Source organism: Mustela nivalis, assembly GCF_964662115.1.
Source record: "Mustela nivalis genome assembly, chromosome: 2".
Classification (NCBI taxonomy): Eukaryota; Metazoa; Chordata; class Mammalia; order Carnivora; family Mustelidae; genus Mustela; species Mustela nivalis.
In genome coordinates this window covers 44,967,328-45,111,506 of record NC_139021.1, presented here as the reverse complement: position 1 = coordinate 45,111,506, position 144,179 = coordinate 44,967,328, and the positions used below count along the sequence as shown (strand labels likewise).

General features: G+C 36.4%; 1 long non-coding RNA gene and 1 pseudogene across 2 annotated transcripts; both read right to left on the bottom strand.

Annotated features, from left to right (window-relative positions):
• Nucleotides 1-11,623: 11,623 nt before the first annotated feature.
• On the bottom strand, nucleotides 11,624-13,740 carry LOC309859107 (heat shock cognate 71 kDa protein pseudogene; annotated as a pseudogene). The gene has a single exon. The product of its transcript is annotated as a heat shock cognate 71 kDa protein pseudogene (transcript).
• Nucleotides 13,741-61,417: 47,677 nt separating this feature from the next.
• LOC309859019 lies at nucleotides 61,418-127,432 on the bottom strand. The gene is made up of 3 exons (XR_014308492.1): nucleotides 127,360-127,432; nucleotides 62,676-62,746; nucleotides 61,418-61,458 (listed from the first exon to the last, which is right to left on the bottom strand). It is a non-coding gene; the product is annotated as an uncharacterized lncRNA (long non-coding RNA).
• Between the last annotated feature and the right edge of the window lie 16,747 nt (nucleotides 127,433-144,179).

Genomic DNA, 144,179 nt, shown 5'->3' with positions numbered 1-144,179 from the left:
CATTATTGTTCACTAATTTTGGGCATTGATAAACTTAAATGCCCTATATGTGGCAGTGATGAAGTATCTGTTTTATATTAAGAACATAATAACCACATTTCTGTGATTAATGATCACTATTAATTAACACCTATTATTTGCTGAACACTTAGCATGACTTATGACACCAACTACCTACAGTTAGGCCCAACTTTATAGGTTGAGGGGACAGTTTTACATAACACCATCTCTGCTTCAGACATCAGCACAAGTTCAGAGATCCCCAGATTGCTACAGGAGTCCTCAGATGTCTGACCAGATGCCTACAGATTCAGATGTTTCTACTATCCCCACAAGTTCAATAATCTGCTAGAACAACTCACAGAACGATGGAAGGCACTCTGATTACAACTACAGTTCTATTGTAGTGAAAGGATAAAAGGTAAATCAAAAGGAGCCAAAGGGAGAGACACATAGGGAGAAGTCAGGAAAAGTCCTAAATGCAAAGACAAAAATTCCAGTCTTCTCTCTTTTGAGTCAGGACACATCACCCTCCAGGCACAGCACTGTATGATAATACACCAAAAGCAATATACAGTGCAATAGAAAGCACAGAAAAGCTCCCCTAAGTCCAGAATCCAGAGTCTTCATTGGAGTTTCATTATGTTAGCATGACTGGTTAAAACATTGGCCATGAGGTTGAATTCAATCTTCAGCCTCTCTGGCCTCCTTGGGGGTCAGGCTAACATATGGCTCAAAGCATCAACCATTTAACCCCAGGGTTAGTCTATCTGGTATGACCAGCCCTCCTCCTGAATAATTTCATTGGGTTAAAATATCTAGAAGTGTACCATTTTGTTAGTATAAAATACTGTAATCTTACAATAAAGTAAGCTAGGGAAAAGAAAACGTTATTAAGAAAATCACAAGGAAGAGAATATACACTTATACTACTGTAGTATATTTATTTTAAAAATCCATGTATAGGGGTGCCTGGGTGGCTCAGTAGGTTAAAGCCTCTGCCTTCGGCTCAGGTCATGATCCCGGTGTCTTGGGATCGAGCCCCGCATCGGGCTCTCTACTTGCCAGGGAGCCTGCTTCCTCCTCTCTCTCTCTCTGCCTGCCTCCCTGCTTACTTCTGATCTCTGTCTGCCAAATAAATAAATAAAATATTTTTTAAAAAATCCATGTATAAGTGGACTCATGGATTTCAAACCTGTGCTGTTCAAGAGTCAACATCTATTTATCTATCTATTCATCCATCCCTTCATCCATCCATCCATCCATCCATCCATCCACATACACAAACATATACGCATAATTGAGGAAAAAAAAATGAATTTGGGAAAATGGGAAATTTCTCAGGATAAATAAAATTTACCACATAATTCATGCTGCAAACCATTGCTATTTTATATTAACTACAAGTTAAAATTATTATCATCCGCATTTCAGATAAGGTTTAAGAGAAACTTTTAAATGTTTTTTGGACTCAGAAAAGAAGCAGTTAAAAATAGTGCCATTTGTTATCTAGCTAACATAGTCCTTGTACTCAACAAGGTAATACGATCTATTAAAACCAGACTACAAAATATTACTGAGGAAAACAGAACTTTAAATTGTCAAAGAAAGAAAACACATTTCCTATTGGAGTATAGGACTTATGTCATACACAAAAATAGCTGAATCATTAATATTTGTGGAGATTTTGATAGAAAAAAATCTATTTTAGAAAACATCCAAACAAGATTAACCACGTAGCAAAATTATTTTCTAATAATTATAAAGTCTGAAGTCTAAAAGTGTAGGATGTAGAATAATTCAATAAATCTGATTTTAATTTATTAGAATATTATAGGAAAATTACCTCCATGATGAAGACTTCATTGATAAGAATCAGAAAATTTCTATAAAGGGAATACCATTTTACATCTGAATTATTATAAAGACTAAATCTTATTCTTACAATGACACAGAAAATTACTGTTTTAAAATAAGGGAGCTACTGAGGCCACTACAGCATTTAATTGAAGCAATAATAGTGATAAAATTTTTTAATTAATTGTAGGTTGATGGGCTAAGTTAAATTCAAAATACCAACCAGCAATTAACAGGAAATATTTGTCTCTCTCTTAAATCACATAATAACTTTAAAATACAATGAAGAAATCACTAAATGAAATCACTAATTTTATAATTTATAAAATTATAAATATAAAATTCATGTATAAAAATATAAAAATGCTATGACAAGTATGGATAATATCTTAGCATGGTGCCATAAAATTTTTAAAAAGATGTTTAAAGGGAGGGAAAAAAAGAACATTACAAGAAAGATCTTAACTGAGATAGTAAACCGCAAGCATATCTTGAAAAAAATGAATATTTTATAAAATGAATCTCATGAATAATTGTCTTTTTACAGTTTTGTTGATGGCCATTTGTAAAGAATCCCTTTCTAGAGGTAGATGCATGATTTCCTTTTTTGTTTTTTTCTATTCTTCATTTTAACTCTTGTTTGTTTTTCCTTATTTTTCTCCTCCCAACCTATGGTTCCTACTGTCAGGTTGTTGTCCGGTTTTGTTTTGTTTTGTTTAAGTTACTTCTTTTCACTGCTACTCTCTAATAAGGTCCTTTTGTATTTGGAGGAAACTAGTGCCTTACAAAAAGGATGATTCATTTTATTTTTTTTAAAGACTTATTTATTTATTTGAGAGAGCATGCGCACACACATGTGAGCAGGGTGAGAGGCAGAGGGAGAGAGAGAGAACTTCAAGCACACTCCCTACTGAGTGCAGAGCCTGATGTGGCTCAGTCTCCGGTCCTGGGATCATGACTGCAGTTGAAATCAAGAGTCAGAGGCTGAGCCAACTGAGTCACCCACGTGCCCCAAAAAGCATGTTTTATTTTAAACTAACAACTGTGACATCAGTTAATTTATGTGATAATAACCAATGTGCCCCACTTATTTTCATTCAAATTAGAAGCTTGTTGCAAAGGTGATTAGCTGACTGGATTTCGTTAGGCGTCAAGCCTCATTTTATTCATCATATTTATTGACTGCTTATAGTGGGCCCAGTTAGGTGCTAAGTGATAAGAATAGCAAAAAAAAAAAAAAAAAAAAAAAAAAAAATTAAGAATAATTAAATAAGACATGGGCCTTTCTTTCAAGGGAACCAAAATCTACTGGCAGAGTTTCACTTGTGAGTAGATAATTATCATACAATGCAGAAAGATGAGAACTAGTAGAAACATCTTCAAAACAAAAAAATTAAAAAGTTCTTTTAATTCCACATAACTTTCCAACTACTGTCATGTATATTTGAGCTCTTTGTTATCCAAACATCTCCTAAATGATGTCTAAACTTGCTGCCCCCATTTCCTCACCTCCCACTTGGTCTGAACTCAAAAATTGCAGCTACCCCACTGCACCCTTGTTATTCACATGTCTCCAATCCAATGGGATTGGTTTCAGTTCTCATCCTACCCACCTTCAGCAGTATTTGATTCCCAGACTTACTCATATATATGAAGCAGTGTTTCCCCAGGTTTTTCTGGCTTCGCCCTGTAGAACATTTCCTCTAGCTACTCTGTCTTCTCATTCTTCATGCTTTCTGTAAACACCTTCTCCTCTACCAATCATTAAATATGGGTGTTCCTCAGGACTCGACTCTAGCCTGGCTTCCTTTAACTCCACTCTCTTGCTGAGTGGTCTCATCCATCTACCATGGTGACAAAAGCATAATATTCTAACCATTTTCAAATTTGTGTCAAAAGCCCAGACCTCAGTTTTGAGAATTAGATCATTTTTGCAACTTATTTCTAAATGCTTCTAGGTTTCTTCAATGAGATATCCATAATGCAATCATAATCTTTCCCCCAGAAAATCATTTCTCCTTCCCTAGTCTCTCCTCAGAAAAATTGCACAACATCCATCTAGTTGTTGATGAAAGAAACCTGACAGCCACGCTCCATGGCTCTCCCTACCCTCCTAGTGATTCACATTAAGTCCATCATTAAGTTCTGTCTGTTCCAGAATCAAAATATCTATGAAAGTAATTTATTTCCCTGTGTCTCCACTGCCACCACCTTAGTTCAAGCATCCATTATCTCTTTCTTGGACTTCATCAATAACTTTAAACTTGTCTCCATAGCTCCAACTCTTCAGTAAATTCCTCTCACTGCATTTAGAGTAATCATTCTTAAAACAGTTCTACCTATATTATTTTGGTGCTTAAACCCCTTCAGTGTCTTTCTGTTGCTGCGGAGATATGAACGGAACTGGATTTAGAGATACTTCTGAAGTACAATAAATAGTATTTGATATATGGAATGAGATAGACAGAGGGGTCTATGATGTGTCCCAAATTAGCTTGAGATATGGGGGAATAATATCATTTTAAAAGATCAAACTTATAGGGCAAAGAAGAGGAGAATATGGATTTAATATCAGAACTATTGAGCTTACAATCTATAGGAAATTCTGGTTGGGATCAATAGTTGTGGGAAAGGTGGGAAGTAGAGAGAGACTCTTAATCTCAGGAAACAAACTGAGGGTTGCTGTAGGGTGGCAGGGGAAGGATAAGGTGGCTGGGTTATGGACATTGGGGAGGGTATGTGCTGTGAATTGTGTAAGACTGATGATTCACAAACCTGTACTCCTGAAGCAAGTAAAACATTATATGTTAATAAAATTTACATATAATGTAATTATATGTTTAAAAAATTTTTTTTAAAATAGCTAAGAACAAAAACCTGAGGAATACGTTTAAGGGGAAATGGTGTCAGATGAAAAGTAAATTAAGGAGACAGAAAATAAGGAGGGGTGGAGAGAAACAGTAAAGTTATTTGAACATTGGAGTAAGGAAATAATGTATGTTGCATTTTAGTATACATAAGCTCAGTTCTAAACTATGTCTTTTGAAAAAATAAAACATTGTAGGAAAATGCCTAGTAATTAGGTGTGACTGTATCTTTACTGACTGAAGTTAGTGTGAACCTCAAGTGAATAGGACTGAGATTATATTGCTTCTTATTTTATTATACTCTGTCATTGATCCATGTAAGACCCTGTCTTACTGATAGATTTTATTACCTTTTAGCCTCCATACCCACCATTCTGGTACATAAACTTTCTATTATGTCTAAAGTATATCCTTCTTTTGTTTGTGTTCTTATAAAATGTGTTCTGATTAATGAGGAAATAAACAATAAAATAAGTGACATTGCATGATATATCTGGTTCTGATCCTTCCTTTTCACAAGGATAGATTTATATCCATTTATTGCTATGTGTACTTCTAATTCAGTACTCCTAATTGCTGCATGATATTCCATAATATACAACCACCACATTTTATCTATATTCTCTATGATAGATACACCCAGGTTGCTTCCAATTATAAACAATTGCAATGTTGAAATAACATTTTCATTTATATACATCTCCTTATGGACTTATGAAATGATTTTTCTGGATAATATATCCATGAGCAGAGCTGATAGGTCAAAATGCATGCATATACTTAATTTTGGTTACTATTTCCATCTTGTTCTCTGAATGGCTGCCCCAGTTCATGGTCCCTCCAATAGGACATAAGGATTCTTATATTTTCACATCTTGATCAAGAGTTGGCACATCTATTTTTGCTAATTATTGGCAGGCTAATATGTGAAAAGAGATATCTTATTTCAATTTGTATTTCTGACCATTAATGATTTGGGACATCTCTTCAGGTATTAATTTTTTTTACTTTCCTTTTCTATAAATTGCCTGTTCATATCTTGTATCCATCTTCTTTTCTATTGTTTTGTTTTTCTTCTTGATTTGAGGGCCTTGGATATTCTGGATATTAGTGCCTTGTCAGTTTTAGACTGTGCATATATAGTCTTCCATTATGTCATCCATCTGATATATCTGTCCATTATTCTGTATTAGTTTCCTAGAATTGTTATAGCAAAGCACCACAAACTCGATGGCTTAAGACAAAAGAAATTTATTCCCTCACAGTTTTCAAGGTTAGAAGGCTGAAATCAAGGTGTTGGCTCCCTCTGAAGGCTCTAAGGGAATATTCTTCTTTGCCTCTTCCAGCTTCTGATGGCACCTGATGTTCCTTGAATTGTGGCAGGATACCTCCAACCTCTGCTTTATTTTCATATGGCATTTTCCCCTCTGTGTGTCTCTGTGCATCTGTGTGTTCACTGGTGTCTTAATCTGTTCAGACTGTAATATACAGTAAACCATTATTTCTCATAGTTGTGGAAGCTGGAAGTCCAAGATCAGCGTGCTAACATGGTCAGGTGAGTGTTCCTTCCAGATATCAAACTTCTCATTGTATCCTCACATGGTAGAAATGGTCAACTAGCTTTCTAGAGCTTCTTTTACAAGAGCATTAATGCCATTTATGAGGGTTCTCTCATGACCTGAGCACCTCCCAAACCCTACCTCCTAATTCCATCACACTGGGCTTTAGTATTTTAACATATCAATTTTAGAGGGGCAAAACATTTGGATTATAGCACATTCAGACATAGCACAGGAATACAAATATTTGGACCATAAAACATGGCACCAGTTATTGGATTCAGGGCCCATGATATTCCAGTATGACCTCCTCTTAACTTAACAAATTATATCTTCCAGGACTATACTTCCAAATAAAGTCACATTCTATGGTCCTGGGTGGACATGAATTTTGGAGAGACACTCTTCAACAATATCCTTCTTTAAATAAATTTTAAAATTTTAAGATTTTATTTTTAAGTAATCTGTATACCCAATATGGGGTTTAAACTTACAACCCCAAGATCAAGAGTTGCATGCTCTACCAGTTGAGCCAGTCAGACAACCCAAAAAAATGAAATTTTTACCTAATGTTCTGTATAGTGATTATAGTTACTAATATTGCATTATGTACTTGAAAGTTGCTAAGAGAGTCATAGATCTTAAATGTTCTCACCACAAAAAAGAATTGGTGATTATGTAAGAGGATGCTACTGTGGTAATCATTTCATGGTATATAAGTATATCAAATCAACCAGGCTATAAATCTTATACTTAAACAATGTTTTGTGTTCATTTTTCTAAGTAAATCTGGGGGGAAATAAAATATATTGGTGTTGAAAGATAAGCAGATAAGTAGATAGATAAAATTTTTGATAAAATTACATTGTTCTACTGATGGGAGGCCTTCTGTCAAAATATTCATTAGATAAGACTGTTAAAGCAAGATTTTATATATGTGTATGGGAGATACATTAACTATTGATCGACTTCCCAGCATTCAGGTAGGATGTGTATAGCTCAAGAGAAGCTAACTGTACCTCAAGCATGACTTTGATTAAGTTTATTCCCATGGTCATAGTAATTGATTTAGGCCTGGACACATGACTCAACTGGGCACAGAGAGAGATTTCCCGAGGATTTCTAGGATAAAAATTTCTTTATTATTCTAAAAGAACTCCTGGAAGAGATTCTCTCTTCTTGTTCGAAGTGACCAAGGGAAACTTGAAGTCCATGAACCTGCTTCCTACCATGAGATGGTAACTAGCCTGAGGACAAAACTAATCACAAAGTTGAGGAAATCCTGAGAAACTGCGGATAAATTGAAATTGAGTCCTAAGCTTTTGGCTTTCAGTTAAGTGATATAATTTTCTCTAGGTGGGCTAAGAGTTCCACTACTCTTCAGCTATATGGCTTTAGGCAAGTTCCTTAATTTTGTCAAGCTTCCCCTTCCTCAACCATAAAATGGAATATCCTTAGTATCAAACTCCTAGAGTTTTGTGAGAATTAGACAATTGGTGCAAGGCACTTAGTCTAGAATTAATCATTTATAAGTGTGAAGTAATTATGAAATACTATATTATTATCATCCTGATTTTGATTTGTATCACTGACATTATTACTATCAGATTAAATAGCAAACCTAGGGAAAACTCTCAAATATCCTATCTTTTGGTTTATGCTTCTTTTTAAACCAAGTAAGGCCAAATTATCTGTTGGTCCTATTGCCACTGCATTAACATCTCTAGTACACTTGTTAACATCACAAGTATTTATTTATTTTGCAGGGAATCCTCCAGTATTCAGTGCATTAAGCTAAGCACCATAGACAGAACTATGAACACAGCAAGGATGATTCCTAATTGTCCAAGAAGGTTATTGGAGTAAGACACTATCCACTGTTGATAAGTCAGCTATCCAGGAACAAGGCATTTTTGACTAGATAATCAAGTGAACCAGGATTTCCCCATATTCAGAAACCACTGTAAAAAGCAATCAGTTTGGGGGTGCCTGGGTGGCTCAGTCAGTTAAGCATTTGCCTTTGGCTCAGGTCATGATCTCTGGGCCCAAGGATTAAGCCCCACTTAGGGCTCTGTACTCAGTGGGGAGTCTGCTTCTCCCTCTCCATCTTCCCTTCCCCCACTCATTCTCTCTCTTTCAAATAAATAAGATCTTTTTAGAAAAGCAATTAGTTTGGAAACTAAAGAACAAGAACAGAAACAAAGCAGAGAAGAGCAGTCATAGAAATTCTAGCCACCCAAAGCTATTGTGCCCTGAGACGGTAATAAAAGATACCTAGTGGACAAGGGAAGTATGGGGCAGGTTTAAAAAAGAAAAATATATCCTTTCCATCTGAATTCATTTCAATTCTCTTTAAATAATAGGTCTCTTTATGACTGTTATTAAGCCATTTTTGCAGCAAACCTTCATAACCTTATTAATATTGTTCAACATAAAACAAAGCATTATACCTAAAAATGGAAATTCAAAAAATATAACCACAACTTTGTCTTACCAACCTTGATAAATAAGGTATATTCTAGCAGAATGCTAAAATAGGTTGATTATCTTCATGACGTAAAAGTAAAAGTCATTGTTTACTCCACATGTATGTATTTTCTCATGCAAGTAGTGGAAGTACTTTATCACAGGGAATAAACATATCAGAGTTATAATGCTGGGGGGAAACTCCTCAAAAAACACTTAGGGGGGAAAGTAAACTGAAATAATTTTTTTTTCTTTATGAGAGAATAGCAAGGAATAAAATGAGCAAGCAAACGAAGGAAGAAACAGGGAAAAATAAAACACAACTGCACACCCTGAGGAGCAAGGGACAGAAAATCTATATAGCCAATAAATAACCCCATAGTCAGAGAATCTATACACCATCCAAAGCGGACAACTTGGGAAGTGCCAGCAAAGATAGAGAAGGCTCAATCACAGCAGTTATTGAAAAGAAAAAGGCAAAAAAGAAAACAATAGAAAAGAGAGGAAGCATGCACCTGACTCTTCTGAGAAAATTATTACAAATTGAATCTACTGGTTTCCATGGGAGGGAGGTTGTTTTGTTTTGTTTTGTTTTGTTTTCTGTGCTTGAGATGAGGTGAAAGAAGGAAGGGCATTTCCCTTTCCTCCTAGGATTCTAATTCCCTTTCTGTGTGAACAGAAATTACACCAAAACAGCTCTCAGATCCACCATTCAAACACCTGCATTTTCTGTCCAATCTTGTACTTTTCCTTTCCTGGTCTATTTCCCCCTGCCCTACCCTGCTGAGACCTGTACTGTTCAGATCAGAAAGAAAAGATAGAAAGGAAGAAGTACTGGATAGGAAACAGAGAGGACTGTGTCAGAAGGGAGAGGTGGGGAGGCAAGACCTTTGTGTATGTCTTCCACACCATGCCCCACCAAGCCTCTATCTCCCTATCACAGAAGTTGCCACATTTGGTTCACTTAACCATATTTTTTCTAAAGGCAAAGATCATTCTATGTAGTTGTCTGCTTTCTACTAAGTCTTGAGTAGGGGAATATCCAATATTTCATGATGGGAATTTTTTTTAATGTACTTTTAAATCCTACTTAAGAGCTTACCATTACCAAAGGGTCTTTGCTAATTGACTTTGTGGCAGAGCTGAGACCCAGTGGAAAGAGGATCAAGTCAAGGAAAATCTTTTCCTCTCATCTGACTATTCAGTGCTTCAGAGTCAGAGTGCCAAATACTCACTACATCAAGTACTTGTCCAGGGCCTACTGAGTTATTAAAATCGTGGTTGGTGTAAAATAATATCATATAGGTCGCAGGCCCAGAAAACTTAACGCCAAAGTAGAATGAACTAGGCAGTACTGTATATTCAAATTATCTAATGGTTCAATTTAAGGGTTAAATTATACAAAACAAATAACTGATGGATATTAATGCATATGGTATATTAAGTGCATTGTACATAGAAATAAGTGAATCCTAAGAGGGGAAGGCAGAAGTTATTGGATATGATTTGTATTCAAAAGATAATTATAGGGCGCCTGGGTGGCTCAGTGGGTTAAAGCCTCTGCCTTTGGCTCAGGTCATGATCCCAGGGTTCTGGGATCGAGCCCCATGTCGGGCTCTCTGCTCCGTGGGGAGCCTGCTTCCTCCTCTCTCTCTCTCTATGCCTGCCTCTCTGCCTACTTATGATTTCTCTCTCTCTGTCAAATAGATAAAATCCATAAAAATATATATATTTTAAAATAAAAGATAATTACACTGTAAGGAGATGTTTAAGATAAAGCTCCTGGATTTTTTTTTAATACTAGAAGATTAAATAAGGAGCCAAGAAAGTTTTAATTAAGTAAATTCCATTCATATTTGTTATAGAATATTAACCTTCCTAAGATATTTTTAGAAATTATGATCTAAATATATGTAAATGCTTTAAACTAGTAGGACAGTAGGAGATAAGGTATTATTCATAACTATTTAATCATCTTTTTAAAGTCTACCCTCTATAAAAATAAAAATCTTGAATTCAATCTCCTTAAAATTTCCCCTATTCTTAAAATATTATAATTTGTTTTTAAAACTTTAATTATTAAAGTATAATATTTATTCAATCCTGGATAATGGAATTTATATTAAAATATTTTTTTATTATACCAGAAACTCATATTCATAAGAGAACTTGAAGAGAAGGCAGATAATGAAAAGAAATTTTAATCACCCATAATCCTATCATGGAGACATAGACATTATTAATACTTTGAAATATATATTCTAGTCTATGTCTTATATAATACATATCTTACTAAAAATGAATCTTATCATATATCTGCCTTTTGCCTGTTTTCTTTAACAGTTTGTCATGAGTATCAGTAGAAATACATTTAAGACCAGGAAATGTTTAGATGTTTATCTTAGAATGTATGTATATAAAGTTTACTTTCAGATTTAATGTATTACTTATTGTATTTTTTTTGTGGTGCCAATTTTAAATACAGTTTTATTTAAGACATTGCATTTTCCACTTAACAATATAGTGCTTATAAAGTTCAATGTTTATTTACTTTCCCTGTGCACATATTCCATATTCAAGTATCAAGAATGCCCAGTTCTGGGGGTAGGAGAAGAATAAATGAAACAAGATGGGATTGGGAGGGAGACAAACCATAAGTGACTCTTAATCTCACAAAACAAACTGAGGGTTGCTGGGGGGAGGGGGGTTGGGAGAAGGGGGGTGGGGTTATGGACATTGGGGAGTGCTGTGCTTTGGTGAGTGCTGTGAAGTGTGTAAACCGGGCAATTCACAGACCTGTACCTCTGGGGATAAAAATATATTATATGTTTATAAAAAAAAATAAATAAATTTTTTAAAAAAGAAAAAAAGAATGCCCAGTTCTTTTGCTATAGCAGCTCAACATTACAACTGCCATGGAATTTGCTACAAATTTGGGTCCTTTGAATATTGTGTGTGGAACAATGCCCAACCTATTTATTCTCAGATTGGTTTAGTCAACCTCTTCAATGATGGGCCCAGAGGAGGCACCACCAGAGGGAGGAGCTCCACCACCAGGGAAGCCTCCAGGCATTCCTCCTGGCATGCCCCCTGCACTCTGGTACAGCTTGGTGATGATGGGATTGCAGACTTTCTCCAACTCTTTCTGATGGTGTTCAAATTCTTCCTTCTCTGCAGTCTGGTTCTTATCAAGCCAGTTGATGATTTCATTGCACTTGTCAAGAATCTTCTGTTTGTTTTCATCATTTATCTTGCCCTGAAGTTTTTCGTCTTCAACAGTTGCTTTCATGTTGAATGCATAAGACTCAAGTGAATTCTTGGAAGACACCTTGTCCCGCTGTTTCTCATCTTCAGCTTTGTACTTCTCAGCTTCCTGGACCTTGCGCTCAATATCTTCCTTGCTCAAGCGGCCCTTGTCATTAGTGATGGTAATCTTGTTCTCTTTTCTGTGCTCTTATCCACGGCAGAGACATTGAGGATAACATTAGCATCAATATCGAAAGTGACCTCAATCTGAGGGACACCACGAGGAGCAGGAGGTATGCCTGTGAGTTCAAACTTTCCAAGTAGATTGTTTTCCTTGGTCATGGCACGCTCACCTTCATACACCTGAATAAGCACACCAGGCTGGTTGTCAGAGTAGGTAGTGAAGGTCTGTGTCTGTTTGGTAGGAATGATAGTATTACGCTTGATGAGAACAGTCATGATTCCTCCAGCAGTTTCAATGCCAAGAGAAAGTGGAGTGACATCCAACAGTAGCAAATCTTGAACATTTTCAGATTTGTCTCCAGAAAGGATGGCTGCCTGGACAGCTGCAACATAAGCAACAGCCTCATCAGGGTTGATGCTCTTATTCAGTTCTTTTCCATTGAAGAAATCTTGAAGAAGTTTCTGAATCTTGGCCATATGGGTAGAACCACCCACCAGGACAATATCATGGATCTGAGACTTGTCTAACTTGGCATCCGAAAGGGCTTTCTCTACAGGGTCCAGGGTGCCACGGAACAGGTCAGCATTTAATTCTTCAAACCGGGCATGAGTGATAGAGGTATAGAAGTCAATTCCTTCATACAGAGAATCAATCTCAATACTGGCCTGGGTGCTGGAAGAAAGTGTACACTTAGCACATTCACAAGCAGTACGGAGGCGATGAACTGCCCTCTTGTTTTCACTGATATCTTTCTTATGCTTGCACTTGAACTCTGCAATAAAATGGTTGACCATTCGGTTGTTAAAGTCTTCTCCACCTAAGTGGGTGTTTCCAGCTGTGGACTTAACCTCAAAGATCCCATCTTCAATAGAAAGGATTGACACATCAAAAGTGCCACCTCTTAAGTCAAAGATCAGCACATTCCTTTCAGCTCCAACATTTTTGTCTAAGCCATAAGCAATAGCAGCAGCAGTTGGCTCATTGATGATTCGAAGTACATTGAGACCAGCAATAGTTCCAGCATCTTTGGCAGCCTGATGCTGAGAATCATTGAAGTATGCAAGTACTGTGACAACTGCATTGGTAACGGTCTTCCCAAGATAAGCCTCTGCGATTTCCTTCATTTTCGTTACAACCATAGAAGACACCTCCTCTGGATCAAAGCTTTTTGTCTCTGCCTTGTATTCTACTTGGACCTTGGGCCTTCCAGCATCATTCACCACCATGAAAGGCCAAAGCTTCATATCAGACTGGACAACAGCATCATCAAATCTCCGTCCAATTAGGCCTTTGGCATAAAAAAAACTGTGTTGGTGGGGTTCATCACAACTTGGTTCTTTGCAGCATCACTGATCAATTGTTCGGTGTCTGTGAAGGAGACATAACTTGGGGTGGTCTGGTTTCCCTGATCATTAGCAATTATTTCCACTTTCCCGTGCTGGAAGACACCCACGCAGGAGTAGGTGGTGCCAAGATCAATGCCAACTGCAGGTCCCTTAGACATGGTTGCTTGTGTGTGGGCCTGGCTCGGGTTGAGAAGAAGACAGCAATCCAAATATCTAGCCCCATGGTCAATCACTTATTGGATTTTTTAAGTGGTTCTGTTTTTCTCCTCTTCACTTTACTCAAAAGTACATGAATATGAGGAGCCAAATAATTTTTAACTGTTGTGATATCAAAAGCAGTCCAAGAATACTCTTACCATGGAACCAGGTGTGGTACAGAGTCTGTACCAAGCATGAGTACCAAATCAGAGGAAAGCCCCAGGTGACAAGTCTCTATATGTGAGTTCATGTTCTGGCTCTGATCCTGAGCATCTATGCCTCTTGGGCAAGTCACTCAGCACTTCAAGTTGTACATATGAAACATTTAATACTAAATGACCTCTGAAACTCCCATGAGTCTACTCTGAATGCAGGTATGGGATATCCCAGAAATGGGAAAACTAATATTTAAATATACAGAGGTGGTGCTGGCAGCCTCAAATTTCACTGGCCTTGGTTTGAAGACTGCTTCTATGCTACAGGTTTCTGAAATCTGTGCACAAAATGACAACAAAATTTTGGTCAGTGTCCTAAAACCTATTCTTTCAGTTAAAATGAAAGGAAACAAAACAAATTTAAAAACTCCTTTGGAGAATCCATTTTGGCCATTGAAATAAAACCAATCAAAAGTTGACTACATCTATCCTACTTCTACCTACATCTACCCTATTTCCATATAAATGACTTTTCCTTCCTAATATATCTGTGACATTATAAATAGTCATTTTATAAATATAAGCAAGCACCAGTGATATCTACCCATACTTTTAGCTTTTAATGGAATTTATAAATACAAATTATTCAGAAATGACACAAAAATGATATCAAAAAGTGAACACAAAGAAATTATAAAGATTAACTCCACTGCCTGGAATCTGATAAACAGGTTTTTGCTACTTATAAAACATGGTATTGTGTATTAGTAGATGCCCAAAAAAAGGAAAAAATTTTAAATGCATCAGTTGTAAATTGATGATCTCAGATAACTGATCATCAGCAGTATTCAATAAAACATTCTGTAATGATGGAAATGTTCAATACACATGGTGTCCAATATGGTGGCCCCTATTGAAATGCAACTAGTGCAAATGAGGAACTGATTTTTTTTTCAATTTTACTGAATCTTAATTTAAATTTAAATAGCCATGTGTGGCTAATGGCTACCATATTGGACAGCAAGACATAGACCATATTTGGGACAGAAAGTATAATGGCCTAACCCATCTATCCATGTTATTCAAAATAAAACACGATAGAATACAAACTTTACAGGTCTACCAAGATTACATTTCCTAATTGCAAAATCCAAAGTAAGTTCACCAAGGTTACACTTCTGTTCATATTTTTATACTCCTGTTTTCCCAGATCCCTCAAGTAAAGACCCTGATACCTTATACCTGATGACTTACTTAGACCTAGGTATACATACAAAGACCAGCTCCAAGACAAGGGTCCTCAAAATGCAACTGCACCTCCGATGAAATAATCTATGGAAGCCTGGTACCAATCACAAAACAACACGGTGGGAAGATTTTTTAAAGATCCTAGAGCCCAAACGTGGCACAGAATGCTAACCATTTTCAAGATTTCAAGAAGGCTTGGACAGAAACCCATCAGAAGTAAACTAGACACCAGCTCCCAACCCCAGTTATTTCTATCTACCTAAGACCCAGGAATTCTTTCTTTCTTTCTTTCTATCTTTTCAGCATAACAGTATTCATTGTTTTTGTACCACACCCAGTGCTCCATGCAATCCGTGCCCTCTATAATACCCACCACATGGTACCCTGACCTCCCACCCCCCTCCCTTTCAAAACCCTCAGATTGTTTTTCAGAGTCCATAGTCTCTCATGATTCACCTCCCCTTCCAATTTCTCCCAACTTCCTTCTCCTCTCTATCTCCCCATGTCCTCCATGCTATTTGTTATGCTCCACAAATAAGTGAAACCATATGATAATTGACTCTCTCCGCTTGACTTATTTCACTCAGCATAATCTCTTCCAGTCTCGTCCATGTTGCTACAAAAGTTGGGTATTCATTCTTTCTGATGGAGGCATAATATTCCATAGTGTATATGGACCACATCTTCCTTATCCATTCATCCGTTGAAGGGCATCTTGGTTCTTTCCACAGTTTGGTGACCGTGGCCATTGCTGCTATAAACATTGGGGTACAGATGGCCCTTCTTTTCACTACCATCTGTATCTTTGGGGTAAATACCCAGGAGTGCAATGGAAGGGTCATAGGGAAGTTCTATTTTTAATTACTTGAGGAACCTCCACACTGTTCTCCAAAGAGGCTGCACCAACTTGCATTCCCACCAACAGTGGAATAGGGCTCCCCTTTCTCCACATCCCCACCAACACACGTTGTTTCCTGTCTTGCTAATTTTGGCCATTCTAACTGGTGTAAGGTGATATCTCAATGTGGTTTTAATTTGAATCTCCCTGATGGCTAGTGATGATGAACATTTTTTCATGTGTCTGATAGCCATTTGTATGTCTTCATTGGAGAAGTGTCTGTCCATATCTTCTGCCCATTTTTTGATATGATTGTCTGTTTTGTGTGTGTTGAATTTGAGAAGTTCTCAATAGATCCTGGATATCAACCTTTTGTCTGTACTGTCATTTGCAAATGTGTTCTCCCATTCCGTGGGTTGCCTCTTTGTTTTCTTGATTGTTTCCTTTGCTGTGCAGAAGGTTTTGATTTTGATGAAGCTCCAACAGTTCATTTTCGCTTTTGTTTCCTTTGCTTTTGGAGACATATCTTGAAAGGAGTTGCTGTGGCTGATATCGAAGAGATTACTGCCTATGTTCTCCTCTAGGATTCTGATGGATTCCTGTCTCACATTGAGGTCTTTTATCCATTTTGAGTTTATCTTTGTGTACGGTGTAAGAGAATGGTCGAGTTTCATTCTTCTACATAAAGCTGCCCAGTTTTCCCAGCACCATTTATTGAAGAGACTGTCTTTTTTCCACTGTATATTTTTTCCTGTTTTGTCGTAGATTATTTGACCATAGAGTTGAGGGTCCATATCTGGGCTCTCTACTCTGTTCCACTGGTCTATGTGTCTGTTTTTATGCCAGTACCATGCTGTCTTGGTGATCACAGCTTTGTAGTAAAGTTTGAAATCAGGTAACGTGATGTCCCCCGTTTTATTTTTGTTTTCAACATTTCCTTAGCGATTCAGGGTCTCTTCTGATTCCATACAAATTTTTGGATTATTTACTCCAGCTCTTTGAAGAATACCGGTGGAATTTTGATCGGAATGGCATTAAAAGTATAGATTGCTCTAGGCAGTATAGACATTTTAACAATGTTTATTCTTCCGATCCAAGAGCATGGAATGGTCTTCCATCTTTTTGTGTCTTCTTCAATTTCTTTCATGAGTGTTCTGTAGTTCCTCAAGTACAGATCCTTTACCTCTTTGGTTAGGTTTATTCCCAGGCATCTTATGGTTCTTGGTGCTATAGTAAATGGAATCGATTCTCTGATTTCCCTTTCTGTATTTTCATTATTAGTGTATAAGAAAGCCACTGATTTCTGTACATTGACTTTGTATCCTGCCACATTGCTGAATTGTTGTATGAGTTCTAATAGTTTGGGGGTGGAGTCTTTTGGGTTTTCCGTATAAAGAATCATGTCATCTGCGAAGAGAGAGAGTTTGACTTCTTCATTACCAATTTGGATACCTTTTATTTCTCTTTGTTGTCTGATTGCTGTTGCTAGGACTTCTAATACTATGTTGAACAAGAGTGGTGAGAGTGGGCATCCTTGTGGTGTTCCTGATCTCAACAGGAAGGCTGCAAGTTTTTTCCCATTGAGGATGATATTTGCTGTGGGTCTTTCATAGATAGATTTGATCAAGTTCAGGAATGTTCCCTCTATCCCTATACTTTGAAGCGTTTTAATCAGGAACAGATGCTGGATTTTGTCAAATGCTTTTTCTGCATTAATTGAGAAGACCATGTGGTTCTCTCTTCTCTTATTAATTTGTTCTATCACATTGATTGATTTGCGTATGTTGAACCATCCTTGTAGCCCAGGGATGAATCCCACCTGGTCATGGTGGAAAATCTTTTTAATGTGCTGTTGGATCCTGTTTGCTAGGATCTTGTTGAGAATCTTAGCATCCATATTCATCAGTGATATTGGTCTGAAATTCTCCTTTTTGGTAGGGTCTTTGCCTGGTTTGGGGATCAGGGTAATACTGGCTTCATAGAAAGAATCTGGAAGTTTTCCTTCTGCTTCAAATTTTTGAAACAGTTTTAGGAGAATAGGTGTTATTTCTTCTTTGAAAGTTTGGTAGAATTCTCCAGGGAATCCATCAGGTCCTGAGCTCTTGTTTTTTGGGAGGTTTTTGATCACTGCTTCAATCTCGTTACGAGATATCAGTCTATTCAGGTTGTCAATTTCTTCCTCGTTCAATTTTGGGAGTTTATAGTTTTCCAGGAATGCATCCATTTCATTGAGGTTGCTTAGCTTATTGGCATATAACTGTTGATAATAACTTCTGATGGTTGTTTCTACTTCCTTGGTGTTCATTGTGATCTCTCCCTTTTAATTCATAATTTTTTGAATTTGAGCTTTCTCTCTTTTCTTTTGGATTAGTGTGGCCAATGGTTTATCGATCTTACTGATTCTTTCAAAAAACCAGCTTCTAGTTTCATTGATATGTTCTACTCCATCTCTGGTTTCTACCTCATTGATCTCAACTCTAATCTTGATTATTTCCCTTCTGATGTGTGGAGTTGGTTTGATTTGTTGTTGATTCTCCAATTCTTTAAGGTGTAGAGACAGCTGGTGTGCTCTGGATTTTTCAATTTTTTTGAGGGATGCTTGGATGGCTATGTATTTCCCCCTTAGGACCACCTTTTCTGTATCCCATAGGTTTGGGCCGAAGTGTCTTCATTCTCATTTGTTTCCATGAATTGTTTCAGTTCTTCTTTGATCTCCTGGTTGATCCAAGCATTCTTAAGCAAGGTGGTCTTTAGCTTCCTGGTGTTCGAGTTCCTTCTGAACTTCTTGTGATTGAGCTCCAGTTTCAAAGCATTGTGATCTGAGAATGTGCAAGGAATACTCTCAGTATTTTGGTATCGGTTGAGTCCTGATTTGTGACCCAGTATGCGGTCTATTCTGGAGAAGGTTCCAAGTGCACTTGAGAAGAATGAGTATTCTGTTGTTTTAGAGTGGAATGTTCTGTATATATCTATGAGGTCCATCAGGTCAATGTGTCATTCAATGCTCTTGTTTCTTTATTGATTTTCTGCTTCGATTATCTGTCTATTTCTGAGAGAAGCATGTTAAGATCTCCAACAATTAGTGTATTCATATCAATATGACTCTTTATCTTGATTAACAGTTTTCTTATGTAAATTGGCTGCTCCCATATTGGAGGCATAGATATTTACAATTCTTAGATCATCTTGGTAGATAGTCCCTTTAAGAATGCTGTAGTGTCCTTCTGTATCTCTGACTACAGTCTTTAGTTTAAAATCTAATTTGTCTGATATGAGAATCACTACCCCGGCCTTCTTTTGAGGCCCATTGGCATGAAAGATGCTTCTCCATCCCTTCACTTTCAGTTTGGATGTAGCTTTAGGTTCAAAATGGGTCTCTTGTAGACAACATATGGATGAGTCCTGTCATTTTATCCAGTCTGCAACCCTGTGCCGTTTTATGGGCACATTTAGGCCATTCACATTGAGGGTGATTATTGATAGATACGTTTTTATTGACATCGTGTTACCTTTGAAGACTTTCTTTCTGTAGATTGTCCCTATATTTCTGTTCAATGCTATTCTTGGGCCTTTTCCTCTTTTATAGAACCCCCCTTAATATTTCTTGCAGTATCGGCTTGGTGGTTGCATAGTCTTTTAAGCCTTGCCTGTCTTGGAAACTCTTTATCTCTCCATCCATTTTGAATGTCAGTCTTGCTGGATAAAGTATTCTTCGCTGCATGTTCTTCTCATTCAGTGCCCTAAATATATCTTGCCAGCCTTTTCTGGCTAGGTCTCTGTGGACAGGTCTGATGTTATTCTGATGGGCTTTCCTCTGTACGTAAGGATCTTCTTTGTCCTAGCTGCTTTCAAGAGGTTCTGCCTACAATTATAATTCTTCATTCTTACTATTAGGTGTCTCAAGGACTTTCGAGAATCTGTAATCTTGGGGGGAAACCTTTCAGCCTCTAGTACATGAACGCTGGTTCCATTCATGAGATTCGGAAAATTTTCATGAAGAACTTGTTCCACTATATCTTCTAGACTTCTTTCTTTCTCCTCCCCTTCAGGGATTCCAATAATTCTGACGTTGGAATGTTTCATGGCATCATTTATTTCCCTGATTCTGTTTTCGTGACTTCTAAGCTGTTTGTTCCAGGCTTCCTCCTGATCCTTTCTCTCTGTTTGTCCTCCAGATCACTAAATCTATCTTCTGTCTCAGTTACTCTAGCATTGAGAGAATTTAGATTAGATTGGAACTCATTGAGAGCATTGTGAAGCTCATCCCTGGTAGCTTTCCGCTCTTCCCTAATATTGAAAACATGATCTCTGGTCGTTTTCAGCTGGGCCCTAATCAATTCCATTTGGTCACCCATGGCTTTCTCCAACCTAGCTATTGCTTGGATAATTGTTAGTCTGAATTCTCTTTCTGACATATTGTCTATGTTGATAGCCTTTAGCTCTGTTGCAGAAGGTCCATCCTCTGTATTTTTCTTCTATTGGGCATTCCTCCTACTAGTCATTTTGGTGAGAGATGGCTGAACAGGTGCAGCTGGATGTATCATCTGTGGTGCTGTCAAGGTGCACCCTGGAATGCTTCTGAGCAATCAGGGTTCCCCACCCAAATGAGAGTAAAAAGAAAAGGAAAAGAAAACAAGAGAGAGGGAGAGAGACAGGAACGAAAGGTGAGATAAAAGAGAAGGTTCAGCCCAAAGGCCCCAGGAATTCTTAATTTGAGCTAGGGACAGTGAAGGGAGTCCCAACAATGATTATGATTTAATCTTCTGCTAAAACAAGGAATGGGAGAGAAGCTTAAAAGAAAAATACACTTGATTTAGGAAAGTAAAGGAATATAGTTCTTTAATCCAGAAGTTAGAAGATCCTACTTCTTTATCTGACATTGAGACTTGCTCTATCTCCTATAAGAATGTCATCACATTAGTTTCAGAGAAAGTCCTTTAAGGAACATATTGATAAGTTCATTGGGGATAGAACTCAAGCAAGTAGTTTAGTTCTTATGCCTGTTTGGCAAGAAACGTCTATATGTGTAACAAAAGTTGGTCTGAGATTACTTTCACTCTGATGATCCGAAATTGTGAAATTTTAGGGTAGAAATGCATATCCTACTATGATGTATAAACACTAGATACTAGGAGAGTCACCAAAATGAGCCTGATATTGAAGAAATTGGCTTTGGTGGCTAGCAATATAATTATTTTACATATGATTTTAGTTTTTGTTAGTATATTGCACTTATTTTTATTTTAAACAGAATCAGTATGACCATTTTTTGTATAAGAAAATGCATAGAAGCCAGTAAAATGTAGACACTTTCCATCCCATCTTTCTAAATGTTTATTTTGTGAGAGCAAAAGAAAACCCTATTTAAACACACATCAATGGCTAATTTTAAGAAAATATAAGAAAGTGGAGAAATCAAAGCCCACTGTAGTAAAGGAGAGACTGAGGTATTATTGGCTAGTCTTAAATATTTTAAGAAAAAGGATAGAAAGAGTATGCTTTCATGTTTAATGTCTAAACGCTTGTCAGATAAAGTAAGAGAGAACAAGAAGAAGGGAAGATAATCATGCTAAAAATTTCAAAGATAAGTATTTGGGGAAATGATAACTCTTCTTTTTGATCCCCCATCAACTGACTCATTGCCTAGGAGGTTTTCGTAATGTTGATCTCCTGAGAGACAGCCACCCACTGAGAATATATAAATTAGTAATGAGCAAAAAGTCAGCAGATGGAAAGAAATCACAGAGAAGGAAGTAAGGATTTTCACTTTGCACAAATTACAAAACATAAGGGAAGATAGTTTCCCAAGAGAAAGCAAAAATTGTATTGGGTTGGTTAATTAGAATTTACTCTACAGGAGTGAACATTGTTGTTCTAACAAAAAATGAAACTGGAAAACTGAATGTCATTCCTCATGATAGAAGTATTGGGTCACACTTATGGCATCCTGGAGGTCTAGTTAAATGAGGGAAATCCTCATGGCTTTACTGTATTTGCAGCTTGGTAATAGTCTCTCTATAATCAAAACAGCCACTTTAATGGCAAAGAAATAAAAGCCATTCTGGAAGCAGAAGACGTATTTAAGTGGTTGGCCATGATTGAATAAGTTTATCAAGAAATTAAAAAAAAAAACAAAACTCCAACAGAACTACTTAAAGCACTAAAAGGAACTGGTTAATTAACACATTAGGGAATTCAAAATACTATCACAATCACTGAACAACCTACAACTGGTAGAAGCATATTCATTGGTAACTAGTTTCACTGAGGCATTCACCAACTAGGGTAGACTGTAGCCTTTAGCAATCAACTAACTAAAGGAGAATTGTGGAGAATTATAAGAGAATGAAAGGTCCCAAAGGATAAATTTGGTGGGCAGGAAAATGAAGCATTTTTAGGATATAATCAACAAACCAACTCTAAACTCCAAAATTAACCCACAAGGGGATAACAAGTGGGAAGAAAGTTTTCAAAATATAGTTTCCCAAAGCAAAATAAATAAAAATGAAGATTGCTTGAAATCCCCCTACTTGAGAATGCCATGGCCTTCTCAACACTAGCAGATAAAATCTCTTAAGACACACACATGCAGGAACTTGAGTAATTATGATATCAAATAAAATTAATATTAAAGCATGTTTGTATCAAATAGATGACTTAAAAAATTTTTTACACTACTAATTCTAGTTCCAACCATGACAGAACAAATGTCATTGGGCTTACTATTCTACCTTAAACAATTATAAATACATGAATCAAGCATTTAAAATAATCAAGCAACAGCCATCCATGATCCTTGGGAGAAAGGGCATACATGAGTTGAGTTCCAAACTGCAGCATAGAAAAGTAGCCTGAACAAAAACTGTGTTCTCATGGGGTAGGAGAAATAGAGACCAGAATTAAGGGCTGCTGAGGCAACAGAAACTTTCAGGAAAAGATAACTGGAGAACAGTATACTACACAGAGAAGTATCTCCAGATATCTGCAGATATATCCATTTGAGTCTTTGGACCAATACTAACATACACACATTCAGGGCAAGACTATATGAGGCATGGTGTAAAATGGCTAGTAGGGACTGTGAAGTGAATGAAGGGCTCCACAATCACGTAATGTCCAGAGACACTGAAATTCTAATTCTCTAGAATAAGTGGCTTCACTGAACTCCACATACATTTAGTTGAGACCTCAAAAAGAGTATAAATTAAAAGTAGTATTATTTTGGTTCTAGATTAAGGACTACTCTAGACCTACTCAAATAGCCTCAACATGATAAAATTTATCAGATATATCAGACAAGAAATTGCTGCCAGAAAAAACTCAAGACTTTCATAAAGATAAAAAAAAACAAGTAGGCTCTCAACAATGGAGCATTCACAATGTCCACAACAAAACCAAAATTACTAGGGGCGCCTGGGTGGCTCAGTGGGTTAAAGCCTCTGCCTTCAGCTCAGGTCATGATCCCAGGGTCCTGGGATCGAGCCCCGCATCGGGCTCTCTGCTCCACAGAGAGCCTGCTTCCTCCCCTCTCTTTCTGTCTGCCTCTCTGCCTGCTTGTGATCTCTGTCTGTCAAATAAATAAATAAAATCTTAAAAAAAAAAAACACCAAAATTACTAGGTATTCAAAGAAACAGGGAATGTGACACACAACCAAAAGAAAATGTATATAGAAAAATAACTAAATACGATGTAAATACTGAAATTAACAAATACTATGGCATTAGAAATGTATGAAGGATTTAAAGGAAAATACAGAGGTAATAAATAAATGCACAGAAAATAAGAATTTATGAAAAACCAAATGACAATTCTATATTTGAAAAGTCCATTATCTTAAATGAAAAACAAATATGACTCAATCTACCTAATAGTAGATTGGACACTATAGAAGAAGAGAGAGAGTACCAGAATACCAGAATCTATCCATACAGAAATACACACATACACACAGAGGGAGAGAAAGAAGACTGGAAAGTTAAATAAAGGCTCACTAAAAAAATAAGTAAAATAAAGTTTACTGACATGTGGGACAATAACAAGGAGCCTAGCATACATATATATAATTGTAGTCCCAGAAACAGATGTGAGAAAATGGCAAAAATATATTTGAAGAATTAATCTTTGAAACATTTCCAAATTTAATGAAAACAATAAAGGCACAAACAAAGAAGTGCAATAAAACATATAAGCAAATAAGAAAAAAAAACACAAGTAGAACACTAAGGTCATCATAATAACATTGCTAAAAACCAGTGATGAGGAAAGAAGCTTAAGAATTGCCAAAGGGAGGAAAAATTACAAGACATAGGAAAAATGTTGAGTTACCTTTTACTTATTATCTGAAACAGTACACAAAAAAGTCAAGGAAATGACAAATTTTAAGTGCTAAAAAGAAAATAGATGTCTATATTCAGCAAAAAACATTTTTCAAAAAATTAAGGTAAAATACAGACTTCTTCAGACAAACAAAACTAGAGTGAATATCTTCCCAGCAGACCTGTACATCAAGAAATGTAAAGGGAAATTCCTTAGGTAGAAGAAAAATAACACCAGATGAAAATCATATCTAGACAAAAATAAGTAAATAAATAAATAGTACTAGAAAGTCTAAGTATATACATAAATACAAGAAACTTTTTTATTTATAAGTGTTCTTAATAATCCATTGTTTAGATCAAAGCTAATAATACATTTGGGAAGTTATGTCATTGTAGAGGTAAAATATATGGCAGCAATAGCACAGTAAATAGCTTTAAAAAATGGAAATTGTGGGAAGCATAATTATAAAAATGTAGTGTTCATTCTCTGATCTCCAGGATAGGATTGTGAAAATGATGGGCTTTCACAGCCATGATTAATTTATGTTACATGGCTAATGGTATTTTTAGATATAATTAAGTTTATTAATCCATTCACCTTAAATAAAGAAACTATCTGTGTGAGCCAAAACTAATCACTTTAAAGTAGAATTTTCTCAGATTTCCTTGAAAAAGGAAGTCAAAGACATGTGAATATGGGACATATTAGGTATACCATTGCTGGTATAGAATGGAGGCAGTCATATGAGAAGGAACGTGGAAAGTCTTGGAAAATGAGAGTGACCCTTAGCTAATAGCAAGTAATGAAACAGGGACTTGATGCTACAGTAGCACAGGACTGATTTTTGCCAGCAATTTAAACAAGATTGACAGCCATTCTTTCCCAGAATTTCCAGATAAAAGCTCACCCAGGCCAACATCTTGATTTCGGTTCTGTGATAACTAACCAGTCAAACTCCATTGGACTCTCTGATCTACAGAACTGTGTGCTAATTAATTGGTGTTGTTTTAAGCTACTAAGTCCATGATAACTTGTTAAGCAATTGAAAATGAATAGAGTATGCTTTGTAGAGTTCTTTCACCATATATAAAATGTATTGAAAGGTGACTTAAGTCATACAATTGTGAGAAGTTAAATGTGCACCTTTAAAGCCCTGCAACAATTACACATACAAAAAGATAAACTTAGCAATCTAATAGTTGGGTACAATGAAATACTAACTATCTTCATTGAATTCCAAAGAATAATACTTTGAGCATTCTCAGATTGAGCAGGTACTTTGTATCATTTGTTTTAGGACAAAGAATAATGTCTGGCATACAGTAGGCAGTCTTTAAACATCTATGGAATGAGTGAATAATTGAATGCATAAATGGGTAGTCAAGTCTATGAGCTAAGTAATAAAAATTCATCAGTGGTTGTAGACCCAACAACACCTGAATGAAGACATGTTTTAGGCAATAAGCAAAATAAAGAATAACTGAATGGAAAATCACCACTTAAACAGAGAAATCAGCAAAGACTTGAACTTTGATTATTTATACCCAACCTGGTTCTAAAATGGATTTAAATTACTTGACAACAGTTAAAAGATTGAACCAATAACAAAGATAGAAAATCAAGTTTATTATATGTAAATGTAATGTAAATAATCCATTATAAATAAACAGAAAACACATACAAACACTCCCTGCTTTTAGAGACAGGAAATATGCACTCTGGGCTTAACACTGTTCACACTGTTTTTTTGTTTTGTTTCGTTTTGTTTTGTTTTGTTTTGTTTGTCATCATGCTACACACAGTGGGAAGAATGTCTGTATCCTTGCAAAAGTTGCAAATCTAATTATAATGTGCAAGGTCAAATAGCAGTCCAGAAATAGAAACTGAGATTTGAAGAAAGTGCTTATATTTCCAGATAGTGCATAGCCCATGAGTTGAAGCAGCTTTTTAGCAGAATCAGCTAGAGTTTTATAAACTCCACGTTGCTCATATCCAATCATATGTACACAAACGTTCCACATATCATAATCTCTAATACATGGCAGGGTGAAGGGTGAGGGCAGAGGAACAAATATATCTTAAGTGCCTATTTTGGGTAGGAGAGGACCTCTCTAAAGACCTTATTGAAGGGTTGCATATATATTCTGTTTCTTTTGGGAGAATTCCTGGCACAGGGATATAGTTTGCAAAAATGTAGACTAATGTACTTGGGTTCTTGGCAGTGCTCTGGTTTATTCTGGATGCTACTGCCTGAGATGTTTCAATTACTCTGTAATCCAAAACCTAGACCTGCACTTTCACATAATTGTGAAAACTGTTGTGGCTGTTCATATGTCCACATATTTCAGATAAGAATCTAAACTGTCTTAAATTAACATTATTAAAACACGAGTCGTTCCCTTCCACCACTTTACATAACTGTACATAGCCCTATTGGAAAATACAAGATATGTGTGGCTCTCTGGGTTTATGTGAGGTTGGTCTCCCTCTGAACCAATGAATCTAGATCACTAATTAACAACCAGGTACAAGGTTTTTACTAAAAACTGAAGTGACTTGATTAAACTCAAGCTTTTGAACCAAACACAATAGAAATGCATCTTCTTTAAATTAGTCTAAAGCACGTTTTTCTCTGAGGATATGCTATTGGGAAAATGAGCACGATCTTTAACCAGACCCTACATAATTCACACTAATTAAACGAGTAGTTTATAGGTTTGAACCCATGATATCGAGTTATAAATTATGTAATTTAAAAGCTGCATTCACTTTTTCTAGTAACTAGAAACCAAGAAGAGGCTACTTAGCAGTAGCTTAATCCAATAGACACAAACTGAAATTTGTGGTCACTTTAATATTTAGCTAGTAGCTTCACTTTTTAAGAGGCTATTTACCAAACATGAAAAAGGGAAATTAAAGACAGCACCAAGCCTCATTTGGCTTGAAATACAAGAATCCCATAGTACGGCCTAAAACAAATATAACACTATATTTACTAACAGAAATTAAAATAAAAACTTTTAAAAAAGAGTCATATATCAACTAATACATACAGTAATTTACTCCTCAACTATGTGCCAAGTATTGTGTAATATGTCAAGGTTACAAAGATGAAAAAGATGTGATTCCTTCTCCCCAAGTTACCTCCAGTCTAAAGCAAGAGAACAATGAACATCAGTAAGTTCAGAAAGTATGCTAGGTGCTCTGAGAGATACCAGTGACCAATGATTTCATAAAGTTTAAAATGCATGAGCTGGAGGCCTGAAATATAATTTAAATTATCTATTTTACAGGCAAAGGAAACTCAATGAGCAAAGGCAGACTGCTATGAAAGTGAGGCCCATCTGGAAGAGCACAGAGGGTAAGTATGATGTGAAAGACAGAGAAACTGCCCTTTGAGGAGGTAGAGGCCTAAAATAAATGTATAGCTGTGAGGATAAAGGGGGAAAATTTTTAATTATGTTCCATAAATAACATTTCTAAGAGGTTTTTATTAACTGTGGTTAAATTCTCATAAACTCCTAAATTCATAGTTTCTATTGCATAGTCATTAAAAAGAGACTATTAACACAAATGGGCTTCATATTAAATAATAATTATATTTATGTAGAATGTGTTGGGATAAAATTATTAAATATTTAAGAGTATTAAATTTGATAACTTTCTCACAAACAATTATTTTTCCCTTATTAGATAATTCCAACTCCAATTTTATATACAAACCTTAGTAACATTCAAACTCACACTACTCATCTTTGAATCACTTAACTGATAGACATTTGCAACCACTAGAGAGCAAAGAAAATAGTAAAAGTAAAAATAAAATAAGAATAAAAATAGTAAAGTAGGATCTACACAGCAGTAGATAGTAAGAGGCTATTTACCTCTTCAGCAGTTATGCTGGTGGCTCGCTTTGATGTGTTTTACACTTACCAAGGTACTTCCCATATATCAATTAATTTAATCATCCTAACAACTCTCAGAAGCAGACAGTATTTTCTCCGAAGCAGACAACAGATTTTCTTTTTATATGGACACTCAGAAGTTATGTAATTTCAACAAAGTCACACAACTAATAAATACAAGTCAGTCCTGGGACTCAAACCCAAGCCACCTTTTTGCAATAAAGACAGCCAACATTCACTGTGTTCTCGCTAAGTGTTAAACATTATATTAAGTGATTTAGTAATATTATTTTAATCCTCACAAAACCCCTCTGGGGTATACACTAGTATGCTTATCCCCACTTTACTAAGGAAGGAAAAGAGAAACAAGGAATTTGTATAAATTGTCTCGGGTCACCCAACCAGTAATTAGCAACACCAGGTTTCAGACCCGAGCTCTTAAACTACAGGGTCACACTGTCTACAACTAAGCCAGCCCAACCACAACCACCTGCATTTGCTCTATCTGTATCTAAAGAAAACTGACTACTAGGTAAGCCAAATCCAGATATAATGTTGAATTATCCTCCGAGACCTTTAGCTAAACTGTAAGTTCTTATGTTCCTTTCTGAATACCTATAAACTAACACACTCTAAGCATTATCTGTACATTTTCTGGCATGCTACCATATATTGACTTTTTTCCAGAAAAGAAAATTTCTTTTGTAAATTTTGGAATTTTGGAAATCTGGAGTAGAAAAACTACTCCAGGTTTCTTTTGCTCCTAACTAGTTAATAAAAAAAATAACTTGTGCTCTATATCCAGTAGTTTCCACAACCATCATTTTACACATATCAGGTAATTGTGATCTCAGAAAGAAAACCTCTTTCTGCAAAGAGGTTGAAACTAAAAAATAAATGCTAATCAGAACCAAACACTTAAAAACATATTTAAGTAGAATATGACCAGATTTAAAACACATATAGTTTTAAAGTAATTTTCAAATTAGCTGGGCATCAAAACTTATAAAAAGTACTACCTTCAGTAATGCCTAAAGGTTTAGCAACTTCTCTCTCTGTCAAGATGCAGAAGGACCACAGACCATCTCCTATTTCTCTGCATTCCTTCATCCTTCTTTTCCTATGGCTAGCAGTGATAAGTTCCTTCTCATTTCATGTATCTCTATTTAGACATTTATTTAAAGACAGTTCCACAAATTGTAGAAATGTCACAGATAGATCTAGGGGCTGAACATGGACCATGTAAATGCCAGACAATTATAAGTAACTCTGTCTGCTTATATCTTATGGCAGAATGGAAGATAGTTCTCCAGAAGGAGCCCGTCTCAGGTGAGTCCTAACTTGGGCTGATACTTCTGCTTTTCTACATCCTCTGCAAATATTTAATCTTTTGCCAACAGTTCTGTGGACAGAGGGAGCCATGGTCATAGCATCTTTAAAAAATGAGCAATCTAGAGAAAGTGAAGAGTACTGAAGAAAGTGGGACCTATTGAGAGTCAAAATGATTCCTTGGTGAGTGTGCAACGACCATGTTCTAAGGCCAACTCCAACTCTTTCCAGTTTGTTGTCTGTGACATTTAGGTATCTCGTGGTATCTTGCAACATGGCAAAAACAGTAAGGAAACTCTGAAAAATAGATTGTTTTCTTTCAGATTCCCTTCTATTATGAATTATTTTCAACCTATAATACAAACTTTGAAAATAAATCACACACAGTTTCTTACAGATAAACACCGTACGTGGTGTTGGAACCACCACAGTGAAACTCACACTACTTCCAGCTGAACCTCACACTACTTCCAGCTCTGTGACCTTGGATTCCTTCAAGTACAAATCCTCAAGTACCTCACGTACAGAATATGAATAACAGCAGCTGTTTCATTGGATAAGAATATTAGTTAATTCATATAAAGACCTGGGCACACAGTAAATTCTCCATACATGTTAGGAAGAAAAGGAAGAAGAAAAAGAAGATAGAATTATTGTTTGTTTTCTTTCAGTTTCCAGCAGGAAGAGGATAAAAGCATTTTGGATACTCAATTCTGACAGATGCTGTAAGACAACATAATGCTTTTCAATTTGAAAACTTAAGAACTCAAGTCTGTTCACTTTTTAAGGGATGAGAAATAATGGAAGAATTACAAACTGACATAAAGACCATTTATTTTAAGTCAGAAAAACTGATAAATTTTCAAATCATCATTATAATTACATAGAAAAATTCAAGAATAATGAGATAAACTTTTAATATTTAAACACACCAGAAAAAACAGCTTTTTAAAGAATGCCAAAATAGTATATAAAGAGGAAAAGATTTCATTTAAGCCTCACTAGGAGAATGACAAAAAGAAAATACATAAAAGTGAAGATTTATTTCTTACAAAATAGATTGAGAAATCCAAGAGTTATATGGAAATTTTGGCTGAATGATGAAAAGAAAATGTTTTAAAAGGAGAAAGTGGGTATCTCTTGGTGATTTAGTGAAATGTCTTCAAAATCCAAGGTTACAGGAAGGATGGAAGACTAATCAAAAAGGATTATTGTGAAAAACAATGGCAAGTGTGTTAAATGATGAGTTTTCAGAGAATGCTTCACCCTGGAAATTTAACATCCTTTAAAGCCCCTCTTTCTGACTCACTGGTCATAGTTTTTAATAAAGTCTAAGAGAAAGGGTAGATGAGTAATGCTATGAGTCAGAGGTTATTTTTAAGAAAGGTGATATTAGATTTTAAAATCTTGGCGACCTTTAACATTTTATAATGCCTGCTTTTCTAAATTATTCTGAGAAAGTTACCAAGGTTTACAGAAGTTGGCTGCTTCATATCCATCATGAACTATTATGAAGCAAAATTTGGCAAAAGGTTTAGTTTTTTTAAAAGCAGTGGCAAAGCGCTAAAAAGCTTAATGCTACTTGGGTATTATTTTGCTAAGTTTAGGTCATAAAATTAATTTTTCCCGTTAAGGAGTTGTTTCTTAAAGGTGCTACAGACATTTGGCACGTGCTATCAACCAAATTAAATGGTAATCTCTAGCTCTCTTTCCCTAAGATTTAGGCCAGGTGCTTCACTTTATATAGACTCAAAATTTTGCTTTGGTGATAAATATAGATAGGTAGTTGAGATATCAATCTCAGCTTAACAGTAAATTCTTTTGTGTTGTTAATAATTGATATTGATATACATAAACAATGAATCTTGAAACTCTGCATCAAAAACTAATGATGTATTTTATGATCACTAACATAAAACAATAAATAATAATAAAATAATAATAATAATAGTAATAGTAATAATAATAGATATTGATTATGCAACTTGTGAGAGAGTTCAGTTGTTAGGATTTTGTATTTTTAATATCTCACTGTCAAAATATCATAGTATCTAATGGATATTTAAAAGTTTGCAATAATAGCCTAATACAATGGTCTACACCTGGGGATATTACATGTAGATATTTGCTGTTTGAGATTGCAGGTTCCTGCTTTATGGTGGAATCTGGTCAATAAAAGCTCATTTATCTAATGCTAAATTGTTCTCCTTACCATATTACTAATAGCAGTTGCTGACCAAATTGAAACCATTTCCAATCTTCGCCCTTTGGCTTACATGATTCCTGACAAGATGGAACTTAAAAAACAGATTTGCAATTTTTATCTTTATAGACATTCATACACAGAGCTACCCATAAATATATCCATGTATAGAACACATCCATTTGCAAAAGGGAGCGTTGATTTGAAAAATGACAGAGGGATGCTGCTCAAGACCAAAGAAAAACTGTTAGAACTTTGTATCAATTCAGGTCTTGAAAATTATAAATTAGGGGTGCCTGGGTGGCTCAGTCAGTTGAGCATCTGTTCTTGGCTTCAGCTCAGGTCATGATTGAAGGGTTGTGAGATGGAGCCTTAAAACATTGGGGTACTTGATCAGTGGGGAGTCTGCTTGAAATTCTCTCTCCCTCTTTCTCTGCCCATACCCCTGCTCATGGACTCTCTCTAAAATAAATAAATCTTAAAAATGATTAAGTTAATTCCCAAATAAAATTTAGTGAGTTGCAAAGCAAACTGTGTATCACTATATTTTTAATTCCATGAAAATGTTAAGAAATAATCTCTTTGTTTTATAACACACCATCTGTTAACTCAATGAAAGCAGAGTTTTAGAAATACTGTAAAATTGCTTTAGAATTTGTTATTTTTTGAAACAAATGAAGGAAAATTAATTTTGTTACATTTCTATTCTGAATCTAGCTTTGTTATGCCCCTATACAAATCCTAATCAAACTTTTCTACAGGGTCATATAAAAATTAACCAGTTTCTTGATAGGAGCCCTTTCGTGTGTCCAGATTTCTATATTAGGTATTGGTTTTACCTGGCTACAGACCCTGCAACTCTTCAGTGCTATACATCATGATAAGAGGTAGAAGATTGTCTTCTGATGAAAGAGCACCTGCAGTATCCATGCGAAAGCATTAAAGACTGTAAACTGAGAAGGCCTCCTTGCCTTAGAAACCCTGGCACAGTTAGAATTGTGAGTCAATAAAGAAGTGGCAATCAACGTGACATACCTTGGGAAGGCACAAGGGCTTCTCAAAAGTACGGATGCCAATGTTCATTCATTTGAATGTAATTTCTTCAGCTCAAGACGATCTTCAATGTTTGCAAGAAAATCCATTGAAATTTAAATACATTTGAAAGGAAAAGAACTGATATTTATTCTTGGCTTAATATATGCATTATTAGATGTGCTTTACATAAGTTAATTTAGTTGTTACACATTTAAGCTTATGCCTTAATTATTAGCTAACTTATGCATAAGGTTTAACAGGAAAGCTCCTGAAAAACTAGTTCCCAGAGAGTATTCACAATTGGGCAGAAAAAAACTGAGAGGTTCAAAAAGGGTCAAACCCCAGCATTTAAACTAAATTTAAACCTATAATTCTTACCACTGACAGAGGAGAGTGATATGACTTTATGGCAAATATATCACTTATTCATTTGTCAGTTCATTCCTTTATTTTATAACAAAATACTATGCTATAATGTGAAAAATATACAATATCTTAAATGACCAGTTAGACTAATACTGAGTATAGTGAAAAAACGTATTTGAAAGTACAATATTTGATAATACCTTTCTATAAGCAGTAAACTTTTACTTGGCAGGATTACTTGGAAAGGAAGGGTGGGCAGTGCATTAAAATTATTTTGAAATAAGGAAATTAATAAATAAAAATATTTATCTTAGCTTTCAAATATGTGATATTTTTAATTAACCTAAATGTTTCCTAGTTAAATGTTCTCTCTTAAAAAGCCTTGGAAATCAATTTTCATCAAACTTTCAAAGCACTAGCTCAGATTATACGGGAACTACTCTACTTATATGTGAAAAAGATATTTCTCAAGTTCTTAAAAGTGCCGTTTCTCTTCCATTAGGCAGTTTCTTCTAAAGCCTATTCACATTGTTCCTTTGCTTGGCTATGCTTTTGAGAAAATGCTCAGATGAATTTTCATCCTGTCAAAAATATAAAGTCTCTGATTCCAAATCCCAATTAATATGTAATATGCCAATCTGGATACGAAATTTTATTCTGCATTTTATATAATTTAGTTTTGCATTTAGAAGATATTATTTATTGCATCATTCATTATCCTGGATATAAAGCTCACATGGGAAATTTATTTTAGAATTTTAAACTGGAGGGAAAGTTTTCCCAAAAGAACTAAAATGTTTCCTTTTTTCCAATAACAAAGGTCATTTCTCTTTTTGCTCCAGCTGCCAGGAACCTCAGAACCCAACCTGATGGATATTACACTAACTTGATGGTCACATTTAGCAGTTTCTACTTTTCTATCAGCTTGATTTTCTGTACCAATCTCTACTCTGTTTGTGGGTAGAGAAAGAAACATGTTGTATTTTATTAATTAAAATATAAAGAATAATATACTATACATAACTCCTAAGTCATATAGTTTCAAATTGTATATAATTGCCCACCACTTTTGAAATAAATGATTAATATATAAACTTATTTGTAAGGCCAGGTCAAGTGGACACAAATACCTCATTTTTAAATTAAAGTATAATTAACATACAATGCTCTATTAGTTTTTAGGTATACATCATCATGATTTAGTATTTTTATACATTATGAATGTATGCCCAAGATAGGTTTAGTTACCATAAGTCACCTTACAAAGTTATTAAGATATCACTGACTATAGTTCCTGTGGTGTACCTTACTTCCCCATGATGCATTTATTTTGTAACTGGAGGTTTGTACCTCTTACTACTCTATCCATTTTGCCTGCCTCCTCAAACCCTCCCTACTCTGGTAACCAATACTTTGTTTCCTGTATCTATGAATCTGCTTCTGTTTTGTTTTTTATATTCCACATGTAAGTGAAATCATATGATATTTGTCTGATTTACTTCACATAATACACTCTAGGTTTATCCATGCTGTTACAAATGGCAAGATTTCATTCTTTTTCATGGTGCAGTAATATTATACTGTATATATTTACCACATCTTTATCCATTCAACTGCCAATGGACATTTACATTGTTTCCATATCTTGATTATTATAAGTAATATTGCAATAAATACTGGGATGCTTATATTTCTTTGAAATGGTGTTTTAGTTTTCTTCATGTAAACAGCCAGAAGTGGAATTGCTGGAGTTTATGGTAGTTCTAATTTTAATTTTTTGAGGAACCTCCATACTGTTTTCCACAGTGGCTGCAACTTATATTCCCACCAGCAGTGCATGAGGGGGTTCCCTTTTCTCTACAACCTTGCTAACACTTATTTATTTATTTATTTATTTAGTCTTTTGGTAATAGCTAATTGGAAAGCTCTGGGGTAATATCCAATTTTGATTTTGATTTGCATTTCCTTGATTATGAGTGACTTTGAGCACCTTGTCATGTATCTATTGGCCATCTGTAGGTTTTCTTGGAAAAAACGTCTATCCAAGTCCTCTGCCCATTAAACACCTCTTTTTATTTATATGTAAGGTTATTTAAGTGGAAACCTGAGGATGTTAAAGTGAGTCTCATTTAATCTTAATTTCACTGTTAATGTTTTACCATCATTTTAGACTAGAAAATATAGATCCACTACACTAGTAGTGTAGAAAGCCATCATCATTATCTAGGTTTGCAATTGTTGCTACCAAAAGAGTAAAGATAAAATAGATTGACAGAAACTAAATATCTTCCATGTTTACTCTTGTCACTCTGCCTCCCTTCAAACTATGCCTTCTGAAAAGAAGACACAGAAGTGAAGGAAGTGATCTGAGGAAATATAGCCTCCTTTCCTTTTTCATCATTTGCACTCAGCTCTACAATCACTTAAGAATTTGACTTTTTCCTTGGTGCTACGTATTTAAGAATACAGCTTCTACCCCTATTGTTTGTCAACTTAGACCAAATCACTCCCATAATCTCTTCCATTTATGCACTGTCCTTTCAAAATGATCTATATCAATTAAAGTCTAAGAAACTTTATAATCTTAATATTGACTTATTTTTGATAACTGCAACTATCCCCCCCCCCATACCATTAAGGACCTATTCAATTAGAGAGGACTTTCCTTTCCCTGGAGATTTAAAGTCAAATGAAAAAGTCACTTTGGAAATGACACCTCAAAACAAAGTCACTGTGATAATCCAAGGAAAACATAACCAAAGAACACATTTCTATTTCATTTCACTTATAGTTTGTTTATTATCTATTTATTTCACCCTATCTCTGGAAAAAGCTTGACTTTAAAGATGTTTTTCTTTTCTCAAAGTATGTCATTGGGTAATGAGGAAGAAACCTGAGAACCTATCATGGGGCATTTGGCTGTGTATATACTAATAAAAACTAGTATTTTGCCTCCTTGTAAAAAAAAATTAAAAAATGTTGATCTCTATTAAGTGATCAGGAGGACATTAATGAGAAGATCTCTGTTGGCCACTGAACTCTCTGATCTTCTAGGTCATGATCAATCTACCACTTCCTTGCTTATTTCCTGCTTCATTGATCCAGTCTGCCTTCTGGTGAATAAGAGTGCCTTCTCACCCCCTGCCTTTTCTCAGTAAGCATCAATAACAATAATGGCTAATATTTATGGAGCATAAGTACTTTACATGAATATTCATTCAACAAAATTATTTACTATATACCAAGTTATACTCTGTTAGGCACTGAAAAAAACTGATTTAATCCAGACAAAAATCTGTTTCCACTGAGTACAAGGAATCTACGAATATAGTAACTCTGAAAAAAAGGAGAATTTTTTTTTAAAAGAGTCCATCAAAGGATTTTACCTAGCTAGAGAAATAGGAAAAGTCTTAACCAAGGAATTGATGACCAAGCTGAGACATAAAAAAATCAGGATAATTTATTATGCATAGAGGACAAAAGATATTGCAGAGAGGAAGCAGTATATGCAGAAAGCTTAAAATCACAGAGTCAGAGGAAATGATAGAAACAGAATGGCATGGACCATTTGAGGAACTAAAGAAGATGGGCATAGCAGGAGTGCACAGAGCTGGATCTAAAAAGAGTGGTGAGCACTAAATGAAGGAAAGCCTGGTGAGTTATGTTAGGGATTTAGTTCTTTATCCTTAGAGCAGTTAAAACCACTGAAAGTTTTTAAGTAAAAGTGATACAATTATATTTGGACTTTGAAATGATAACTCCCCCAGGATTAAGGTTGCAGGCTTGGAGAGATACACAAAAATGGATAAAGGAAGACCAGTTAGAATATTGCAATAATCCAGGCAGGAGAAGATAACATTTTAACCTAATAATAGCTCACTTTAACAGAATTCATGTGTCAGACATATCTCATTTAAACCTAAAATCAATCCTATGTATTAGAGACTGTAATGATCTTTACAGATACGGAAAGTAGCTCCACAGTTGACTTGCCAAGGTCACATAGGTAATATGCAATATGAGTAGGATTCAAGCCCAGGCAGTAAGCAATCTATCAATAAAACTCGTGCTCGTATCTGGTGTTCTACACAGCTGCCCAGAAATGGCAGCCTTTAGAAATGAAAAGAAGAGCACAGATTTAAGAGATACCTGGAAGCTGAAACTCCAGGACACAATGATGGATTTGTTATGGAGAGTGAGGAGGTGATATCAGTTAAAATAAGAAGGAGATATCAAGGATGATGTCCAAGAGTCTGATTTACACAGGTGGATGGATGATAGTGCCATTCACTGAAATAGGGAACATCAAAAGCAGACCAGATTATTTTTGCTGGACACTAAAGTGGTAAGAACAGATTTGAATCAGTAATAACTATTATAATAGGGAAAAGAGTCCAGCATGAACTCAGCTCAACTTCAATTTCTGCACAGGTGACTAAGAGTTTTAAAGGAAGAATTAAGGGAGAAGAGTTTTAAATGGATCCAGGTAAGGGGTGGCACAGTATGGGAAGTGAATAAGTACAAAAAGTAGGAGGGAGGACATGGAGTAGTAAGAAATATAGATATCTACCAATCTCTACTCCTAGTTTCTGACAGACTAGGGTAACCTGGGGACCTACTACTTGGTGATTAGAATCTGTAGCGAGGACCAGTCTTGTGGGACTAAGCTCTTAATTTGTGGAATCGGACACTATCTTCAGGTAGACAGTGTCAGAATTGAGTTAAATTGTAGGACACCCAACTGGTGTCACAGAGAATTGCTTGGTGTAGGAAAATCCATAATATTTGGTGAGCAGAAATGTCAGAAGTGTTGTGAGTATATGAGTAAAGGAGAAACATGGGAGAAAGACAGGTTTGTTAGTTTTTTGCTGATTTTTTTTTCCCCATAAAACAGGGATTAGTCCATGTAAAATCCATCTGGATTTGTTAGCTGGCACTAATCAAAGTTAGGCCCCTACCTTCCTACAGAATCTAGAAAAAGGGACTTATCTTCAGGTATTGGCTGGAACAAACATTAGATTCTTTTTGTAGCCTTGACTTTTCTTAGGAGGACACTGTAAGACGGTCATTCTAGAGATAAGGCCTTGAACTATTAGGAACCATGTTAGTGTTTTGTTTGTTTCTTTATAGACCAAGGTTTACCTACTAAAGAAGAAGGCTCAGAGAAGCCTGGCAAGCGAGTGTTGAGCGGACTATGAGTCGAATATTGAATATGTTGAATTTGAGGAACTTTTGAGACACCCGACAGAAATATCAAATAAGGGGTTCGATAGTATAGGAATTAGAAAAAAGATCTTGTTTGGAGAAATGAATCTGTAATAGGTCAGCATATGGAAGGTAATGGAAGTCACATCATAGTTGAACTTACTAGGACCTGTTATTTTTCCCATGCCTGTGAAACTCTTTCACACCCCTTTCACACCCGTACGGATCCACTCTTTCACACCCCTGTGATGAAGATTCGGGTAAGATCCCAGAGCCTTTCTATAGCTATAAATAATAGAAAGTCATTCACAAGTTTTAAGAAACAAATCCATTGTAATGGTTAAAACTCCAAAATCTCTAACTCCAACCTGCCAGAGCAAAGGATATGGCTATTTTTTTTTTCCTCAGTGCACTTGTTCTCTGTTACTGGCTATTGCTTTGATTCCCCCTGGTGAGAACTGAGATTAGTGAGAAAAGAGTACACAGTTAAAGTAGCTGACATAGTTGGAATGTAGCATCTGTATCTGTAGTCGAAACCTGTATATCTTATGGATTACTCAATAACTCCACTTAAGTGTCTAGTAGACATTTACAACTTAATGTCTAATATCAAAGTTGATTTTCCCTCACCATAAAACCTGATCTTCCCAGAATCTTCCCACAGAAGCAATTGGTGACTCTCTTCTGTCAATTGTCTGGGCCAAATATCTTAGTGCCCTCCTTTTCTCTCATAATCCATTTTCAAACCATTAGCCTATCCTGTCACTATCTTCAAAATACAGCCAATTCTCATTATTCACAGTAATTATGTTCTATAAAGTCACTGCAAACATCAAATTAGCTAATCCTAAATCATTGCTCCTTGGGGGAAAACAGGGTTATGTTCCTGTGTGCATTTTGGTCACATTTTCATCAACCAATCAATATATAGCCTTGTTTTATGTGTGCTTCTGTTTAAACACTTATTTAATTTATATCATTGATTCATTAACATAGACCTCATGGCCAGCAGCACTAGAAGTCATGCCTGAACAAACCTTATCTAACACATATACTTTCTCTGTAGGGCACACATCACCATGCTTGGAATAGTTTTAAACAGCAAAATTAACAACAAAAGGCACAAACGTGCAAAAGATTAAATATACCATAAATATACCATGAAAAGATATGCCACTAAATATACCATGACACATATTTAAAATATGAGAACTGAAACAAAAAGGCAGAGTGTCATCTTGTTGGAACTCAGCTAGTAATGTGCACAACAAACAACTCAAACTTTTTGCTACCCTGTGCCCATGCATGTCTGTGAATGACCACAAAATAAGGCACTGTGAGTATTGTTTTGGGAGCTTTAAATAAATTTTAGTGCAAAGGCAAAATAACAAACCTGGAATCTGTATAAAATGAATATTGATGATATATCCAGAATCTGACCACTTCTCATCACCATCATCTCACTACCACCTCTGCTCAGACCACTATCATCTTTTCATGTGCACTCACCTGCCTCCCAGCATCTACCATTTCTCCCAATAATAGTCTAGCATCCACACACGTTTTCTAAACTCAGATCAAGATCATGTCATCACTATGCCTCAAATCCTCCGGTACCTCCCAATCTCTTTTGACATGAAATCCAAAGCCCTGGCCATTGCTCTCCAAGATGCTGAATAATCTGGCCCCCTTCAAGTATAGTGGCCTCATCTCCCATCACTCTCTTCCCTCCCCAAACTCCATTCTAGGTAAGCCTACTCCCATCTCAGGGCCTTTACACTTCTTTTCTGCTTATAAGGCTCTCTCTATTGCATGCCATCTAACTTCCTTGAGATTTCTGTCCAAATATTCCCTTATCATAAATAATCATTCCTCAGCTACCCTTATAGTAACACCTCTGTTATCTTCTATCCCCCTCGCCTATTTTATTTTTGAGTGGACTTATTGACACCTAACATATTACATTTATTTCTTTTTTTTTTTTAAGATTTTATTTATTTGACAGATCACAAGTAGGCAGAAAGGCAGGCAGAGAGAGAGGAGGAAGCAGGCCCCCTGCTGAGCAGAGAGCCCAATGTGGGGCTCGGTCCCAGGACCCTGGGACCATGACCTGAGCTGAAAGCAGAGGCTTTAACCCACTGAGCCACCCAGGTGCCCCTACATTTATTTCTATTCTTGTTCTCCTCTTTTTTCACTGCTGCTTTCCCAGCATCTAGAACATCTTGTACAATATAAGTACACAATAAATATTTATCAAAGGAAGGCAGAGTCACTGACTTTCTCACATGTGACACTTTTACAGATTCTGTGGTAATCTATTCCCTGGCTGGGACTGGAAGACTTCCTTCTGTCTTCCAAATCTTGTGCTTAAACCTCTGATTGGCAGAATCTAGCTGGCACTCTGCTGGCAAGGGAGGAAGTAGTTTCTAGGCTTTGTCCTGCAGCATTGGAATGTCAGGATAGAACTGAGAATCAGTAACAATATTAGGTAGATTCTACTCTTCAGATATTCAATGTCCATTCCCAGTGCTTGGCCCATTATTACCTTCCAAACAATAATATCAAAGACATACTTCCAACTAACATAAATACAACTATTCATATGCTAACAAAGGCACACTCAACTTTTCTCTCAAAAAAGAAAGACAAAAAGCTCGATAAATTATTGTATTGATATCTGGATAATGTTCATTTATTTTCTAGCTCAGGAATCCTCCTTTGATAAATGGCTTGTAATGTAAGTAATGAATAAAATGTTAATCACAAACAGTACAAATTACATGAAATCGTGGAGAAGGGGGGGAGAAAAACAATTAATACATTCAATCATATACACAATAAAGCAAGGATAAAATATATATATATAGTTATCATAGCCCTTGATTCTGAAACTGATCACAACATCATAATTAGTCAACTTTGCTCAACTACATTCTATTTGCTTTTGCCCTTATCCAGCACCTAAACCAGTCACTGGAAGACAGTTCATGGATCTCTCAAGTTTCTGCCTATTTTGCAAGCAGGACTGTCATTTCAAGGATAGATGCATAGCAAAGAGTAAGTTTATTTATTTATTTATTTATTGTCCAGTATAATAAAGACAGTATCTCCCACTAGGGCAAAGGTCAGACATACTATACATTATAAAGCACTTCTTTATACTTATTTCTTATTCTTAAACTCAGAGTTCTCTCTGATGCCACTCACTATAAGTATATATATTACCTGACCATCTTCTATCTCTATAGTCTGTCTCCAATAGTCTGTCTCTTGCCAGCATCTGAACTGTGACAGGGTTTCTATAATACACACACACACACACACGTATGTGTGGATCCCTATGATCATGAGAAACAAAAATCCACACTCCATGGACATTCTGGTGTGGTTCATCCTCACATACCTCTTTGAAGCCCAGATCTTAGAGTCAATAATTCTTCAGTTATATGTCTTTGGCCAAAACTTCAGGTACTAGGAATAACATGATATATATCTATACCACCTCAGGCCACCTTTCTTCTAGATGAGGGGGAAAGCTAGATGAATGTTTGAACATCTGCCTCCTAGAATTTTCTTTACTCATTATCCTTCAGGGTTATCTCTAAGTAGGACTGGAATAGCATTATTCACACCAATAACGTCATGGGTTTGAAGGAAAAGTGGCAATATCACAAAAGAAAGTGGCACTTGGGTCTGAGTCACATGCCCAAGCAACTTAACTTATATCTTAGCTTCTGCTAAAGTTCAATGTCATTGATGACATAATACAGCTGTATAGGCCTGAATTTATAGCTCAATAATTAAATAATATTTATTTCACAATTATATAGTATCCAGGTGTTCCAAAATCCTGGTGTCCTTCGTTACCACTCTCCTCTCTGAGTTTCCCTACCTGCATCCCTACCTATCACAGTTATTTCAATTACTATTGGATTTGTTATGTCATAAAACCCATGTGGTAGACACATGTATTTCCCACATGGCTGCAGTGCCTTCTTTTGATTTGGACACAAATCAAAGCTGGAAGCCTTATGGTAACAAGAAATAGATTGGAGTAGCATTTTCCAACATATTCCAATGCATTATATGTTGACCTAGAATCCAACAATTCAATCAGTTATGCCACGATCAAAATGGAAATAAGAGTGTTCAGTTCTAAGACTTTTTCTAACTTCTGATATGCCAGCAATAGTGTATATTCTCATCAGAGCAATCTAGATAAATCTTTGGCTGCAGGAAACACTACTGCTTTACCTCCTGTGAGAGTACCAAAAGAGCTTGAAATCTTGTTTTCAGTCTTTGAGAAATTACAGAATACTCTAAAGTTTCAAGCAGAATACAAACAGAATAAAATGGTATAGTTTACTTCCTGTCTCTCTAAGGCACTCTAAGACTAATTTGTATTGGAGTACCCTACAACTGAGTCATTTGTTTCCTGCCCTGAAATTAGAAATGATAAGAAATCTTAATGCAGGGCGCCTGGGTGGCTCAGTGGGTTAAAGCCTCTGCCTTCGGCTCAGGTCATGATCCCAGGGTCCTGGGATCGAGTCCCACATCGGGCTCTCTGCTCAGCAGGGAGCCTGCTTCTCCATCTCTCTCTGCCTGCCTCTCTGCCTACTTGTAATCTCTGTCAAATAAATAAATAAAATCTTTAAAAAAAAAATAAATCTTAATGCAAAAACCATTCTGAGATAATTATGTCTTGATCATAATGTATTTAAGTTTTCATATGCATGTAGGATTCATCAGAGATTCCAGTTGAATACTTCAATGCCTGAAGTCTATTATTCTAAATCTAATATGATTCTGGGATAACTGGTTCAAGATGGCAGCATTAATGAGCCAATTATGTAATATCATGGCACTATAACTTTTCTTCCATTATGCAAATTCATTTGAATTTTCCCATATAAAGCACTTATCTTGGAAATTCAGACTTAATGTCCTTCGTCAAGAAAGCTGGAGACTATCAGTACTCCATGGTCCTACTTGTTAATCATTAAATCCACTCCTTAGCATTTGCTTTTGACTCAGAAAAGAGAACAGGTCATCTTCATTTATCAGTAGGTAAAATATCCAAAAACAAATCATTCTGTAATTATACCAGTGATGTGGAATGAGGCACTGGTAACGTCTGGGGGGTTTTCAGAAAAAAAAAAAAAAAAGGTTAGCAATCAGAAGAAGCTTTCCAAGAAGTGACACTGAAATATGACATATTCTTGTTTATCAGAGAACTGAGATCTCTCTCTCTTTTTTTTTTTAAGGATATCTGAAGGCAGTGGTTATTTTCATCCCAACCTATTACCTACTGATTACGTAGTAATGAATACTGATCAGCTTAGTAAGCAGAGAAAGAATTTTCTAAATTCAATCACTCTGACTAGCTGAATCATATTTTGGGTGGGACATCAATCACAATTTGACCTTCTCCAACAGTGCTGTTTATAGACTATAGCCAACTCTCAAATAAGCATATAAAATAACTCATTCTTAAATTGTCTCATATCAGTGAAGTATGAGCAATGTGTTTCTGCAGAGAGGGTAAATTTTAAAGAACTAATGACGGATTATTGAGTTATAGTATCTATCTTTACAAATGAGAAAGATAACTCACAAAGGTCTTTGCCATGAAGATAAATGATATAATCATTCATTTCATATAGATTATTGAACCTAACATTCTATTGCATTCTTCATTCTTTAGAATTAATTTCCATGGAAAAATTTTCCATTTATGGACCAAGACAGCAACAACCACTGTACACAAGAAGAAACATGTTAATGAAGCAAATCTGAACTGAGAAAGAAGATACTCCAAAGCCACTCTTAATGATTTGCCCTCCTACTTCTGAAACTGGCATGACATAAATGAACCAAGAGGTTAGTCATTGTGGAGCAGATGTCCTTGCCCCTACAAAATTGAAAGTAATGAAATTACATTTTTAAGCGCCTATTTTGTTCATGAATTTCTATAGGTTTATTCCAAATAGATTGGTCTAAAACATACAGCTTATTCCTCAGCAACTACATTAATAAAAGCATAAGGAGGAAGACATTTCTCAGTAGCTTCCTCAATCAACATTGTATACAATTTGATTTTGAAATCAGAATTATTTTGCAATGTGTTTTAAATTAGTTACTACTAAATAAATATTAATTCAAAGGAAGTAATCTCCCAAACTGTGCACTCAGTTCAGACTTCAGTAAGGGTCTTATTTTAATCATTATCCACTTTTTGTGTGAATCCAATATCTAAAAGAGAAAATCAACATTTTTAGTGTTTAAGTTTTTAAGATAAAAGATTTTAAGATAAGGGAGCCTGGGTGGCTCAGTGGGTTAAGGCCTCTGCCTTCAGCTCAGGTCATGATCTCAGGGTCCTGGGATGGAGCCCCTCATTGGGCTCTCTGATCAGCGGGGAGCCTGCTTCCCTCACCCCCTCTGCCTGCATCTCTGCCTACTTGTGATCTCTCTCTCTGTTAAATAAATAAAATAAAATCTTAAAAAAAAATTGCCTTCAATTCGGGAAAAAAGGCAGAATTTAAAAAAAAGATTTTAAGATAAAAAGATATATCTTAGAACATGTGAAGATTGCATTTAATTACTTATAACATGAGACCACCATATCTTAAGAAAATTTCATCAAAGTTCCCTAAGACCTTGAGTATTTATTATCTCAGTCTTCCTAAGGAGAGCACCTAAGACACAGCTTCCTCATACTTAAACACATTCTCTAGTCTATAAAATATAACAGTATATCAAGTTTCCAAATGTGACAAAAAGTTAAATAGGACCCCAAATTTATGTTTAATCAGAAACTGTGTTATATCAGGAAGCCAATTTAAGCATTACCTAAATGTAACAGCAAGTGAGATATGTTTCTAAAATGCTCACTCTGAAACACAAGAAATAGTATAAGTTGGTTTAATAGAAAGATTCCTGGATTACATTATCACAGTTTTAACTTCTAAATGCTTTTAAAATCTTTCTAAAATGTATTGGTAAACTTAACTTTCTCACCTCAATAAGTTAAGTTTCATAACATAATGGATAATTAAGGTCTCTGTAACCTCTTAAGAATATGATTACATACATCAGTTCTTGCTAAAAACAATTGTAGATGCAGTTACAGATTTAAAGACTAAACCAAATGCATACTCCTCAACAAATGTTGAATATCTTTTAAAAATGATTTCACTGGGGACACCTGGGTGGCTGTCAGTTAAGCATCTGCCTTCAGGTGTGGTCCTGATTCCAAGGTCCTAGGACAGAGTCCCACATCAGGCTCCCTGTTCAGTGGGGAGTCGGCTTCTCCCTCTGCCTGCCACTCTCCTTGCTGGTGCACACTGTCTCTCTCCCTCTCTCTAACAAATAAATAAATTTTTAAAAAACTTAAAAAACAGTTTCACTGATCTGAACTTATTTTTTCTTCTACTTGCCTACTTCCAAAAATAAAGTAGCTGTCCAAAAAATGCACTAGATTGAGGAGTTGGTGAAGGGATTCTGTGATTGAACAATCAGAATCCTAGAGGAGAACATAGGCAGTAATCTCTTCGATATCAGCCACAGCAAATTCTTTCAAGATATGTCTCCAAAGGCAAAGGAAACAAAAGCGAAAATGAACTGTTGGAGCTTCATCAAAATCAAAAGCTTGTGCACAGCAAAGGAAACAATCAAGAAAACAAAGAGGCAACCCACGGAATGGGAGAAGACATTTGCAAATGACAGTACAGACAAAAGGTTGATATCCAGGATCTATCAAGAACTCCTCAAACTCAACACACACAAAACAGACAATCATATCAAAAAATGGGCAGAAGATATGAACAGACACTTCTCCAATGAAGACATACAAATGGCTATCAGACACATGAAAAAATGTTCATCACTGGCCATCAGGGAGATTCAAATTAAAACCACATTGAGATATCACCTTACACCAGTTAGAATGGCCAAAATTAGCAAGACAGGAAACAAAATGTGTTGGAAGACATGTGAAGAAAGGGGAACCCTCTTACACTGTTCGTGGGAATGCAAGTTGGTGCAGCCTCTTTGGAGAACAGTGTGGAGGTTCCTCAAGAAATTAAAAATAGAACTTCCCTATGACCCTTCCATTGCACTCCTGGGTATTTACCCCAAAGATACAGATGTAGTGAAAAGAAGGGCCATCTGTACCCCAATGTTTATAGCAGCAATGGCCACGGTCGCCAAACTGTGGAAAGAACCAAGATGCCCTTCAGTGGACGAATGGATAAAGAAGATGTGGTCTATATACACTATGGAGTATTATGCCTCCATCAGAAAAAAACGAATACCCAACTTTTGTAGCAACATGGACGGGATTGGAAGAGATTATGCTGAGTGAAATAAGTCAAGCAGAGAGAGTCAATATCATATGGTTTCACTTATTTGTGGAGCATAACAAATAGCATAGAGGACATGGGGAGATAGAGAGGAAAAGGGAGTTGGGAGAAATTGGAAGGGGAGGTGAACCATGAGAAACTATGGACTCTGAAAAACAATCTGAGGGTTTTGAAGGGGCGGGGGGTGGGAGGTCGGGGTAGCAGGTGGTGGGTATTATAGAGGGCATGGATTGCATGGAGCACTGGTTGTGGTGCAAAAATAATGAATACTGTTACGCTGAAAATAAATAAAAAATAAATTTTTTAAAAATCCAGAAAAAAATTGTCTTAGGGGAAAATGAAGGTTCTAAACCCCAAAAAGAGACATGACTGGGACTAAGCAGAATCATTTACATGGGTTGTTGTCAAGGTATAAGTTTAGTCCTAAAGGGAAACTAAGGTTCAAGTGAGGTAACCATGCAAAAACTATAGAGGTTGGATCCAAGGCAGGGGGGGGTCAAAGAAGGTTGGGGTACATAGCACAATAGGCATAAGACCCTAAGACTGGCTGTCAATGAAATGGCCTTTGGCAAGGGAGGGCATGTCAGAACTCTGTAATTAAGACCATGCTGGGATATCTCTGATTCAAAATATAAACCTTTTTAGGATGCAGCTGAGGCCAATGATGTGACCAAAGTCCACTCTCAGACTTAGATTTCATTAGTCCCAAATGTGGCCACACCAGGAACAATTTTTCAATAAACTTGTTACTTTGAGATAATAGAAATTCACACACAGTTGCAAGAAATAGGATTTTGTGTCCATTTTACTAAAGTTTCCCTCAGTAATATCTTGCAAACAAAAGCACAATATTATGACCAGGATACTAACATCAAGATAAAGAACAATTCTTTCACCTCAAGATACAAAATTTTCCCATTAGTTGACCCTCTTTTAGCGTTGCTCACTTCTTTTTCATTCTCACCCCATTCTTAATCCTGGACAAATAATATACTCATAATCTTGAAATTTTTTCATTCCAAAATGTTATAAAAAAGAATCATGGGGGGGGCGCCTGGGTGGCTTAGTGGGTTAAGCCGCTGCCTTCGGCTTAGGTCATGATCTCAGGCTCCTGGGATCAAGTCCTAAGTCAGGCTCTCTGCTCAGTGGGGTGCCTGCTTCCTCCTCTCTCTCTCTCTGCCTGCCTCTCTGCCTACTTGTGATCTCTCTGTCAAATAAATAAATAAAATCTTAAAAAAAAAAAAAAAAGAATCATGGGTATGTTACTGTTTGGGGTTTGCTTTTGTTCACTCAACATAACTTCCAATGATTCTTTTAAATTGTTCCATGGATTAGTAATATGCTCCTTTTTATTGCTGAGTAGTATTCCATGGTATAGATGTACCCCACAATTTACTTAACCATTCATCCATGAAAAATACATCTGTGTTGTTTCCTGATTTGGGGTATTATGAACAGAGCTGCTATAACCTTTATGTTCAAGTTGTTATATGAACTTGAGATAAATGCTCAGGAGTGTAATTACTGGGTCATATGGTAGTTACATGTTTATTTTTTTTCAAGTAACTGCTGAACTATTTTCCAGAGTGATTGTACCATTTTGCATTCCCACTAGCAATGTATATAGTAATCAAGTTTTTCCACAATCCCTCCAGCATCTGCAAGGTAGGGAGCCAATAGCACTGACGCACTCGGATGCCACAGGTGCATTCCAGGTGAGGGTTCCTTAACACTAATATATCTATTTTCACTTATCATCACTGAAATCTGGATATGTAGTCATGTTAATTATACTGTTTTAGAATAATCTAATAAAATTAGAATAATAAATAAGCCAAATGTGGTTTTTAATTTACTATCAGCAATCTGTCATTTTTTAATTATCCTGCCATTTTTATGGAAATGAATAGTTGGAAAAAATATGTTAAACCTGTCATTTATTACCTTACACATTCTTATGGGGCCTAAAGCAACAGACAAACCTCTTAAGTATATGCCATATATCAGAGTTTCATGTCTAAAATTTGGCACAAAGATTTTTAAGGTCATGAAGGATAGAAACTAGGAAAAAAAAAAAAAGCTTGTCACTTAAAAGCTGCAAAGTTTCTATCTCATAAGGTAAAATACTTTTATTATTTTCCTTGAGAAACACTTTCTTCACCCTGAGAAAATCACCTAAAACGCTCCTAAGTTACTCAAAGTAAAAAGTAAGTATCTGTCTACTTTTCCTGAGGAACAAGTAAAACAACCAATAATCTGAAAGCATATGTTTCACAGAGGGAATCTAAGTGTTCTGTTTGGCAATATAAATTGTATTGAGTGGATGTCCTAAACTCTGAACCTGCAGCTTTTGTTGCTTTTAGTGGGGAGAGTGAGAAAGTTCCTGAGTGGATTGAGTGAAGAAAAAAAGAAATTCCTTTCTCTCTGGATCTTGGGATACTTGAGTTTTTCCAGAATGGGAGAGTCAAGTGGGGAAGTGGGATTTCTGGGAAGTAGGGATTTCTGCACTGAAGATTGAGCTCTGAGGACAGTGGCAAGCTATCTCTTTAGGAAATACCTTACTTCATAAGTGAACATAAGGCTAACAGAAATTTTTTAAAAGTTAGCTTATGGTCACAGCTTCTTAATGTAGAATTAAGGAAAGATCTTATTTCAAGTCTGTGAGAATTATAAAGAGAAGGGGAACTGTCCCTTCCTGCCTGACAGCCATAAGCCAGGAGTCATAAGCAGTCATAAGCCAGGAGACATCACGATGTGGTCAGGCATAACCACTCAATGAAGAAGTCAAGGAGATTATGAGGAAATTTGCCTTTCAGCACATGGAATGCAGAGTATGAGGAACCTCCCAGATATAACTAAGGGGCACAGTGAGGAGAGTCTAACTCCTGGGTGTCCACTCTGATGTTGTCTGCATTAGATTATTTCAGTGCAATCAGCAGTGGAACCCCATTTTATTGGAAGTCAAAAAGCAGTGGTTCTCATACTTCAGGGTGCTAAGAGTCTCCTGAGTGCCTGCTAAAAGGCAAATCCCAGGGTTCCAGAGCAGAGGGTCTGATTTATGTCTCCCATTTTAAAAAGCTCTCAGATAATGCTGATGCAGGTGGTCCAAGACAACACTTTAAGAAACATTGCCTGAAAAGCTAAAGCACTTTTATCAGGTGTTAATGAGACCTACAAGGGAAAAAAAAAAAAAAAAAAAAAACTCAAGTCATTCTTACATAAAGTAAGACAATACATTTTAGTTCTTTAATTTACATTTTGGCTAAGAGCTATTAGAACATTTAGGACCCAGAGCCTCATTTTAGGATAATTATCTTTGGTGTGGGCTCTAGAAGTAATTATCTTAACAAATTTTCTCAAATATCAATAAAATATGTTGTTGTTTTATATTTTTAAAATCAAAAATTTTATTTTGTTCATTAAAAAATGTGTGTTGAATGCCTACCATCCCCAAAAATATAGCATCATATAAAACAAAAAGTTAATTTACACAAACAAACTTGTTTCAGGTACTTTATAATCTATAGGTTTTTAGAATGAGTGAACTAAACACATCTATTGGATATTCTTATATGTGAAAATTGTTTTATTCCATGGGATTCAGAAATAAATATCCTCTTAAATAACGATTATGCACATAATTCCTTCTCTTGTTTACTGCAATTAAATTTTAAATTCTTTATTTATACATTTATATAAATCTTTCCAATTTCCTATTTTATTGACTGCCTAATTACTTTCAGATATTATAATTTGTAGATGTTTATACTGGATTTCTTTATTCAATAACATTTCATAATGCTTAAAAATTAGGCAGTTTATTTTCATTTTTATTTACTTAGCCAAGTCAAATTATTTTCAAGAAGGAAAAAAACATACTTGTTAGATTGGGATATTTGATTCTCCGTTAGAATATATGAATGTGCAGAGTAGTAAGAGCTAGTCTTTAAAAATTTAATTCCAAAATGTCAACACATAGGGAAAATTTTAGATGACTTTGAGTCCATTTCTTATTATAACTACAAGTATTTCGAGGAACAATTAGCTTTTCATCTTAGAGTTCACAATTACAATCAATATTATAAAAACATTTCTGAAATATGCCTCTCTGTTTTGACTTCAAGTAAGATATTCATTTCTGAGCTTTTATAGGATTTGTTAAGTTCTCAGCTATTTATACTAGACTAACATTTTTTAAAAAGAGCATTTAACTAAACTTTTTAAATAACTAGTTCACAAAATTGCTTCATATATGTTCTAAGAATTTCTTTTCATTTTAATGAATTGTCTTATAAATTGTAGAATTCTCTCTATATCATTATAGTAATTACTGATCAGATTATAGGAGTCATGTTGAACTACTAGGGAAAGGGGACATATGAAAGTGAAAATATGATATCTGACCAGTCATCGTGGAGCTAAATAAAAAGATAAGGTAGGTCATTCAGTCAAACTGTTGTAGAAAGAAAGAAAAGGTAATAGAAAAGGTAATAGAAGAGCATAACTAGTGGAAAGCAGAGTTTAGGGCATGAGAATAACTAACCTGTCAGCAAAACAGTTAAGAGTCAGGTTGATACAAATCTGAAGGAAGCTTCTCCAAGAATAATTTATTGTTCCAAATATCTCCACCTTCAAAGTGTTACATCACTAAGAGTGTTACCAGAAATCCCTAGCTTACATTTTGGAGTTGTCTGAATTTTGTGTTTGGTTTGGGTTCAACAGACTCAATGGAATAGAAGAAAAGACAGGTGTATGTAATTTATAAGCAACAATTTGTTATTATTTCATCTCTTAATCATATTAAAAGTCTGACAGCGATGCTCTACATTCAGTGCCTGGAGCATCATAGTTTCTAAAAAATTAGTAGAAACCTAACAGTCTTGAAAAATTCTCAATATGGGGCACCTGGGTGGCTCAGTTAAAGCCTCTGCCTTCGGCTCAAGTCATGATCCCAGGGTCCTGGCATCGAGCCCCTCATTGGGCTCTCTGCTCAGCAGGGAGCCTGCTTCCTCCTCTCTGTCTCTGCCTGCTTCTCTGCCTACTTGTGATCTCTGTCTGTCAAATAAATAAATAAAATCTTTTTTAAAAATTCTAAATATAAGTCAGAACATTAACTGTGTAAGAGTGTCGTGTTTGGTGTTTTATGGCATTTCTCTTGAATATTCTTGCTGAATTTTGGCTTCACTCAGGCAGTAAAAACCACTGTAATGAGTCAAAACATAGAAATAAAATCCTATGGCATATTACTGATAAAACCCATACCACATGAGTTGAAAATATGAAACTATGAAACTATGGACTGCCTGAGTAGTGAAAAATGCATGTTCAAAAATTTAGAAATTCCTTTTCAAAGTGCTCAAGGTCAATCATGATTCAAGTGAATTTGACAAGGATCTTTGTATCGCTATACTATTTTTTGAAAATACTATATACTCATCCTCAAAAATAAATTAAATTATTGTCTTTAGGGTATAAATCAGTCACACAAGTACCATCTTCGCTTCTACCTGAAAACAGTGGCATCATCAGCCATCTCTTTTTTAAACCTTATGTAACACTTCCACCCTAACATTTCCATGTCCTAACTTATCTGGTCCCTCTCCATTTCACTGCTTCCATCATGAGGCAGATATTACTAGTGCTAGGGCTAAGTGCTAGGCACAGATTCACCATCTTTTCTCCCCTTCTTTTCTAACATTGATTGTATATGGGAGGTACATGTGCTAGGTTCAAAGTGCTTACTGCCTATCTCCCATGTGGTGAGGGGTGCTCTGTTCTGGCCAATGAGTTATTAAGCTGAAGTTAACCGAGTGAGTCTTACAAAAACCACTGTTTTGATCAAAGTGCTGGAACCACTTTTTGCCTTTCATTTTCCCACTTATCTTCTTACCTGGATCTTGGAAGCCTCATACTAAGGTTTGCAGAGCAAAAAGCAAATAGAGCCCAGAAAGTTGGTGACCGTCTTAAACAGCACCAAGAATTCTAGACTGCCTACTTCTGGACTTCTTGCCACATCCAAAAAAAAAAAAACTCTATTAACTTAAGTCATTATAAACAGGTTTCTTGTATGTGGAATCAAATGTAACAATAATCAATATAAACAGGAAACAATGGCTCCTCTCCTCACATTAACAAGTATATAAATATTTACACTAAAATTATTTTTTATCTTACATCAATAAACATTTTTAAAACACAGGAAGAAATAAACATACAGGAAAAAATTAAATACACACAAATTGTTCAAGGATTTTGTTTTGTTGATTTTGTTTTTGTTGGTTTTTATTTTTTGGTTTTTTTTGTCCTTGGCCAAACAATGTTTAATATTACATGCAATGGAAACAAATCCTAGTTTTGTGCTTTTTAAAAAAGAGTTGCTAATTCTTTGACACTTTTCCCCAAAGTTAGAGTCTATGCGCCTTTCCCTTTGATTAGTAGACTTGCCTGTAACTAACAGAATTCAGCAAAAATTATTCTGCATGATTTCCAAGGCTAGGTCACCAAGGGCAATGCAGCCTCAACCTTATTTCCTTGAACATTTGTATTTAGATCCCTGGCGACTCCCTAAGAAATCCAGGGATTCTAAATACACCATTCTTTAAGGAATCTAACAGGGAGGCACACTTAACAGAGTTCTAAACCTCAAATTCTTCCAGCTCCCAAGCCAAACACAGGAACGAGCAGTACTTCAGCCCCAGCAATTGAGTCCTTTTTGGACTATGAGTCTTTTCAGCAGAAACTAGACATCATGGAACAGAGACATGTTCATTATGGAAGCTATCCTCTTATAGATCTATCCAAACTACTGACCTATAGAATTTATTAGCAATATAAAAACAGCAGCAGCGTTATCATCATGATCAACTTTATCTCAGTTCTTCAATCCAAATGGTGAAGATTCAGATGGTGAGATGCCATAGATTTCTTTATCATGTAATACATTTCTTTCATATTCCACATTTAATGATGTTTGATTTCATCTTTTCCCCTTTCATATTGTAAACTCTGCAAAGGCAGAGCCAATGTTACTAAAACTTGATCTATCTCTAAGTTTCTTACACTTGGCTAAACTATAGTGTCCCCTATTGAAAACATAATTTTGTTGTTTGAATTTTGTTGTTTCATACTTCCTATTAAAATGTTAAAGTATCCAGTCTAAAATTCTTATTCTCTGAAAGATTTTCCTTTGCTTCTTATTTTTAAACAACAGCAGCATTTCTACAAGATGCTTGCAAATGACTCTGTATTTTGATCTATTCTTATTTTTCTTTTCTTCATAGTCTGTCCAAAGAGGCATACAGATATAGATGGGGTGATGAAAACAAAATGTCATGGAAACCAGACTCACTGACAGTCAGCCAAGAGTTTCCCTTAAATACTTCTCTTGAAACAAAGTTGAAAATTATGAACTTTTTCCCAAGTCCTGACATTGTCTTCCTCAAAAGAATCCAACTTAGGTCTTTCCAAGGGTTTTGTTTACTGTCAGGGACAGACAGCTTATATCCTTCCTGAGGCCTAAATTGCTTAGATTACTGTCAAATATCACTCAATCCAGTACTTTGTTTGGATATACCTGTCCTAAAATTGTGACACTAACCTCCACAAGCTTTGTACTGAAAAATGGAAATAGAATTCTCTGCTTTTTGTTAACTATAAAAAGGCACAAGTTTCTAAAATCTGACTATTGACTTTAAAGTAATTAAATGACACTAAAAAATTTACAAGAATCTGGCCAACTTATTTATGTTAGCTACAATACACATATTATAGGGTTTTATGAGTTGGTTTGGTTTTGTTTTCAGATTCCACCATAATAGTTTCTAGGTTTGTGAAGGCCCACAAATAGAGCCAGGCCCAATGTGTTAGATCATTGTTTGAGGTTTCAGATTTCATTATCAATAGTATAATTTTAATCTTATATATTTTTTTCATTTTATTTCATTTCTTTTCAATGTTCCAGAATTCATTGCTTATGCACCACACCCAGTGCTCCATGCAATACATGCCCTCCATAAGACCCACCACCAGGCTCATCCAACTCCCACACACCCCCTTCCCCCCAAAACCCTGTTTGTTTCTCAGAGTCCGAAGTCTCTCATGCTTTGTCTCCCGCTCCAATTTCCCCTAACTCACTTCTCCTCTCCATCTCCCAATGTCCTTCATGTTAGTCCTTACGCTCCACAAGTAAGTGAAACCATATGATAATTGACTCTCTCTGCTTGATATGTTTATTTCTTAATGTATTTTAATAATTGGTTAGTCACTACCTATTTTGTACTTTCTTACCCGTTTTGAATCTTTCTAACATCTTTAAAGAAGAGTTTGCCTTCTCCATTTATCAGGAAGACCTTTTTTTTTTCTTTTTTTTTTTTAAAGATTTTATTTATTTGACAGACAGAGATCACAAGTAGGCAGAGAGGCAGGTGGCGGGGGGGGGGGGTGCGGAGAAGCAGGCTCCCTGATGAGCAGAGAGCCCCAATGTGGGGCTTGATCCCAGGACCCTGAGATCATGACCTGAGCCAAAGGCAGAGGCTTAACCCACTGAGCCACCCAGGCACCCCAGGGAGAACTTTTTAAATACGTCCTCAAAGAAAATTAATTTTTCACAAACATAATTTATATGGAACTGATTCTTTTTGAGTTAAATGGGATTTTTATTCCATGGTTTGTATCTAAGTTGACTTCCAAAATATCAAATGTCATGTGTTTTGCAACATTATTGTTGGCTTTCTATTAAGTTCATCTATTGGCATGACTCTTAAATTTATAAACCATAACAAAGTATATTGTTATATTTCACGAGTTGATATTTTCAGAAAACAAATGCTAAGTAATTAGGGAGTGGACAAACATTTGGAAGATTATTCAATTTTCCAACAGATTTGTTTTAACAGTTGTGGTAGTCAGGACTTTTGAGATCTGAGTGCTGTGTAATGGAAACATGTGTTTATTAAGTTTCTGTTGAGTGTCTTCCAGTGCTTCATAAGGAAAGGTGTGCCGCCTTAATTGAGACACAGCCTAAAACAACACGATAACATTCTCTTACAATAAACGCCTTGACTGCCAAATATAATTAGAGAATTTCCAGATAATGCCAAGAAAATCTAATCAAAAACCTACCACTAACAAATCCATGCCTTATTAGAAATAAAAATGGTTACTGAAGCATGGATTTGTCAACTTCTTCAGGTATTCTACTCAAGTCCTTAATTCATTCGCCTTCACTTACCAGGAACCCACATTTTTATTCATGCAATTTGTTCCTATATACTGTAAGACTAGTTGCATTGAATTATAGTCTATATGTATATACTGTCTGTTTGTTCCAGTAAGATTTGAAGTTATCAAGGGCAGGGACAATTTTTTTTTTTTTTAATCCCTGTACTCATCAGCTAACAGAGTGTGAAAAGATAGACCACAAGTAATATGGAAATGGAGAGAGGTGAATTTAAATCTTACACTGATGGCTGAGTAATATTCCATTGTATATATGGACCACATCTTTTTTATCCATTCGTCTGTTGAAGGGCATCTTGGCTCTTTCCACAGTTTGGTGATTGTGGCCATTGCTGCTATGAACATTGGGGTACATATGGCCCTTCTTTTCACTCTATCTGTATCTTTGGGGTAAATACCCAGTAGTGCAATTGCAGGGTCATAGGAAAGCTCTATTTTTAATTTCTTAAGGAATTTCCACACTGTTTTCCAAAGTGGCTGCACCAACTTGCATTCCCAACATTGTAAGCAGGTTCCCCTTTTTCCACATCCTCTCCAACACTTGTTGCTTACTATCTTGTTAATTTTGGCCATTCTAACTGGTGTAAGGTGGTATCTTAATGTGGTTTTGATTTGAATTTCCCTGATGGCTAGTGATGATTATGGGTATTAAAGAGGGCACATACTGCATGGAGCACTGGGTGTTATACATAAACAATGAATCTTGAAAACTGCATCAAAAACTAATGATGTATTTTATGATGACTAACATAAGACAACAAAAATAAATAAATAAATCTATCTTACACTGAGAGGCATGATGAAGTACTCTGTATGGAAGTTTAGTATTGTCTTGACCACCTATGTCCCCAAAATACATGCTAGAAAGAGTTTGTTAATGCTTCAAATTCACCAAAAATCACAAAAATAATTAAGTAGAGAAAAAATTAAAAACATAATTGTTTCTAGCACCATTTTGTATTGTTGGGACATTTAAATCTGCAAATGTAAACAGTGATATGAAAAGACAGTACTGACTACTTTCCAGAGTAGCAGTACTTGCTTCCACACTGCTATTCAGATTTTTTTTTAAAGATTTTTTTTTTAAAGATTTTTGTGGATCAGCTTGAAAATCATAGTGAAAATAATATATACATGCAATTTATCAGCTTAATAAATTTGCTTTTTTAATAAACTGAATTAGGCACCTGCAATTGTTACAGTAAAGGCCTATCCGGGGAGATTATGTCAACACACATTTCAGAGCTTGAAAGCATAACTCCAAATATAAATGCTGGCCATGATATAAAGTCAATGGGATCTTACCACAGGGTCAGCAGAATTTAGAAAATATAGGTTTCTGGTGAATTCAGACCTACATGTCCTCTCAGACTGCAGAAAGTAGTGCAAGTACTCTGCTGACACATTCAAGGATGTGACTGAAATTTTACCAGTCATGTTACTCAATTCATTCCATTAAAATGCAGTTAGACAATATGACAACAGTTCATGTTACCTAATATTAATTTTTGGCAAGAAAAAAATTAATGTGTGAGGGTTTCCAGGCTTCCTTCTTATTCAACTAGGAAAAAAAAAAGAAGCAGAAGAAGAAAAGAGAAAAAAGAAAAAAGAAAGGAAGGGAGGGAAAGAGAGAGGAAGGAAGGAAGAAAGGAAGGAAAGAAAAGATTTCTAGAATTACCAATTTGATCAGTTTTCCTCCCCACCCCTTTTCTCCTGAGATCAACCCTCTCTGGCTTTGATTGCAAAACTGGATAGAAGCAAAGAGGGACAGAAGGAAACTAGGTTTAAGAGTTCAGGGTGGGGAGAATTCCTCAGAGACTGGGGTGTGAGGCATGGCAGCTTTTGCACACAAGTGAAGTAAGGAGAAAAGATGGTTTTTCTTTTTCAGTGTTACTACCATCTGCTTGCTCTTCCCCACCCTACTCTTTCACAGTTTTTGAAAATCAAGAACTGCAAGTTTGGAGGATTGAGAAGCTCACCTTTCAAGGATTACATGGCATCACAATAAAGCCCAGTGGGTTTACATATCCAGGACTCAGCAACATTCCTCAGGATACAGCAGATGCTGCCAGACTTCTGAAGAAGCAGTGTTATATAATGAGAGGAAATCCATGATATAGGGTCAAATAAACTTAAGTTTGGTACCCGGCTCTCCCACGTACTACCAAATAATAGGGAGCATGTTGCTCTCCTCCTCCGGTAATAATACTGACAGGCAGGATTACATACGTGGTCCATACCCAGGTGGTGGTTGTAAATGCATGTTCATTCTAATTTTGAAGTACCAGTTGTCAATAAAAATACCCTTCTACTATTTTTGCCACTTTTGTCAAATACTGAAAATAATGTGTTCTTCAGGAGTATGATTAATACTATACTATAAAGCATTTGCAGCTTTTAAAGCCCTTTTCACAATTTTTTTTAATACAACCCCTCTTGCAGCTCTGAAAAGTATGCTACTGTATTAATAGCCCTAACATATGGACAAACTGAGGCTCAAACAAGTAAAGGGGTTTGTACAAAGCCAATGATCAAGTGACAGAATTAAGGCCTGAATCCAGATCATCTGGACTTAATTTTTATGCTATTTCAGCTGTATCTCCATTGCTGCAATCCAGCAACATCACACAAAATGCTATAAAGATAGAACTAAGTTCTCGAGAAGAAGCTGATCCACAGCATGGGAAGTGACACTGAGGACATTCATATCAGTGAAGAACCCCACTTCCAGAAGTTGTTGACACAATCACTGTCCTATTTCTTAAGTGTAAAGGTAGTGTTTGTTACTCCATCTGTACAGAGGAAATGTGTAACTTCACAGGACAGGAGTTTTTGCTTTAAGAAAGTAAGTATCAGTGACTTAATTACTACTAGTATACCTATCCCAAGCCCCTATACTTCTTCTCTGTCTGGATAAATCTTTTCATCTAGGACGCTTTCCCTCATTCTTAGCTGCATCCCAGGCTGAGTTAGAGGACCCTTTTCTGTCTCCTGACAGCATTTTATTTGGGGGGGTGGGAGTGAGGGTGGGGAGGCAGACATCCCTCATAGCCCTTACATTTACCAGAATGGAAGCCCAAGGATAGGCTTTTGTCTTCTTCACTGTTGCATTCCTAAAATTAGAACAGTAGTGGTCATTAAACAAATAAACAAAAAAAGTGCTCAATGAATATATGTACAATAAACAAATGGTGTCCTTGTATGCTTTTGAATCATTCAGTGTCTAGGTCACAAGTACACACATGCTTTGAGGATAGAGGTTCTCCTATATCTGTAAACTCAAGGCCTGGTCTAGATTCTGGCACATACAAACAGTTCTTATGTATTTGTTAAATAATACGTACTTGGTATCATGCACTAAGTCATGCACGGATATTTACTCATTGATTTCTGATCATACTCTAGGAGGTGGGTCCTATTATCCCACTCATTTTGCAAAAGAGGAAACTGAAGCACAGAACACATTTAAGTAACTGCATAAAATCACACAGCTGGAAAGTGGCAGGGCCAGAGCTACAGTCTCCATGGTCTGGCTTCAGAGTCCATGATCTTAAATAAATAGACAGAACTAATCAACAAAATAAAGACATTACAGTGATACCTTCAATAACAGAGGACTAGAGTTGTGCTATAAACACAGAGGAAGAAGTCATTAATTTGCCCTGGGGATGGTGAAAGCCTTCATAATATAAGTAACTTTTGAGTTCATCATTGAAGGATGAAGTTTACCAGGCAGAAAAAGTAAGTATTTAGTGCTTATGCTACATATCATTTATTACAAACAACATGATTATCTATTTGAAATCTAGAGTTTTAACAGTGTTTTTATTTAGCATCTATACTAACTTCACACACCCTTTGGAACTTCTGCTAGGAAGCCTACCTCACAATTTTTTCTGTTTTCTTTGATAAAGACAATCTTCTGGGAAATGCAGGCTTTTATCTTTATGAAGTAGATTATTTTTGCTGATGCTCATGAAATGAACTAGAACAGAGCTGAAAAATATGAAGTAATTTTTCTTCTCCATTACATAAGATTCGCTTTGGCTTTCAACTCAGAGGAGCTTGACACTATATACTGATCACTCCAGGAACCACCAATCTATATTAGAAGGTTCACGTCTGGTTTTGCCAAACTTCCACTTGAGACCACATCCAGACCTCAAAAGACTCAAGAGAAGGGAACGATAGGGAAGGGGTGATAGGAAACATGGCCTAACTTGTCCAGAGTGTGCAATAGGAAAATGGGAGTCACTGGGATAATGTGGAGATGAGCTAATGCCAACATGGCAACATTAAGGATCAAGTTCCCCTAAATGATCCTACTGGAGATTAGACTGGCTAGAGCTGATTCTGCCCCTGCACCCCTTTGGCACATTAAGGCAAAGAAGGCTTAGCTTGCAAGTACACAGCTGCTAAACTTGCAAAGGAGCCAAGAAACAAATGTGAAAAACATCTGCAAGCATGTCACTCAAAAAAGACCTTGAGATAAGTTAACTCTAAATGTGTGAAAGTTGGGACGAAATGGACGAACACGTTTTGTGATTTTGCCCAGTTTCCAAATTGTATGAGGTGGGAATAACATACACATTGCTTCAAATCTCTGAAACACTAGTTCCTTTCCACTTCAGAGGTCACTGTGTTTAATATTTTTGACAAGGAAATTTCAAACCAAATCTCCATGAAACAAAGCTACTACATCTCAGCTTGATATCCTAAAAAAGACATTTTATCCCTTATTGTACTACACAGCATCAGTCTATAATCTCTTGGAGTGGAGTAAGATCACACATTTATCCCCTAACGACCTGCAGAAACAGTAAATAAAACACAGGCACAGGTCAGGCTGACCCACAACTGAGCAAGCACATATAAGGGGGAGGAATTTAACCAGCAGAGCTGCAGGGGCAGTGGCTCTGTGAGACATCAACAGTACAGTTTACTGTGAAGTACAGGAAATAGCCCTGGAGGACTTAAATGTCCTAGTAGGTAAAGTGATGCAATGCATTACTAAAACATTAAGTAAACGTCAGCACTCTGTCTTCCTGCTATTAGATATTACTCTATTGGGTAAAATACAGTAATCTAAAAACGAAAGTCCAATTAAACAAGCAAACTATCAGGACTTTCAAAATAAGCCCTGATCAGAGCAAGAAGTTCTACCTTTTGGATTCATGTATATAGTGTCAGACATCATAGTTTTCATTCTTAAAATGCTCCAGCCCCAAATGGAGCTAAGAACTCACAATTAACTTTTTAAAAGATCAGATACATGTGAACTTTGAGTTTTGATTCCACAAAGAATATAAATGACCTTAAATAAACTCACACAAACCAGTGGTAAATATTACTGAGAACCCAGTGGGAAATAAAACTCCATTACCAAGGCAGGGGGATAAAATTATAATTCTTAAAACAGATATCATGGCAGGACTCTGTATCAATTTTGCAGTTTTAACATTTTTATTTTATCATTCTACAGAAGACAACTTACTCTTTTAGGTACTAGTATACAGCCTACGTGGTATAGAGACCTAGAGAGGAAAGATTAAACCAAGAACAAATGATCAAATTGCTGAGTTCCGAGATTTCACTAATATTCAAATTAATCAATATGCCTAGAAAACAGTATCAGTGTCTTCAGGAAGGCCTATTTTAATATTTAAATGCAATTTTTTCCCTTAACGCATTTTTATCAGTATCTGTTTCAGCAACACAAAAATCAAAAGATGAATCTCAAGTAAACGTTTCCTTGCTATACATCTAAAATTGCTCTAAAAAATAAAATTTACTTTAAAAAATTAAGTAACCAGGGGTGCTTGGGTGATTCAGTTGGTTAAGCATCTACCTCTTGATTTGGGCTATAAGTGTGACCCTGTGGTCATGGGATCCAGCCCCATGCTGGGCTCTGCACTCGGGAGGGAATCTGCTTGTCCCTTTCCCTTTGCTCTTCCATCCTGCTCATGCTCTCACTCGGTCTCTCTCTAATAAATAAATGAATAAAATCTTTAAAAATAAGCAAAAATAAAAATTAAGTAATAAATATAGCATTACCAATAAAATAAAATGTTTACTGTCTCAAAAAAACTTAATATGAGATTTAAGAGAGTTTAGGATTCTGTCATCTACAACCTTCACCCAACTGCTAAAATTAAAGGGTCTGATAGGCACAGAGAGAAGAAATAGCAAATGACTATTATTTCCATTCCTTTTACTTTTCTATAATTTCACAAATATTTAAACTAAAAATGAATATATAATTTTAGTAAAAGTAATCTAGTACTTCATTCCCTACTCTGAATTCTTTGGGTTCATTATCAGAAATTGCCCTCAAAGAGAAAATAAAATTCAACACATATGATCATATACAAAATCAAAAGTATCAAAATCATATAGTAAGAATGCCAAAATCAGAGGTTCTGGTGGAATACTACTTATAAGAAGACAGTGCTCTGTAATAGAGGTCTAGACTGGGAATAAGTAGATTAGGCTTCTTCTTTGATTTTGTGAGTAGCCAGATAAAAGACCTCAAAAAATGAATTAACCTCCCTAAATTTGTTCTTATCTGCCAATAAGTACAAAAAAAAAAAAAAACTTGTTCTGTTTACCTAATAGGATTGTTGTCATGTGAACCAAATGAAATAATACAAATCAAAGGATTTCCAAAATACATTATTCCCCAATTTAAATTTAAAAAAAGAATGATAACTTCTCCCCATCCACATATACAGACTCCTCCTGAAAACATTACCTGAAATCTTCACTGCTGAGCCCATCACCAGTTGACAAGGAAAACATCTTGACTTTTTTTTCCACATTCACCTACAAAAATCAGGAGTTGCACACTAAATTATAAAGTTTACACATTTATATTTGTGATACATGTTTAAAGCTCTTCACTAATTAGACCAGAATGATTAGAGAATTAAATTCATTTGCAATTCTAGATTGTTGGTTTTCAAAAAACTTTGAGATTTTCAACTCTCTGTACTCAATGTTTTTAGTGAAAGAATTTTGTTTACTTACTGTATGCAATCATGACTAAGACTGAACCTGCTTATTTTATTATTTTGTTCTCTTCCACATTCTATGTGCTTATCAGTCACTCTCACACCTCATTACCTGGAAAGATGTGCCTCAGAATACACAATAAAGCATCTCTCAGAGGTGCCTGACTTCAGCAAGCTACAAGTCACTGTTTCAAATGGAAATCAGTATTACATTAAGAAAACTGGACAATATTGTCAGTTGTCTCTAGTCTTTCATGGACAACATTCAAAACCAAATTTAGAATTTGTCCTTGCCTGGCTAGTCTTCCTTTAATATTAGAAAAATTGTTTAAGGAAATAATGCTGATACTTGGGAGTTCTTTTTCACAGAAATTTTTATTTTAAAACATTGGGTAGCAGCAGGCTATGTTTTTATAAAAGTGGCTACTTAGTAGGTTTTCATGGTTTTGACTATGATTTTTTATCCCTTAAATCCTTAGAACCCTTTAATCCCAAATATCACTTAAATGGACTCTAAAATCTTTAATGGCACAAACTATATTTTATTCAACTTTGTATCCCCAACACCTAATCCAGTGCTTGTCACATAAGCAGACATCCTTGTATAATCAGAAAAGAGGTCCTTAATATTAATTGCTGAGGTGACCTACTTCTAAACTGTAATATTCTGCCTTCTTAGATTTGGACTATCATATCTCAAGAACTGGATTCCCCACTGTAAATCAACTTCACTAAAACTAAACAGTTACCATGTATTTAATACGATTTTGTTGTTGTTGTTAGTCTGAATGAGACTGAAATTTCCAGATAGTGTATGCCAAGGGTGAATATAAATTCACTCTATTTTATCTTTTGTCTTTGAGGAATTTTAAGAAAATATGGCCCTATCTTTAATAGGTGTAAATTTCCTGAAGAGTTCTTTATACAGTTTTCAAGTATTAATTCTCTTGCCATGGGGAAAAGCCTTCTATTCATTTTTAATTGATAATTCATTACTTACATCAGTGAATTTTCTCCTTTACATATTTATAAGAACTTTTTGGTCTCCATCTTGATTTTTAAAATAGATATTAATCTAAAAAGTGATCGGTTCGTTACTAGAAAAATGATGCAGAAGTGGAAAGTGGTTCCCTGTTGTCCCAGGTAACACGGAATAAAGGAAGTCTGAGATCATGGCCAGTGTATGCCATTTTCTGCAGGGTATGAGATTCTCAGCATAACTACCATTTACCCGAATCCACTTCCCTACATGGTTCCAGGATAGTGGTGTAATAACGAGTCCAATTCCAGTTCTGATGTTTGACCACTGACAGCTTTCAAAGCCCCACCTCTCCCCCATCCCATCCCCTTCCTCCTTACAACTGGGCAAGATGATAAGAAAGCACAGGCACACCTTCCTTCAATGTGCAAAGCCTAAAAGCTCCAGCCTATATGTGTGCAGGAATCATGCCAAGCCCACTTCCTAACTACAACAAAAACCATCCAGCCTCTACTCCCTGCTCTCTCAAACTATCTCTAAACCCATTTGCTAGCCTCCCCAGAAAGCCACATTTTGTGAGTCATAAACTTTTCACTCTTTCCTACAGGTATGGCTATCATCCATCTTGATATCTGAACCAAATTTTGAGTGGAAAACCCATCTCATTTTTACAATGTGAACCAGAAAGTAGAAAAGGAATGAGATATCCTGTGGAGTTGGGTGAGAGGAAGGCGTTTTTTCATACAACGTGCATTTCTGACAAATTTGTTGAATAATTTGCTGTTGGTTATGCTAACATTACTGGCCTTTGGCAGGTCTCTTTCCTCTTCCCAGGAATCATGCAGCTCTCAATTTGCATGACTATCATGCCTTGCAAGGAGACCTGGCAGGAACGGAGTCCACAGACTTATATAGAAGAAAAGTCAGCTGTGGGTGCCCAAGGAAGTAGGAAACAGCAGCTCCAAAAATTAAAGGTAAAATATGTATTCAGTGAAGACTCTTAGAGAGGATTATCAGAAAGTAACACCAAAATGAGAACCAAAGAATGTATATCTACTTCTGGCATGCAATCCCCTTGCTCTCATTTGTATAAATTCTTTAAACATTGTGTTGCAACTCAATTTGACTTTAATATCCATGAACCTCACAAGGAGAGACTCTCTCTCCAACTCTTTAAAGCTACTAAATATCTCTTGGCATTTTTTTTTTTAATCTTATACCATTTTGGCTAACAGGTTGACAGAAATCAGCAACTCCCCTATTATGCTATGCATGAAACCATTTGCTGCTGCTGTGAATGCTTGTACTACTAAATATACTAGTATCAAAAACCAATGACTCAAACTTTCATTTGATGCCTTCATGTAAACATTGCCAGAATTTATCTGCTTATTATCTTTCCCTGAATCCTTTTCTGACCCTTCTTAACTACATCTTTGTCTTCTAATCCAAGATCAGTGGTTCCTTTCCTCTGAGTTAAGACTATATACAACTCACTTTGGTTTTCTTCTCACTCACCTGCAAGATAAAAAGAAGGCACTAGAAATTGCAAGGTATTTTTTGTAAGTTCCAGTCTACTGAAAGAGAAGGTATGAGAGAACTGTGCAGTGAAGAAATATTCTTCTTGCTGCAGGCTAAAATCAACTTGTGAGGTACTGGATAAAAATATAAAATAGTTGGCAGTGACCTCATAACTATAAGTTTCCTGCTGGCACAGATACATCTCTAGCTTTGCCCTTTGCTCTAGAAGATGATGTTGCCATTAGTATTGCCTTCTGATTGAGCATTGTGATAATCCTCAGTCTGAGATATATAAACTTCTGAAGCAGCAAAGACATGAGTGATATCATTTAAGCTCCATCTTGGTAAGGTGAGTGGCCAAGATGGCAGAGAGCTACGCAGAACACTGGCAATAAGTATTGGTTATCAAATTTTTTATTTTTTTCAAAGATTTTGTTCTATTTGAGACACAGACAGAGAGAGTGAGAGAGAACATGAACAGAGTGAGAGGCAGAGAGCGACAGAGATCTGTACTGCAGATCAGTACAGACTCAGAGGAAGTCTGATGCAGAGCTCAATCCTGGGACTCCAAGATCATGACCTGAGCTGAAGGCAGACTCTTAACTGACTAAGCCACCTAGGTACCCCATGTGTTATCAAAAGTTTTAGAGACAATCATATAACACAAATAAGAAAGAACATGGTCCCATCCACATGCAAATTACTCACTTGTATGCTTTTTTGGGATAGACATAGAAACACAAAGTCATATTCAGTCATACTCATTCTTCTTCTCATGTGTGTGCTTACATGGGAATGTGTAGGCCAAAAGAGATTCAGAAACAGCTCCCACAGCTGCACTGACTGAGATTTACAAGCACACGTGCATGTCAGGTCCATACCACCCCAGCAGACACTCGTGCAAACATGCTACAATGGTGCTGTTCCTGGCATTCAGAATCCCTCAACCACACGCAAAGTCCACTCTGTCGTATGCGCTTATCTTTAATATAATTGCGTAATGTGACCAATTTTTCCTTAAGTGTTTTGTCTCTTTTTACTGATTAATAGTTAAGTTCCCATAGAAAGTTATTTTGACAATCTTATTGATGAAAGATTCACCAGAAAAATTAAAATAAAAACTGAAGTACACTTCAAATTCCTGAGTGCAAAATATTGAATCATCTTTTACTACCATGAAATTTCCAAGTTACTGTTTAGTCCTCTTCTAGTACTCTTCTAGAAGTTGAATTTTCTGGAGTACTTTGTAGAACAGAGTAGTTATTTGAATAGTAGTATTTTCCCCTCTGCCTAGGATTATGGTCTGCATAAAAGTGCCTTGAAAACTAGGAAATATTTCTACACTAATTAAAGTATAAAAACACTTCAGGCTAAGCTTAGGCATGTGAAGTTGTTACTCAATTTTAGGAACCGAGTACCTTAAAGAAGAAATAAATACTGTGGCATTAAATTGTATATAACTGAAAGAGCAGGGGAAAAGGTCAACACATCATAAAATACATGCTGGAAATTTAGGAAAAGCTCACACTTACAGAAATAAAGATCTTCAGGTATAATAACTAAGACTATTGATGTTAGCCATGACATAACAGAGTGTTTATCCAAAGGTCCTTTGTAAGATTCGTTCTAGGTTTTGCTTTGTGTTTAGAAATGGAATTTCATATATGTTAATTATACTACTCCCCTGCTGTTTTTAGTACTAATGCAAATTCATAAGGCTTGATGTCCCTTCAAAGCAATTGAGATTTCAACCTTCAGTTCACCTACTGATATTACTATGTCTCTTGAAGGAGGACAAAATTAACCTCAAAATTCAAGGCACAAATACTAATTTCATATGCTATTCAACACCTACATGAGAGTTCATTTGATTATAAGTTGTATTCAGAAGGCTCCCTCTTGCATATTTTCAGATTAAGTTCCTATTGTAAACATGTCAAAGTTCATGGTTGGTAAAGTGCTACATTTCAGTACAGTCAGGGACCATAGAAGTGCCATAAGACACAAATTGCTTTGTACCAAAAAGCACAAGATCTGTGTCTAAAGCAGAGGTCCTACTCAGTTAACAGCATCCTACAGACACCGAGAGTAGCAAGGAGACAAAGATGTCAGGTAACCACTACAAAGTCAGTTGGCTTTTCATGTTTTTGATCTAAAAGTTAGGAGATCCAGATGGTAATAATTATTATGTTCTTAACAAATAACAATATGGAGCTCCTGGGTTGCTCAGTAGGTTAAGCCTCTGCCTTTGGCTCAGGTCATGATCTCAGGGCCTAGGATCAAGTCTCACATGGGGCCCTCTGCTCAGCAGGGAACCTGCTTCCCCCGCCCCCGCCTGCCTCTCTGCCTACTTATGATCTCTCTCTCTCTCTGTCAAATAAATAAATAAAATCTTAAAAAAAAATAATAACAATATACATTTTCTGGAATGGCTTACTCATCCTCTATTCTCTCTGTTTAGTTAAAAAAAGATAAGAAACCAGAGTTTATATTTCCCAGACTCCCTTACAAACCTCTGTTTCTTCTGTGTTTACTCATATTGCTTGCAATTGTTTTCAAAACATTTATCAGAGCTATCTGGTACTATATTTTGTTATCCCAGATTTAAGCTTCCCAAACTTAATTCTGGAATTCTAGCCTCCTGCAGCTCAGTACAGACTCTACTTACTTTGAAACTGATGGTTTTGTGTTTATCAGGACAAATGTTACTTAAAGGAGATTATACTGGTGTCAACACGGAATGATCTGGCAGTTATCAGGATAACTCAAAGTGCACAAAGATATGTTTCCCACCCAGATGTTATAGTATCTGACATTTCACTACTAGAGAGTCATTTCTTTGGAGTGTACTCCGTAGCGTCTGCTTTCAGTGTTAGTTACATCACACTAATTCAGACTAAAGAGTCAAGGGTTATGTTCCAGCAAGGACTTCACTGCTGTAGATGCTTCAGTGAAGATTTTTCTTCATTATTTGTAGCAATACTATCAACCATTTATTGATTTCTTAATGCATACTAAAGTACAAGACATTTCATTGTTCTATTATTTAATCTATACAACAACCCTATAAAACAGATGTTATTATCATCCATATTTTACAGATGAGAGGAACTTTAGGAGAGCAGTTAAAGAGTGCTGTCTTTGAAGCAAGAGAGACATGGTAAAACTTCAAATTCATTACTTACTAGCAATGTGCCTTGGAAAATTTACAGTCCCTCCCTATGTAAAAACAGTGGCAATGGTGTTTTTATCCTGCACTTGTTATAAAGAGTAAATAGGCACCTGGCATCCAGTGGGTCTGAACTACAGAGGTTTTATAAAGATAGATGAAAAAACAATGAACAGAAGTCAAACAAGCTGCCCATATCACTAGTTAACAAGATCTCCAACCCTGGACAGACTCCACTACAATATATAATATAATAGTGGGTTTTGCAAAAGTTTGCATGTCTCTGTACCTCTATGTCCTTCTTCCAAAACAATTTGCATAGATATAAAACAGGAAGGCAACAGTCACTGCAGTAATCACAGCAAGAAACACACTGCAAAATGAACCAGTCTCCCTCAGAATAGGCAGTCTTTTCCTAACCTGGATTGTTAAGGTCTGCTATGGATTCAACAATGGCAGCCTCATTTCTCTCTCCTGGCTTCACGTGATTGGTCTGCCAGTCAGTCTGTGATACCAATTCTAGTCTATTAGGAGCTGTGTGAGTCCATGCCAATGCCAAGGCTGAATCATGTCAGATAAAAGATGATGCATGGGGCGCCTGGGTGGCTCAGTGGTTTGGGCTGCTGCCTTTGGCTCGGGTCATGATCTCAGGGTCTTGGGATCGAGCCCCGCATTGAGCTCTCTGCTCCGCAGGAAGTCTGCTTACCTCTCTCTCTCTCTCTCTCTCTCTGCCTGCCTCTCTGCCTACTTGTGATCTCTGTCTGTCAAATAAATAAAATCTTTTAATAAAAAAAAAAAAGATGATGCAGTCCTCAGACAGCGGAGATTGCAATTAAAAATGACCTTTGTTGGTGAATGAAGTACCTACGTACCTACCCTCAAATTAGTATCAGGAGAGAAGGTACTGTGTGATTCAAGAGAAGAAAATGTAACTGTTGAGAAAGATATGGTTATACTCATGAGGAGAAGAGCCAGAGAGAAAAGGTTCTTACTCATGCTGTAATTGGTACTAGACACAAACCTTCCATTTTGCTTTTAAGGATGTTCAACTTAGCAGTACAGAGAACTGTTTATTTCAAATGTGAACTTTATAACTGCTCATAAAAAGAGTCCCTTTCTCTCTTATTGACATACTTTTTTCTCTTTTAGCTATTTATATTGACCCTCATCCTCATCTTTTGTGCAGTATTTTGTTAGAACTATTAAAATAACCAAACATAAATTCTAAGAAAAATCTTGCTTTTTCTCTATTCACCCCTATTACTTCCTTTAGGGACACAAGAGATAGTCTTTCTTTATTACCAATTGTAGATTATTTTAACAAGATCTTTTTCCTTATAACAGTAAGACTGTGTTATAATATTCTCTAATATTATTCCCTGGGCCTGAACCAGTCTGATAACTCAGCTTCTAAAGAAAAGGAAGTAGAAATCATCAACCAGCTTTCTCTTAACTGAACGTTCTGTTTTTTGAAGAAGAAAACCTTTTCCTTTGGTAGAAAATGCCAGTTGGTTCTGACAAACACTTGTGAAACTTCTGTCTTCTTGAAAATAGCAAATATCTAAAAATTCACAAAAATTTTCACAGATTATAAGAAATTAGTTGGAATAGGTGTGCTCTTAAAGGCCAAACTTCCTGAGCTCCAGCCCTGCTTTTGCAGCTGTCTCTCCTGCATCATCGTGTAGAAGTCTTGCCAAAATCTTAGGTTCAACTTGTTCAAATCTAAAATCTCCACCCCATCCTCCAAACTTCCTCTCACAGGAAAGGGCATCCCCAGCTCACCTTTCAGATGTCTTCAGAGTCTTCTCACCTCCCAACCACTTATACACAATTCATATCAAGAGCTGGCAGCTCTTCCTGTCAGTGGGTCTTAACCGTATCTCCCTCCTCCTCTCCATTCTCCCTGCTTGGCACTCATCATTCTCAAATGACCTACTGAAGTCTCCGCATCGATGGTCTTCTTGCCTCCTCTAATGTCCTTCACACAATCAGAGCACAATCTTTCTCAAATACAGAATATTTTTCAGCAGCCTACAGAATGAGGTCAGGACAGCCTGGCACCCACCTTCATCCCGGGTGACCACTTCGTTTTGATATTCCCACATAGCAGATCCTCTGGCTTCACTGAAAAACTCAGTGTTGCCCAAACGTGCATCACACTTCCCAAACTCTCCTCCTCTGCTGATGCGACTCCCTGTTTCTAGAATGCTTAACCCATCTTCCTGATGACAGTACTCCCTCCTTCTTGAAGTCCTCTTTGGCTTTTTCAAAGTAATATCACTCTTTCTCCTCTTAGTGCCAAGGTAAAATTGTAACTCTTCATGGCAGCCAGTAGGATCTTTTTTACAAGACAAATCAAATTAATTCACGTTCCTGCTTAAATATTTTGGGGTTACCATTAAGCTCAAAATAATAAAATTAGACACTCTTAGCCATTATATACAATGCCCTGTATTTTCTGGCTCCTGTCTACATCTCTGTATCTCATGCTGCCCTGAGTTATTGCCACAAGGTCTCATTTTTATTCTTCAAGATTCTAAGTTTATTTCCACCTCAACATCTTTGTCCTTGCCATGGCTCTCCTGGATTACTCTTCTCACACATCTTCACATGACTGACTTCTTCAGGCCCTCAAAGGCACTGCCCTTCGAGAGTAGCCAACATCAACGCAATATCACAAACCTCTGCATTTTTTTTTCTAGCACACATGACTGTCAATAGTTAGACTTATCTTGTGTGCATATACTTACTTTGTGTTCATGCCTGTCTCCTTCCAACAAAATGTAAGCCCCTTGAGGAAAGAGTGCTATTATTTTGTTTACTATGGAATCCTCAATACAGAGCCAGACACATTTAATAAATGTTTATTAAAAGAGCTAAATGAAAAACACAGCACTTTTTTATATATTATCTTGTATTTCAATGATTGTCCATCTTTTTCCCAAGATTATAACTTTCTTGAGATGAGAAACTATATATTGATTATACTTATCTTCCCTCACAACACCTAGAGTATCAGATTGTCATGGTAGGTATTCAATAACATTTTCTAATTGGAATTGAATTGAGTAACCTTATCCTTCACTGAGCTATCCAATCTCCCTCATTGTAAAGAGCAGTAGAGCCAGGAAACCTTGACCCCAGGCACAGTTCTGCCACTTAAGAGCTGTGTGATTATTGTCAGGTTGCTAAACTCTGAATCTCTGATTGCTCATATGAAAACCAGAGATTGTAAAAATGCTTCTGCCCAATTCACCTCACCATGCGAGGATAGAATTAAATCACAAGTGTGCTTTTGTCTCTAATTAAACTACAAACTGTTTAAAGACAGAGGCAATAATTGCTATTTCTTTGCCTCATCTGTATAGAACAGTCTCATATTGTATACACATAGATCAACAAATAATAATTACTTATTGAGTACCTATTGTGGGATGACAGACTGTAGTAGGCACCTTTCGTATGATAGTTTATTTAATTTAGTCCTTAAAACCACCTTGTGACACTAAATATTGGTCTCCCTATATAGAGAGGAAAAAAATTAACACCTACAGAGATGAAGCACTTTGCATAAGGCAATCCTGTTAGTCACTGGAAGTGCTGGGATTTAATAGAAATCTGTGTGAACAGCTAATTGTAAATGCTGATTGTTGTTTATCTTTTTTTAAAACTACCCAAGATCCATTCTTCTCCTGAGAATTCCCCAGGTACCTTGATAAAATCTTATGTGCTCTAAGCCCAAGAAATCCTTGGTGGTTTTTTCTTTAATTCCTCCCACACATGATTCTCAAACAGCTGAGGTACAAGCACATGACCTAAACTTGGCCATGTTCTTGGGAGCACTAAATCTTGGTCATGGTGAGAGTGGATGAAGGAAAGAAGGGGAGTTCATTCTGAGCAGCAGCAGTTTGTGTGAGAGACTGTCCTTCAGTCCCCTGCCAGGAACAACTTCTAGGACTGCCCCTCTTCTGTTTCAAGTCTGGTTCTCCAGTCCTGCCTTCAATACAGTGAATTCCCTAATAGCCTTTCAATACATTGTTTGTGTCCTTAAATTTACCAGATTTTGTTGCTAGCAAAAACAGAACCCTCACTAATAAACGGTGCAAAAAGAAATACAATGGGAATTATAATGAATTCTCAAAAAAAGTATAATGAATAAGTATGCTAATGAATGGATACTGCTATTCATATGGAAGCATGTAAAATATTAGATTATAGACTAAGGACCACATAAAAAAATCACAAAAAAGGAATGCCAAGAGATAGTATATGATTAATTGCCCAAATTAACAGCCCAGGCTATAAATGCTGAAAGTGATCAGAGGAGAAAAAGAACACAGCAAGCCTGTATGGTTCAGAAAGCCTTCGTAGTTAAATAAATACTCAGTGAATGAAATCTGGATATTATTTTCTAAGGCAAACCTGAGAAAATTAATGAATGCAATTCTCTGAGACACAAAGAGTGGGGTGCTGAACGATTCAGCACATAGTCAACTGAACTACTGTTCTTCAGAACTATGAAATTCAACAAAGGCCTGTTACAGAAAAAGAGGTTTCTGCCATACTGCTGTTAAGGACTTTCAGTCAACAAACTGGATCAAGCTCCAAATATCTATCAAGCAACCAGTGCCCAAACATCAGTGAGGAGCAAGGAATACAAAGAGTCAAAATCAGACATTCAGGTGTGCACCATCGAAGTGAGTAATAGAGACACCAAATATTATTAAAATAATGCACTATTGCATTTAGAGAATTATCAAAGGGGTTATCTTCCCTAACTGGGGGGCTGGAGAGCCTTTTAGGAAGGGATGTTAGGTCTTAAAAGAAAAGATAGAATTGGCAAAGAAAGAGGCAGGCAAAAGGTATTCTAGGAAAAGAAACAAATATAAACAAAAATGGAAACAAAAAAGGCCAACGTTTGTATGGGTATAGTGTGAGGCAGACAGCAACAAAAGATTAGGTCCAAATGGGAAGCAAAGGATATGATGTGATGGGATGTGATGACATTGTACACACAAGAATATAAAACTCTAGTTGACCAGGCCTGGGTTTCATGTCTACCTTTGAGAGCTGGAGAGGAGTCAATGTCACTCAAGTCACATGAACTGAAAGTGAAATGGAGTGATATCCTGGAGGATTATCAGGAAGCTATTTCCAGAAGAGAAAATAGATGCTCAGTGGGAAATGGCTGATAATATCTATTATTCTATTCTGCTAAAGAAAAGACTCAAGGGCTTCACTATAATCTACTAGGCCAAAGAATTCAATAATAACTGCACTTCTTATCATGAATAGTAATTTGAACTTTTCACAATGTGTTAGAATCTGAATAAATCTGCTATACAGTAACACCATCAGGGCAAAGACAATGTCTGTCCAGTAACTACCACATGTGGTACATAGTAGGTGCCCAACTAAGTTTGTCTAATAAAAATGAAAGAACGCATAAAAATGCCTTATTTTGTGTTCACTATCAATTGTATAAATTTGATATTTTAATTTCCATTTCATATAGATAAATTATTTAAGTTATTAATAACATTTTTGGTGAGGAACTATGTACTCAGATGAATACAAATATCTAATCAGTTATTCTTCTTAACACTGAATAAGAATAAACGATTCAAAAATCTAGAAGACAGAGTTTTTATTGTATTTACAAAAGAACTTTTTTTTTTTTAAGATTTTATCTATTTATTTGACAGACAGAAATCACAAGCAGGTAGAGAGGCAGGCAGGGAGAGGGGGAGAAGCAGGCTCCCCGCTAAGCAGAGAGCCTATGTGGGGCTCGATCCCAGGACCCAGGATCACGACCTGAGCCGAAGGCAGAGGCTTTAACCCACTGAGTCACCCAAGCACCCCAACAAAAGAACTTCTTGACTTCTAAGTTTATAAAAATTAGAACTATTTGCCCCAAAAGTCCACACATCTCCTACCACAAACATGTGTTTTTTTAAAGATTTTATTTATTGGGGCACCTGGGTGGCTCAGTGGGTTAAAGATTTTATTTATTTATTTGACAGCGATCACAAGTAGGCAGAAAGGCAGGCAGAGAGAGAGGAGGAAGCAGGCTCCCCACTGAGCAGAGAGCCTGATGCAGGGCTTGAACCCAGGACCCTGAGATCATGACCCAAGCTGAAGGCAGAGGCTTTAACCCACTGAGCCACCCAGGCGTCCCTACAAACATGTTTTAGACAGAGTAAGACGTAGATTTAAATGAAGACTGCTTTCCTCAAAGCAAGGAGATGGACACATTGAGCTTCAACAAATTAGTCTGTAATTTCTCTTGTAACGCTGAAGTTTCCCAGGGAAAAAGAAAGCATCCTTGAATGGCTGGTTTCTTTTACTGTAGCGACACCTACTGTTGTAGACAATACTTTGTTTTTGGGAAAAGGTATTTAAGCTCTAATAAAAGGCTGTTAATATGAATTTTTTATTTCAGTGATTTAACCCATGAATTATAATATTAAGGCAAGTAAAAAGACAATGTGTTTAATTTAGACACTTTTGAAATATATATATAAATAAGGTATTTATCAAATACTATTAAGTGATCAGCTTAATAAAATGACCATTACCAGATCTATACCAGATCTATATGTATACATATGCATACATATATTAATACTATATATGTGTATATATAAGGCATTTTAGAGAATAATTCCAATAATTTTAATACTAAGCCTAAAAATCTTTAGACATTTTGTCAATTTAGTAATAAAGCCTGTACATTTTAAATGTAGTATTAAAATAATAGAGTCTTTTAGGTTTTCAAAATAATCCTAAAACACCCATTTGAATAGTATTAAAGAGAGTATATGTGCTCATTTATGCTCACTGTATTTTACTAACCACTTAATTCTAACTTTTTTTTTTTTTCTCTTTTTTCTCTTTTTCTTAGAAAGGCACTAAGAAGACACTGGGCCCACTTTACAGGATCTAAGAAACCTGAATTTAAATTAAGTTAAGAAGATGGTTCAGTCATTAAGCGTCTGCCTTTGGCTCATGTCATGATCCCAGGGTCCTGGGACTGAGCCCCACATCGGGCTCCCTGCTCAGCAGGAAGCCTGCTTTTTCCTCTCCCACTCTCCCTGCTTGTGTTCCCTCTCTCACTGTGTCTCTCTCTGTCAAATAAATAAAATCTTTAAAAAATAATAATAATATATTAAATTAAAATTCTCTATTTCCATAGCTTTTTGGAAATGGAATGTTGAAATCTCCCTCACATTGAAAATATCAGTATCTTTAAGACATCTTTGTGTTTTCATTTTGGTGGAATAAATACACTAACCTACTTAAAGTTGTCTAAGTTTGGAGTAAGCTAACATTATTATTATTGACATTACATTGCTAACTAGACTTAATTGACTACTTACTCTGTGACCAGGTCATGGTAGCTGTTTTATAAGTTATAAGTTATTATCTTGCTTAAGGCTCACAATAGCCTGGAGAATTCTACATCTTCTATACTGCAAACCAGCAAACTAAAGCACAGAAATATCACATAATTTTCCCAAGGTAGATAGATCACCTAATAAGTGGCCGATAAAACTATTAAACCCAGGGCAGTCAAGAGTCTAGAGCCCAACCTAGGATCATCTATATCTAATCTGACACATGAAAAATGGCATGCAATTTAAAGGAGAGAAGAGGAAATTTAAGGAAAAGCAAAGCATAGTGTAAGGAAAAAGTCCTCAGCAGATCTATATTCCCCCCCTCTGCAAACCTTTCTATGCTCTCCTTTTGCAATCTTTGCCTGAATACTCCCAGCAAGATATATCCAAGTGGGAAAAACTCAGCATAAAATAATCAATGCCACAAGCCTGATCAACCCCATAGCACAATTTTTTACTTGCATAAAGACATGCTTTTTGGAAAACATACACAGCTACAGTAATCTAATAATACAGAAATAAAGCGTCATATAGAAACTAGGAAGCAAAAAACCAGTTTGTTGTGATGATCATTGGAGCATACCAACTGTAAATATCTTAACATCAGTTAAAAGTGGGAGGTAAAGATCACCAAACTCAAACAACATTAGAACTAAAATGAAAAGAGTTAGGGATCTTTCCTAGTATCTCAAGAATGAAATATTAAAAGACAAGGATACTTCCTGAGAAGACAGTCTTCAGATCTATAGAAATTCTTATTCGTTTGAAGGAATTTCCCTGACACATATTTATAAAGATACCAGTGACTACCTAAGATGATGAGATCTACATAGACATGGATATCTATACTTAAGCTTAACCTTCCTGCCTGGTCTTCCATATTATCACAAAACTACAATAACAACAACAACAACAAAAATCTGTTGATATACACATTTTGAAGAGAAGCCAGGCAGGCACCAAGAAGGGCAGAAAGAACTGCAAGGATGGAACGCAATGCAAGCAAGTTGACAGAGATAGTCTACATGAGAAAAAGTAATCAGCAGTATCAGACAGAAAAGAGCTTCATATATTACAAAATGGAATTTGGGAATGAATGACAGACTCTAACTTGGATCATTATAGAGTACATCACAGAGTCACAAAATAGACAATGAATATGAACTGAATTTTTTAAATTGATTTATAAATACTGATAGTACTTAAAAAGACAAAAAAAAAAAGAGAGAGAGAGAGAGAGAGAGAGAGAGAGGAAACAATCCGTGCAAGGGAGAAGAGAAGAGTGTAGAACACAAGGTGAAGTCAAGACTGTTCAATATGCATTCAGAGACAGTGCTTAGATTAGTTTGTCTACACAGCAGGGATTCTAGACAGGCTGCAGGATTAGTGTCAAATGGTGATTCATAACTTACCATGAATTGTGCTGAATGGTAGGCTAAAGAGTTGGTACTTTACTCTCTTTGGTGATTTAAAAGACTTTGATCATAAAGACAGCACTGTGCAAACAATATTTTGGAAATAATATCCATAGAAATGTAAAAGATAGGCCAGGAAGGATAGAGAAAGATGGGACAAGATGGAAGTTGCTTCATTAGTTCAGTATGAGATTTTAAGTACCTGAATTAGATTGGTCAAGCTGAAGGCTGTAAGAAAAAACATGGATGTGAGTTGCCAAGATTAAGTTTAAAGATTCTGGCAAATAGCAAGGATCCTGGTGTTTGGCTTTAGTGTGGATGCAGGCTATAAAGAGCAAGAAGAAAACAAAATAGAATAATGACTCTGATAGATCAGCTATCCTGTAGCCTCAAGCTTTCAGAAATGCACCCAATCAGGCAGGGGGTAAGTACCTCTAGAAGAGGAAAAGAGAATAACAGCAAAATTGTTAAGAATAGAAGAGCTGAAAATTACACAGAATGGGCAGTGATTGGTCAATTTGTTACATAGAATGAAAGGATATTCTCTAAATAGTCCGTAATAACTACGAAAGCCAAGCCGATTTGTGCAAAATTCAAGCTGTCTGGACCAAGCAACAGAAAAAGATATAGAAGTGAAAAGAAATAAGAAAAATAAGCAAGTGGCAAGCAGCCAACACGACAAGCAAAAGAAGTGGCAAGGGAGAATAGAGGCATTGGGAGCGACAAAGAGCTGTCACCTTGACAAAAGAGAAAAATAGAGTTAACACTAGATAGAGGTGTCCATACAGCTCTGAAGTCTAGCATGACTACAAAATTAAGTGTGCATCGCTTAGTAACCATGACATTGACTGTTTCTAGGAACAAAAATTAAGAACGTTGTAGTCACCAGCCCAGACTTACTTATGAAGGCACCGGATAGAATGCTAGATATTTGACATCTGGGAAGGAGGGGTGGAGAGAAATTAAGTCAAAATAGAACAAAAGCCTATGAATAATCAATCTCCCAAGACCTCTGCTGTCCATTTTATGGAAATGTTCTTCCTTGGGATCTCCCCATAGCTCACAACTTCCCTTCATTCAGTCCCTACACAAACTGTCACCTCCCTGTGCTCGCTAACTAAATTAACCACTCAGTCAGGACAATCACTCTTTAACTTCCCAATATGCTTTGTTTTAGTTATAGAATTTAACTGCTCTCTGAAATTGTGCTTTTATTTTTGAATCTTTTATTTTCATGTAAGCTCCTTAAGGGCAGTTAGATCATCTTCGTTTGTTCATCACTGTGTTCTATAGCTTTGAAAGACTCCTAAATGCTTGTTGAATAAATGGATAACCATATTTTCACAGTGATGGTCTAATTCCCACAAACCCAGGTTGAAATTCTGACTCAGCCACCTACAAGTTTGTAGTGGGCATGTGTTTTCATCTCAGCATATTTTGGAGAATCTCTCATTGCTAATTTCAGCCCAACTGGCTCAGGATTCTGGCCCGCAGCTCCAAGGGGACCCCTAATATGAGATGGGTTATTCGGAGGACCCAGTCGTCCTGACAACACCGGTTAGTTTGTGGATTGGCATGGAATCTAAACTAGGTCAATTCAGACTCATGCCCAGGGCTTTCTCTATAGCTATCCAATCACTCTACATATTCTCTGGGATCTCTTATAAGTAGAATATAAGCTTAGTTACTGAATGAGAAGTAGCTGCTGAAAAATAAATCCAACATGAAGGGAACGCTGAGAGATACGAAAAAGAGACACGTTTTTGATGACATGGCTTGAACCCCTAGATCTAAACATGCCTAAAATTTAACCTTTTCAACTTCAAAGGAACATAAGACAAAACTCTTGTTTAAGCTAATTTGAGTTGGATTTCTCTCACTTGCAATACAAAGAGTCCTGATAAGCAAAATTGTGAGAATTTGAGTCGCGCGTCAGTTATTTGCAAAACAGTGATATTAACACCTACTTGGGTGGGCAGAAAATGTAATAGTTTAACGTATAAAAAATAAATAGCAACAGCAACAAAGTAGATACTCGATAAATGGGAAAAGCAGCTCATGAATTGTGTACAGAAGACATAGCAGGGCTCCCAGTTTGTAAGACATAATTGCTAGTATTCAAAACAAGCAAAGGAAAAACATTTTCATGTCAGATCTGTGCATAAGAAAGAGGACTGATGTGAGCTAAATTTAGCAATCAGTGCATGAGAAATCTAAACAAGCATCATACCAGAAAGAAGGAGACAGGTCATAGACAGACAGGAGTTAAAAATGAGGTTAAGACTATCCATCAGGTCAGGAAATTAGAGACACTGAGTTGATAGGGAGTTAGAAAGAAGTCAAGTTTTAAACACCAGGAACAAAAAGAAAAAAAATATCAAGAAACGACTGAGTGAGAGACGACTGAAATAATATTGCAACTATTTGCACTGATCCTCTCACAGAGACCCTGGCTGATTTACTGGACTCAGGGCATCTCCTTGAAACATCAGAAACTTTGTCTGATATATTTTATCCTGAGTTAATTTGTCCACTTAATAAATCAAACCTAGGTACAGACATCCTCTTAAAATGTGAATTTCTTCTTTTTCTCAAGCTAAGAGCAACGGCTTTAAAAAGTTAAAATGTTTCTGAAAGAGAGAATGACTATTTGTGAATGACTTGAGAAGAGCCAGGCCCTGAACTAGCTAACAAATCCTCAGAGTGTGCAATCCTCCCCATTATCTAACATCAAAAGGGCTACTGGTCATGTTATTTGTCAGTTTTTAATCAACCAAATATTGTTGAGCATTACTATACCAAGCAATTATGTGAGCAATTCACAGTGAGATGAATGTATTTCCCTATCCTGAGTCCAAAGTTAATTAAAAATAAACATAGATGTATATATGAGGCAATGCAATTAATTGTTGACAAGTATTTTCCTTTTTTTAGTTTAATTTTTTTCAGTGTTCCAAAACTCATTGTTTATGTAGTACACCCAGTACTCCATGCAATATGTGTGTTCCATAATACCCACCACCAGGCTCACCTAACCCCCCCACCCTCTCCCCTCCAAAACCCTCAGTTTGTTTCTGAGTCCACAGTCTCTCATGGTTTATCTCCCCCTCCAATTTCCCCCAACTCACTTCTCTCTATCTCCCTGCATCCTCCATGTTATTCCTTATGATCCACAACTAAGTGAAACCATATGATAACTGACTCTCTCTGCTTAACTTATTTCACTCAGCATAATCTCCTTCAGTACAATCCATGTTGATACAAAAGTTGGGTATTCATCCTCTTATGGAGGCCGAATACTCCATTATATATATGGACCATATCTTCTTTATCCATTCATCCATTGAAGGACATCTTGGTTCTTTCCATAGTTTGGTGACTGTGGCCATTGCTGCTATAAACATTGGGGTACAGATGGCCCTTCTTTTCACTATATCTGGATCTTTTCAGTAAATACCCAGTATTGCAATTGTAGAGTCATAGGGTAGCTCTATTTTTAATTTCTTTTTTTTTTAAAGATTTTATGTATTTATTTGACAGAGAGAAATCACAAGTAGATGGAGAGGCAGGCAGAGAGAGAGGGAAGCAGGCTCCCTGCTGAGCAGAGAGCCCGATGCGGGATTCAATCCCAGGACCCTGAGATCATGACCTGAGCCGAAGGCAGCGGCTTAACCCACTGAGCCACCCAGGCGCCCCTCTATTTTTAATTTCTTAAGGAATCTCTCCACACTGTTTTCCAAAGTGGCTGCACCAACTTGCATTCCCACCAACAGTGTAAAACGGTTCCCCTTTCTCCACATCCTCTTCAACACTTGTTTAGTTGTTGTTTACTACTGTCTTGTTAATTTTGGCCATTCTAACTAGTATAAGATGGTATCTCTTTTTATTTGAATCTCCCTGATGGCTAATGATGATGAACATTTTTCATGTGTCTGTTAGCCATTTGTATGTCTTTGTAGAAGTATCTGTTCATGTCTTCTGCCCATTTTTTGACACGATTATCTGTTTTGTGTGTGTTGAGTTTGAGGAGTTCTTTATAGATCTTGGATATCAGCTCTGTGTCTGTAGTGTCATTTGTGAATATCTTCTCCCATTCTGTGGGTTACCTCTTTGTTTTGTTGACTGTTTCCTTTGCTGTGCAGAAGCTTTTGATCTTGATGAAGTCCCAAAAGTTCATTTTTGGTTTTGTTTCCTTTTCCTTTGGAGACATATCTTGAAGAAGTTGCTGTGGCCGATGTTGAAGAGATTACTGCCTATGTTCTCCTCTAGGATTTTGATAGATTCCTGCCTCAGGATCTATAAAATCTATAAAAGACCTTGAGGTCTTTTATCCATTTGAAGTTTATCTTTGTGTATGGTGTAAAAGAAAGACTCAGCAAGTATTTTCTGATGAGTGACTTGATATTTTGAAATAAGACAAATCAGAGTGGAGTAACAATAGCAGCTTGAGAGAAAGACTAAGACAACTTTAAAACCAAAGAATTATAGTTCCTAAGTGGGTCCAGAATGATAGCAAAAGCCCACTCATCTTCTATAACCCAGCCCAAATGTCACTTCCTCTAGGAGGTCTTTTTGAACCCTTCCTCGAGAAGAGCTGATCTCCCTCTCACCTTGTTTTGTCCATATGCTTATTTCAGCACTCAGATAAAGTAATTCTTTGCTTCCTTTTGTTTTCCCATCTACCCTTATTACCCCAGTCCCAAAGCTGTGACCTTCTTGAAAGCACATCCTTACAACCCTAGAATCTAATACAAAGCCTGGCACCAGGCAGGTGAGCAATGAGAGAATGATAACCGAATGAATGAGCACAACATAATTGGAAGTGTTCTATATAGCTGTTGAAATGAATCTATTTTGGCAAATCTTACCATTATTTGGATAGCTGCCTGTGAATCAAGTTCACCTAGATTTTAAGAGAACGAAAGTGAATTGACTGTTCTAGCATTTGCTAATCTGGAAATTTCTCGTAACTTAGAAAACACCATCACCTAGGAGATTCTAAAGATTTTTCCCCTTGTTACTTACACAGTACAAGCTAATTCATGGATGAACGAAAAACATTTCTTGTGTTATCATCTTTTCCTGTGTTTAGTGAAAGTTAATTTCAGAACCAAATGCTTAACTGAAGATAGCAAAGCTCTTCTACTGCTATAATATTGAAGAACTCACCCCAAGGAAGCAAGGTTATTGTCTGTTCATATTTTTAGCATTTCCCTGCTCCCCATTGTTACCTCATTGATTCAACTAATGTACCACGGTGTTTTTCAAAATATGAAATGCTATTAAGCAGAGTTCTGAAGGAAGTTGATTCATTTGAAGGAATAACAAGAATTCTAAGCTCATTACAATATTAAAGATGTAATTTCTGTGATATTACTTTTACTGGCATTCTATTCAGAATCAAATATTATGGAAAACTTAAGAGGAAAGTATGACCTCAGGTCAATATGCAGAACTATTAATAAAGAATAATGAGTGGTTAAAAGCACAGACTCATGGAGTTGTCATGCCTGAGTTTGAATCCACCACTATAAATGTGTAACTTGAACAGATTATTTTATCTCTTTAAATAGCTTCATTATTTGTAAAATGAGAATAACAACAATAATATCCATGTCCAGACTGAATTAGATAATCTATGTGAAATAGAACATCCAGTACATTTTCAGCCAATACTATTTTTATTATTACTCTATGAGCATGAAGATATTTTAGGCTTGCAGATTAATTGAGTCTTTCTAAAGCATCCCAACATTTATGTTGAAATGATAAGGGTTATCCCTCCTTCACACCCATCAATCAATGCCTGGCTAATAAAGTAGATGTGTGGTTCCTTATTCAGTAGACAATAAATAATATAGAATTGAATAATATTAACAGATGAAAAAACACTGGCTTCTACATAAAGGAGGAAAAAAAGAATTTTTGGCAGAAGATGAAGGAATCATTTGATAGGTTATTTAGCTCAGACATGCTGAACTGAGTGAGTACTATGCCTAAACATTACCCTAGCACTTTCTTCCTCGAAAGATTAACCAATGTGTGTGTGCATCTGCATTTAATAACTTTATCTTTTTTTCATAAAGGAAATATGAAATGAACAGACACAAGACCCCAAGATAGCCAAGTTTAGCTAATAAAAATTAGATAGCAAATATAACACTAGATAATTTTTTAGTATAAGTATGTCTCATGCATGCCCCCAGTTGGTATCCTGAAAGGTGGATGTACTTACTACCTAATTAATATGGTTAGCCCTACCCCAGAATCAGTGGTGAAAGGGAGAATGAACTTTGTGAAAATACCCCTTTAAATCAGACTTTACTGGAAGAGGTCAGCATAAGTTAGGGGCAAAATCACTGTTAACAGCCTCAGTTGAAAGATGTTGTACAGATACTCTCGAAACTTTCTTCCCACTTTGTGAAGCCACAAGGTATCATAGAACTTTAAGACTTAAGTTCTTGACACATAGCAGTCTTCAAAAAATACATTTTAATTCAATAATTAGAAATACAAGTATTATCACATTTTATGATGAATTCTTTTCTCAAAGTAAATGGCAATATATCTTTGTGTCCATGGGTAATGAAAATTCAGCAGTTAAAGATGCTTAAATTCACTGCCAGCTTTCATATGCTTGTATTAAGCTTTGAAAAATAATTCCCCTATCTATATCTAAGCTTCTTTATGCCCCTGCTATTATATGACTAGAATCTTTCAAAACCATTTTTCCTAGTCCTTTAATATTCTAAGTGTCTGTGCAGAAGTCAAACTTACACATTTGGAATTGAGATTAAATTCCCCGAATCTTTTGGCATTGCTGAGTGCTGTCATCCCCATCACTGCTCAGCACCAATGCCATTGGATAAAGTGGGGGGTGGGGGAGTAAAAAAAAAATTGCAGCAACTGAATGATATGTGGAATGTGGAGCTGTAATAGTGACAGAGCTTGATACACAGTCTTACTCGATATGACAGAGCATGTAATGCACCTAGAATTGGACCCCATGTAGTGACTAACAGTTTCAATTTTCTGAGTTTTATAGAATTTTGTATTATGTTTGACAGCTCTGTTTCACACCAATGGCTGGTTCCATAACGCTAATGAAGTACAAAGATGAGAAAATGTCACACACACACACACACACACACACACACAGAATGCAAAAAGTGCATGCAAGCTTCAAGCTCATAAAACCTAATTTCCTATGGGAAATTACCATTTTCATATTGTTGTGACAGTTTCAGGGTCCTGCAAGTGCAAAATCCAGTTCTTCCCCATATATTTTTTGAAGAGCTCAATCAAGGGTATAGATGGGGGAGAGTGGGGGAGAGTTGCTAAACCTGTCTGTGCTGCACCATTCATTTTTCTATTCTATTTCTTCATCTCCCACTTCCTCCTAAAAATCCAGGATTTTTCCCCAGTCTGCTTAAAACATAAGGCGACATTCTAGGAGGACTGAGACAGGTGACATCACATCAACCCCCTGGCAACATTCATACATAGTGAGGAAATATTTGTGCCATTCTGTATATAAAAATGAGATTCTAGCTCACTTTCTAGTGGCTTGTCTCTCCTCTGTGTGGTTCTTACTTCCTCCCTACCTCACCATCGGCCCCGGTTAAATTATTCCAGGGATGGTCTCCTGCCATCTGCTAGTACTTATAGTGCAGAAAGTTCTAGGCCCCTAGCACCACAGAAAGAACATTCCCAAGGACATGTAAAAAGGTAACAGGGATCAGAACCTCTTAGTCTATTGCACGCTGCCTCTGCCTTCTCTTTCTACTCCAACTTTCTCTCTGCTCAGCTAAATCCACAGTGGTTTCCTGGGTCCCCCTGCTTCCCTGGCCTTCCGATTCACAGCTGGGCTCCTTTTTCATGTGCAGCCATTTGTCAGACTGATTAATTACCTGGTAGCTACTCCTCTGACTGCGCCTCTGGGTCTTGTCTTGTGATCTGCTCTCAGAGGAGCCCTGGGGACAGTTTTCTGTCATTTCCTGGGTCTCACCCTCCTGATTCTGGTCCCAGACCATTGGAGGTAGACACCTGTTCTCAATTCCCCAACAATAACAACTAGTAATTAGAAAGCATTTCATAACGTGGCAGTGTATCATTTTGGACACAGTGCAGACTTTGAAGTCAATCAAGGGCTTGAAAGCCTGACTCCTGCCCTAATTAGCTCCGTAGTTGTGGCAAATTGACTTAACCTTCCCAATCCCGTTTCTGCAAAGCTATGCCCATGAGAAGAGTAGTGAGATGAAGATGCATAAAGTATGTATTGAACCTATGCCCCTGACTAGGTTTTCTGATAGCAAAATACATTTCATGGCACACTCCACCATCTTTCACCTTTCTTCCTGAGCAAATGAGGGATTTCAAAGTTGTTATTGTCCGTCCACTCATTCTCCATGTACTATGTTGTACTCAAGTGAGTTGTTTTGTTTTGTTTTGTTTTGCAAGACTGTTGAAGTACAGGGTGCAACTCGATTGGGAAATTTTACTTTATTACACATCATTGCCCCGTGGGAATATTTGTGCTTGTGAAATGCACTGGTCTCCTGAGTTTCTATTTTATGTTATTATTAAATACAATTGAAATCTATGTACAAATGAAAAGTTATTCGTTATTAAGAGGCAAAGATACTTTCTTTGAAAAGAAACAGGTTGCTGCCTATATGTTTATGTGGTCTTCTGAAGTCACTAAATTCTCATACATGATGGCCAACTCATTCTCTCATACCTCAACTAGCATCCCCACTAAAGGGACACAGAGGTAAAGCCATTTGGTACATCAGTATTGCACAGAAATCCAGGCCAAAACATACATCAATCATAGCATGTAATAGTGATACAGTGATTGGTCACAATGCCCAGCTACCAGAAAATTACCTTCCTTCAGTCCTTTCAAATGCTTAAGAGAATTCCATGTGTCTGGGTCCTGGGCACTTGTCATCAATAACAGAAGCTACATCAAGAATAGAGACCATGTGGCCAGAAACCACATACCACACTCCCTGGTGAGAAGTCATTCCCAGAAATGCTTCTTAGAAAGTGAGTTTCCAAAGGTAGAAGTAATCCAAAATATACTGCCATCATTATTTATTGATGTTATTAATAATTATAATGACCATACGGATTATGCTATAAATGTTTATCTTTTAAAAAGGAAATGCTATCAGCTTTCTATCCCAACCATGAGTATTTGAAAGCTTACTTGATAGGGCTATAAAAAATAGGGCAACAAATAATAATTTATGTCTATTATTGAACATAAAACATATACCACACATTCTTTAATTTAATTACAATAACTCCAGTAGGTAAGAATTATAATAATGTCTATTTTTTACAATTAAAAAACTTGTTTTTAACTCATTTTTACTTATCTTATTTATTTTTATTATAACCTTATTTCTTATAAGTAAGGAACCTGAGACAGAAGATAAGTAACTAGTTGTCATAGCTACTGTGAAAGCCAAACTCAATTTCAGGTTTTAATTATAGAATACAACTACAAGTCAAAATATGAATACCATTTTGGTAATTTGGTTAGCCAGTTTATCCTCAATACCCAGTGCAGCGGTTAAATCTGAAATATTTTCAGAAGTCAAACAGATAAACAAATGAGTTTCTGCTGCTAAAATGACAGAAAATGGGGCACCTAGGTGGCTCAGTCAGTTGAGCACTCAGCTCTTGACTTCAGCTCAGCTCATGATCTCAGGGTCCTGGCAATAAGACCTGCACTGGGCCCTGTGCTCAGTGCAGAGTCTGCTTGAGGATTCTATCTCTCCCTCTCCTTCTGCCTCCCTGCCTGCTTACACACATATACTCTCTCTAAAATAAATAAATAAATATTTTTTTAAAAAATAAAATAAATTGTAAATGGTAGGGTCTGTGGCAGAACTAAAGAGTTTGATTTCCTATAAAGACATTCAAATTCAGTATTTTTATAACCCTGTGGCAATCAAACCCAACACATCTAGTGGGCAGCCTCAATACACAGACAATGTGCTTAAAATTGCTCAATTTCCAGATGGATTTTAAGAAAATATCAGCCACAGAGTATTTTCAGGACATTCTTTGCTATGTAACACTGATTTTATGACCACTTGGAAATAAAGCAGATATGAAGATAGAAAAGAGTGAAATATTAGCTTTCAAGGAAGAGAAGGTTAAAAAAGAATACCAGTGACTGCCATAGTTTAATAGAAATGTCAATAGTAACCAAGAATATTGAAGTATAACTTAACATTCCCTTATTTGAGAACAATTACAATAATACATGTAGCTCAGCATATTCCTAACCACCAGAAAAGAGCTTTTTTTGTGGGAAGGGGTAGAGAAAACAAGGTTATAAGGAAGCAGCTAACATGTATGAAATGCTTGCTACATGCCAATCATTCTAAGAATATCAGCAAAAAGAAGAAAGAATCCCAATAAGTATTTATAAAATCCCACAGTGTCAAAAAGCCAAAATCATCCTTAAAAATTAATAAACACAATTATAATAATGAAAATAGTATTAATTCATTGATCACCTCCTATAATATCAGAGCACATAGTTAAAGGAAAATTTGCTACAGAATTTTGTATACAGATATTTATATTAACATATTGCTCCTACATGATATTTTACAAAAATTCTCCATAAACCCACAGAAATGTGTAACTTAGGAAATTTAGAAACAGTTGCCTATTTTTCACAGCTGCCTTTAACATGAAAATACTAATATTCCAACTTTTATCAAGTGTTACCTAAAGGTAGACCTGACCAGTATCTACATCTTACGTATTTATGCATAAATGACACATTTTCTTATAACAATATAAGTCAACAGAGGTCTTGGCATGATTCCCAAAGTTAATGGCTGTTGGCATCAGAATCATTAAAAAAACTAGGTTTGGGAATTTACTAAACTAGAGAGAACTATAGGAGGGCTCTTAAATATTTACCACAACAAAGAGTGATGAGTATCCAAAAAAGACTGCTGGGGAAGAAACCCAGAGTCTGCAAATAAAAAGGTTAGTTTTTTCATTGTCAAAACAAACTGAGGGTTGCTGGGGGGAGGGGGCTTGGGAGAAGGGGGTGGGATTATGGACATTGGGGAGGGTATGTGCTTTGGTGAGTGCTGTGAAGTGTGTAAACCTGGTGATTCACAGACCTGTACCCCTGGGGATAAAAATATATGTTTATAAAAAATAAAAAATTTAAAAAAAAAGAAAACCTAAAAAAAAAAAGAGAAAGATGAGCAAAGTATAAAGTTGATTATTACAGGAAAATAGATCTATGAGAAATAATCTTCAAGGAAAGATTCTTTTAATTATTAAATTTTACTAGGCAAAAAAGATTTTACAACAACTCTAACAGAGGTGAGGAGCTGGACCAGATTTTCTAAATACCCTTTCTGTCAATACTGTTCTATAATGTATATTTCAAAATAATGCTTAAACATGACTGGTAATTTAATTAGCAACTTGAGTCTATAGATGCCAATGGCAAAGTTGTAAGCTTTAAAAAAGCATCCTTACAGAAAGCAAAGCCCTCCTTCCTTCTTTTTCCCAAACAGAAATAATATATTTTATTTTGAACTAAACAAATCAAAGCAAATCAAACACCATTTAACCTAGACCTAAACCTTGTGCATCCCAGATTCCTCTTTAACAAAATGGAAGTGGTGACAGTTCTCTTTACATAGTCATACAATCCAACAGAAAAAACAAAACTGTATATCACGACACCTGGCTCAGAGAAATCAGTTTACAAATTCACGTGTGCACTCGCAATAGATTCTTCTTGAGACCCACTATGTGTCAGATCATATTCTTGATGCTGGGAATACAGAGATGAACAATTCATAAAAGGTCCTTGCCTCCATGGAATTTACATTCCAGTGGGGGAAATAGACAATAAATAAGAAGACAAATACATAAAATAATTTCAGGTAATGATAAGTGCTTTGAAAAAATAAAGCAAGGTAGGGGGAGAAACAATAGAAAGAAGAGAGCAGTGGAAAAGCAGAATTAGATGGAATGGTGAGGGAAGGCTTTCCTGAGGAAGTGATATTTGAGATGGGATCTGAATTATGTTAGGGAGAAAGCCCTTCAAAGTCTAAGGGAAGAGAATTCCAGGCAGAGGGAAGACCAAAAGTTAAATCTTTTAATGCTGGGTTGAATTTGGCAAAAATGAAAAGAAAGCCTGTGTGGCAGAAACATTGTGAATGAGGAGAGAGCAAAAGGAGATGAAACTGTTGGAGTACCACTGGTGGGTTACCAAAGATCTACATGTTATGGCATCATATTTTAAGAATGATGTGAAACCCATTAGAGGGTGGCAAGCAGCAGAGTGACAAAGTTTGGGTGACAGTGCTCCATGAATCACAATTTGATCAATCGTTTACCCTAACTAGTTTGTGCATGTGTTAGAAATCTGTGAATGGTGGCCAGAGTTTAGAAGTGGCACCATTTGTTGACATTATTGTGCATTAAAGCAGTCAATCATAAGTGTGTCATACTTCATATACTAAGTTAGATGACTCATTAAATCAGACATCCATACTAAAGAATACTGCCTATAATGTGTGTAAATAACATTTGCCAAAAAGTAGAAACAGTAGAAACAAAACACCTACAGAAAAAGACAAATTTTGAAGTTCATAAGCAAACACCCATGGTCCTTTATCCCTTCTTTCAAACCGCTACTTTTACTTTTCTACCTGCTGAGAATCCATTAAATGACTGATGTGAAAAAATTCAAAGGAAATCTGCAACAACACTAACAAAACACATGTATAATAGACTTCGTTAGTTTAAAAAAAAATGTATGTTTGTCCCTTCAAAAATATATCTTTACTACCTGAGGAGAAGCAAAATGAAAGGCAAATGAAAGAAAGGTGTCATGCTGCATAATTTTGAATTCTTAACTGTTTAGAATAAATTTATTAATCTTGATATATTTGATTTATTTAACTAAAGAAAGAAAACCATAAGAGCTTAATAACATGCATCAATGGATAGGAAACTAACTGCAAATTTCCTAATTTGGTGGATTTGAAAGTATGGAAACAAGGGTAGTTTTAAAATCAAAGCTATTACATTAACAACACATCATCATGCAGTAAAAATGTTAAAACGTTGATCTCATTCCCACTCAGAATGTCCCAGAAACAGTTGTCCAAAGCAACACACAGTCTGATATGTTGATAAAATGTGTCTCCATTAGCAGGGAGCTCCTGAAAGTTTAAACACAAATTACAACTCTTGTTGGAAACCATCAACCCCCACAGAAGCTGGCTAACAGACAAGGACAACAAGGTGAAGAAGCTGATAGGGCTAGATCCAGGTCTGCACACTCACAGGAAAAGTTGGGCACTTGGCACTTAGACCGTGCCACTTTGTAGCAGCATTAAAAGCAGATCAGAGAGGAAGACCCCTGCCCAGACAGATGTGAGTAAATTTGTCATTGCTTCATGTGACCCCATTCTCCAATCTACAGAACAGGGGGTCTGAATTAATTTAACTAGTCCTGGAATTTACTTGGTTGCAGATATAACTTTTTGAAAAATATATTCGTGGAAACTGATGCAAATGATGCAAATATCTATATTTCAATCATTGGGGGGAAACTACAGATAAAGTCCCTTTCAGACCAGGGACTAAAGATCTGGGTTTATAAGGAGATCTACCCTCTTCATGGCTATTAAGTAGCAAACTGGTTATGTAATACTGATGCTGCTGTTATGTAATACTGATAGCATCATCATCATAATAATGGGTAACACTGATTAAACATTCAATCAGTCCTATGCATGTCCTAAACCCTTCACATGTACTATTTCATTTAATTATCACAATGCCTCTCTGGAACAATGTTAAACAAAAGCATACGGTAGGTGGATCTTTATTAGTGAAAATCCATCATCCAAACATTGTATACAATTTCTTAGGAAAATCCCAAAATCTGTTTGTGTCCCATCATTCCTTGTAATTAACTATAATGTTGACTTAATATCACCTATGAGATATATTTTATTGTTTATCCATCCCTAGTAAGAGTTTAGTTTTTAAAAAATCACAAGTATTGAGGGTTGTTGGGGGATGGGGGTAGGGAGAGGGTGGTTGGATTAAGGACATTGGGGAGGGCATGTGCTATGGTGAGTGCTGTACAATGTGTAAGCTGATGATTCACAGACCTGTATCCCTGGGGCAAATAATACATTACATGTTAATAAAAACAATTTTTAAAAAATCACATGTATATCATTAGGAATGAAGGACTTCATACATAATATACAGCTATGCACCTGGTGATTAGTTCATTAATCTCATGTTCTTTTATTCACACACTCACTCATTCTTTCAGCAAGTATCTTCAGAACTGTACTGTTAAAAACAAGAAGAGCATATCTGACTTTGCTGTTATTATAAGCTTAGTGGGGAAACATAATTACCCACTGATCAAGCATAACACTTTGAATTACCTTGAAGGTGCTTGGGGAAAAAGTAATTCCTCTGTCAGACAATCAGGCAGTAACATAAACTGCAAAATATAACTTTTATTGGTTGGTAGGTGTTGGACAAAACAGCATTTTCCTTGGCCAGCTCTGAGTGTGTAGTATACAAAGGATAAATAATTAAATTGGTTCTTCTGAATTTTGTATTTAAAACATGTGTGATATACACTGAGACTTTTAAGAACATTTTTTCAAGAGTGGCTTGCAACCCATTCAAAGACAGCAAACTCTAAGAATGAATGACAGTTTATTAGACCTAACTAAAAATATTCATTCTTTACCACAGCCTGATACTAGCAGTGTAGAATGCATAGCTAATGCCACAGTGTCAGCAGTAGGAACAAGGCATGTTTTATGGGTGAGCGTGGTAGTTCCTCTACATGGTATCAGCCTCAAAAGGCCCATATATTGTCTCAGCCTGAATGATTCCTATAACTATCTAATGTAAAAAGTAGCACTTGCTATTATTTGTCCTAGGGTGACCTCTTTCAAGCTTTAAGATTTGCAAAAAACTGGATTTTAAACTTTGGCGTGCTTGTGTACATAGCAATCACGGTTATTTGGTGTGTCAGTTTGTATCCAATTTGGAGTATATCCAGTGAGTGTATAGACAGCAATCATATTTCCCCCAAGTCATCACTTTTTTATCAGTCCACATGTGGAAATAACCCTAACCTTGATTGATTTGGCTCTTCTCTGAGTGTTTCTCATACAGTATTTCTTTTTAAAGTGGCAGCTACTCTACACAAGACTTTCCAAATGCACATAGTTCTGGTTTTTACTTAAGCTAGAGTAATGTTCAAAGAACTTTCTAAAAGCTATAGACAAGAGCCTAAATAAATAATTAAGTTTATTTACTACCACAGTAGTAAGTGTTCCCATCCTGTAATTCTAAAATATTCAAAACACAGCAGATCTTTATAAGAAGCTAACTCCCTACTATACTGTAAACCTCTTGAGGAGGAAAAATGCCCTATTTTTTTTAACTCCAGTAAAAAAATATATATATATTCTCAACACACTTTTATCACATTAGATTTGTATTAATTATGTGATTTTGAAATAAGTATAGCATATATTCCACAAAGAATCCAAAAGGTTCATTTTAACCTAAAATGCCAACTATATCAGGACCATTTTACTTGACATTTTACTTGATCTCTAAGGCCCCTCCTTTAAAAAAAAATGGTAGATGAATAAAATATCTAATAGTTAAGGAAAAAGAAAGGAAGGAGGTCAATAGACTAGATGCTATACAACAGCATAGTCACTGCCTGTCTCCTTTCATCCTCAGTTGGCTATGAAATTGTCTACTTATGGCCCATAAAAAGAGCAAGGCAACTGAAAATATGTCAGTGGGGCTGACCTTTTATAAAGGAAAGACTCCTTACAAAATGGAAAACACAACTCATTTGATGAAATAATTAAGGAAAAACTAATGGAATTTTGGATACAAATGAAAGCTGAGATTCTAAAAGTAACACTGGATTAATGAAAACTACTGTGACCTTCTCTCAAAATAAGTCCACACTTCAGAGAAGCAATTAAAAGAGCTCACAAAATGTAGAATGCATAGCTAATGCCACAGAATGCAAGTCTGAGGAATTTACAGGGTAATAATAAAAATTTCTAATAAGTTGCTGCACTTGAAAAGGCAAAAAGACGGTCAATGGGGTTAATCACTAGACTGCAAAGTTTAAAATATTTGCTAAAATGAAAACTAATTAAACACATAAAGCTTTGGCAAAAAGCAATCTTGAAAGTACAGGAGCTCATATAGAATATGAATTGTGTCTGCCTCAATTCTCCTCCTCTGGAAACTAGGGTACCCACCACAAAAGTATTTCAGGGAAGTAAGAAGAGAATGTTCTGAAGAAAGACTTGACAACTCATCTGTCAGTGATCCTCCCTATATGAGCCAGATTCTCATGTATACTGTTCCCTTTTCAATAATGTGATGTGGTGAGCAGAAAATCATACGTTGGTTTATTCACTGGGTGACGAGCGAAATGATCCTCTACACCACAAGGTTTATTAACACATATAAGGGTTATGAGGATGTATTGCTACTCCATATTCCTTATGCAAATAAGAGCATTTGGCACAGGAGCTCAATGCTTGGACTACTGAGCCTGGGTAAAACTGCAGAATAGAGCTTTCTACCATTTTTGCTGTGGGTAAGAAAGGATATTTGTCCTCCTTTGCGGATCCAAATGAAGTATGTTAATGTGACTCCTGGCAATTCCCATTTTCTTTGGGGACTATGAATAAATGGAATAAGGTTAGGGCAAAAAGTACCAGGCTTGGAGGCTCTAATTCCCACTGGGAATCTTCCTTAGGGTATAGTAAAGGCCCTCACATAAAATTCCCAATACTCTGCTAAAAGTAGGAAGAAGAGAGATATACTAGAGTTGGTGCCCTGCAGCTACAAGAGAAAGCATGGACTATGAAAGTTACTCCTTATTTCCAGGAATTCAAATTCCTAAGTGTTGAACAAAATTTGGAGGAAAGTTGATAGTTTAGCTAAAACCTAAAAATGAAACGGAAGCAAAGCTATTGCAACTAAGCAAACTATCCTTTTGAAAAAGTAGTATTATTTCATTACAATCAGGTAATATGCATTCACTATTAAAAAATAAAGCTTAGGGGCACCTGGGTGGCTCAGTGGGTTAAACCTCTGCCTTCAGCTCAGGTCATAGTCTCAGTGTCCTGGGGTCCAGCCCCACGTCGGGCTCTCTGCTCAGCAGAGAGCCTGCTTCCCTTCACTCTCTCTGCCTGCCTCTCTGCCTATTTGTGATCTCTCTCTCTCTCAAATAAATAAAATCTTTAAAAAAAAAAAAAGCTTATTTTATTCACTTACTTGTGGAGCATAAGGAATAACATGGAGGACATTGGGAGAAGGAGAGGAAAGAGAGTTGGGGGAAATTGGAGGGGGAGACAAACCATGAGAAACTGTGGACGCTGAGAAACAAACTGAGGGTTTGGGAGGGGTGTGGGGTGGGGAGTAGGTGAGGCTGGTAGTGGGTATTAAGGAGGGCACATATTGCATGGAGCACTGGGGGTGCTGCATAAACAATGAATCTTGGAACACTGAAAAAATAAAATTAAAAGTAAAAAATGACCAATGTTCTTATCATCCAGAGACAAGTATTAGTAACATATTGACATATGTTCTAGGTGTTTTTGTACATCTAAAACCTGTTTTTTGTAAAATGGGGTCAGATCATATATACTATTTTATAAACTTCTTTTCCTCCACATTGAATACTTTTCATAAATGTCCATTTATGTATATATAGCAATTTGTTTATTTCAACATTTTCCAAAATATCTTATATGAAACCACTAGTTCCACAACATATAGTTTAAGTGTATTAAGGGGACTATATCATGCTACATCTTCTAAATATGCAATCATGAAAGATTTTTTTTAAGAAATCTCTCTGAATTAATGTTCCTGTGAACACATTTTAGGAATCACTTTCTAAATGAATTCAAGCACTGATCTGAGTCAATACAAAGAATATCAAGGAAGGGAATTGTCAAGAGAAGAAAAGATGAGGTTCAGAAGTTCTTGCCTCAGTGGCTCCTGAATGGCTCAGTTGGTTAAATAGCTGACTTCAGCACAGGTCATGATCTCAGGGACCTGGGACTGAGCTCCATTTCAGGCTCCCTACTCGGGGGAGAGTCTGCTTCTCCCCCTCCCTCTGCTGCTCTCTCATTCACACTTTCTCTCTCTCAAATAAATTTTTAAAAAATCTTAAAAAAAAAAGAAAAAGAATTAGAATAGAATTAGAAGAAGAAGTAGTAGTAGTAGTAGTAGTAGTAGAAGTTGTTCTTGCCTCAGTGCAAGAGCCATGACCTATTTCTAACCCGATAAAAGAAACCCCTGAAACTCATGGTTCTCCAGGGGAGAGAACAGATAAGGATTTGATGCTAATGCTCTTTTAAGTAAGGAAAGGTAATTCTGTCTAATATTTCCTCTATTCAATGTCTTCAGCCATAGTATGTTGTCAAGTCAGGGGAATAAAGCCCTATGTACCTGTCTTTGGATAAACAGCTAACAACTAACCACTTTGTCAGGTCCCAGAGTTGCAAAAGGCGGCAGGATAGAATATGTGACTCAGATTTAGTATCCTAGCTGTTCTCTCCTTCTTTGGAGTTGACTATGATGTGGTGTCAACCAACAGAACATAGCAAAAATGTGTATAGAAAAATGGTAGGCTCACAATAGGATCTCAACTAGAAATAACTCTTCTTATGGGCAAAATCCCACATAGAGGACAGAGCCCTTGAACTGGTGAGGATTTTGATCTCTGCCTATAGAAGTCATCTGAAACTTTTTAAAAGGAAGTGGGATCCAGGATGCCTGGGTGGCACTGTTTGTTAAGCATCCAACTCTTGATTTTGACTCAGGTCATGATTACAGGGTTGTAAGACTGAGCCCTGTATTAGGCTCTGTGCTCAGTACAGAGTCTGCTTGAGATTCTCCCTCTCCCTCTGTCCCTCTCCCAACTTGCGCTCTCTATAAACAAGCAAACAAATAAATAAATAACATGAAAAAAGAAAAAGAAGAAATGGAATCCATTCTGAAAGCATCAGGACCATGCAGCTAAGAGGGAAACTCCGGATCTTCTTGGAAACATCTCACTTGGAACAAGCAGAAATTGGTCTGGGTAATAATTCAGTCCTGGAACCAGGCAAGACTGGCTTTTTAGTAAGAAGAGTTTGAGTGTAAAGTCTTTTGGTTTTGTTCACATCAGGCATTTTTCAGATGTAGAGATTCTTACCCTAGCCTTTCACCAACCCCCACCATTTGTTCTCTGCTATAGCCAAAAACAAGAGACTAGCATGTAGATTTTAGAGAAAACAAATCTGAGACAAAAGGTACTAGAAAAAGATATTAACATAAAAGTAGCATAGATTATCCAAGAACCATGCAAAGCAGAAGCTTTGAAAAGGTAAGATTTCAGAGAGTCCATGATAGGAAGGATTTTTGTGAATACTTGACAAACTTCCCTAGTAAAACAATATGAAAGTTTAAGATCACAAAAGAACTTTAAAAATGAGGTGAAATTCATGATCATCACAACCATGAGTTGTTATTCTCATCCAAGAAAAGTTGTAAAATAAGTCTTCACTGAATTCAGAATCAAGGTACCAGGAACTTGTGATCAAAGGATGAATGGAAAGCCAAATCAAATAGCTCCACATAAGTGACTTGAACAGAAAAAAAATCATAGCTACTAACTGCTAACATGTATTAAGAACTACCTATATGTCAAGCACTATTCTAATGGTTTTAAGGTAGGAGCTATTATTATTATTCTCATTTGCAGATTAGGAAACTGATGCACAGAGAAGTTTAGCAATTTGTTCTCTGCTATACTGCCACTGAACAGTAAATTGGACATTCCAACCCAGGCTGCCTGGCTCCACAACCTGAAGAAGAACTTTCAAGACCTGCACACTGGGTACACCACCTCTGTAAGTTGCTACCTCTCCTATATTAGAGAAGCAATCATCTGTTCAAGTAGTACACAATTTCCCCTCATTCCCAGGGACAGTGGCTACCGTGTGAACCATGGTACAAAGAGGTGGCCATATCTGAGAGCAGAGTGACAAAATGGCAGAAGTTCTTACTTCAGCATGGAGTGCTCTTATGGAGGATCTGCCCCTCTTACTAAATCATTTCTTTGTGGTAGCTACTGCTAGTTTGACCAATTCACCCTGGTTTGTCCAGGACTCTCCCAGTTTCAGCGCTGAAAGCCCTAGACAAACCAACAGGGTTAATCACCCCAAATCATACAAAGTTGTTATGACAAGAAACATCTACATATCCTCACTCATCCCAAATCAAGGTGGGGCTCAAGGAAAAGTAGACAAGTCCAGAAGAAGGATTTCTTTAGTTATCTATTCTAATTCACAGGATAGGGTACCAGGAAATAACCAGCAGCAGTGTACAGATTTTCATGTATTTCATGGGATCAAGTGTCCAAGAACCAGGTGGGGTAAGTTGAAGATCTTACTGCAGTCCCAAAGAGTCTAGTCAGATGAATGCTTTCCATGTAATAAATGGGGTTGATAGTTTCATATGTAAACCTGCCATTTTAAAGTTAACCTGAGAATGGTATTTGGGCATTACACAAATGGACAGAGGGTCCAGTGGCAGTTCAGGTATGATGTTTGTTGGAAACACTGTAACTGAATTAATTCCTTCCCATTTCAACAAAGAGTAATCAAAAACCACAGGAAAAACAGTTTTGTAAACATGCTGCAAAACATGGGAAAAGTAACATTACACTGAGGATACAGAACTAAAAAATATGGTACATAAAAACCTTTGTTTCAAAGCTAGAAATTTTACAGATCTGAATAACTACAATTATATGAATTATTATAAAAATCACATTATCTTTTTTTTTCTAATTTTTTATTTTTTATAAACATATATTTTTATCCCCAGGGGTACAGGTCTGTGAACCGCCAGGTATACACACTTCACAGCACTCACCAAAGCACATACCCTCCCCAATGTCCATAACCCCACCCCCCTTCTCGCAACCCCCCTCCCCCCAGTTTCACATTATCTTTTTAAATTAAATTCTTCATAATACTGGCTTTAGGGTGCCTGCATGACTCAGTGGGTTAAAGCCTCTGCCTTCACCTTAGGTCATGATCCCAGGGTCCTGGGATCAAACCCGCATTGGGCTCTCTGCTCAACGGGGAGTCTGCTTCCCCCTCTCCCTCCTTCCCTCTCTGCCTGCCTCTCTGCCTACTTGTGATCTCTGTCAATTAAATAAATAATAAATATCTTTAAAAAAAAAAAGAAGAAGAAGAAATATTGGCTTTAGTGAGTCTCACATGTAGCATCAGGTAATAAAGTCAGGTGATAAGCAAATTCAAGAGCTGATATTTTAAAAACAAATAGATTAAACTTTTATAAAACTAAACACAAAAGGAGCAAAAAATACAAATAAGAAGACACAACTAAAAAATGTGGAAGAGTTATTGTATCATTTTTAAGGCATAAGGTATGGATGTCTAATTTAATAATTTTAAAGATCAAGAACTTTAACAGGTATCAGAATTACTTATAGAACTTGTTAAAACCAGAGTTTATGACTCAGTAGGTCTAGGGTGGTACACACAAAAAAAATCTCATTTCTAACAAGCTCCCAGGTGATAAAGGTGATACCAGTCTGGAAACTACATCTCAGAAATCACTGATTTATGTAAAGTAAAATTTATTATGTAAAGTAAATTTCTGGAAAAATAGAGTAACTGAATGATTCAGGAAGTTAAAAACCTGAAAAATCAAAGTTATTGAGGAATTACTTTTTTAAATGGTCATTTAGCTAGAGAATTTAACTGTTGAGCTCTTTAAAATATTAAGAAACATAATCCCCATATCAGAGCAACTATTTCTGAGCATCAAAAAGTATGGAAATCTATCCAACTCATTTAGAAGTTAGTGTACCTCCAAAAGCAAAACCTTAAATCTCACAAAAAAAGAAAAAAAAAGTATAAACCTGCAGTTGTTTGATGATTTATGTAGTTATAGAACCTCATCCACCTGAAATCTTATGTGGGAGGCCAATTTATAAGGCCAACAGAAGAAGAAATGCTTTATAGAGAGACTTCTCAGCCCTAACATTGTGGCCATATAAAGATCACTGCTTTAGTACAAAATTGCATATAATATAAACTTAAAATCCTAACTAAAATAACCATAACCTGATGAATAAAAAGAAACAACTAGGTATTATCCCATACATGTAGGCATGCTTTAATAGAAAAATATGTCAATATAAACCAAATTAAATGCTTCGATAAGAAAAAATAAGTTAAAACAACTATTTCCATTAAAAACGTTTTTGCAGATTAAAAGTGGAACACAACCTATTGATGATGACTAAGAACATCAGGTTCAAACCAATAATATCCATTATAGCAACCCTATGGAGTTTTGAGTACTTTCTCAAGTCCTTAAAACATTTTTTTGTTTATTTTTTTCTTTTAATTTTTTTATTTTTTTATAAACATACAATGTATTTTTATCCCCAGGAGTACAGGTCTGTGCATCACCAGGTTTACACGCTTCACAGCACTCACCATAGCACATACCCTCCCCAATGTCCATAATCCCACCATCCTCCCATAACCCCTCTCCCCCTAGCAACCCTCAATTTGTATTGTGAGATTAAGAGTCTCTTATGATTTGTCTCCCTCCCAATCCCATCTTGTTTAATTTATTCCATTTCTACCCCCAAAGCCCCCCACATTCCTCTCCACTTCCTCATATCAGGGAGATCATATAATAATTGTCTTTCTCTGACTGACTTATTTCGCTAAGCACAATACCCTCTAGTTCCATCCATGTCATCACAAATGACAAGATTTCATTTCTTTTGATGGCTGCATAGTATTCCATTGTATATATGTAGACCTCTTCTTTATCCATTCATCTGTTGATGGACATCTAGGTTCTTTCTATAGTTTGGCTATTTTGGACATTGCTGCTATAAACATTCGGGTGCACGTGCCCCTTCGGATCACTATGTTTGTATCTTTAGGGTAAATATCCAGTAGTGCAATTACTGGGTCATAGGGTAGCTCTATTTTCAACTTTTTGAGGAACCTCCATGCTGCTTTCCAGAGTGGTTGCACCAGCTTGCATTCCCACCAACAGCATAGGAGGATTCCCCTTTCTCCACATCCTCTCCAGCATCTGTGATTTCCTGACTTGTTAATTTTAGCCATTCTGACTGGTGTGAGGTGGTATCTCATTGCGGTTTTGATTTGTATTTCCCTGATGCTGAGTGATGTGGATAATTTTTTTCATGTGTCTGTTGGCCATCTGGATGTCTTCTTTGCAGAAATGTCTGTTCATGTCCTCTGCCCATTTCTTGATTAGATTATTTGTTCTTTGGGTGTTGAGTTTGCTAAGCTCTTTATAGATTTTGGATACTAGCCCTTTACCTGATATGTCGTTTGCAAATATTTTCTCCCATTCTGTCAGTTGTCTTTTGGCTTTGTTAACTGTTTCCTTTGCTGTGCAAAAGCTTTTGATCTTGACAAAATCCCAATAGTTCATTTTTGCCCTTGCTTCCCTTGCCTTTGGCAATATTCCCAGGAAGAAGTTGCTGTGGCTGAGGTTGAAGAGGTTGCTGCCTGTGTTCTCAAGGATTTTGATGGATTCCTTTCTCACATTGAGGTTCTTCATCCGTTTTGAGTCTATTCTCATGTGTGGTGTAAGGAAATGGTCCAATTTCATTTTTTTTGCATGTGGCCGTCCAATTTTCCCAACACGATTTGTTGAAGAGGCTGCCTTTTCTCCATTGGACATTCTTTCCTGCTTTGTCGAAGATTAGTTGACCATAGAGTTGAGGGTCTATTTCTGGGCTCTCTAGTCTCTTCTGTTGATCTATGGGTCTGTTTTTGTGCTAGTACCATACTGTCTTGATGATGACAGCTTTGTAATAGAGCTTGAAGTCCAGAATTGTGATGCCACTAACTTTGGCTTTCTTTTTCAATATTCCTTTGGCTATTCGGGGTCTTTTCTGGTTCCATATAAATTTTAGGTTTATTTATTCCATTTCTTTGAAAAAAATGGGTGGTATTTTGATAGGGTTGTATTAAATGTGTAGATTGCTTTAGGTAGCATAGACATTTTCACAATATTTGTTCTTCCAATCCAGGAACATGGAACATTTTTCCATTTCTTTGTGTCTTCCTCAATTTCCTTCATGAGTACTTTATAGTTTTCTGAGTATATATTCTTTGCCTCTTTGGTTAGGTTTATTCCCAGGTATCTTATTGTTTTGGATGCAATTGTAAATGGGATGGACTCCTTTGTATCTCTTTCTTCTGTCTTGTTGTTGGTGTAAAGAAATGTAACTGATTTCTGTGCATTGATTTTATATCCTGACACTTTACTGAATTCCTGTACAAGTTCTAGCAGTTTTGGAGTGGAGTCTTTGGGGTTTTCCACATATAGTATCGTATCATCTGCAAAGAGTGATAGTTTGACTTCTTCTTTGCCAATTTGAATGCCTTTAATTTCTTTTTGTTGTCTGATTGCTGAAGCTAGGACTTCTAGGACTATGGTGAATAACAGTGGTGATAGTGGACATCCCTGCCATGTTCCTGACCTTAGTGGAAAAGCTTTCAGTTTTTCTCGATTGCGAATAATATTTGCCATGAGTTTTTCAGAGATGGCTTTGATAATATTGAGGTATGTGCCCTCTATCCCTCCACTTTGAAGAGTTTTGATCAGGAAGGGATGCTGTACGTTGTCAAATGCTTTTTCAGCATCTATTGAGAGTATCATATGGTTCTTGTTCTTTCTTTTCTTAAGGTGTTGTATCACATTGATCGATTTGCGGATGTTGAACCAACCTTGCAGCCCTGGAATAAATCTCACTTGGTCGTGATGAATAATCCTTTTAGTGTACCATTGGATCCTATTGGCTAGTATTTTGGTGATAATTTTCGCATCTGTGTTCATAAAGGATATTGGTCTGTAATTCTTTTTTGATGGGATCCTTGTCTCGTTTTGGGATCAAGGTGATGCTGGCCTCATAAAATGAGTTTGGAAGTTTTCCTTCCATTTCTATTTTTTGGAACAGTTTCAGGAGAAAAGGAATTAATTATTCTTTAAATGTTTGGTAGACTTCCCCTGGGAAGCCATCTGGCCCTGGGCTTTTGTTTGTTTGGAGATTTTAATGACTGTTTCAATCTCCTTACTGGTTATGGGTCTGTTCAAATTTTCTATTTCTTCCTTGCTCAGTTGTGGTAGTTTATATGTCTCTAGGAATGCATCCATTTCTTCCAGATTGTCAAATTTGTGGGCGTAGAGTTGCTCATAGTATGTTCTTATAATTGTTTGTATTTCTTTGGTGTTGGTTGTGATCTCTCTTCTTTCATTCATGATTTTATTTATTTGGGTCCTTTCTCTTTTCTTTTTGATAAGTCTGGCCAGGGGGTTATCAATTTTATTAATTCTTTCAAAGAACCAGCTCCTAGTTTCATTGATTTGTTCGATTGGTTTTTTGGTTTCTATTTCATTGATTTCTGCCCTGATCTTTATGATTTATCTTCTCCTGCTAGGTTTAGGCTTTCTTTGTTTTTCTTTCTCCAGCTGCTTTAAGGTGGATGGCTTAAGTTGTGTATTTGAGACCTTTCTTGTTTCTTGATAAAGGCTTGTATCACTATATATTTTCCTCTCAGGATTGCCTTTGCTGTGTACACAGATTTTGAACCATCATGTTTTCATTATCATTTGTTTCCATGAATTTTTTCAATTATTCTTTAATTTCCTGGTTGACCCACTCATTCTTTAGAAGGATGCTGTTTAGTCTCCATGTATTTGGGTTCTTTGCAAATTTCCTCTTGTGACTGAGCTCTAGCTTCAGAGCATTGTGATCTGAAGATATGCAGGGAATGATCCCAATCTTTGATACTGGTTGAGACCTGATTTATGGCCCAGGATGTGATCTATTCTGGAGAATGTTCCATGTGCACTAGAGAAGAATGTGTATTCTCTTGCTTTGAGATGGAATGTTCTGAATATATCTGTCATATCCATCTGGTCCAGTGTGTCATTTAAGGCCTTTATTTCCTTGCTCATCTTTTGCTAGGATGATCTGTCCATTTCAGTGAGGGGAGTGCTAAAGTCCCCTACTATTATTGTATTATTGTCGATGTGTTTCTTTGATTTTGTTATTAATTGGTTTATATAGTTGGCTGCTGCCATATTAGGGGCATATATATTTAAAATTGTTAGATCTTCTTGTTGGACAGACCCTTTGAATATAATATAGTGTCCTTTCTCATCTCTTATTATAGTCTTTGGCTTAAAATCGAATTGATCTGATATAAGTATTGCCACCCCAGCTTTCCTCTGATGTCCATTAGCATGGTAAATTCATTTCCACCCCCTCACTTTAAATCTGGAGGTGTCTTTGGGTCTAAAATGAGTTTCTTGTAGGCAGCATATGGATGGGTTTGGTTTTTTATCCTGTGTCTTTTGATTGGGGCATTTAGCCCATTTACATTCAGGGTAACTATTGATAGATATGAATTTAGTGTCTTTGTATTTCCTGTAAGGTGACTGTTACTGTATATTTTCTCTGTTCCTTTCTGATCTACTACTTTTAGACTCTCGCTTTGCTTAGAGGACCTCTTTCAATATTTCCTGTACATCTGGTTTGGTGTTTGCAAATTCTTTCAGTTTTTGTTTGTCCTGGAAGCTTTTTATCTCTCCTTCTATTTTCAATGAAAATAGTATTGTTGGATACATATTTTTCTCATTTATTGCTCTGAGTATATCATGCCAGTTTCTTTCTGGCCTGCCAGGTCTCTCTGGATAAATCTTCTGCCAATCTAATATTTTTATCATTGTATGTTACAGACTTCTTTTCCTGGGCTGCTTTCAGGATTTTCTCTTTGTCTCTAAGACTTGTAAATTTTACTATTAGGTGACAGGGTGTGGACCTATTCTTGTTGATTTTCAGGGGGGTTCTCTGCACCTCCTGAATTTTGATGCTTGTTCCCTTTGCCATATTAGGGAAATTCTCGCCAATAATTTTCTCCAATATACCTTCTCCTCCCCTGTCTCTTTCTTCTTCTTCAGGAATCCCAATTATTCTAATGTTGTTTAGTCTTATGGTATCACTTATCTCTCAAATTCTCCCCTCATAGTCCAGTATTTCTTTGTCTCTCTTTTGCTCAGTTCATTCTCTGTCATTTAGTCTTCTATATCACTAATTCTTTCTTCTGCCTCATTTATCCTAGCAGTAAGAGCCTCCATTTTTTTATTGTACCTCATTAAAAGCTTTTTTTATTTCAACTTGGTTAGATCAGTTCTTTTATTTCTCCAGAAAGGGCTTTTATCTGTCCAGAGAGGGTTTCTTTAATACCTTCCATGCCTTTTTTGAGCCCAGCTAGAGCCTTGAGAATCATCATTTTGAACTCTAGATCTAACATATTACCAATGTCCATATTGTTTCGGTCCCTAGCCTTCAGTACTGCCTCTAGTACTTTTTTTTTTTTTTTTTTGTGAGTTTTCCCACCTTGTCTTGTCCAGATAAGAATATATGAAGGAGAAAATAAAATACTATAAGGGTGGCAAAGACCCCAGGAAAATGTGCTTTAACCAAATCAGAAGAGACCCCAAATCATGGAAGGGGGAGAAAGGGGATAAAAATAAGTTCAGAAAAAAAATTTTAAAAAGAATACAAATAAATATAAAAAAGAATATATATATATATATATATATATATATATATATATATATATATATATATTGGACTGATGACTAGAACAGGGTCACCCACTTAGTTTTGGGAGTATTCTGGTTTCCTAGAAAAAACTACCTCCCAAATTTTTAAAAAGTGAAAAACATATATGAGAGTAAACACAATGAAGGGATGGAATATGCATATAAAGATGAAAAAAAAATTTTAATTTCTAAAAAAGAAGTTGATAGAGTAAGTTGATTAGGAGAATAAAGAAAAAGAAAGTGGAGAAAATTTTCTCAGGCTGGAGACTATAACAAGCCTGGAGCTAGATTTAGAGTATATTTTGATCTATTAGAAGTTATACCCCAAATTTTTTAGAAAAAAAACCCTATGTGTATACAAAAAATAAAGTTAGATACAATGAAGGATAAAATATGACTATAGTAATAAAGGTTCAAAAAGATTATTTTTTTATGAAAGGTATTGTTAAGATAAACTAGTTAAAAAATTTTAAAAGAGGAAAGAGTAAACGTTAAAAAAAATAGCAGAAGAAAAAAAATAAAATTAAAAAAAAAATTAACTAACTGCAAGACTCAAGAATCATGGGGAGGAAGCCATGAATTCCATTCTTTGCTTTCTCTTCCTCTGGAATTCCGCTGTTCTCCTTGGTAAGTGAACTTGGTCTTGGCTGGATTCCTTGTTGATCTTCTGGGGGAGGGGCCTGTTGTAGTGATTCTTGAGTGTCTTTGCCTGAGGCGGAATTGCACTGCCCTTACCAGGGGCCAGGCTAAGCAATCCGTTCGGGTTCGTTTTTGAAAGCTTTTGTTCCCTGACGCTTTCCATAGAGCTCTGGAGGACAGGAATGAAAATGGCGGCCTCCCAATATGTGGCCTGGAGGAGCCGAGAGTTCGGGGTTCCACTCCTCAGTTCATCCTCAGAGAAAAGCGCTCAATCACTCCCGTTTCCCTGGACTCCGGCTGTGCTCCGAGCTCACCCAGACTGTGACCAGTTCAAGGTTACCCTGAGTTGAGAGCTCACTCCTTGGCTCTGTCTCTGTAGCCAGCTTCCCCGCTCTAATACCTGCAACATCTGCAACACTCAAACACTCCCGATCCTTCTGTGACCCCACGGGACCTGAGGCCACGCTGACCCCTCATGGGCTTCACCCCAGTTTACCCTCTGTAGTGATGACCCTCAGTGGAACAGACTTTTAAAAGTCCTGATTTTGTGCTCTGTTGTTCCACCACTTGATGGGAGCCAGCCCCTAACTCCACGGTCTATCTTCCCATCGCTTTGGGATCACTTCTCCGCTGGTCCTATCTTTCAGAAAGTGGTCGATTTTCTGTTTCTAGAATTGTTGCTCTTCTTCTCTTTGATCTGTTGGATTTGTATGTGTTCACAGTGGTTTGATAAGCTATCTAGCTGATCTCCTGCTACCTGATGTAGTCTCAGCCTGCTACTTCTCCGCCATATTGACTCCCTTTAAGACATTTTTTAAGACTTCCAAAACTGCACAGAAAAGTGTTCCACTTTTCAAGGTAAGATCCCAGAAGAGGAGGATCCCAGACCTCATTTCATCTGATCCCTTGAATCTAGCTATATATCTATCAAATCATTCTCAACACTTATAAATTCAACCTGAAAGGCAAGAATGGCTGGGATTCTACAAACAGAACAACAACCACGTGTTGTAAGGTAGGAGGTGTAGAGAAGTGAATCTGAGGGGATATATATTGGAGGATAAATGGCAAGGGGAGGGAGCCTCAGGAAGCCAGCTAACTGAAAGTGATATAGCCCTGAAGCACAAAATCAGAACTTTCAGAAGTCTGCTCCAGTGTGAGACTTAACTGCTTAAAAGGTGCTCAGGTGGTGAAGTGGGGCAGAATCCTACATGGAACAATGTGGTCTCAGGATCCCCAGTGTCACAGAAAGAACAGAGTTCCCTGAGCCAGCAGAATTCCCAAGCAATGAAGCGGGGAAACTGGCTATAGCCAGTGAGCCCAGGAGTAGGTAACAGCTCAGTTTGCCATAAATCCAAATCTGTGGCAGCATCAGGCAGACACTCTCAATATGGGGGTCCTGAAACCAGCAGGTCCACAGCAACACTCCTTCCTTGGGAGGATGGGGCCAGTTCACACTATAGAAGTCTGCAAAGTTTGGCACATACATAAATGAAGACTGCTTTTCGCCTGCAGTTTTATGGAAGGGAAGGGGTTGGGATCTTTCAGCTCTGGGACTGGAGATCAGGCACCATCACTTTTATTTTCCATCCTCTGAAGTGGTGCAGAAAGCCTTTAGGGAACAAAAGCCACATAGAAGAACCCAAAGCAGCTCACACTGAGTCTGGCTCCTGTCAAGGGGAAGGGCAACTCTGCCCAGGCAAAACACCTAAGGACCAGTGCAGGAGTCTCCTCCCCCAGAAGACCAGCTGAAACATCAGTTGACTACCAAGTTTACAAAACACACAAAACTGCCAAATTTCAGCACTAGGGGAAAACAGCATATAGAATTCAAGGGTTTTTTCCTCATGAGTATTTTATCTTTCAGTTTAAAATTTTCCTTTTTTTTTCATTTTTCAATTAGTATTTTATTTTATTGTCTTTGTTTTTGTCTTTTTTTAGCTATCTTTTTTGTATTTACATTTTATAGATATATTCTTAATTTTTTGGCTTCCTTTCACTGTATTCAATTTTATTTTTCAATATACATGTGTGTGTGTGTATATATATATACACACACAATATTTATATATTATATACTATATATAAACATATATAATAACATATTTTTTGTGCGTGTGTATGTGTGTGTTGTGGGTCTTTTTTTGTTTTTGTTTTTTTGCTTTTTTTACAATTTTGGGATTTAGTGTCTTCTAACAAACTGACCAAAATATACCTAGGACCTAATATACTTAGGATCACCCTATTTTGTTCACCTGGGAGATTATATTCTCTCTTTATTCCCTTTTCTCTTTCTCTTTTTCCTTCCTCTTTTGGTTTCTGACCTCTTTGGTTTTGTCTAGTGAGTATATCACTTGGGTCATGGTTGATATTTTTTATTTTGTTCTCTCATCCATGCATTTGTCTCTGGGAAAAGAATGACTAGAAGGAGGAATTCACAACAAAAGTAACAGTGTTACTATTCTGCCATAGATCAAATCCATATGGATATAAGTAAAATGTCAGAGCTAGAATTCAGGATAATGATTATAAAGTTACTAGCTGAACTTGAAAAAAGCATAAAAGACACTAGAGAATCTCTTAGCATAGAAATAAAATCTAACCGGGCTGAAATTAAAAATGTTTTAACTGAGATGCAGTCTAAAATAAATGCTCTAACAGTTAGGATAAATGAGGCAGAAGACAGAGTCAGTGACATAGAAGACAAGATGGTGGAAAGAAAGGAAGACAAGAAAAAAGAGAGAAAAACAACTAATGGACCATAAGGGGAGGCTTCAAGAAATCAGCGATACCATAAAGCAAAAAAGTATTAGAATTATTGGGGTCCCTGAGGAAAAAGAAAGAGAGAGAGGGGCAGAAGGTATATTTGAGAAAATTGTAGTTGAGAACTTCCCTAATCTAGGGAAGGAGTCAGATATTCAAGTCCAGGAGATAGAGAGAACTCAAATCAAAATCAATAAAAATGGATCATCACTCTGACATATAATAGTGAAGCTTGCAAATCTCAGAAATAATGAGAAAATCCTGAAAGCATCTCAAGACAAGTGCTCCTTAGCCTATAATGGTAGAAACATTAGACTGGTAGTATCGACAGAAACCTGGCAGGCCAGAAAGGACTGGCATGATATATTCAGGGTACTACATGAGAAAAACATGCAGCCAAGAATACTTTATATAGCAAGTCTGTCATTCAGAATGGAAGGAGAGAAAAAGAGCTTCCAGGACAAACAGCAATTAAAAGAATTTGTGATCACTAAACCATTCCTGTTTTGTAAACAAAGAGAGAGCCCAAAGGTAACATAGACTAGAAAGAAACAGAGACAATCTACAGAAATAGGAACTTTATAGGTAACACAGTGGACTAAATTCATATCATTCAGTAGTTACTCTGAATATAAATTGTCTAAATGCTCCAATCAAAGAACACGGGGTATCAGATTGGATTAAAAAAAAAAAAGCAAGATTCATCCATTTGCTGTCTAAGAGACTCATTTTAGACCTAACTTTACCTCCAGATTGAAAGTGAGAGTGTGGAGAACAATCTATCATGCTAATGGACATCAAAAGAAAATTGGGATAGCAATCCTCTTATCACACAAATTAGATTTTAAACTAAAAACCATAGGAATGAAGAGGGACACTATATCATACTTAAAGTTTCTATGCAACAAGTGAATCTAATAATTATAAATACTTATACTCCCAACTTGGGAGCAGCCAATTATATAAACCAATTAACAACCAAATTAGACACACATTGATAATAATACAATAATACCAGGGGACTTCAACACCTCACTCAAAGCAATGGACAGATCACCTAAGCAGAAGATCAACAAGGAAATAAAGACTTTAAATGACACACTGGACTATATGGACTTCACAGATATATACAGAGCATTCCATACTAAAGCAATAGCATACACATTCTTCTTAAGTGCACATTCTCCAGAATAGATCATATACTGGGTCAAAATCAGGTCTCAGCTGGTACCAAAAGATTGGAATTATTCCCCGCATATTTTCACACCACAATGCTTTAAAACTGGAACTCAATCACAAGAGGAAATTTTGGAAAGAACTCAAACATCTGGAGATTAAAAAGCATCCTATTAAAGAATGAATGGGTCAATCGGCAAACTAAAGAAGACTTTAAAAATTTTGTGGAAATAAATGAAAATGAAAACACAACTGTTCAAAACCTTTGGAATACAGCAAAGGTGGTCCTCAGGGGGAAGTATATAGCAATACAAGGCTTTCTCAAAAAATTAGAAAAGTCTCAAATACACAAGCTAACCTTACACCTAAAGAAGCTAGAGAAAGAAAAGCAAATAAAGCCTAAGCCAAGCAGGAGAAGAGAAATAATGAAGATTAGAGCAGAAAGCAATGAAATAGAAACCAAAAGAAGAGTAGAACAGATCACTGAAACTAGAAGCTGGTTCTTTGAAGAATTAATATGATTGATAAACCCCCAGCCAGAATTATCAAAAAGAAGAGAAAGGACCCAAATTAATAAAATCATGAATGAAAGAGAAGAGAACAGAACCAAGACCAAAGAAATACAAATAATTATAAGAACATATTATGTGCAACTATATGCCAGCAAATTAGATAATCTGGAAGAAATGAATGCATTCCTAGAAACTATAAACTATCAGAACTAAAACAGGAAGAAATAGAAAACCTGAACATGACTAGCAAAGAAATTGAAGCGGTAATCAAAAATGTCCCAAAAAACAAGAAACAAGGGCCGGATGGCTTCCAGGGGAATTCTATCAAACATTTAAAGAAGAACAATACTCATTCTTCGGAAGCTGTTTTAAAAAATAGATTCGGAAGGAAAACCTCCAAACTCTTTCTATGAAGCCAATGTTACCTTGATCCCAAAACCAGAGACACCACCAAAAAGAAGAATTATAGACCAATATACCAGATGAACATGAATGCAAAAATTCTCACCAAAATACAAGCCAATAAGATCCAGCAGTTCATTAAAAAGCTTATTCTCACAGGGCACCTGGGCGGCTCAGTGGGTTGAGCCTCTGCCTTCAGCTGGGTCATGATCTCAGAGTCCCAGGATCAAGTCCCCCATTGGGCTCTCTGCTCGGCAGGGAGCCTGCTTTCCCCTCTCTCTCTGCCTGCCTTTCTGCCTACTTGTGATCTCTCTCTGTCAAATAAATTTTAAATAAATAAATAAATAAATAAATAAATAAATAAGATTATTCACCATGACCAAGTGGGACTTATTCCTGGGCTGCAAGTTTGGTTCAACATCCACAAATCAATCAATGTGATATGCTACATAAATAAAAGAAAGGACAAGAACCATATGAACTGATGCAGAAAAGGCATTTGACAAAGTAGAGCATCCCTTCTTGACTAAAACTCTTCACAGTATAGGGTTAGAGGAAACATACCTCAATATAAAAAAGAAAAAAAAAGCCATATACAAAAAATCCCACAGCAAATATTATTCCCAATGGGGAAAAACTGAAAGCTTTTTCCCTAAGGTCAGGAGCACAGCAAAGATGTCCACCATCACTACTGCTGTATAACATAGTACTAGAAGTCCTAGCCTCAGCAATCAGACAATAAAAAGAAATAAAAGGCATCTGAATTGGCAAAGAAGTCAAACTCTCACTCTTCACAGATGATATGATACTCTATGTGGAAAACCCAAAAGATTCCACCCCAAAATTGCTAGATCTCATACAGGAATTCAGCAACATGGCAGAATATAAGATCAATGCACAGAAATCATTTGCATTTCTATACACTAACAATGAGAAAGAAGACAGAGAAATTAATGAATTGATACCATTTACAATTGCACCAAAATCCATAGGAATAAACCTAACCAAAGAGGTAAATGAACTAGACTCTACAAACTACAGAGCACTTATGAAAGAAGTTGAGGAAGACACAAAGAAATGAAAAAATACCCCATGCTCATGTTTGGAAGAAAAAAATGTTATTAAAATGTCTATGCTTCCCAGAAAAAAACTATACATTCAGGGCAATCCCTATCAAAATACCATCAACTTTTTTCACAGAGCTGGAACAAATAATCCTAAAATTTGTACAGACCCAGAAATGACCCCAAACCACCAAGGAATGTTGAAAAAGAAAAGCAAAGCTGGCGGCATTACAATTATGGACTTCAAACTACATTACAAAGTTACAGTCATCAAGACAATAAGGTACTGGCAGAAAAAAGGATGCAGAGATTAATGGAACAGAATAGAGAACCCATAAATGGGTTCAACTCTATGGTCAACTAATCTTTGACAAAGCAGGAAAGAATATCCAATAGAAAAAGGATAGTCTCTTTGATAAATGGTGTTGGAAAAATTGGACATCCACATGTAGAAGAATAAAACTGGACCATTTTCATACACTATACACACAAATAGACTCAAGATGGATGAAAGATCTAAATGTGAGACAGGAATATAGGCAGCAATCTCTTTGACCTCAGCCACAGCTACTTCTTGCTAGACCCATCTCCAAACATAAGGGAACAAAAGCAAAAATGAGCTATCAGGACTTCATCAAGATAAAAAGCTTCTGCACAGCTAAGGAAACAATCAACAAAACTAAAAGGTGATCTACAGAATGGTAGGAGATATTTGCAAATGACAGGAGATAAAGGGCTAGTATTCAAAATCTATAAGGAACTTACAAAACTCAACACCCAAAAATCAAATGATCTAGTCAAGAAATGGGTAGAAAAAATGAACAAATATTTTTCCAAAGAAAACATACAAATGGCCAATAGACCCATGAAAAAAATGTTCCACCTCACTTGGCATCAGGGAAGTACAAACTAAAACCACCGTGAGATACAACTCAGAATGGCTAAGATTAACAAAACAGGTTGTGCACTACATCTGAAACTAATGAGGTATCATATTGGCTAACTGAATTTAAATTTTAAAATTTACAATTTTTTTTAAATTAAATTAACAAGATAGGAAACAACAAATGTTGGTGAAGATGTAGAGAAAAGGGAACTGTCCTATACTGTTGGTGGGAATGCAAGTTGGTACAGCCACTCTGGAAAACAGTATGGAGCTTCCTCAAGAAGTAAAAATAGAGCTGCCCCCAAACCCAGCAATTGCACTACTAGATATTTACTCCAAAGATACAAATGTATTGATCCAAAGGGTCATGTGCGCCCCAATGTTTATAGCAGCAATGTCCACAATAGCCAAACTGTGCCAAAAGCCAAGATCAATGGGTGACTGGATAAAGAAGATGTATATATACAATGGAATATTACTCAGCCATTAGGAAGGATGAATACTTAGAATTTACATCAATGTGGATGGAACTGGAGAGTATTATGCTAGGCAAAATAAGTCAATCAGAGAAAGAAAATTGTATGATTTCATTCATATGTAGAATATAAGAAAGAGTGCAGAGGATCATAGGGGAAGGGAGGGAAAACTGAATGAGAAGTCATCAGAGAGAGAGAAAAACCATGAGAGACGTAACTATAGGAAACAAACGGAGGGTTGCTGGAAGTGAGATGAATAGCAGGATGGGGAAATTGGGCGATGAGCATTAAGGAGGGCATGTGATGTGATGAGCACTGGGTGTTATACACAACTGATGAGTTACTGAATACCTCATCTGAAACTAATGATAGACTATATCTTGGCTAATTCAATCTAAATGAAAATTAATTAATAGCTAATTAATTAAAAATAAATAAATAAGGGGAAAAGAGAAAAGAAAACTTCCAGGCTAGAAACACTGATTTAACAGGTTGGCGGGGCCCCCCCTCACTGGAGTTTGGAATGTTTGGAGACATCCTGTTACAATGAAATCAAACTTGTTTTCCAATGTCTTTAATATGCATTGTGATATCCTATGCAGTGCATCTCAAATCCAAATGACCACATACAATATTCTTTTTGATGACCAACTTATGGGACATTTTGGGACAATCCTATGATAAAGGATCAAAAAAATTTTTAAGTACACCTGTGGTGAATACAATATCCTCATTTTATCCCAAAGACTCCATTTTATCCCAAAGACTCCTTGTCTTTGTAAAAGCTCACTGTGGCAGCACTATAATCCGGCAGCCCTGGCAAAGATGTTGGTAGCAATAGAGAGCAGTGAAATGCCCTGAAGGTTGTGTTTTCATATTACTTCTTGGGATGCTATGCATGTTGTCATATTTGTAACATTTTGTCATTTTCTTGACATTCTGGATGCTTACTAAAAGCTTTGCAGCCTTCTCGGAAGTTCTGTCTCTGTCTTGAAAAGATTTCCAGGTAATTCTTTGGGATTTCTCTTATAATTCATGTAACATTATTTTTAAGTAAATATGATGTGCATATCATTTCATTTTGGCAGCTCTGAAATGCTGTGAGTTGTATTATAGAAGCACTGCAAACAACCATATATCTACTAAGAATTCTTTCCCAAATAATGACGAAGGTTAAACTTTGTATGTGTTGGTCCATACTCATTTCTCAGCTCTGTTTGGGAAGTAATACTCCTAAATTTCTATAGTGCCCACAAATATACGAAGAAAATTACCTCCCAGATGCTTCATTCTTTCTGACACTGGCCAGGAAGTGCTTTCTGCCTATCCATTGATCTATCCAGTTTATCCAGTACAATTTGTGTACTTCTTATAATTTATACATTATTGCCTCCTTCAGTCATGCCTCCTGATAGTCTATTTCCTCTTCTAAATATTATCATGGAAAAGAAATGCCTTTAACATTAAACTTCTTCTTTAGTGAAATCAAAATCCTGTAACTAATTCCTAATTCTCTTTTGGAATTTAAACAGATTTTCCCCCACTGTATTTCTTGGTGTTTTCAAACAGTTTCACACCTATAGTTCAATTATTTTCTCCTTTTCTCCTTCCTTTTTTTTTTGGTCAGGATTATATTAGGGCAAACTGCTGAATGTGCAAATCACTCTTTGAAAAGAAGTAGAAGAGGGGCACCTGGGTGGCTCAGTTGGTTAAGCATCTTCCTTTGGCTCAGGTCATTATCTCAGTGTCCTGGGATCAAGCCCCACATCAGGGCCCCTGCTCAGTGGGGAGTCTCCTACTCCCTCTGCCTCTCCCCTACCTGCACTCATGCTCACTCTCTCTTTCAAATAAATAAACAAAATCTTATAAAAAGAAAAAAGAAAGGAAGGAAAGAAGTAGAAGATTTAAGGAAGAAGTAACATTTCATAATGCAAAAAAAAAAAAAAAAAAATGGCACTGCATTAGCCTAAAATGTCTAGCTCATCTTTCAAACATGACTTTCTCCTAAGAAGTATGTTAACCACTAGAGAAATCTCTTTTATTTATATGTTAAATCTTTCTCTGTATGTGTACAATGACTTAATATATAAGTTTAATATATACAGTTTTTGTTAAGGGGGGGTGTTTGTTTTAGAAAATTTATTCAGGCAAATCAATTATATTAATTATCTCAATATCTTAAAATGAAGAATTGGACTTTGAACATTTTCCCTTTCTCCAGAGACTTGGCATATAGCTGTATAGGTTGTGTGCTGCACAACTCCAGAGTGTAGAGTATGATGCAAGGGATGCCTAAGAGATCATGCAATGGGGCATTCTTCACTCCACTGTCATATAAGAATTCATGCTTCTCACATCTGTTGTTCCTCATCTTCTTCTATCTTGACCAAGAACACAAAGTTTTGTTTTGTTTAATTTAAATTCAGCTTAATTAACATATAGTATATTATTAGTTTCAGAGATAATTTTGTGATCCATCAGCTGCATGCAACACCCAGCGCTCATTACATCAACTTCCCTTCTTAATGTCCATCACCCAATTACCCCATCCTCCTACCCACCTCCCCTCCAGCAGCCCTGGTTGTTCCTGTAGTTAAGAGTCTCTTATGGTTTGTCTCCCTCTCTGTTTTCCTCTTATTTTTCCTTCCCTTTCCCTATGTTCATCTGTTTTGCTTCTCAAATTTCATATGATATTTGTCTTTCTCTGACTTATTTTGCCTAGTTCTATTCACATCACTGCAAATGACAAGATTTCATTCATTTTGGCCACTGAGCAATATTATACACACAAACCCGCACACACACACACATGCACACACACACACACACACACACACACACACACACACAAACACACACATAGATACTTTATTTTATACTAAGTTAGGGAGTATACCTCTTCATCATACCTGCCTTTGGGTTTCATTATGGTACCACATTTTTACATTTTGAATAAATTTTTATCAGTAGATTCTCTCTCTTAGAGAGAGAAAGAGAACTAACTAAAATTTATCAAGTATCTACTACTTAATATTTACTACTACCATTTATTGTGTGCATATATATATACACATATATATGTGCATTTTCATAAATATATGTATGCCACACATACTTCTGTGGCAGACAGTTTGTTGCCTCCTGCAAAATGGCACCTTTTCATGCTTCTTCCTTGCTATTAGAATCAAGCTGCAGTTCAGGTATCAAGGTAGCCCTTCAATTCAGAGAAGGTAGACCTGGCCCTCAGTCTAAATGGCAAAGTCTGAACAATGAGATAGAAGAGGAACTCTGATGGGGAAAGGAAAGCTTCTGGGGAATACTTTCCTCTCTCATATTGAGGTAGGCATGGGAAGAGTTTCTTGCCTTTGACATGATGCCCAGATCTCTGTAGCTACATTGCCATCATAAAGACAAAACCAAGTAAATCACTGAGACATGGATTCAGAGCCACACATTAAGGCAAAAAACCAATGCCAGAAATGGCCCTAATTCCTGAGATGTAAGGAAAAAAGAAACTCCTGTTATTTCACACATGACTTTACTAAGCAGTTTCTTGAAGCCCAAAAGTATTTCTAACTGATATCACTCTTCTCCATGTGAAATAAAATCTTACCATTTTTTAAACAATTTCAGGTTTCAGTGAGCATGAGGAAGAGCATTTTGGAGGGCTAGGGACTTTCCCTGGGGCCATGATGTCACAGCACATAAGTACTATGTCTTTTACGACTTCTCTAAGGTCATTTATCTTACTATTGCATCTGCCTGTTCTCTGCATATGCTTAGTGAGCTAAGTCTTACACCCTATAGCATGGAGAAGAACTCTCAGAGAAGTGGCAATTTTCTGCAAACAACAATGTGAAAAAAGACAAAGTAACAAAGCCAGGTTCTGCAAACAGTGAGTAAAGGCCACATATTCAAGACCACCAGAGCTGTCTGTGCACAGCTCATCTGGGGAGGAGAACAAATTGTATTTAACTCTATTCAGCCCCATCTGAACAGAAGCAGCTGATCAAGATGAACAGCATCATTCCCAAGCACAAAGAACTCACACAAGGCTTATTCTGATATGTTTGAAAAACAAGGTGAAAGCATACTAGAGAATTTACTGAACATGTGCTTCTAAGCCAAATGATCCTCCACCGGGAGCTGCATTCCAGCTTGCTGCTATTTTAAACAAAAATTTAAATGTGGATAAAATATGTCACAGAAAAAGCTGTAAAGCTGTAATAAATCACTCAGAAAGCACAATTCATAAAAATTTGCTTACATGAGCATTATGTTAGTAATTTAGCTGTGGATCTTCTTGACAGGTAGACACTATTGGATGCACGATTCAAAGAAGAAAAATAAAGACTTACACTGATACTAACCAAGTGTGCTCAGAATTTAGCAGAATAGCAAGATGCAGTAGCAGCACAGTTACCACAGGGGAGCCAACTCCAATGAGGCCCATTAATATACACTGTCTGAATCATCAGCCATGAGAACAAAGGTTCCCACTGAATAGACTCTATTATATCTTGGGACAAATTAGTAAAAAGAAATTTTTTTAAAGTGCTGCTTTTATAGGGTATATATGTGCAAAAAATCCAAGATTATGAAATAAGTGTTTGAAAAAGGATGAACTGAAGACCTGGTTCTTCCATTTACTATTGTATATCACTATGAGAATGGCTCCACCACTCAGCTTCCATTTCTTCAGTTGATATCCTGTTGCATTTAATCACAATTTGAAATTGTCTAATTTATCTGTGTTTTTGTCCATCTCCCTCAGTAGAATACAAGCTGCAAATAGAAGGATTGCACCTGTCTCAGTCTCTACAGGATCCTTACTACCTAGCACAGGGCTTGGACCTATTATTGATATGCAAAAAAACACCGAATAGTTAAATAAAAACTTATAAATACAACCAAATTCCTAAGATTGTTTTAAGAGCTAAATGAGATACTATGCAGGAATTCCAGATGTTTTGCAAAATGTACAGTATTATAAAAAGTAATATTAACAAGACAATGGTCTCAATCAAGTCATCCTGAATTTACAAAAAGGAAAACTACGTTACACATAACTAGTATCATTGAGTTACTCAACCTCTTGATGCCACAGATGGACATTCTAAAACGGAGACAGCCTAGTGCATCTTAATGTGAGAATAAAATAAAATAGTGTGTGGTAGACTGAATAATGGCCCCCAAAGTCCTGATCTCTGGAATCTGTGAATTATCCAAGTGGGCTCAATCACAAAGGTCCTTAGGGGGGCATAAGAGGATCCAGATTTAGCAGAGAAGGTGATCTGATGATAGAAGCAGAGGCTGGAGTGACACTTTGAAGACTTCTGGGGAATACTTTCCTCAGAAAGTATTGAAGACAGAGGAAGGGGTCACAAGTCAATAACAGAAGCAGCCACCGAAAGCTGAAAAAGGCAAGGAATTATAATCTCCCCTTCAGAGCCTTCAGAAGAAACCTGTCTTGTAATTCCTTGACGTTAGCCCAGGGAAACTGATTTCAGACTTTTGGCCTTCAGAACTGTAAGACAATAATTCTGCATCATCTTAAGTAACTACATTTCTAGTAATTTTTATAAGAAAAATAAGAAATCAATACAAATATATTGAGTTAGTTTTGGCTGTGAATCAGCACACAAGAACAGCGTATTAGGGTTTTACGTCTGAAGGAACAGTATGCAGTGATCCTTGCATTCAAAGGAGCAGTGTACCAGCCACTGAATGATATATTTTAAAATAATTAACTGCTTAGGACTTTGATGTTATTAGAAGATTACCTCTAGGAATAAATATTAACCCTCACTTCTCTGACAAACACATTTTAAAGTTATAATTAAGTAACATATGTACTCCATATGTTTTAGTACATATTTTTTGTACATTGGCTCATTTAGTTCTTGCAATATCCCCTTGTGGTTGGTATCACTGTCCCCATTTTATGTATGAGAAAACTGTAGTTCAGAGGGATCAAGTAACTTGCCCAAGGAACACATATATAGCTGGAGACCAATTATTTTTATGGCAACTTGGCTTTGGAATCATGAAGATTTCTGCAGATCAAGCTGAGAGCAATAAGGAAAAATTGCTTCATCCTGCTTCCCGCCATATCATTGGTTGCCTGGGGACATCTCACACACTTTATCTCTATTGTAACCATACAGAACAAAATGAAATTGGACTTCTGCCTAGAGTTACAGAGTCTCACTCTAAAGTGTCAAAGATTACAGATTTCTCTATCAACATTAACTTGCCAGACATTTAATTAGATAGAGAGCCCTTACTCTGCTCCACAGATAAGCTTTAAAACAGGAATAAAACTACCAGCAAATAGATTCATTCTTTTTTACTTTACCAGGGACAGTCTGGGTTGGATGAACTTTGAAATATTTTATCCTTTTCCTGGTCTCTCCCCCTTTTTATACATGTGTAAAGATGGGGTTAACTTGCCGCTGATCTGTGACAGCTCTATGGTTATCTCCAGGCACCCCTGCAACCATGGATCTGATAAGGATGGCCAAGATAGGGCTGAGATATACTAGTTGGTAATTTTTAAGGTGCTCTTTAAATTGTGAAAGTCCCTTGGAAGCGTCCTGTACCAGCTTATACATTGCTTATTGAAAATTTACAGACCAATGGTATATGCTTGACTAATCTGATTGTACAACCGTGTTTGGGCTATGTGACCTGCAGTATATAAAAGATTCCTCAGTAAACTTAAACCATGGCTTAACAGAATTTGCTAAATTGTGATCCAGAGACCAGCTGTGTCCTATGCAACTGAAAAAAACACCCTAAAATCTACACCTGAATATTTCAAATATCCTTGATCTTTGCCTGTGCTATCTTTCTCCTTTTGCTGTTTTCAGTCCTTTCTCTTTATGAAAGTTTGTGAAAGTATACTTTGTGGAGTCTTGTGAGTCCTTGCAACTATATGACCCTATGTAATGGCTGCAGTATATATTCGGGTCCACTATAACAGAGCCCAGAAAACCAATGGATCTTGTCACTTTTAAGAAAGTGAAGGTGAACAGTGTATTTCAAGTACGCCTAAGGTTTAAAACCTGTCACCCAGTTCTAGGACTTCAAAGGCACTTTCCTTTAATTTACTGGCTCTTTCTCAAACATTTAGTGTGTCCTGACTATGTGCAAACACATATCAACAATCCACAGGTACACTGACCTATCCCTTGTCTCTACAAATCTCTAAACAAAACATACACAGTATTTGAAGTCCAGTGTCATTTGATTAACCTCAATAACATTTCAAACCTACCCCAGAAACAAATGGTAGTCTATTTAACCTGATGAATTATATTCTATGCAAGGAAGTAGATCTATTACTTTTAGAAATTTCAAGCTCTTTCTTTTGTATTTGGTGTCTAAACATTTTTTAATATGTATGATTGAGAAATGAGAGCCAAGCCTCCATTATTTCCTATGAATTATATTTTCTGAAGATTTGTTTCATTTCAACCAAATTAAAGAGTAGTAGCTAATCAGTAACATCTTAAAATGAGGACCAAATTTTGCTCATACCCAAACAACCCAAACAACATATCTTATATCTTGTATCTTACCCATCTTTAAAACGTGAATACTAGGGCACCTAGGTGGCTGAGTTGGTTGAGCAACAGCCTTCGGCTCAGGTCATGATCCTGGAGTCCTGGGATCGAGTCCCGCATTGGGGTCCAAGCTCCAAGGGGAGTCTGCTTCTCCCTCTGACCTTCCCCCCTCTCAAGCTCTCTCTCAATGTCCTTCTCTCAAATAAATAAATACAAATCTTTTTTAAAAAATGTGAATACTATCAATATTTGGGGCACCGAGTAATAACACATCCTGTCACCAAAGGATAATTTTGTTGACTTAGTGGCCTGTGGAAACAAACTATCAGAGTAATGGATCCTGTAGGTTGTTCTCAGGATACAAGATACTTCTATTCACCAGGGGTTGGACATACATTAGTTCTCTTCTCTCCTTCAAGCCATGTGGCTTCTTTACACATTCATTTTGGAACTCCAGGCTAGTGAGAGTAAACTGCATTTTTAGCCCTTCAAATCATATTCTTTCTTTTGTTGTTGGGTCATTAAACATGCCTTTTTCTTCTACTTAGACTACTTGCCCTTTCTCTTTATCTCCCTTGTCATTCTTCCAAATTATTTAGCCAACATCTTCTTACACTTTGGACCTCAGCATAGGAACATTTCCTCCAGAATGTCTTTTTGACTCCTCAGACCAGATGAAAGACCTCGGTCTTATAAACTCCAATATGTTCCTCCACTTCCCCTTTCAGAATATTATCACTTTCTTGCAATTAGCTGTTCAACCTTCTGACTTCACCATATAAAATCTAAGTCTCATCAAGTTCACACTGCTGAAGATTAGTACCTAGGATAATTCTGGACAAATGGCCTTAAATGGGTTCATTTGTAATCTCTCCAAGTTTTCTTACCCTGTTCATGGAGATCATCTATGTTTATCAGTCTGAGGTTATTTTAGTAACAGTACTATCAAAAATATGAAACTGTATCAGATTGCATACATGTGCATTTATATGCATAGGTGCTACTAGAAAGGTAATCTAAATAACTTTTTGCTTTGACAAGTGATAATGGGTGACCTCTTCCATAACTATAATGTTATGTCTGAATATCCCATTCTACCCTCTAACCCCCACTTTTATCACTCATCATCCCCAAACCAGTGCTGACATACCTTCATCTTACTCTTCAACAAAACATTTCCCTTTTGTTCAGTGTCTATCCCTGCCAAAAACAAAACAACAACAACAAAAAAAAAAACAAGAAAGGTTTTGTATCATTTCCATGATTAAAAAAAAAACTAAATTATTTATATATTAGTAACTGTTTGCCACATATATTTGGACCAGTTTGATAATTTTTTAGATTTAAAAAAAATAGATTTTCAAGGGAGTTCACTGTTAACATAAAACTATCATAAAACTACAAGGTCACAATCTGACCCACAAAAATAATACTTTGTGATAATAACTACTTTAGGGTGTATTAGTAATAGTTAACTTTGATTGAGTGCTTCCTATGTGCCAGGTTCTATGCTAAATACTCTATAAAAATTTTCTCATTTAATCCCCATAAAAAAAATCTATGAGATAAATACTTGCTCTCCTCATTTTAAAAATTAGAAAATTAAGACTCAAGAAGAATTAAGGAGTTCATCTAAGACCACCCCATTAATAGAGAGCAGATCTGGGCCTCGAACCAATCTAAGTCTACAGACCATCTGATTACCATCTGATTACCATTAGTACTTCTCCAATATAAGAAAAATCAAAGTTTAAAACTGCTGCCTAACCAAATGACTTATCAGTTTTACAATGAGTTTTACCTCTGGTTGCTGGATATCTTATGAAAATATATAAATTTTAATGATTTTTACTGCATATGTCCCTGTAAGAAAATATTTCAACCACAAACAATTCATGACACAGGTTGGCAACTACTGGAACTACAGTTCTTACTTCCATATGAATTTATTAATAGAAGCATGATGCCATTAAGTACTAACACTGAATCATCACTTGGTTCCTTTAAAAAAAAAACTTGATAGAATTTTTAAGAGAGTACACATTTCTATTGCAGCAACATTTGCTTGCCTATGAATGTCTGAAAGTGTTTAATGAGTAATTTTAACCAACTCAAAATTTTCCACCTTTTTAACAGATGTAGTAAATAATAAGTGAAACCTATGCATCATGCCAAATCCTTTTTATGTTATAAAATAGAATCAGCAACTTCACATAGAAAAGGTATTATATGGGAGTCCCATAAAGGATATATGAATCTTAATTGTGGGGGAGGAGATGGGGGGATTAAAGAGTACACTTAATGATGATGAGCCACTGAGTTACTGTATAAAAGTATTGAATCACTATATTACACACCTGAAACTAATAGCACTTGTATGTTAACTATACTGGAATTAAAATTTTAAAAAACTTAATAAAAAAAGAATGTAGGAATCTTAATTTTTCAGGCACAAAACTCTACTGGAAGACCCTTCTGCTTGTCTTCCATGTTCTGCAGTCACGTGAGAAGAGCCTCAGGAAGAGGGACTCTTCAAACTGCAAACCATATGCCTCCATGAGGAAGGCAGCATTTAGCTGCCTACCACACAGAAGCTCTCAGTGGCCGATAGATGTCAGCTAGGGAAGCAAAGGTGCCAATAGGGAGGGACCAAAACCATAGGTCATTAAGAAAAGGACATTTGTTCTTCCCTCTTCTTAACCCAACACCAGAGGAGTTAGGCCTTGAAAAAGGGAGTGGAAGAAGTATTCCAGAATCAGACTCTACTATTTACACACACACACACACACATACACACACGTACATTCACCTGGGTATCACCTAATTATCCTTCAGGACTGAGCTCAGCTCTCTTACCACTGTCTAGGAAACTACCTTTCTTGACCCCAACCCATCTACTGGCCCCCTCACAGCTTCATCCTTAAACTCTATGACAGATGTCCTTCTCCAGCTCTCTCATAGGCCACCTCTAGCATAACACTCAGCAGCACCTACCACACTAAATTCTGTCCTTTTCTCTTACCTCCCATTAGACTATAAACTCTTTGTGAGCAGAGGCTATATCTTCATCTTTATAATCTCAAGTACCTAATAAAGTGCCTGGAATTTAGTAGATGCTTAAATATTTATTGAATGAATGAATAATGACTGTTAAAGCAAGTGTAGCTTAGGACATCTTTTATCCTGAAGGTTTATCATCATCTACATAAGCATCATGGCAATCTCCCTGCAATACATTCCAGGGTCCTTTCTCCTTTTATTCTCTCTGTAAGTAATCTTATCTATCACTCCTGTGGCTTCAATTATGACATTTATGACTCTGAATGTGTGTGAATTCCAAATCTATATTACTATTTTTCATCTGAATTCCAAATGGGCATTTTCAACTGTACTCAACATTGTCACCTGGATTCTTATTCTAAAATCACTCATTACTTGGGGCACTTGAGTGGCTCAATTGGTTAAGAGTCTGCCTTCGGCTCAGGTCCTGGGATTGAGCCCTGTATTGGGCTCCCTGCTCAGCGGGAAGACTGCTTCTCCCTCTCCTACTCCCCCTGCCTGCGTTCCCTCTCTCGCTGTCTCTTTCTCTCTGTCAAAAAAATAAATAAAATCTTTAAAAATAAATAAATAAAATCACTCATTACCTTCCTCTCAAGTTTTTCTCCCTCTCCTCCTCTAGTTGGCATCATCATGCGTCTGTCACTTCATGTTAGAGACCTTGACCCCTTTCCCTCTGGCACCATCCTTATCTAGCCAGGCACCAATTCTTGTCAGTTTTACCTTTTAAATCTTTCTAATTTTCTTCATCTCAGCATAACTCAGTCAGGTCAGACCCTCAGTCTTTTACAGGAACTATTCTAAAAGCTTCTTAGATAATCCTCCTAACTTGAAACAAACAATCTTGTATTCCCTTTTCATCACAGGGACACACCCCTGTTTGAGTATATCAAGTATCATTCTAGCCTTGTGGATACAATGGTGAGTAAGACAGTCAAAGTCCCTACTTCTGTGTTAGCTGAAGTAAAAACTAAGCTTTTTGGAATCATATACCAGGCACTTCCTGATATGAATTATGCATCTTCTACCCTTAGCTCCTTCCCTTCTGCTCACATCCTATGCTGCTCACTTTTAAGCATTTTATTCTTTCTCAAAATATTTTGCCTTGGGACATGCTGTTCCCTCTGCCTGGAATTTTGATTTATAACCAGTCCATGCTATTACCTGATCAATGTCTGCTCATTCTTCAAGACACAACTCAAATGTCATGTCTTCAGTGCAGCTTTTCTCATAGTCAATCATTCTTCCATGTGTTCATGGCACTCTGGACCTGCCTCTATTATAGCATTGGTCATACTGTACTATAATTGTGGATATGTACATATCTGTCTTAGCCTATTTGACAATGAGTTCTTCCAGAGAAGAGTTCATTATCCTTGTATCTAACCAGAATCTGGCACATTATCCTTGTATTTAACCAGAGTAGACCATAATACTTATATGTGGTATTGAATAAATAAACAAAAGAGTAAAGCAAGTATATATTCTATCCCTCTTAGTGCTAACTAAGAAAACGAAGATAAACATTCAGAACCAAGAAAGCATAAACACTGGGTCTCTTGATTCTTTACCTTGAAATTTCTGTCAATTTTTTTCTTAAGTGAATTTTAACAATTTAATGTTTTTAAAATTTTTAACAATTTATGTTTTTTAAAAAGGCTTATTTTAAGAAACAAAATGTTTGTTCCAAAACAATGAATTTTGGAACACTGAAAAAAATTTATATTAAAATTTTTTAAAAGGGTGCCTGTGTGGCTGGCTCAGTGAGTTAAGCTTCTGCCTTCAGCTCTCCTCATGATCTCAGGGTCCTGGGATCGAGCCCCACATTGGGCTATCTGCTCAGCTGGGAGCCTGATTCTCCCTCTCTCTCTCTCTCTGTCTGCCTCTCTGCCTACTTGTGATCTCTCCCTCTGTCAAATAAAGAAACAAAATCTTTAAAAATAAAATAAAAAAAGAAAGAAAGAAAGGAACTCTTAACTATAGAGAACACAATTCCAGACCTCAAGCTCTGTTACAAAGCTGTAATCACCAAGACAGCATGACACTGGCACAAAAACAGATACATAGATGAATGGAACAGAATAGAGAGCCCAGAAATAGACCCTCAACTCTATGGTCAACTAATACTCGACAAAGCAGGAAAGAACGTCCAATGGAACAAAGACAAGCTCTTCAAAAAATGGTGTTGGGAGAATTGGACAGCCTCATGCAAAAGAATGAAACTGGACCATTTCCTTACACCACCCACAAAAATAGACTCAAAATGGATGAAAGACCTCAATGTGAGACAGGAATTCATCAAAATCCTTGAGGACAACACAGGCAGCAACCCCTTTGGCCTCAGCAACTTCTTCCTAGAAACATCACCAAAGGCAAGGGACCCAAGGGCAAAAATAAACTATTGGGAGTTCATTAAGATAAATGAACCAGAGAGGAGGTGGATGGAGGGATAGGTGACATAGGTGATGGGAATTAAGGAGTGCATTTGTTGTAATGAGCACTAGGTGTTGTATGGAAATGCTAAATCACTATATTATATACCTGGAGCTAATATTACGCTATAAGTTAACTAACTGGAATTTAAATAAAGACTTTTAAAAAGTAAAATAAAATGCCCTATTTTAACAACTGAATAAGTATATGTACATTTATTTGGGGGGGATTTTTTAATTTAAATTCAATTAAATAACATATAATGTATTATTTGTTTCAGGGGTACACGTCTGTGATTCATCAGTCTTATGTAATACCCAGTGCATGATTTTTTGTATCATGCACCATAAAGCAGCAAATTGAAAATGGAAGACCAAAGGTATCTTTTAAAACGATAAAGGCCAGTAGTATAGTGACATATGTTCTGGCCTTATGTAACCCTTCTTTTGCCCTAGAAAGCTGGAAGGAGCAGGACATGGCATTTTTCTTCTCTGAGACTCAGATTCATCATATGTAAACTGAGCAGAACAGGCTCTGGCCTCTCCCAGTCTGATAATCAGTGACAGACACTATAATACACCATAGAACTGCCAGAAACACCACCAATGCATAAAAATGAATACAAAAGCTACAGACAAGAGGAACGCATTCTCAACTAAGGCAAACATGACTACACAGAAGCAAGAAGACCAGGGTAAGATCATTTGAATTATGCCAAGGGATTCTAGCTGAAATGCCAACAAATACATGCAATTATTCTAAGTGTGCACAGGAGAAGAGAGACAAAACGAGATTGTTGAAGCTTTAAAATGTCTTAAGAAATGTGAATCTCACAGGGCTCAATCAAATGACACAGAAAGGCAAAAGCATTTAATGACTTAGAGGCAAGGGTTTAAAAGGGCTTACTAATATCACAACGTCTCCCCATTCCTTCTGAATTTGGCAAAAGAGAAAAATCACAAAATGTTCCAGTTACATATAGTCTCTAAGACTTGCTTAAAGTACACTTTTGTTTTTAAGCCAAATTCTGGGCTCTTTTTTCTTCACTAATGTCTATGAAGGTGAGTGGGGATAAGAATATCACAGGTAGAGTACAACTTATCAAATTAGATAGAATTACCAATCTAAAGAATTAGTTGCACATCTAAATATTTCTAGGCCAAATGTTCTAACCTGCAGAGGTCCATAATTTTGAGTTTCCCCTCTTCATTTCCTAAACGTCGTGCCCTGTGCCCTTGACAGCTGCTGTGTTTTGCCACTCTGTTGGTTTCTAAGCTGCTCTGCATGTGACGGGCTGTGATATGAGAAGAGGGAGAACAGATAAAAGATGAGGAGAGCACTAGAGCAGAGCGAAACAGCTGCCAGAGGAAAGATGTGTCACTGCAAGGTATGTAAAAGCACACTAGAGATGGAAAACTTTTGGAAGGGACTTCTGTGCAAATGAAGATTAGAAACATGCAGAAGGTCAACAAACAGGGGAATCAAGCACAAAACTGCAAATCCACTTTCACAAATTCTGTGTTCTGATCATCCGTTTAAAACGGTAATTTCATTCCACTTCCGTCAGAAGGGAATGATTACTTAAAAGTGTCAAAACCATGTTTTTTTAAAGACAGTCTACTGAATTTTAAAGGATTCTTTTTTTTCAGCTTTAGAGAAAAAAAAATTGTAATATATTTAAAGTATACAATTAATGATGTGATATACTTTTATACACTGAAAGAACTCCACCTTTGAGTTGACTGACACATTCATCACCTATTTTGTTTTGTCTTTTCGTTTGTTTTGTTTTCTTTGTTTGGATTTTTATTTTTGTTTGAGTTGTATGAGTTCTATATGTTTACATATTAATCCATTATCGGATAGTTTGTGAGTATTCTCCCATTCTGTAGGTTGCCTTTCCTTCTGTTGATTGTTTCCTTTGCAAAGCAGAAGATTTTTAGTTTGATGTAGTCTTACTTATCAATTTTGCTTTTATTGCCTTTGCTTTTAGTGTCAAATCCAAAAAGTGATTTCCAAGATCAATGTCAAGCAGCTTACCTAATCCTTATGATTTCTTCTAGGAGTTTTATGGTCTCAGGTCTCATGTTCAATCTTGGATCCATTTTGAGTTGATTGCTATGTATGGTGTAAGATTTTCATTCTTTTTTATGTAAATATCCACTTTTCCCAACATTTATTAAAGATATTGTCCTTTCTTCATTGTATATTTTTGGCACATCATAAAAACTTAATTGATTTTATGCCTGAGTTTATCAGTCCTCTGATTGGTTCCATTGATCTATATCTGTTTTATGCTAGTCCCATACTGTTTTGATTACTCTAACTTTGTGATACAATTTGAAACCAAAAAGTGTGATGTCTCCAGCTTTGTTCATCTTTTTCCATATTGCCTGATGGTCTTTTATGGTGCCATGAGAATTTTAGGACTGTTTTTTAATTTCTGTTGAAAATGCCATTGGAATTTGACAGAGACTACATTAAAGCTACATCTTTTTACATTGTCTATACATTAAAAAATTATTGTAACAATTGGTATTTTTAATACTTTTCCCTTTTAATCTTTATACCAGTGTTATAAATTATTTACCCACTATCATTACAATAGTAGAGAATTGTGAATTTAGCTATGTTTACTTTTACCTATGAAGTTCATATTTTCATATATTTTCAATGTTCTTAATTAACATCTTTTCATTTAAGCTTGAGAAACTTTCCATAACATTTCTTATAAGCTGGTCTACTTGTGATGAACTTCTTCAGAATTTTTTTTTCTGGAAAACTCTTTATCTCCTTTTAATTCTGTCAGATGGAGTATTCTCAGTTGGTACTTTTTTCTCAGTACTTTGAATATATCATCCCATTCCTTTCTGGCCTGCAAAGTTTCTGCTGAAATACCCACTGATAGTCTTGTAAGGGATTCCTTTGTATGTAACAAGTTTTTCTCTTACTGCTTTTTAAATTTTCCTCCTTGTCTTTGACAGTTAATTATAATGTGTTTCAGCATGGGTCTCCTTAGATTCATTGTACTTGATAATCATTAGGTTCCTTGGATCTGGATATCTTTTTCTTTCCCCAGGTTATGAAAATTTTCAGCCATCATTCAGCTTTGACTAAGCTTTCTGTCCCTTTTTCTCTCTTTTTTCCCTTATGCAAATCCTATAATATGTATATTTTTCTGTTTGATGGTGTCTTCCCTTAAACCACTTAAGCTATTTTCACACTTTTCCTTTTTTTCTCCTCTGATCCATAAATTTCATGCCCTATCTTCAAGTTAATTGATCTCTTCTTGCATGTGATCTAGTCTGCTACTGAACACCTCTATTGAAATTTTTAGTGCAATTACAGTATCCTTCAGTTCATATTTTTTCTTTTGTAACTTTAAAATAGGTTATATTTCATATATTTTGGTTGAAATTATCATACACTGCCTTCTTAACCTGGATGAGTATCTTTAGGATCATTAAACTGAACTATCTAATGGGTAAATCACTTATTTTGAATTCCTGAAGATCAATTTTTAGAGATTTATCTTGTTCTAGAGATTTGTCTTTTCATATTTCCCTGTTTCTTCGTTTTCCTTAACTCTCTGTGTCGCTTTCTGCACATTAAAGAAGTCTCTCTCTCAGTCTTGACAGAGTGATACAGTGGTCTCCTGTAGGAAACGAACCTAGTCAGCCCCAGCTCTTGGTTGTCTCTTAAATCTCTGTGATTGTCTAAGCCACATCTTGGTTCTTACTGGTCCCCAGTAGGTGATGGTGTACAGACATACATTAATATCTCAAAGGATATATAAATGTAAACTAGGATACTGATTAAAAACTAGACTCCCCAAGGCAATACCTGGAAAAGTATGTAGTTAAGCTTACTGGGAGACAGTAGCTGGAAGATGGGCATTTTTGCATGTACAGAGCCTGCGGGTATTTAACAAGGGTATATAACAGGGGGGTATATAAACGTTGAAAAAGTGTTTCTTTGTTTGCTACAATCCTGTGGGACTCATGAATGCAAACCTAGTTGGCTATGAGAGCCAGGTAATCTGAAGGCCTTTTCCTTCAGTGGCAACTGCAAAACAACACAAACCACCACCACCAACAACAAACAAACAAACAAACAATAACAACAAAAACAAAAACTAGGGCACTAGACATGTGTACAACTTCCTTTCAGAGAGACGCTGGTACCCTGGTTTTCATTTTGTAATAAGGTAAAATGAGGAGGTGGGGGAAATAGCCACCAGCTCCCCTGGGTTCAGTCGAGGACCACAGCTAGATGTGAGTTAATTAGAAGACAAACCCTTAGTCAGCAGCCTGTAAAGTCAAACCCCTTCCAGGGAAAGATAGAGATGGGTACTTTTGCCTGATCCTGCTGCACTGAGCTAGGGTGGGGGTGGGGAGATGGAGGAGGTCTTAGAGAAGGGGGAGTAGAAGAGGCAAGTGTTCATGTAACCATTAAGGACTGCTTCTTTCCTACTGTCCTATGGGTCTTGTGAATTTAAGTCCCACTGGCTTTCAGAACTATGGGTTTGTGGGGCTTTGCCCTCAGGTAGGAGCCTTAAAAGTTGGAGTGCTAGATGAGTAGCTCAAATCTTTCACTCCTCCGGCATAAGCTGACACTATCCGGGTTCTCCATCTATTGTAGGTCACTGTGCTGAGGGTAAGGTTTATGGCAAGAGTGTGTATCAGTCTCCCATTCTGATGTGTATATTTTCTCTTTCACACAAGTGTAGGGGTCACTCAACTATTTCCTGAATTTCTCTCAGAGGGAATTGCTCCTTATATAGCTGTACAATTGGTGTGTCTTTAGAAGGAGGAAAGTTCATGAGACTTCTATGTCACTATTTGTCTTTTAGTAAAGGAAAAATTTAATGTCTTCAATAGAATATACAAAGTTTAATTAATAAAGTTAATCTAAGTCAAGAACCAAAATAGTTATAAGTAATGTGCTTTCATTGATTAAAAGGAATTTAAAAAGTATTTGGTCCCCTCTGCCTCCACTGAGTCTTTGTGTAGAGAAAATTCTTAATCTTAAAAGGTAACAATAAAGAATAAAATGAAAATAGTTAGTTGAGATATCAATGAAGTTATTCATACTAATATTTTCAGAGCAAATAAGAATAGTAATCTTTTAGCATTACAAGCAAAAATTTAAAAGAAGAGGATGGATACTTCCAGAAAACAAACTTATATAACAGAGTCCAAACAAGCATTCCGTTTGTTTTTAAAATATGAAATATTGATTATTTTCAAGGTCTTCGGAGACCACTTTACCCTAAACAAATATCAACTTCTTATATTTGAGATAATGTTTCAAACAATAGAAGATAATACTCATATTTTCAATTATTATATATACTTATCTTGTTTACCATATATATATATATACATATATATATACATACATATATGTATGTATATATATACATATATGTATGTATATATATAGTGGATATATATATCCCTACATATACTTAAACCCCACTTGGTTAGAATCTCCTTTTCTAAGCACATCTAGTATGTGGTATGCCTATTGTCACCATGTCCATGGGGCCCCTGGAGGACCACCTTGTACTGTCTCTTAATTTCAGTCATTAGCCTGATATTTGATACAGTTTATAGGAAACCTCATTCTATTCTTTCTCTGCTAGTTCTCAACTAGAAATTAGAATTTTACCTGGAGTTCTCTCTCATTCATCTGGCATCCTGATGGCTGGATACTGCTCCTATGTCCATGGTGTTTGCCATGAATAAATCGTGAATAATCCTGCCAGACTTCACACCAGAAGTCACCCTGCCAAATCCTGCTGCACAAGGTCTCCCACTCAATGAGCTCCTTGGCTATACTGGCAGTTTGACAGATGTAGGTCTCTACTTGTTGTCTTGTATTCTTATAACCAACTCAGTTTCTGAGATTTATTCAATTTTAGTTCTATCCCCATCTTGACCACTGAAAACTTCCTCTTATCTAAGATTATCCCCCAATGGGAGAGACATGCAATTTATTTAAAAATTAAATTTATGCTCTCCATGGCCCATGGCCCCCCGATACTTGTCTTTCTTCTGGATTCATTATGTCAACTCTTATCTTCTGAATTCATTATTTCAACTCTCTCCTCTGAAGAAAAAGGAGCTGGTTTATAAAAATTTCCACAAACATCCCTAGGTGAAGGCTGTGCGGAAAAGAAGAATTTGAATCCTGATCCAAATCTTCTTGAGACAACTGGACAGTAAATTAACTGGGACAATCTCAAGAAGCCACTCTAACCATTCAAGGAACCACTCTAGCCTCACATAAGTGGTCCACAGGTACAGCAGCTGGACTAGCTCAGCCCAGTGAGGTAATTTATTCATTCAGCTGGGCTTATCTGTGCCAATTAACCTCTCTCTTGAAACTACTGGTTGCTCCCAGTACTTCCTGATGTGAGATGCCAGGTCAACCTGTGTCCACACCTAACCTAACGCAACCAGCAGAGATTCACTTTCCCCACCACTTGAAGGTTCAGATGAAGCACTCATCATGGGACATGCAATCTGACTTTTCCAGTGGCTGCTCACAGGGGTTGGCTAACAGAATCTATAAAGACAGAGTAGTTAATGCCCTGGAGGAAATACATAAACCAACGAGAAACAGGAGATGTCAAGGAGATTTAAGATAAATCTATTTCCCTTTTTCTCTTTCAACTCCAATGAACTTTTTTTTTTAATTTTTTAAAGATTATTTATTTATTTATTTATTTATTTGATAATAGCAAATAAAATAGCAAGAGGGGGAAGCAGGCTCCCCACTGAGCAAAGAGCTCAATGTGGGGCTTGATCCTAGGACCCTGAGACCTGACCTGAGCTGAAGACAAGAGGGTCAACCCACTGAGCCACCCAGGCACCCCTTCAATGAACTTTTCTAGGAGTGATTCCAGATACCCTCTTTAAAAATGTCCTGTAACTAAACCACTACCTATGTAGTGTATAATGCTTCGAAAGCCTTTAGAATACTGTAGGGAAAGAGTTTTTTTTAATTGGCTTATCTGTATACCTGAGCTCTTAAGAATTTCTTACAGTTAAAACACTAGGATTTATCTGCAGGGCTACAGAGAGATAATCCTGCTTTGAATAATATGAAGCAAAAACAAACAAAATCAGCCAATTGATATTATACTTGATATTAAAATCTATTTTTCTCCATTTCTTTCCCTTTTCTCTTGCTGCCCATACTATGCTTTTATTTTAAGAGCTCCTGTTTCCTGGCTTTAGTCAAAAACAATTTGACTCTAAATATTGAATTTAGAAACTTTTTTTCTTAGATTAAAAGCCATATACTTTTTTTAAAAAAAAATCTGTTATTTGGGAAAATATATTGGAAACTATGCTGCTGAACTTCCATTTTCTCTGATGTTTTGGTCCAGTATTCTTTTATCATAAAACATAAAACCTAACAAAATGAACCAACATTTAAAAATTTCCTGATGTGTACAAAAAGCCAATAAATTGTTTTGTTAATAACAAACAACATGAGATGTAATCAGCTCAGTAACACACTACCCTGTATTCACTCTCTTTCCTCCCCTGTGCCACTTTCCTTCCTGAGGCTTCCTAAGCCTCCAGAGAAAGAAGAGACATATATGCAGTCTGGGGAGATATTATTACCTTAAGCTTATGACTATAAAATCTCTCTGGTAGGGATGACAGTTCACTCTTTGCACTCAGCACTCTGCCCCTCTTTACCATCTGCCTGTCTCTCCCTCTTCCTTTTCCTCTTCCTGTCTGCCTCACCTCCTACCTTGGCTCCATCTCCCTCTCTCTCTTTCTTTACACCCCCTTTTTCTCCTACCCTCTTTGTTTCCCTTCTTCCTTCTTTCTCCTATCTTTCCCCCATGTCTTTTTTCTCTTTCTCTACCAACTCAAGAAAAAAATCTTAATACCATAAGAGGTGACATGGGGAAACTTTACATTTAATCAATGCACGTGAATGACTGGGGTAAAGAGCTAAATAGAGAATAAGAGGAAATAAAAATATTTTCATTGACATCAATAAAGAAAACTTAAATTTAAATTCTGGGTGATTTTCAGTGCAATTAATTTCAATATTCCCATTAGTCTCAAAAGTGTGGAGAGCATAACTTTGAGAAAAATTTTCCAAAAATTATTCTAAATTATGTGTGGCATCTGTCCTAAATTTTGACATTTAATTTTAAGGCACAAAGTGTTCTTGTAAAGAAGATAAGAAAGTAGACTATGACCTTCTTAATAAATGTACTATATATTTTTTAATTCTAGATTATTCTTTTCCCAGAGATTTAAACTCTCCCTTATCTCTTAACTCAGTGTTCATTGTGGGTTTAGAAATTCCATTGATTAATACAAAGAGTGAACTGGGCTTCACGCTTATAAGTGGACTGCTTGGTAAATTTATTCCCTTGGGTTTAAAATAACCACTAAGTAGAAAATTGTAGCAGCACTATCAATGGAACAGAAGAAGGCTGATAAATTAGGAATGGAAGAGAAGAATTAATTGGTATTGGACATGAAAGGGGAATTTTAGTTCATAAACATTTGTGCTGTAATCTCCTCTAAACTTTAATTAAACTCTCTCAAGGTTTATAATCTTAAAATACATTTATTTTAAATTTATCCACTTGCCAGAAAGATTTATTCAAGCTGTCAGTTTTCTACTTCAAAGCATTTCATTTTGAAGAGACTGATTCCAATCATCACCCCTCTGATGAGGTAAAGTCTTTTAAAGCTGACTCCAGAAACTTCTGCTACAAAAAAAAAAAAAAAAAAAAAAGAGAGAGAGACTCCTCCACTACAGGTCTGAGTATAAATTGATACAACCATTTGTATATTAAACATTGTTTGGGAAAGCTGAATGTGCACATGCTCTTTAATCCAATAATCCCACTCCTAAAAGGCACAGGAAAACCCTTGTCCATGTAAAACTGGTGACATTAACACAGGAAAGTTTGCAGCATCATTACTCATGGTAACAACAACAAAAAAAAAAAAACCAGAAAACTCAAAATCCATGAAGAATAGACTAGATACATAAATTGGAATATATTCGGGGTGCCTGGATGGCTCAGTCGTTGAGTGTCTGCCTTCTGTTCAGGTCATGATCCCAGGGTCCTGGGATTGAGCCCTGAGTCAGGTTCCCTGCTCAGTGGGAAGCCTGCTTCTCCCTCTCCAATTCCCCCTGCTTGTGTTCCCTCTCTTACTGTGTCCCTCTCTGTCAAGTGAATAAATGAGGGTTTTAAAAAAAAATCTATAGGGGCTCCTGGGTGACTCAGTGGGTTAAAGCCTCTGTCTTCGGCTCAGGTCATGATCCCAGGGTTCTGGGATCAAGCCCCACATCGGGCTCTCTGCTCCTCAGGGAGCCTGCTTCCTCCTCTCTCTCTCTGCCTGCCTCTCTGCCTACTTGTGATCTCTGTCTGTCAAATAAATAAATAAAATCTTTTTTAAAAAATCTATAAATTGGAATATATTCAAATAAAGAATACTATATATATGTGTGTGTGTATATACATATATATCAGTGAAAATAACTATAGTCACACATCAATATTTAAGCTTATTAAAAATTATACAATTGAGTGAGAAAAGAGGCTCATGTTTATAAAATTCAAAAAGAGGCAACAGAAATAAATCTACCTGGTTAAAGAGTAAAGAACTATAAAGTCATGATTAACAAAAAAATTGGGGAGAGAGATATACTCTAAAAAAGGAAGGAAAGGAAAATTATCAGAGAGAGGCATTGAGAGGACTTCTAAGGCACTAGGCAAATACCATTCTTAACCTGGTGGTAGATATGTGGATATTTATTTTATTATCAATACCAAACTGTGACTCTGTGGATTCACATAGATTTGCATGTATATTCTGGAATAAAATATTTAATTAAAGTAAAAAGTATTGTTAACGAAATAATGATAGAAGGATTTCTAGTTCACACCCCTCCCAGAACCATCAAAGGATTTTACTTACTTATTTGAGAGACAGAAACAGTGAGTGAGCAGGGGTCGGGGCAGTAAAAGAGAAGGAATCTCCAGCATACTCTGTGCTCAACAAGGAGCCAAGGCAGGGCTTGATCTCACAACCCTGAGATCATGACCTGAGTTGAAATCAACAGTCAGACATTTAACCAACTGAGCCACCCAGGCATCCCCCAGAACCATCAATTTGAACAACTATCCATGAAGGAAAATACTTTCACAAGAGGTAGTTTCCAGGTGACAGATAACAGCACCTGGGTGAAGCACAGAAATAAAAAAAGATACATTGAGGAAGTAAGGAAAAATAGATTCATATTACCCCATCACTTTTTCCCCAACCTTAGGTGGCCCAGTGCAGAGAGACTCTCTACCCATGGGAGAAGGACCCACCCAAACTATTATGGTCCTAGATGACCCCTGGAAGGCTCCCATGAACCAGACACCCAACCCACACCAGGAAATCCTATGACCTTAGGCCCCCAGAGGCTTCCACAAATTCAAGCTCCAGGAACATTCCACTCAGTTTTGTTTACAAATATTACCGGACTTTTCAGTTTCATCCCATATCAGGACTTCGTTTTTGACATATGTCCTTCTCAAAGTAGTATAAGTTCTGGTAATTAATGTTTATAACTCTTCCAGGCACATTCCAGAGTGGGTCAGATCCCACAGAGCCAAATGTACTTGTGCCTCCAGGCTCCTAATTAGCCCTTGCAATCCCAGGCTCCAGGCATGTACTTGAGATTCCAAGCTTCCAACTGGGCTCAGCTCCAGGCCAACTACCATAGATTCACACTTTCTGACCACCCCAATACCAGACCAGCCCCTATAGACCTAAACTCCAGATCAGTTCCTGTGGATACAAGCCTCCAGCCTGCCTTAGCATGAGGGCAGGCCACATGGTCCAGCCTGAAGGCCTGCTCTCACTGACTCAGGATCCAGGCCCATCCAAGCACCAGACTGGCCCTTAGAGATTCAATCTCCATGTGAGGCCCCAGGTTATAAGCCCATACCCATGACCCCAAGCTACAGGCTTACTCTAGTCCCCATGGCCTCTGGTCCAGCTCCTCTAAAACCAGGCTCTCAGCTTCTCCCAGTACTAGATTGGCCACTATAAACCCAGATGCCAAGCCCATACCAGCAGTCCCCATCATTTGCCTGACACTTGTAGATAAGGATCTAGGTCCACCCATGCAGACCCGGGTCCCAGGTGGCTACCACAGAGTCAAGAGCCAGGCCCATGCTAATGAACAAAGGTTCTAGGTACATCCCTATGGACCCAGGCACCAGGTTGATCCCCATGTACCAAGCACCAAGCCTGCTCACTTGCTAGCCCATGCACCAGACCTACCCACCCAAAAATTCCAGTAATAAGTCCACCCACAGATACTACCAGAGGGCCTATCCAGGATCTCTGGGTGGGCTGACTAGTGAGGGGTTTTGCTTAGGAAAGCCAGTTTTTAAATGGCTAGAAGAGATACCTATTTCTTTAAATGTGTACACACAAACAATGGTGCAAGATCATGAATAACCAAAGAAACACGACACTACTGAAGGAAACTAATAAAATTCCAATGACTTACCCTAAGAAAATAAAGATCTATGAATTATCTAAAAAAGAATTAAGAACAACCCTTTTAAAGAAATGTAGTAAACTAAAAGAGAACAAATAGATGACTTATTAAAATGAGGGAAACAATACATGAACAAAATGAGAAGCTTGACAAAAAAAAAAAAAAAACCCTGTTAAAAATTAAAAACAAAAACAGAATTGAAGAAAGCAATGACTGAAGTGAACAATTCAATAGAGAGTTTCGATATCAGACTTGACTAAGCAAAGAAAGAGTGAACTGTAAGACCAAGTCATTTGAAGTATCCAGTCAGAGGAACATAAAGGTAAAAGAATGAAAAAGTTACTGCAAGAATTATTGAATACCATTAAGAGAAATAACCTATGTATTATCAGAGTCCAAGAAGAGAGAAAGGAGCAGACCTAAATATATTAAGCAAATGCTAACAGATTTAAAGAGAGATTAGATAAAAATCACATAATAATAGGGGACTTCAATACTCCATTTTTAACAATGGGTTGATCAGACAGAAAATCAATAAGGACACAATGGACTTCAAATATACTTATGAAGTGAACCTAACAAACATATACAACATTCCATTCAACTACAACAGAATATACATTCTTCACAAATGCAACATGAAACATTCTCCAGGATAGGTCATGTGTTTGGGCACAAAACAAACCTCGGCAAATGTAAAAAGGCAGAAATCATACAAAGTAGATTTTCCAACCAAAATAGTATAAAATAGAAATCAAAGCTGACAAATTCACAACTGAGTGGAAATTAAACAATACGCTCCTGAATAAACAATGAATCTACTTGAGACAAATGAAATGGCAACAGATTACACCAAAATTTATAGGCTGCTGTAAAAGCAGTTCTGAGAGAAAAGTTAGTAGTGATAAATGCCTACACTAAGAAATAAAACAGAGCACAAGAACCTAACTTTGCACCTCAAGAAACTAGAAAAAGAAGAAACTGAGCCCAAAACTAGCATAAGGAAGGAAATATCAAAAATCAGAGAAGATATAAGCAAGAGAACCAGAAAACCAATAAAGAAAAATCAACTAATTTTTTATTGTGTGCTAATTTTTTGAAGATAACAAAATTAATGAACTTTTAGCTCTACTAAGTAAAACAGATAAGTAATCAAGTAAAATCAGAAATGAAAGAAGAGATACTACAAATGACATCACAGAAATACAAAGAATCATAAAAGACCACATAAACAATTAAACACCGCAAATTTGATAACCTAGAAGAAGTAGATGAGTTCCTAGAAATAAACAACTTACCAAGACTGAATCATGAAGAAAAAAAATTGAACAAATTATGAGTAAAGGTATTCAATTAGTAACCAAAACCTCCAACAAAGGAAAAGCATGGGACCAAATGGTTTCAAGAGCAAACTCTAGCCAACATTTAAAGAATTAATACCAATCCTTCTCAAACTCTTCCAAAAAAAACTGAAGAAGAGGGAACACTCAAACTCATTTTATGAGGCCAGCATTTCCCTTATAATACAGCCAGAAAGCAAACTATAGGGCAATATTCCTGATGAATATGGATATAAAATTCTCAATAAAAGACTCACAGGGGAAGGGAGGGAAAACTTGAATGGAAGAAATCAGAGAGAGAGACAAACCACAAGAGACTGGACTCTGGGAAACAAACTAGAGTTACAGAAGACGTGGGTGGGGGATGGAATAATCAGGCAGTGGGTTTTAAGGAGGGTGTGTGTTGGGATGAGCACTGGGTTTTGTACACAACTACTGAATCAGTGAACACTACAACAAAAACTTGTGATGGGGGCGCCTGGGTGGCTCAGTGGGTTAAAGCCTCTGCCTTCGGCTTGGGTCATGATCCCAGAGTCCTGGGATCGAGCCCCACATTGGGCTCTCTGCTCCTCTCTCTCTCTCTGCCTGCCTCTCTGCCTACCTGTGATCTCTGTCAGATAAATAAATAAAATCTTTAAAAAAAAAAGAGAGAGAGAGAAAAAACCGTATGATGTACTATATGCTGGCTAACTGAACACAATTTTTTTTAAAAGAGGTTAAAAAAAATAAAAGACTTGAAACCAAATTCAGCATCACATTAAAAAGGATCATACACCATGACCAAATGGGATTTATCTCTGATATGCAAAGATGGCATAACATACACAAATCAATCAATATGATATAGCACATTAATAGAATGAAGTATAACAATCATATGACAATAGATGCAGAAAAAGCATCTGACAAAATTCGGCATCCTTTCATGACAAAAACTTTCAAGAAATTGGGTACAGAAGGAATGTACTTCAATATAATAAAGAAAATATATGACAAACTCACAGCTAACATTATACTCAATGTTGAAAACTAAAAGCTTTCCCAAGGTCTGAAAAAAGAAGAGAGGATTCACTCACCACTTTTATTCAATATAGTAGGGGCAGTCTTAGCCATAAAACTAGGCAAGAAAAAGAAATAAAAGTGATCTAAATCAGAAAGAAGTAAAATTCTCTGCAGAGAATGTGATCTTACATGTAGAAAATCCTAAACATTCCTCCAAAAAACTGTTAGAACTAATAAATTCAGCAAAATTGCAAATACAAGATCAATATAGAAAAATAAGTTGTTTCTGTAAAGTAACAATGAATTATCTAAAAAGAAATTAAAGAAAACAACCCCATTTACAATAGCATCAAATAATAAAATACTTAGAAATAAATTTAACAAAGGAGGTGAAAAAACTGTACACTGAAAATTATAAGACATTGATAAAAGAAATGGAAGAAAACACAAAAAAGTAGAAAGATATCTCATGTCCATAAATCAGAAGAATTAATATGATTATTATTTCCATACTATCCAAAGCCATCTATAAATCTAGTGCAATACCTAACAAAATTCCAATGGCATTTTTCACAGAAATAGAAAAAACAATCCTAATGTTTGTATGACACCACAGAAGACTTCAAAGTCTTTGTATGAATGTTTGTATGAAACCACAAAGACTTCAAAGCAATCCCAAGAAAGAGCCAAACTAGAGGCACCACAACTCCTGTTTTCAAACTTTATTACAAAGCTGTAGTAATCAAAACAGTATGGTACTGGCATAACAATACATAAACCAATGGAACAAAATTGAGAGTCCAAAAATAAACCCATGCACATATGGTCAATTAATATTTGACAAATGAGCCAAAAATACTCCATGAGGAAAGGATTGGCTCTTCAATAAACAGTGTTGGGAAAACTGTATACCTACATATAAAAGAATGAAACTGGAGCCCTACCTTGCACACACAAAAATTACACTCAAAACAGACTAAAGACTCAAATCTAAAATCCAAAATTATAAAACTACTAGAAGAAAAGTATGGAAAAATCTCCTTATTAATGATTGGTCCTGCCAAGGATTTTTTGGTTATAACAGCAAAAGCAAATAAAGCACATAAAATCAGAAATAAACAAATGGTCCTACAACAAACTGAAAAGCTTCTACGCAGTTAAAAAAAAAAAAAAAATCAACAAAATAAAAAGAACCTATGGAATGGGAGAAAATACCTGCAAACTATCTGATAAGGAGTTAATATTCAAAATGCATAAGGAACTCACACAAGTCGGTAGGAAGGAACAAAAACAATTTAATAAAAAATGAGTAGGAGGGTCACCAGGGTGGCTCAGTCAGTTAAGCATTTGACTTTTTATCTCAGTTCAGACTTTGATCTTATTGGACTCCATGCTGGGCATAGAGCCTACTTAAAAAAAAAAAAAATGGGCAGAGTATTTAAATAGATTTTTTTTTTTCTAATAAGACATATAAATGGCCAGCAAGTACATGAAAAGATGCTCAACATCATTAATCATCAAGGAGATGAAATCAAAATCACAAGATTTCACCTCACACCTATTAAAATGACTACTATCAGAAAGTCAAGAAATAACAAGTATTGGTGAGGATATGGAGAAAATGGAAACCTTGAACCCTTTTGTCTGGCATAGAAATTGGTGAAGCCGTTATGGCAAACAATGTGGAAGTTCCTCAAAAAATTAAAAATAGAGACAACAATACTGTACTATATTTATATAACATAATAAATACTGCTATAATGACAATCATGCTACAATATATAAATGGGTTAAAATAACACAATGCCTCTTAAACCCACACAATGTTTTGTGTCAAATATAGTCAATAAAAAAATAAAAAATAGAGTTTCCATATGATTCAACAATCCTACTTTTGGGTATGTATCCAAAAGAAATGAAAACCTACCTTAAAGAGAGATTCAGATTCTCTTGTTCATAGCAGCATTATTCACAATAGCCAAAACATGGACATAACCTAATTATCCATCAATGGATTAATGAATAAGGAAGCTGTGAAATATCTATAAATGGGACATTATTCAACCATAAAAAAGAAAGAAATTCTGCCTTTTCCAACTACATAAACATTGAAGACATTATACTAAGTGAAATAAGTAAGACAGAGAAAGATAAATACTATATAATATCACTTTTATGTAGAATCTAAAAAACTGGACTTAGAAATCAAGAGTAGAATGGTTGTTGTCAGGGATTGGTGGATGGAGCAAAGGAAGACATGTCAGTCAATGGGTAAAAATTTCCAGCTATAATATGAATAAGTTCCAGAAATCTAATGTGTTGCATGATGACTATAGTTAAAAATATTGCGTTATATTCTCAAACGTTGTTGAGAGTAGGTTTTAAATGTTATCTCCACCCCAAAAAAATGAAAGGGAATGTGGTGTTACCTTACTGTGGTAGTCATTTTGCAATATACACATATTCAATATCATGTTGACATCTTAAGTACACATGTTATATGACAATAATATTTAAATAAACCTAGTGGAAAAAAAAACAAAATTAAAATTAAAAAACATTGGCCCAATCCTAAAGAGAATAATATTTCCTTTTAAAAGGGAATTTGATAGTATTGTGATTGATCTGAATGCTTGTAATCTAAATAATCTATAAACCTTAGAATGTTTTCCTTTCAGTTTTATACTACACTGGTCATTCCATATAAATGGGGGTGAAAATGACAAAGACAGGTCTATGATGGATGTATCATAAAATGGCCCTCATAATCCCTGCCTCCTGGTATTCCTGCCCTTGTGTAATACCATCTTCTTGAATGGAGACAGAAGTTGTGAATTTCTCTTTGCTGAGAGAGTAGGCAAAGGTAATTTGAGGTGCATGATTACATTATATAAAATCATAACATCTGTCTTCAAGGAGACTCCCTCGTATGAAGAAGCAACTGCCAATTATGAGATGCCTATAAAAAAGGCATGGGGCAAGAACCTGAGGACAGCCTCTATTAATAACCAACAAGAAACTGAGGCCTTCAATCTAACAGCCCACAAGTAATAGTGCTGTCCACAACCACATGAACAAGGAAGCAGAATCTTCTCCAGTCAAAACTCACATGAGATCATAGCTTCATCCTTCCTTTTTACTGCAGCTTTGTAGAACCCAGCTTAGACCATACCTGGACTTCTGACACACACAGCATTGACGGATTGTTGGCTCATATTACTAAAAGGAAAAAAATGATCATTTAAGAGCTGGCAGTGAGAAGGAGAGATCAACATTGAGATAATGTTGAGGTTGCAGAAAATTTACTGACAAACCCTGGGGGTGACCAAGGGATGGATGGCAAGGCAGAATGAGCACAGTCATTGGGAGTATGCCAGGGTATTTGAAGGCTCTTCTCTGAGAATACTGAAATAACCCACAAACTATAACAGTGGTAGGATAAGGAGAACGGCAGGGGGCCAGGAGTTAACATCTTTAAGGAATGGGAAGATATAACCAGTAATCTATAGATAAGACTGTAAGAGATGATGGGATTATGGACATTATAAAAAGAGGAATAATGAGCAATTAGTCTGGTGCCCAAATTTAAAGCTGAAGAAGTTCAAAAAAGAGGAAAAGAGAATGCAAGAATGGCCTAGAAGCAGAAATGATGATCAGGGAAGTTCCCTCCCCCACCTTCAGGCCCAATGATCTGAAGTGGGGTGGGAAAGAGGATAGCCAGCAGTGAGGAAGATTGTGGGAATGCTAGAGATCTCAGAGAAGAGCTACATTTCTACAGCACAGAGCCCCCTTAAAACTAGACTCCAGATTATGAGAATTTCTCTTTGGTAAGGAGAATATCTTACTATTTTGCCTATTATTGGAATTTCTCTTTGGTAAGGAGAATATCTTACTATTTTGCCTATTATTGCAAAAGTTGAATCTTGAACTTAAAGCAGGAAATACCCAATTAAAAAAAATTCTATGCATTCATGAAATCTTTCTTCATGCATTCGTGAAAAAGTTCTATGCATTCACTGACCTACAGATCTGATTTAACCTCTATTTGTGGTTTTAATCTTGGTGAGCAGTCAATTCCACAAAAGCAGACTGCTC